Raw genomic sequence first — 144,179 nt, 5'->3', positions numbered from 1 at the left:
GTACTTGTCTGCCTTTGTGGGGTGTGATCTCTCGCTGGTCTCAGGGGTTGGCAGTCCTCCGGCCCGCTGTCGCCCTGTCTTTGACTGGGATTACCTCTCTTCGGCCCCTTGCTGGTCTTCCCGGGGGTGAGGGCTCTCTGGGCTGGCTCTTGGGGCGCAGATCTTTGTGCTGCCTGCCCCTGTGGGCCTGGTGGCCTTCTGGCGGCGGGGGCTCGGCCTGGCTATTTGGGGCGGGGCTCTCTGGGAGGTGGCAGGCGGCCCCTTTCCTTTCATGCTTTCTCAGTGACAATTAAACGCCCACACATTCTTGCACCTTTATATATATGAAGTCTTCCCCACATACAGAGATACCTGTACATATGCACACTCACAGTACATACGTACTTCCCCACATTACTCACTGAGTTAACCAGGGTGTTATTATGTTGTTGCTTTTATTACAGCGACGGTGATATCAGCAGTATGACGATAGTTTTTTTTACAATGATGTGCATTACAGTGATTATCATTCTGTTCACTATCATAGATAATCATTTCATTACTACTATTATGTGTGACTGTTTCAATGCAGTATTATCATTGTGATCACTATCATAGTTCATCATTTCATTACTACTATTATGTGTGACTGTTTCAATGCAGTATTATCATTGTGATCACTATCATAGTTCATCATTTTATGACTACTATTATGAGTGATTGTCATTGACAGCATTGTCATTGTGGTTGTTGATATTGTTTTGTCTTTTGTCCTTATGTCCTTGTTCGTCTTTATAGTTGTCACAGACATTTATTTGCTGATGTCGTTCTGTATGTTTCTGTTCTGTTCTTGTTGTCACAATTGTTGTTGTTGCTGCTGTTGTCCTTGTCTCGTGTCTCTCAGAGTAAATCTGTTGAGGACTTGACAGCATTTAGATCTACAATTCTATCTGCTTTAAAGGCTGGACAGGACAGGATTAAAAAAAAATAAAATAAAAATAATAATAATAATGTTGGTCAGTTTTCTTCTCATATTATTGACTTTATTCCCATACTAGTTTGACTTTTTCCTCCACACTAATTTTCAAAAAGTGTATCTTGTGTTTTTTCTCATAACGTTATGACTCTTGAAAAATATCGTCTTTTTTCTTGAATATTTCATCTCTATGCTAGTAAAATGACATCATGATTCCTCATCATATCTCAGCTTTATTCTTGTCAAATTACAACTTTTTCCCCTGAATATTTTTGACACTGAAACTTTTTCTGCAACCTAATTTTCCCAAAAATGACAACTTTATTTGCTGTTGTGTTTGTTTCTCATAACTTGACGCCATTTTTCTTGAATATTTCAAGTCTATGCTACTAAAATGACAATATTTTTCCTCATACTATTACGAGTTTATTCTCGTAAAATTGCGCCTTTTGTTCTTGCTGGAATACGACTTTTTGTCCTTTCATATTTTGACTTCACTCGCATGCAATTGCAGCTTTTATTCATTTCTGCTGTTGTTGTTTCTTTTAAATCACATTTTCCAACAATTTCAACTTATTTTGACTTTGCTCTCATGACATTGAAACTTTTTCCTCAACCTAATTTGCTGAAAATGGCAAATTGTTTTCCTTTGTTTCTCAAAATATTACAACTTTTTTCTTCAATATTTCAGCTTCATGCTATCACAATGACGGTATTTCTACTCATGACATTAAGACGTTATTCTGGTAAAATTAAGAATTTGTCTCATTTGAATACAACTGTTTTCTCTTCATATTTTGACTTTATTCTTGTAAAATGACTGCTGATTTTTTCACTTTTGCAGCTGTTTTTGTTGTTGTTTTTGGTATTATCCTAAACTGCTATTTTTAGAATGTGCTGTGGGCCAATAAAAAAAGCAGACGGCCCCTGGGCCGCCCTTTGGACACCACTGGAGCACATTATGTGAGACTGCAGTATGTTATCATATTCATAGAATAACGATATGATCGTATCCAAGAGGAAATGAAGGGTGGCTGCTCAGATGGGGCAGGAGGCAGCAGCCAAAGCGGGAATGGCAAATGAGTTTTTGGAGGCTTTTGGGGCTCATCATCATCTTGACTGGACTTATGGGATAGAAAGAGCCAGCGAGAGAGCCAGCACTTGAACTGCGGGCCCTGTGCCCTAATTAACGGCTGCGGCAAATGAAAAGCAGCTGGCAATAATTACATAATTAAAGTGCCTTTGGGGGGAAGAAAAGCATAATTTCTGCAGCTATCATCATAAATCTTGTGCTGTCCAAGCTCATACGTTTAACATGAACTTTTCCTGGGTAGGTTAATGCATTACTCATATAAAACACACACACACACACACACACACACACACACACACACGCACACACACAGTAGGCCTTTGTGTCCAACGCAGACCTGCTTCCTAACAAAGCCTGCACACCACGGACGGATATATATATATATATATATATTTATATATATATATATATACATATATATATACTGTATATACATATGTGTATATATATATATATATACACACACACACACATATGTATATACTGTACGTATATATACAAGAATATATCATATGTAGTAAAATAGCCAAAACGCACATGCCATTCGCCACTACAAGCAAAGATACCTTTCAGTATTCATTCAACTTAAGGGTAGAAAGTCAAAGCAAAACAGATTACAGATTTTGTATGTTATAATAATTACATCTAATTCAATATAATACGATAATAATTACATTTCTACAATTAAATTGAATTATTTTGAAGTAGCTGCTGTCTCTCATACTTCAAAAGCACTTAGGTACAGAAAGTAAAAGTAAAAAGTACAAATTTTGGTGACTTTCATATACATTGCAATTATTATAATATCATATTTTTTAATATTTTACCGAATTATAGTCATTATTTTGTCATTTTATATTGTCTTCGCTTTCTGTGTAAAGAAAAAAACCAAGAAATGTGAATAAGCAAACAGCAGTTGAAAAAAAAAGGCACTTCGTAGTTTGTGCAGTGTCGTCAAAACGTCATCCAGAATAAACAAGCGCATATACAATCAGAATGAACGGACGAAAATAATAACAACAGTTGCTACACAGACAAGAGCAGAGCAAAGACACCCAGGAGAAACATCGATACCAACATCGCCAATCGTGATGCGCTGTAGCGGGGCTCCCAGTAGTCCAGGTGATGCTCTCTCATGCTACATGCAGGAATCATGTGGAATTCTCACTAATGTGGGCAATTTTTGGATGTAAAAAACCTTTTTGCGGAATGTTTTGATGCGGGAATGTTTTCCAAAAGTCCCCCCCAAAAATGGGGGGAAATGGCATTAATGTGGGAATTTTTTGGGGCGGGAAAATGTGGAATTCCGGGAATGTCGACAATTTCTAAAATAGATTGAATGAGCGGAATGTTTTGGTGGCGGAATGCTTTGAAAGAGTTGAGAAACATGGAAGTAGGAGGAATTCTTGAAATTAAAAGGAATCTGTGCTTGGAAAATGTGGAATTTTGAGAAATGTGGACATTTTCAAACTTCCTTGGGGCCGTGAGACAGGTACCCTCCTTTTTTTAAATAGCTTGAATGAGTTGAATGTTTTGGTGCTTGAATGCTTTAATGAGTTGAGAAACATAGAAGTAGTCATAAACAGGTTTTCTTATTTTCTCTTATGATGTCTGCTATATTGGCTAATAGGAGTGTAAAGGTGACTATATTTCATGTCTAGAGGGCTCTAATCATGTTAAAAACCAAATTTAGAAGGTTGTAAACAAGTTTTTATGCCATAACTTACTAATATTGAATCCTACTTTGCAGAAATTCGCTTTTCGCGGTCGGGTCCTAAATCAGTGAATCGCAATAATCAAAGGACGACTGTACTGTAAAATTAAAATTAAATAAATAACAAAATACACACTTCAGTATATCAAAAAATGATATCAATATATTGAATAGTATCAGCTCAAGTATATTTTATTTTGAAATACAAATATTTTGAAAAGGTGTTATGTTGCCATACAAATATTTCAAATGACATTAAATATTGACGTTTTCTGATAATAGCAATGGCGTCCAGAAGTATAGCAATGAAGCATTCACGGCTGCGCAAATTTGCGGAATTTTGCTCAAATAAATACATTTTATTTCACATTTTGTCTGGGAAAATAGCCGTGTATTGTCTTGTTTCTTACTTTTAAGAGTATCGTTTGCAAGTGCGCATTTACCGTCTACGTTTGTCCTCAAGGGTATTTCCGTCGCCAGGAAGTGGTCCCCTTGCTTTTGATGTTTTGGAATTGTATTTATTCGAACAGAACACTCACATTCAACTAACCAAAAGTATACACCGTACATACAATTTGGCAACAACTTCAAGGCACAAGGTCAAACAAAGAAACACACACGAGAGGTCTTGGAATATTTTCACGTTTTCAAAGGCATTCAAGGGTGACGTTGCTTTTTCACCTTTTGTCCCTTTTTACCGCAGTTCGATCAGGATGTTTTTTGAACACTGCGAAAAGAGGCTTTACTTTTTTCCATTTGGAGCAATGAATGAAACATTTGGAGAGTCGTCATAGGTTATTTGTAACATAGAGTAGTCCGCTTGCCCCGATAGTATGTTGGCCATGGTGAGGGTGTCCTGTCGCTGGATTTTAGAGGAAAGCCGTCCTCAAAGTCCTCCCAAAATGTGTTTGTGTCATCAGGGAACTTGTGCATCGTGGGCTTTCTATGTGAACGTACTGGATAAGAAGTGTTATTCAGATGACGACGTAGGATTTGGTTTGGCATCTCTTTGTTGAGAGACGGAGAGCACTGGTCAGTCAGGAGGAGGCAGACCCCCCAAAGCCGGGTTTTGTAGGAGTTGTTTGACTGGTGTAGGAGTTGCTTTGGGTGCTTTATTCAATTCGGATGTCCTACAATGAACACTAAGAACTTTCATATGATGAGCAGGCGCCAAGGTGACCCATAAGATGAGATATTGGGCAAATAGCTTTATCCATCCAGCTTTGCCAAAAGACAGACTTTCTATTCCACAGAACTTCGCTCTATTCTTGCAGATCGTGTATTGCACGTACGTTTCCAGCGTAACACAACCTGCTTGTGAAAGGACGACAACTTTATGGGGAGTTTTTCTACATGAAGCCACATTTAAGGACACACGCTACACCTCCATTTTTTCCCAAAAAACTCCGGAGAGACAAAACCAAATACTATTTCTATCTAAGACAAAAGATTTTAAGCATTTGATTTCTAAGACAGCATTTACACACTCCAAATGGATTGCTTGTAAGCCACCTTCTTTATCTTCTCTAATCATTTCAGATTTCTTCATATCGTGAACTGGCTTTTTCCAAACGTAATTCAAGTTGAGTTGATGAATAGTTTGGATAGTTGCATCTGGTGTCGCCACAGAACAAGCTGGGTAAACGCGTCTTGCTCATGATTCCAAGTACGTTCTTCCACAGACTGTTAGATCTCTTTGGAACCATGGATTTCACATCATCAATATGAAGCGTTTCCCCGGTGCCACGGTCTTTGCCCACGTGAATTCCGAGACATTTAGCGCCACATTTAATAGGAATGTCATATGCTCGTACAAGGTTGCGATCACGTGTCCCCATCAGTTCACATTTACGACGACCGAGTGTCCGACCAGATGCTTGATCAATACATTTCAACACTTCAGGGATTTGTTGGAGGTGTTTCAGAAAAGCAGTGGTGTCACCAGCAAGCTGGCTTATTTTTAACCGCTCGTTAAAAAGATTTCATGTATGGATTTTTCTTCAGGATTGCTAACATTTCTGCTGCCATAATAACTCAGAAGGGAGCCTTGTTGAGCTCCTCGGTTTAAGTAGCACCAGTTGGCAGCGCTACCGTGCTGCTTGTACCATCATCAAATGATTCTGGAATGTTGCACACACCAATAAGAATGCAAGACTTTAAAAAGGAAGCCATGTTCAAGCTTATCAGAAGCTTTGTGAAAGTCAAGGAGGTTACTGCGTCTTATGTTGGTGTGTATTCATCTTTTCTTTACAAATCCTGACTGTGTTTCATTCATTATCCCTTTTTTAATCTGTTGCTATACATGTTAACAGTTTCCCTTGCGATTGACGGGTGCTGTGCAACGCGCCGGTTTCTCTCCTTCAGCCCGAGGAAGCGTTTGCCTGCGTGTTCTTTTGTGTTTTAGACATCACCTAAAGTCTAAAATGGCGTGTACGCCATTTTTGGACAACTTTAAAGTTGCCCTAAAAATCGCTAATGCTAATCGCTAGCACATAAAGTCTATGGGTTTTCTAACGCAAGTTAGTGTTGAGCTAGCGCATTTCTTTCAATGCATTTCAATGCGATGTCTATGCATTGCATGCATTGTCTATGACTATGCATTCTTTACTTGTGTATCTTGCTTGCTGCTGTAACAGATGAATTTCCCTGCTGTAGGATTAATAAAGTACTACTACTACTACTACTACATTTCTTTTATGTTCAGCGTCAAGATTGTATTATTTTCAGTCCTGTGTAAATCATACTTTGACTTGCTTTATTTCGGTTTAGTTTTACGCTGCTTCAGGTAGAGGCTCTAAAATGGAACTGCAAAGAAGTCTTTATTAGTACGACTACGCTTTTACCGTACTCCTTTAGCAGGGGTGTTTGTTTATTGGCCCGCGGCATATTCTTAAATATAGTCTCAGAAGAAAACTAAAAAGACAAACAAAAACACAGCAAAAATGGAAAAACTAACAGTAATTTTCCAAGAACAAAGTGAAAAGTCGTAATCTAACAAGAAAAAGTCGTAATGTTACAAGAACAACGTTTACAATTATGAGGAAAAACATTTTAGTAGCATTAAAGAAGTAAAACCACATCAGAAACAACGAAAACAACAAAAACAGCTGTAATTTCATGAGAATAAAGTCAAAAATGACATTGGGGAAAAAGTTCAAATATTATGGGAATAAAATCGAAACATTACGCAAGTAAAGTCACATTTTGGGGGGAAGAAAGGCAGAACATTACGGGAAAAAATGTTACAGATTTTATGGAAGAAAAAAGGTGAAATATTTGGAACCAAGAAAATGTACAATATTTACAATATTTTGAGAAAAATAACCCCAAGAAAATATACGAGAACGTTAAAATAGTTGGAAAGCAAAAGCTTCGTCTTGAAATGTGTACGGCTTCTTATCATATCCTAGAAAAGATCACTAGGGGGCCCTCGCCGGAGGAAAAGGTTGGGACCGCCCCCGCGCCTCAGGTAGAGTAAGTGTGCCCGTCGGCGCTCCAGACGACTCAGAATGGAGCGAAGAAAGGCTGAAAGTGAGCATTTGTTTGTTTTTCAAAGGAGCAATTAAGTAGTTAAGCTTATTTCACAAAGTATGCCATAACACCGCTAAGTGTGTCACGTTCTGACCCGGCCCGGTCATCTCCCGGATGATTAATAGTTGAATTTTTGGAAATTATTTGGACGGGCGCGTAATGACATCGAACAAGGGGGCTATTAGCACATCCCGTCACAGACGCGTTGCCGTGATGAAAGGCCGGGCTTGTTTGCCGAGCACTTACGGGGGTTACGAAAGCCACTCGCCGCCGCAGCCCCCCCTGCCCCCCCCACGTCATCAATCATGTGTCACTTAGCGCGAGCGTTACATTCTGGGACACACGCAAACATGGCCGACAGCGAGCTTTTCACGCCGCTTTCAATATCTGCTTACTGTTTTCATCATGGGGACAATTGCAAGGAGGAGATTTGTCTCATGTGAATGACGGCAGCACGGCTTTTTCAACGGCTGCAAACCATTACACACACACACACACACACACACACACACACACACACACACACACACACACCATGAAACGTGAGCATGCAACACAATACGCCTTTGATAAAACACTCATGATGTTACTGGGGAGGATTAGCATCGGAGATGGAAACCTTTTCATGCACGGGCCCAGGGGGTCCGTGGCCACACACGCAACAAGAAACGTTCGACTTTGCATTTGGCTTTATGAAAATACGCTGGGTCACATCAGTAGTATAAAGACCGGTGTGTCTTTTTAGCACAATGGATTACTTTCTCAAAGGTTTTAAATCTACAATTTCAACAATAATGTGATTGTTTTATACTCAGTAAAAGATGATTGCTACAATGCTAATAAATTATACGTACAAATTATAAGTTACAGTATATCATGGACTGTCTTTTGCCAAAATGTAGCCAGATTTGAGGTAACTACATGATTAACGACTATATTTGATAGTATATCAAATACTGCACCCTCATTTTAGGCCAATTTGAATAAATCATTGTAATATTAAGTAAATATGACGCAGAATAATTGAGTATTTTTTGAGGACAATGCATTTCTCAAGTGTTGTAATCTACAAAAAAAGAAAAAAATGTCAACAATTCCTGGCTAATGTGATGTTTTTTATAGTCAATAAAAGATGATTCTTACAATCATAGATGACGGACTATTGGGGTTTTTTGGTTGTTTAATTTGCAGTTTTACTCTTGCAGATGTCTTGAATGATATTTTAACAAAGTACATTTGATACTATGCATTAGTCTTTTTGTTCTCAATTTTGAATGAATTACCCAAATATTATAGAAATATTAACAGACCAATCCTCTTTTTTGAGATATATACTTTTGTTTCGGATTACTTTTTAATCTACAATTTAAAAAACAAACTAACAATTCTTGGCTCATGTGATTCTTTTACAGTCAAGAAAAGATCCTCACTATAATTGTAATAAATTATGAGTGCATTATTATGTTATATACTGTCTTTTGCCAAAATGTAACCATCACCAATGAGCTATATTTGATTTTATACAAAATATACTATACAGCTTCATACATTTCTCTCCTTTTTTTACATGTCAAATTTGCATGAATGCATCAAATATTATAGAAATATTATAAATAATAATAATTATTATAAAAATAATAAACATGATATAATGTTATGAATATTATATACATTTTTTAGAACAATGGATTACTTTTCAAATGTTTTCAAATCTACAATTTAAAAAATGAACTAATAATTCTATACACAATAAAAGATCTTTACTAACAGTAAGATCAATTAGGAGTACATTATTATTCGTTATATACTGTCTTTTGCCAAAATATAAAGATATTTGAAGTAAGTCCATGACCAAAAACTATGCTTTCACCTCCACTGTACAAGTTAATACATTCCTCTGTGTTTTATGTTCGAGAGGAATATGAAAGGAAGGAAGGAAGAAATATCTTCGATTTTAGGATGACTTCATAGAAGCTTTTTCATCTACAAGTTCAAAAATGAAAAAAAATGGTTCCTGGCTAGTGTGATTTTTGTATATCGGCAATAACAGATCTTTATAATAGCAGTAATATAATAGCAGGACTTTTAGGAGTAAAAACATGCAGCTTTAAGTACGTTTGATGTCTTCTGAGGCACGATGCAGTCCAGGAAGTTCTGGTTGAGCTTCCTCGGCACCGAGTGGCTCTCGCTCACCCGCAGGTTGTGTCTTAACGCAGCGGAAAGAGTGATTTCTGACAGCTTTGCTGCCTTTTCCACACTCATATGTGTTTACGTGCTGCGTCCTATTGCAATTGATTCTGGGGGGGTTACACAAACATGACACAAGCAAAGGAAAAGCACAAAAGGTGATGTTTTCTAACCTACAATTACAAAATATAACAAGCAATTCCTGGTTCATGTGATGGGTTTTCTTGTGCATTTTCCTTGGGGAAAAAAAGCTACATATATAATTGATGACATTTTGGAGTTGTTTAATTTGCAGTTTTACTATTGTAGATGTCTTTTACCAAACTATAACCAGATTTTAACTAACGATGCAACTGACTGACTATATTTTATACTATATTATCATATTCTGCACAGGCCAACACTTTTCTCTGCTATTTTTGCACATATCATATTTCAATAAATCATCCAAATATGATATAAATATTATGCAGGTGAATGCATTTTTTTACAGGAGTTTCCCTGAGAAAAGAGGAGGGTTGACGGGTGCGTCCAGGGTTTCGGCTCCATGTATCGGATGGTGGCGGTGCGCCACGGCTCAGTATAAACGCCACCACACCTTGGAAATGAGTTTTTTTACGCACGTGCTATGGCAGAGGCGCCCATTACGGCGATCGCTAAGGTAGTGTTGGTGGCGAGTCACCTACATCGTAACCCTCACTTCGTAGAGTCAGCTGACATTAAGCCCCCACCTGATTCGCTCGGCAGCTACTACACTTTATTTTGAAAAACATGCAGTGCAATCACCTGTCTGCCCCGTTGGCACCTGATAGGTAAGGAGTGCAGGAAGGCAGAGAGAAAAGCATTTCACGTTAATTCCTGCATTTGTTGTTGGAGCCTGTGAAAACGAGCCGAATGCCGACATTATTAGCGACACTACATGCAAATACACCTCGGAAACAGCGTTTATTAAATGTGCTGGAGAAATAAAGGGGATTGGACTTATTTTGTTTTATTCCTGACACAGCGGCGGCAGTCCGCCTCCCTTGCAGCCCACCACCACAGCTTCAAAAAATCCCTGATGTCCGTTGTCCGTTTAGGTATTTCAGTGTTACCAAAGGACGGAAGAGGCTTTTCAAGCTCTGGCTTCTCCTTGGGACTGTCGCAAACCAGAGGGTGGACAGTATTGGTTCAGCGAGCAGACGCCATGAACGCTATCCTGTTCAAAGGAGTCCAGTAAGGAAGTAAGGAAGTATGGCTCCACCCCAGGCCGCGTAGTGCTGTTTTTCCCATAGGGTGAAAAAGGCACGATTGGTTTTGTGTTGATGTGCCTTTTTGCGGACACATCGGCGGCAAGCTGCCACACAAACGTGTGTGATTGCTAGCATGCGCGCCTTTTAGGCCGCTTGACAGACTTGAGGGTTAAGATGTTGGGAATCAGATTGGAATTACAAGCGCTAAATGCTCCTGTCACACTCCATCAGCGCTGATGTTGGCCATGCGCCTCTCCGCCTCACACCCCACCACGCACCCACCCCGTCACTGCCTACACACACACACACACACACACAAGTACGTCTCACAAATACATTTACTACTAAGGGAACAAGTTATACAGACTTGACTCGACAGGTTCTCTATATACACTTTAGTCTGCTGTACTACATATTAAACTACTGTACTGTTTATCAACTGTATTTTTAATACTACACCATACTCCTATACCACAGATACTACTTTATACTACATTTTTAATATACTACACTATATTTTAACAGTTACATATACTGTGATGCATGTTTATATACCATACTATACTATAGATGAAAACATTTATATGCTATACTGCTATACCATAAACAAAAGTTATGTACTGTATATGTATGTTTATGTACTGCACTGTAGCTACATATACATATATATATATATATATATATGTATTTTAATCTACTATATATTAACAGTTACATACACCGTGTATGCATGTGAGACATCAAAACTACTGTATATACCACAATGCTGTACCATAAATAAATGTTGTATGTACTGTATATAGATTTACAGGTAGTATTGACTACCATATATTATGAGTTAAAAACACTGAATACAAATGTTACCAATTTTTAAAATAACAAAGATTTCTACCTCGACATTGCTCAAATGCTTCACTGGATTTCCTCAACGGGTGCTTTCCTGGGGACAGGCTCATCTCACGGCCGGCCCACTCTCCTGATCTTTCTGCCACAGACTACTTCCTGTGGGGATACCTGAAGGAGAGCGTGTACTGCAGCAACCCACAGAGCATTGAGGTCCTGAAGACCAACATCCGTCAGGAAATTCTGAGAATCCCTCTTGAGACATGTGGCAATGTCAACACAAACTTCAATGTGTGTGTTGCAGCCGGAATCCACGGAAGAGGAGCGTGGATTGAACATGTCGTCAGTTAGAGACAAAGTGGGGAACCTTTGGTGTCAAAAGCTCATTTGATGTTTCTGTTACAAGTCTGTAAATACCATTTTTCAATAATTTCTCCTTTCAAAAACTTGTGTATGATAAAAAAGTGGTAACATTTTATTGGCCCACCCTGTGCAGTATGTATGTATGTATGTTTATATGCTGCACTATAAATCAAAAGTTACATACAGGTATATACTGTATATATACACTGTATGTATATTTTGAATATACTGTACTATACAGTATATTAAAAGTTACATATTTTGTGTGTGTGTTGATATACAGTACTATACTACTAAAGCCATACACGGTACCATAAATAAACATTAGCTGTACTGTATATGTATTTTTATATCCTATACTATGAATTGAAAGTGATATATATATACACTGTGTAGGTATGTCTATATCAGGGGTGTCCAAACTTTTTCCAGCGAGGGCCACATCCTGAAAAATGAAAGGATGCAAAGGCCACTTTGATATTTAGTAAGCCAACACATAGAGATATGCTAAGAAGCTACATGTAGCTCAAGACAAACCTGCATTGCACCTTTGTACAATATCTGTAACTGAGGTGAAATGCTCCTAAAAATGACGTTTTTTTCTATAATAATAGGAGTTTATTCTTGTAAAATTGGCACGTCTGTTCTTTATTTGAATATGACTAATATTTTGACTTTATTCCCGTAAAATGACAGCTGTTTTTTCCATTTCTGCTGATTTTTTTTTTTTATTTTCCGACTGTGTCATTTCAGCTTTCCTCTTGTAAATTTTCCTCGCAATTATAACTTTTTATCTTTTTAAAAAATAACATATTTTTTCTTTATTTCAACATTGTTACTGAAATGAAATTTTTCCTCATTTTACAAGTTTATTCTCATATTTTTGCAAATTAGAAGTCCATTTTTTCCTCACAATATTTTGAATTAAAAAAATAATAATTTTCCAAATATTTCAATGTCTTTTCTCCTGATATTTTGACTTTATTCCCATGTTATAAATTTCCCCCAACCTAAGTTTCCAAAAATTGCTAGTTTATTGTTTTTGACTTACTTCAAAATATACTATATATATATATATATATATATTCATATTTCAACATCATGCTACTAAAATGACATTTTCCCTCATACTATTACTTTATTCTTGAGAAATTATGACCTTTTTTCCTTGCTAGATTACAACTCTTCTCTTCATATTTTGACTTCTGATAGATTTTTCCATTTTTGCTGCTGTTTTTTTAAAAGTTTCCTTGTTAAATTACATTTTTAGACGGCGGCGGGCCGATAAAATCACAGCCGCGGGCCGCAAATGGCCCCCAGGCCGTACTTTGGACACCACTGGTCTATATAATATACTATATATTAAAAGTTGTAAATACTGTATATACTGTAAATACAGTACTGTAATACTGTCTATGTTTATATATTGCACTATAGATAAAAGATGTATATATACACACTCTTTTTGTGTTTTTAATATTCTATACTATAGACAGAAAGTTACATATGCTGTATATGTATCTTTATGTACTACACTACTACATTATAGGTGACAAATTTTCCAGGAATTCCACATTTTCCATGGCCAAAATTCCCATGAATCAATGTCATTTCCCCACATTTCTCAACCCATTCAAAACATTTCAGCATAACAATTTTTCACGTCCACCAAATTTCCTATTTTTCCCAAATTCCACATTTTCCCAACAGAAATTTCCTTGAATCTGAAGAATTCTTCCTATTTCCACATTTGTCATTCCATTCTGACATCAAACCCCTCAGCCCATTTAGGCAGTTTTTTCCTTTTACAAATTCCTCTATATTCTGAGTTTTCCCCAAATTCTACATCGTCTGGTCCCAAAATTCCAATTGACACGAATGTAATTTTCCCACATTTCCCAACCCATGCAAAACATTCCAGCATCAAATTCCCACTTTTTGTCCTACTTCCACATTTCTCATCCCATTCCCACATCAAAATCTTTAACTTGTCCGGCTATTTTTTTTTTACACAGTCTACAAAATTCCCAGATTTCCTAGAATTCCAAATGTTTCAGCCCAGAAATTCCCATTGACACGAATGTCATTGGAAGTGTGTCATTGGAACATTCCAACATCAACACCTTCGGTCTGTTCAGACTATTTTACACATTCCTCTAAATTCGCAATTTCCCAAAAATTCCTAATTTCATGTGCCAAAAATTCCCATTGAAATCATTTCCCTAAATTTCTTGACATTTCAAAACATTCCATCATCAATTTTTTGCATTCTGCAAATTTTCACTTTTCCCAAATTCCCACATTTTCTCAACACAAACTCCCTTGAATGATAAGAATTCTCCCCACTTCCACATTTCTAATCCCATTCCCACATCAAACACTTCAGATCATTCAGGCTATTCTTTTACATGTTCCTCTAAATTCCCAGTTTCCCCAGAATTCCACATTGTCCAATCCCCAAATTCCCATTGACACGAATGTCATTTCCCCACATTTCTCAAGCCATGCAAAACATTCCAGCATCAAAACATTCAGGATGGCAACTTTCCACATTCCCAAAATTCCTACTTTTCTTCCTACTTCCACATTTCTCGTCCCATTCTCACATCAAAACTTTCAACTTGTTAGGCTATTTTTTATACAGTCTAGAAAATTCCAGGTTTCTCAGAATTTCAAACGTTTTGGCCCAGAAATTCCCATTGACATGACTGTCATTTCCCCCCCAACCCATTTCTCAACCCATGCAAAAGATTCCAACATCAAAACCTTCAGTCCATTCGGGCTGTTTTACAGCATACACTAAGTCCCCAACTAACGAACACAATTGGTTCCAGATGACCGTTCTTAAGTTGAATTGTTCTTAAGTAGGGTAAAAGGTAATATTACCAATGATATAGGTACTACATGTACGTGTATACATATACAGTATATGTGTATGTATGGAAATATGAGTTTGGATGCAGTAGTAATATTAAACCAGGATAATGAATGAAAAAAACAATAATAAAAGTGATATAATAATACGTAATGATAAATGTTATTTACCTTTGAAGAGGAGTGGTCCAGCATACGTCGTTGTGGAGGAGGAGGAGGAGATATAGAAAAAAAGTACAAATGGTGGTGGTGGTTAGACTCTTCTAAAAGAGGTAGTGTTCTGTGGGTGGTGTAGAATTAAGCAGGCCTATTAACTCTTCATAAACTTTAATCACACGCTCTCTCCAGGTTGTATCATACAACTACAATGTAGCTTTCTCTCTCCTCCCCTCCTCCTCCTCTTGTTCTACCCTGTTGGTCCCATTAGCAGTGTCACAGTGCCCTCTGCTGGTCAAGCATGTACAGCATGAATATGGACTTATAAGGCAAAACACATGAAAATATAGACTAGTTGGCTTTGTTAGTATCTCCGAAAGTTCGGACATCGGATGTTCGTTAGTAGGGGACTTAGTGTACTCTAACTTCCCAGTTTTCCAAGAATTCCATATTTTCCATGGACAAAATTCCCATTGACATGAAAGTCATTTTCCCACATTTTTCAACCCACGCAAAATAATGTTTCACATCCTCCAAATGTCCACTTTACCCAAAATCCCACATCTTCCTCCTGTCTCATCCCATTTCGACATCAAGCCCTTCACTCCATTTAGGCAATTTAAAAAAAAAAACATTCCTCTAAATTCACAGTTTTGCCTGAATTCCAAATGTTTCGACCAGGAAATTCCCATAAAAGCCAAAATTCCACATTTTCCCATCACAAATTCCCTTTAATCGAAAGAATTCTACCTATTTCCACAGTTGTCATCCCATTCCGACATCAAGCCCTTCAGTCCATTTAGGCTTTCTTTTTTACACATTCCTTTAAATTCCCAGTTTTCCCAGAATTCCAAGCATGAAACGAATGTCATTTTCACGCATGTCCCAACCCATGCAAAATATTGCAGCATCAAAACATTCAGGATGGGAATTTTCCACATCCCCAAAAATCCCACTTTTCTACAAATTCCACATTTTCCAAACGCAAATTCACTTTGATCTGCAGAATTCGGCCTACATCCACATTTCTCATCCCATTCCCACATGAAATCCTTCAGCTCATTCAGCATCTCTATTTTACATATTCTTCAGAATTCCACATATTTCAGCCCAGGAATTCCCAAATAAAACGCATGTCATTCCATTTAAATTTGCATTTATTTGATTGTCATTTATTTCCTATTTATTGATGCAACTGTGATTTTTTTAAATGAATGGTATTGATCTATGATATCGACTTTATCTATTGTTACAGGTTCTTCATTCTTTTCCCTCCCCATGAAAAAGGGTCATATCTGAAGACGGGAAGTGAGGAAACTATCAGTGATTACCCAGACATGAAACAAGTTGACTGGACCCATTCAAGATTCAAGAGTTTTATTATCATATGCACAGTAAAACAGCAGTTCTACTATGCAATGAAATTCTTATTCTGTTCATTCTCCCAAGAAAAGAAAGAAAACACAAGAAAAAGAATAAGAACATAAGAAACATAAATACCAATAAATTAAACAACAACAACAGAAGAGACATTAATACAAGTACATAATACAAATAAATAAATAAATAAATAAATAAATAAATAAAGTGCTATGAGTGTGTGCGTGTGTTGCGTGCGGCGTGTGTGAGTGCTTCGTTGAGAAGCCTGATGGCCTGTGGGTAAAAGCTGTTTGCCAGCCTTGTGGTCCTGGACTTCAAACTCCTGTAGCGTCTGCCTGACGGTAGGAGTGTGAATAATGAGTGTTGTGGATGTGTGCTGTCCTTGATGAGGTTGTGTGTTCTTCGTAGGACTCTAGTTTTATAAATGTCTTGCAGTGAGGGGAGGGCTGCCCCAACAATGTTCTGTGAGGTCTTGATCACCCGCTGGAGTGCCTTCTATCACGTGTTGTACAGTTACCGTACCAAACAGTGATGGAGGCGGTAAGGACACTTTCCATAGTGCATCTGTAGAAGCAACTCAGGATTGTGGTGGACATGCCAAATTTCCTCAGTCTTCTCAGGAAGTACAGTCTCCTTTGGGACTTCTTCAGAATTTGTTGGGTGTTGTGAGACCAGGTGAGGTCCTCGCTGATGTGTGTGCCAAGGAACTTGAAGGTTTTCACCCTCTCCACCTCAGTCTCATCAATAAACAGGGGTCTATGCGGCTCCTTTTCCCTTGTTCTTGGGTCAATGATCATCTCTTTAGTCTTATCTGTATTGAGAAGGAGATTGTTATCACGACACCAAGCTATGAGGTCCGCCACCTCTCTTCTGTATGATGTTTCAACACCATCAGTGATCAGTCCGATGACTGTAGTGTCATCCGCAAATTTAATGATGCTGGTGTTGTTCTGGGAGGCCACGCAATCGTAGGTGAAGAGCGTGTAGAGGAGCGGACTCAGCACACACCCCTGTGGGGTCCCAGTGCTCACAATTCTTGAGCTGGATGTGCCATTGTGGACTCTGACTGACTGGAGCCTGCCTGTCAGGAAGTTAAACACCCAGTTACAGAGGGAGGGTGACAGGCCAAGTGTGAGGAGCTTATTTGTGAGTTTGTGGGGGCTGACTGTATTAAAAGCAGAGCTATAGTCTATAAATAGCATTTTGACGTATGTGTCCTGGCCCTGTAGGTGAGAAAGGGCTGTGTGGATGGCAGTGTTGACTGCATCATCCGTGGACCGGTTCTGGCGATATGCAAACTGTAGAGGGTCCACAGTTGCCACCGGGATGCTCTTTTTGATGTGGGTCATGACTATTCTTTCAAAGCACTTCATAACAATAGGAGTGAGTGCTATAGGGCGATAGTCATGCGACAGGTTAAATATGTCAGCAAGCACATCAGCTAGCTCTGATGAGCAAACCCGAAGTGCACGTCCTGAGATGTTGTCTGGGCCTGCTGCTTTTCGTGGTTTTGTTTTGTTCAGAACCCTGCACACATCAGCTGATGTCACCATGAGAGGTGAGTCCTGTGTGCTCCCCAAGTCCAGCCACCCTCTCTGCTCATCAGGAGTTTGGGTGTCAAAGCGGGCATAGAACTCGTTCAGCTCATCAGGAAGTGTGGTTTGGCTGGACGTGGCTACGCTACTCCGCTGTCGATAGTCGGTGATGTGATGGAGCCCCGCCCACATGCGCCGAGGGTCTGAGGTGGAATAGTAGCCCTCCAGCTTCTGTCTGTACTGTCTTTTGGCCTCCCGTATGGACCTCCTCAGGTCATATCTGGCCTTTTTGTAGTCCTCAGCAGTGCCCATGACAAATGCAGTCGAACGAGCACGTAGCTTAGCCCTTACATCACAGTTCATCCACTGTTTTTGGTTAGGGTATTTTCTGTAATACTTGGTGATGGTAACAGTCTCTATGCATGTGCTAATGTAGCCAGTAACAGCAGAAGCATATTCATCCAAATCAACAGTACAATCTTCCCTCCCCGCTGCAGTTTTAAACACATCCCAGTTTGTGCAGCCAAAGCAGTCCTGAAGTACTTGATCAGTTTCTTCATTCCACACTTTAACTGCTGTACTTACAGGGGGAGCTTGTTTAAGAAGTTGTCTGTATGTTGGATAAAGGAATATGGAGATGTGGTCAGCCTTTCCAAAGTGGGGTCTTGGAACAGCCTTCAAAGCACCTTTCATGTTGCTGTAGACTTGGTCCAGGATGTTATTTTCCCTTGTGGGAAAGCTCACATGCTGGTAATATTTGGGGAGGACAGTCCTGAGGTTACAGTGGTTGAAATCGCCAGATATAATAAATACAGCGTCTGGGTGTTTGGTCTCGTGTTTATCAATGATGTCATGCAGGAGGCCTAGTGCGTTAGCGGTGTTAGCTCGTGGTGGGATGTAAACAGCAGTTAAATACACAGCGCTAAACTCACGAGGCAAATAAAAAGGTCTGCATTTCACCATCAGCAGCTCAATGTCCTGCGAGCAGTGCTTTTCCATCGTCTGTACGTCTGTGCACCACCGTTTGTTTACGTAAACACAGACGCCGCCACCTCTGTGTTTACCAGACGCTAAAGTCCGATCTCCCCGGTAAGCAGCAAATGTTTCCAACTGGATCGCCGAGTCCGGTATATCCTCCGTCAGCCAGGTTTCTGTGAAGGTGAGGACACAGCATTCCCTGATCTCACGTTGAGCTGTAATCCTTGCTCGTAGTTCGTCCATCTTGTTTTCAAGGGAGCGGACGTTGGCTAGCAGCAGGCTTGGTAGCGGTGGCCTAGTCGCTCTAGCTTTTAGCCTAGCATGCAGGCCGGCCCGCTTGCCTCGTTTCCGCCTCGGATGCTTTGCTCGCCGGGTATTCAGCTCACCGGGCCCGCAGGCTGCTGCGTTCTCCCGGCGCAGAAGAAAGGCAAAGTCTGAGAGGCTAAATGAAAGTTCATGGTGAACCCTGCCGATGTTCAAAAGTGTCTCTCTGTTGTAATGTACTGCGTGAGTGTGTTGAATGTCCCAAATGAACAATAAAATAGCAAAAAATAGAAAAACACGGGAGAGTGTCACAGAGACGTCTGCCATGGAGGGCGCCATCTTGCATGTGGTGTACTTGAACGGAACTCCGTCTGTCTTCTGCTTATCTGCTTATGGTGTTATCTTCCATAGCAGCTTGTGTGCGTACGATGGCGTATTAGGGCCACATGAAAAAAAAAAATCTTAGATTTCAAGAATAAAGTCGCAGATTTAGCAGGAAAAAGTCGTAGATTTGCAAGAATAATTTGGTAATATTACGTGTCGGAGGGAAAATAGAGCGTATAGGTCTTCAGGAAGGAAGGAAACTTTCCTCTTGCTTCAGGCAAGCTTATTTAAAACGTGGCAGCAAAACACAGCAGTTGAGCACAAACACATTTGTGCCTTCTCACTTCCGCCTTCCTTACCCCGCCCCCTCCACACAAGCCCCTCCTTTTCACAGCTGTCCCAGGCAATGCCTGTTACATAAATGACCAGTTTTTCTTGTAAATGTATGACTTTATTCTCATAATATTACAAGTTTTTTCTCATAAATGTGCAACTTTATTGTTGTAAATTTAGGACTTTATCCTAACATTCATAGCTGGCGTCAGGCAAAGGCAATATTCACACTTTTTTTAATATACGTATAACTTTTTGTTTCTTATAAATTTACGACTATTCTCATAGGTCCATGATTTTATTCTCGTAAATTTACGACTTTATTCTTGTGAATTCACGACTTTATTCCCATAAGTCTGTGACTTTATTCTCATCAATTTAGGCCTTTATTCTCATATAGTTATGACTTTTTTTCTCATAAATGTACAACTTCTTTTTCTCGTAAATGTACGACTGTATTCTCGTAATATTTTTTTCGTAGATTTCCAACTTTATCGTTGTAAATTTGCAACTTTGTTCTAACATTTCCCGAGACGGCTATGAAAAAGGGAGGACTTATGTGACCTTTGGCCTTGGGCAAAAAGGTAATAGTACCGCTTTTTTTCTCGTGAATTTACGACTTTATTCTGGAAATGTTTTTCTTTCAACGTGGCCCTAATACCGGGTGGCATGCACCCACCTGTCTTCCACTTCTGACATTAAATTCCACAGCAGCGTGTGTGTGACCGCACGAGTCCTGCCGCGCGGTGCGTCACGCGCACACAAGCGCCCGATTGTGTTCTCCACCAGGCCGCCGCACTTCCTTCGTGTTTGCGACGGCTCTCCTGAGCTCTGATGTCATGTGACTCTTAAAACTCAGCTCCAGCGACACCTCGTTACTCGCTAGCCCCGCTTTTGCCTTTGCCCCCACCCCCAAATCCCTCAAGGTGGCCCTGTTGTAATGTAAACAGGACCCCCTTTCTGCACAAAAGTGACCCGCGCAGCTCCCTCCCGCCCCGCTTGACACGGGTGTGCATTACATGCATCAAGTGCAAATTAGGTTACTTGGAATATCCACGGGGCCGAGGCCCGCCGGTCTCCAGCCGCTGCTCCGGGGGGATGTTTAAAGAAAACAGTTACCCCCGCCATTATTATTATCAGGGGGGAGGATTTGAGCAGGATTTGGCTGGCCGTAAATACATCACAGCTTCATTAAACACTGCAGGAAAAGCCAACGGGACATGGATTTGACAATGGGGGTGTGCTAAAAAGCCCCTCCATCTGAGAGCACTTCATTAAGTGCGCTGCAGCTCGGACCCGCATGCTCCGGGAAGGCATTAAACAGCTGAGGTCCAAAAGTCCAAAAGTGGAGTCTTGATTGAGTCCATTCCTGCCTCCTCATCAGCCGCCTCATCAGCCGCCCCGCTCTCATGTTACCTTGCTGCTGGAGTGGCTCAAATTTGCCTTTGTGTCCTTTAGGACTTTTTACACAAATCAGGGGCGTCCAAACCTTTTCCCACCCAGGCCACATACTGCGAAATATGGAAGGATGGGGTGGGGAGGAGGGGGGGGGGCATGTTTTTCATGCAATCCAATGAAGATATGCTAAAACAGGGGTGTCCAAACTTTTTCCTCGCCACATAGTGAAAAAAGAAAGGACGCAACTTTGCCACTTTGATATTTTGTAAGGATACAGGATGCTAGATGTTCGATATCAAGCTTGCTGTTCAGATCCATTTTGGCTAGGTTTTATTTGATATCTTCCAACTCTGGGCTGCTAAAATGACATTATCTTTCCCTCAGTAATATTACCATTTTATTCTCATACTGTGACTTTTTTCTTGTTAGAATAAAAAGTTCTTTGCCATCATATTTTTACTTCATTCCCGTAAAACCGCAGCTGCTTTGTCCATTTCTGCATTTTTGTTTCTTATTTAAATTTGACAAACGTATCACCTTCTTTTCATGATATCATGGCTTTATTCCCATCATATTATGACTTTTCCAAAAATGACAACTTTGTTGCTTTGTTTCTCATAATATTCTTTAACATGTCAAGTCTATGATACTAAAATGAATGAGCAATGAATTATGATCTTATTCTCTTAAAATGACCAGTTTTTCTTGTTAGATTCCAACTTTTTCTGTTAATATTTTGACTTCATTCTTGTAAAATGACTGCTGGTTTGTCCTTTTTTTAGTTTTCTTGTTAAATACATTTCTGGAACGTGCTGCGGGTCAATGAAAAGGGCCTCCCTTGAAATGTATGGAAAAGATCAGGCATCTTTGAGCAAACTTTCAACATCACATGAGTACCTCATTGACGCGTCCTGGTTATCACTGATGAAAATAGGGCGCCCTAGTCCAGGGTGTATCCAGCCTTTCCCCGAAAGTCACATGGGATAGGCTCCAGCTTCCCAGTGAGTCAGAGTCGGATAAAGGATATAGGAAATGCACGTATGTCAGGGTTCACTTCCTGTCCCTGCTACCTGTTATTCCCTGCCTTCTCCTGGACGTATTCTTTCTCGTTTCAGGAGCTCTTTCTCCGGCCGGAGGCGGGACTACTGGGCGCACCTGCCTCTGATGAGCCAGCACATCCTCTTAAGCGGATGGATTGCACCTGGGAGACGCTGGATTATTCCTAAACGGTTTGTGTTACATACGTGGACAGTGGTTTTCTGGCTCTCCGGACTTTTCACCTTCGTTACAGCCTTGGTGGACCTCCTTTCCCAATTCTGAGGTCCAGCTCACCCGGCGTCTCCCATAAGGTGTGCCCAGTGCTTCCAGCCCTCCAGGCGAGATCTCCTTCCTCACTCCTAAGTGTGTCCTTCATGGTGCCTTTTTGTTCAGCCTTCTGATTCCCTCACCATCGCCTTTTGTTGTGCTTACGCTTAATTAAAAGACTTGCTTACCTGTCCATCTGCCTCCTGCCTCTGCGTCTAGGGTCCAACGCCCGCCGAACATAACAGAATAATCCAGCCAAAGTAATGGACCCCGTGGAGACGGACACCAGCAGGCTTGCCCTCCACAATCTGGCACAGCGCGTGCACAAGCAGGAGGAACAGCTGGACGCTTTGGGCCTCGGCATAAGCGGCATGGCAGAGCGTCAGGATACAAGATTGGAGGCCCTCGAGACGCAGGTCCAGGCCGTCTGATCCGCACTACAGTTGGAACCTCCTTCCCCGGGGGCCGGCCCACAGGACCCATCAACCGCACCTGCTGCCGAGGACCTCTCTCCGGTTGCCTGACCTTTTTCCCGGCCGGAAAAGTTTTCCGGGGACTCCGGTGACGTGCGGTCCTTCCTCACTCAGTGCGAGCTGCACTTTGAGCTCCAGGCTTCGGCGTTTCGCTCCGAGCGAGCCCGAGTGGCGTTTGCCATCTCGCTTCTAACAGGGAAGGCGGGGACATGGGCGACTGCTGAATGGAACCGCCGCTCGGATCTCTGCTCATCCTACCCTGCCTTTGCCAAGGCGTTGGAGCAGATTTTCCAGCGGACTCCCCCCGGGTGAGAGGCTGCTCGCACGCTGTTAAGACTATGCCAAGGTCGGCGCAGCGTCTCGGACTACGACATCAAATTCCGCGCCCTCGCAGGGGAGACAGACTGGAGTGCCTCCGTGCAGCTGGATGTGTTTTTATGGGGCCGCATCAGGGACCATGTGATTCCACTGGCGACCCCGGAAACACTCGAGGAACTCATCGCACTCACCGTGCTCATCGAAAAGCGGCTGCGCGACCGCTAGTGGATCGCAGCCTACATCGGGGACGGGATCCCGTCAGCTACTTCCCAAGCAGCCTCGTCGATCATCTTCCTACCGGCCGCCTGCCACCACCCACGGAATCACCGGCGGCGAGGGCTGCAGACGAGCCCATGCAACTAGGAGGGAGCCGTCTCACGCCAGCCGAGAGGAGGCGGCGCACCCAACTGCACCTTTGCATATACTGCGGCCATGCGGACCACACCATCAGCCGCTGTCCCGTCCGCCCTGACAGCCACCGCTCTCCAGCTTCTCTACCCCCCTCCACAGGCGTTCCTCGGAGAGCGCGTCGCCGCCCGTGCGGGATGCGTCGGACCCAACAACCAACCGCCTGCAGCTGACAGGTACGCTCTCCTGGTCGGACAAATACATAAACATCAATGCTTTTATTGACTCGGGAGCGGACGATTGTTTTATTGATGAGACTTTAGTTAAACGTCTGGCCGTACCGGTCACTAAATTACCTACCTCCAGAACAGTTCACTCTTTGGATGGGCGCCCTCTGGCGTGCGTCACACACCAAACTCTCCCTCTCTCCCTCCGCGTGTCGGGCAATCACCACGAAATCACGAAATTCCTTGTTATTCCCTCCCGTGCCGCTCATTAATTGGGCCAAATCATCCATTATAAACTGGAGCGTGTTTTGTCACTCACACTGTCTCAGATCGGCGTGTCCTCGCTCCTCCCCCGCACTCAATAACACTCTCGAGGAAATAGATCTTTCCCTCATTCCATCAGCCTACCACGATCTACGTGAGGTGTTTAGTAAGGATAGGGCTTGCTCACTCCCGCCTCACTGCCCCTACGATTGTGGCACCGATCTCCTGCCGGGCGCAGCGCTCCCCACCACGCGCTTGTATAACGTCTCTCGACCGGAGAGAAAGGCGCTCGAGGAGTATATTTCTTCTTCACTCGCTTCAGGTCTCATCCGCCCGTCGTCCTCCCCCTTAGCAGCAGGAATTTTCTTTATTGAGAAGAAGGACCAATCACTACATCCATGCATAGATTATCGCACCCTGAATGACATCACGGTAAAAAATAAGTACCCTTTACCGTTAGACTATTAGAAAGAGACTATTAGACTCTGCCTTCAATTCACTCAATGACGCAAAAAATTTTTCTAAGATCGACCTCCGCAATGCGTACCACCTTGTCCGGATTCGGGAGGGGGACGAATGGAAGACTGCTTTTAACACCCCCCTCGGGCAATTTGAATACTTAGTTATGCCTTTCGGGCTCACTAACGCCCCCGCAGTCTTCCAGAATTTTCTAAATGACATCCTTTGTGACATGCTGGGTCATTTTTTGTTTGTATATTTGAACGATATTTTAATCTATTCCCGCACACTGGAGGAGCATGTCCAACATGTTCGGTTGGTCCTTCAACGGCTCCAGGAAAACAGGCTTTTTGTTAAAGCTGAGAAATGTGCATTTCACACCACCTCTGTCCCTTTCCTCAGATTTATAGTGGAAAAAGGGCAACTTAAAGCCGATCCCGCCAAGATCCAGGCGGTGGTCGAGTGGCCCGTTCCCACATCAAGAAAGCTCCTTCAGAGGTTCCTGCTAACTTTTACCGCCACTTTATTCGGGATTTTAGCCGAGTAGCGGAACCTCTGACCAAGCTCACATCCACCAAGGTTCCATTTACTTGGACCATGACTGCTAACTCCGCATTTTCTAAACTTAAATCATTATTCACCAGCGCACCAGTACTCATCCACCCTAACCCTTCGTCCCAATTTTTTGTCAAGGTGGACGCTTCTGACACCGGCGTGGGGGCGGTTCTTTCTCAGCGCGACACTGCGGACCAGAAGCTGCATCCCTGCACCTTCTTCTCACGCCGCCTGACTACCGCAGAACGCAATTATGACATTGGCAATAGGGAGTTATTGGCTGTGGTTCTGGCGCTGCAGGAATGGAGGCACTGGCTGGAGGGCTTGGAACTCCCCTTCGTGGTTCTCACAGACCACAAAAATCTGGCATACCTGCGCTCAGCCCGTAGGCTCAATCCAAGACAGGCACGGTGGGCACTTTTCCTTACAAGATTCAATTTCGCTTTAACGTTCCGCCCTGGATCCAAAAACGGCAAACCGGAGAGCCCTCTCCCGGTTGAACTCCCCACCGACAGAGGACACCCATCTGGAGACCATCGTTCCCCAATCCCGATTCCTGGGCGCCCTCCAGTGGAACATTGAGAAGCGGGTGATGGATGCGCTCAAGGACCACCCCCCACCAAAGGGCTGTCCGGCCGGCCGCTTATTTGTAGCCCCTGGGCTCCGCTCTGACGTCCTAAGTTGGGCACATAACTCCAAAATGGCTTGCCACCCGGGAGTTTCCCGCACAATTTTCCTCCTTACTCAGCGATTCTGGTGGCCATCGCTACAAACGGACACAAGGGAATTTGTGATGGCCTGCCCCATCTGTGCTCGAAATAAATCGTCCCACCAGGCACCCGCTGGACTCCTGCAGCCACTCCCCATTCCATCCCGCCCCTGGTCCCACATGGCAGTGGACTTTGTCACCGGACTTCCTCCTTCCAACGGCAACACAGTTATCCTTACCATGGTGGACAGGTTTTCAAAGATGGCCCATTTCATCCCCCTTCCCAAGCTGCCCATCGGTTCTCGAGATGGCAGACCTTCTCGTACGCCACGAGAAGCACGGCATTCCATTGGACATTGTCTCTGACAGGGGACCGCAGTTCACCTCCTCAGTCTGGAAGGCATTTTGTAAGGCCCTCGGAGCCTCCCCCAGCCTGTCATCTGGATATCATCCACAAACTAATGGCCAGACGGAGCGGGCCAACCAGGACCTAGAGGCCGTCATCCGCTGCGTCTGTCACCAGCAGCCCGCTTCATGGTCCACAAACCTCCCATGGATCAAGTATTCTCACAATACCCTCATCTGCTCCGTCACAGGCAGGTCCCCGTTCCATGCCGCCTACGGGTACCAACCCGCAGCCTTCCCGTCCCTGGAATCGGAGCTGGCCATGCCCTCAGTATCGGCACACCTGCGCCGGGCCCGCCTGGCTTGGCGCAACACCAGGGCTGCCCTATCGTGCACGGCCTAGTGGAACAAACAGCTGGCCAACCGCCATCACTCGGTCGCACCCAACTATGAGCCCGGACAAAGGGTATGGCTGTCATCCCGTGACCTCCCTCTCCACATCACCTCAAAGAAGCTCCAACCCCGGTTCATTGGTCCATACTCCATAGAGCGAGTCATCAATCCCTCATCTGTCCGTTTGCGGCTCCCAGACTCTCTTAAGATGCATCCCATGTTCCATGTTTCCCTCCTCAAGCCTGTCGCCTCCAGCACCCTGAACCCTCCGGAGGTGCCTCCTCCTCCTCCTAGGCTAGTCGACGGTCACCTGGCATTTACAGTCAAGGCCATTTTAGACGTGAGAAGAAGGGGTTACCAGTTCTTGGTCGACTGGGAGGGGTATGGTCCTGAAGACCGCTCCTGGGTCTCGCGCTCACTCATACTCGACCCCACTCTCCTGTCTGAATTCTATGAACGCTTCCCTGAGAAGCCAGGTAGGCCGCCACGGGGCGTCCATTAAAGGGGGCAGGGGGGGGGTACTGTCATGGTTCACTTCCTGTCCCTGCTACCTGTTATTCCCTGCCTTCTCCTGGGCGTATTCTTTCTCGTTTCAGGAGCTCTACTAGGTGCACCAGTCTCTGATGAGCCAGCACTTCCTCTTAAGCAGATGGATTGCACCTGGGAGACGCTGGATTATTCCTAAACGGTTTGTGCTATATACGCGGACAGTGGTTTTCTGGCTCTCTGGACTTTACACCTTTGTTACAGCCTTGGTGGACCTCCTTTCCCAATTCTGAGGTCCAGCTCACCCAGCGTCTCCCAGAAGGTGTGCCCAGTGCTTCCAGCCCTCCAGGAGAGATCTCCCTCCTCACTCTTAAGTGTGTCCTTCATGGTGCCCTTTTTGTTCAGCCTTCTGATTCCCGCACCATCGCCTTTTTTTTTGTGCTTACGCTTAATTAAAAGACTTGCTTACCTGTCCATCTGCCTCCTGCCTCTGGGGTCCAACGCCCGCCGAACATAACAACGTATGGATGAACAATAGCACAGGGGTTCTCAATTCTCTCAACCCGGGACCCAAATTTTCCAAATTGCAGCCAACTTTTATTTAAGTTAATTTTATTATTTATTCCACATTTATTGAATTCATATTTGTTATGCTTTTACTGAAGTCATTTTTATTTGTATTTATTTTTTATTTTTTACATTTTTATTAAAGTCATTTTCATTTATGTATTTTTTAAGTCATTTTATTATTCATTGCATTGTTTAAACTTTTAAGTCATTTTAATTTATATTTATTTTAATTATTTTTTTTGCACTGACAAACTTGTCTATAGCGGCCACTAGAGGGAGTCTGCAAAAGTGGCTGCTGTAGACAGGTGGCCTCTATAGACAGGTTGGGGTCCAGTTTGAATGTTGACCAGTAGAGGAAAAAAAAGGAAAAAAAAGGGAAGAAAAAAAAATAATGTTGACCAGTAGAGGGCACTGCGGACTGCGGATAAAAGTTGTACAGCACTACTAGGCTTGTTATTATCATGGTTCATGGTTTTAATCCTGAACATGCATCAGTCAAACAGTAGCACATCACATAGTACAATTCACAATTTTGCATGTCCAAAAAGGAGTAGGAAGAAGCAAAGCTTATTTAATCCTACCCCTCATCAGTTTCACATCAGTTGCAATACATTTATTCACCTCTTGTTCTTCCAAGTGTACTTTGTAGGTCTACATGACAATGTAGTGCAATCATAGCCAAGGTTTTTACTTACTAAAAGGAAGCTAGAGGCTTAATAATAACTGATAGAATATATCCACCACCCACAGAACAAAGCTGTGCTAGTAATGTCTTACGCTTGTTTTTAATATTTTACTTTTTATACGGCAGAGTGTCATTACAGCTTTAGTTCATCAGGAAGTGACGGGAAGTGACGGTGGGCGTCCCGAGCAGGAGAGCTAGGCTCAGTGCTAGCTGTGAGTTTGGAGAGAGTTGGGAAGTGTGTTTATGTTGGCGTGGATGTAAAGTCCTGCAGTGTTCTCCGCTGTTAATAAAGCCATTAAAGTGCATCGGCGACGTGAGTCTCTCCTTCCCCACAACAAGCGGCATTACAGTATTGACCAGTGCACACCAGGAAATAAACGGTGTCATTTCTTACAGGCATTGCCTGGACAGCTATGTAGTGGGGCTTGTTTAACCTTTGCCTTGTGGGCAAGCAGGAAGGAGAGACGATGCTGAGAGATGTGTGTGTGTTCTGAGCTGCTGTCTGGTGGCCGCAGGGCATCACTGCGGTACCTGGACGCATGGAGGAGATTCCAGGAGACAAGTTACTCCAGGAGAGCTGGACAGGGCCGTAGAAGGTCCTTCAACCCTCAGCAGGATCGGTATCTGCTCTTTTGTGCAAGGAGGAACAGGATGAGCACTGCCAGAGCCCTACAAAATGACCTCCAGCAGGCCACTGGTGTGAATGTTTCTGACCAAACAATCAGAAACAGGCTCCATGAGGGTGGCCTGAGGGCCCGACGTCCTGTAGTGGGCCCTGTGCTCACTGCCCAGCACCGTAGAGCTCCATTGGCATTTGCCATAGACCACCAGAATTGGCAACTACACCACTGGTGCCCTGTGCTCTTCACTGATGAGAGCAAGTTCAACCTGAGCACATGCGACAGACGTGAAAGGGTCTGGAGATGCCGTGGAGAACGTTATGCTGCCTGCAACATCATTCAGCATGAACGGTTTGGTGGTGGGTCAGTGATGGTCTGGGGAGGCATATCCCTGGAAGGACGCACAGACCTCTACAGGTTAGATAACGGCACCCTGACTGCTATTAGGTATCGGGATGAAATCCTTGGACCCATTGTCAGAACCTACGCTGGTGCAGCGGGACTTGGGTTCCTCCTGGTCCACGACAATACCCGACCTCATGTGGCTAGTGTATGCAGGTAGTTCCTGGAGGATGAAGGAATTGATACCATTGACTGGCCCCCACGTTCAACTGACCTAAACCCAATAGAACACCTCTGGGACATTATGTTTAGGTCCATCTGGCGCCGCCAGGTTGCTCCTCAGACTGTCCAGGAGCTCACTGATGCCCTGGTCCAGATCTGGGAGGAGATCCCCCAGGACACCATCCGTAGTCTCATTAGGAGCATGCCCCCACGTTGTCAGGCATGCGTACAAGCACGTGGGGGCCACACAAACTACTGAGAATCATTTTGAGTTGCTACAATGACATTTTAGCAAAATGGACCAGTGTGCTGCATCATTTTTTCACTTTCATTTTTGGGGTGTCTTTGATTTCCCCCCTCTATAGGGTGATCATTTTCATTTCTATCAAATGATGTGGCATCATTTTGTTACTAATACATCACCCACTTATTATCAGGAAATATATTCAACATCATTTTTCCCCCCAGTTTAGATCTGATGTGTTTTCCAAGTGTTCCTTTCATTTTTTTGAGCAGTGTATATATATATATATATATATATATATATATATATATATATATATATATATATATATATATATATATATATTTTTTTTTTTTACAGTTTTAGTGAAGTCCTTTTTTTACATATTTAAGTAATTTTTATTTTTTATTATAATTTTTATTTGTATTTTTTTACATGTGTTCATTTAAGTCATTTTTCTTTTTTACACTTTGTCATTTTTATAATTTTTTACACTTTTTAAGTCACTTGTATTTAAAGCATTTTTATTTGTATTGATTTTTTTGTTGATCTTTGTTTACATTTGTGAGTATTTTTGTTATTTATGTTTATTGTTTTTTTAAACTTAAATAAGTTTTATTTATAGTTTTTAAAAATCAAGTCATTAAAATTTTTATTTATTTTTAGTATTTTTGGTGCTTTTGTCATTTTCGTTTTTATTATTTTTTATGTTTTTATTTAAGTCTTTCATGTATTCATTTATTTATTTTACACTTAAGTCATATATATTTGTATTCATTCTAATTATTTTCTATACTTTTTTCCATTTTTCTTTTTTTTAAATAATTTTTTTCACTTTTATGTAGGTCATTTAATTTGTATTTTTTCCCCAAATGTAGGTATTTTTTTCTTATTATTTTTCATTTCTAGACATGATTACATGTCCAAGGTGCAATTTAGAGGAATTTATGAAAGCATTTCATCAAGAAATGAGGAAGAAGATCACGGCATGCGTACAAATAATATAACAAAGTCAAATGGAATACCAAAGACCACAAAATGGGATATCTCACTCCGAACTGTGCAATGTACGTATGCCAAGGAGGAAGATGACTAAAATATTGCACAATTTGACTTCAAAGTACCTATTTTTATGTCATTTTTAACAAGCTGTCTGCGACCCACCCAGGATGGATCCTCCACCCACTTTTGGCTCCCGAACCACCAGTTGAGAACCACTGCAATAGCACGTTATCGCCGTAATTACGCGACCTCCGGTGTGCCAAACGCCTGACGCAAATCAGCAGCCGAGCTTCTAAGAAGCCTGAAAGGTGATATCCCCTCTTCTTGCTTTGCCTTCAAGAAAGCGCATGTGTCATCCTAGCCTCCATCCCAAAAAGTGGAATTGAGCACTGCACCGCAACATTTTTTGTCTGGCCCGTGAACGGATCAAGTCCAAATGGAGTCCAGGTCTCATCTGCGCCCAAAACGTCTCGCTTCTTCTGAGGGAAAATGCCAGAGACGAGAGACACGGCTATCAGATGATCATCAAGTAGCAGCAGATCCGCTGCTATTTTGTCAAAGATTTTGGTATTAAGGCTCTGCTTCAAAGTGGCTAATTAAGCTAAGTCCTGATTTCATGGTCACAGCTGGCTTTTATTAGCCATCCCGACCGGTGCTGGCCCGCTGCGAGACCTAGCTTTGCTGCTAGCAACACACAAGTACCATTACTAGAAATGTCTTTGCTAGCAACACACAAATATCCTAACCATAAATGCGTCTGCTAGCAACACACAAGTACCAGCAAAGCAATCCCTCATCACGTTGCATTTATTTGGTTTACAAAGCCAAGCAGGATTGAATACTATGGAATATTTTCCCAGTTATGGCATAGAAAACCTGTTTACGGTCTTCTTAATACGTTTTTTACCATAATTAGAGCCCTCCAGACATTAAATACCACCCCTATAGTCACATTTACACTCCTATTACCCAATATAGTAGACTTAATCAGAGAAAATAAGACATATAAGACAGTTTACAAGACAGAAGTGACGTCAAGGGTTCAGAGTTGAGTTTTAGCTTGTTGTGGGCTGTGGCCGCAGCAGTACCTTGTGTTATTATTATTACTATTATTATTATTACTGTGCCTGTTGTGAGATGAGCTAAACCTGCAATAAAAGCCGGCTGTTCAAGTGTGGTGCTGTGGTGGTGGTCTCACACAACAATCATCCTAGTGACAGCTGTGGAATACTGCGTTCACAACTTTTGGTCTTTATGGTTTATACTGTATTAGTATTTGTGCATTTAGCCAATTTTATGCTTGAAAATGCTTAATTTGGGCAAAAGATATGTACAATGCGCTGAAATATGCATATATTTGGACTAATAACAAGTCATTGTTAGCCACGAAACTGCATAAATGATCAAATCATGTTTGAAAAACCACAATAGAGTGAGGGAGCATGTTGAAATCGTGATGTAGCCAGAGACAATGTTCCCGCTAATTTCTCAAGTGTCCGAGCATCCAAACAAACGACTGAGAGCAGCCCTCATTTGAAAAAGAAAATATCTCATCCCTTTTCAACTCTTGTTCTTTTGTTCCCACACACTCCGACAGCCAGTACACTTTAGAGGACTTCTTTTTTTTTACTTCAGCATGGTGCGTTGCTGTGGCACTGCCCGTTTGTTTGGCTATTATACGGGGTTAGCAAGCAGCATTTAGCTCCCCTGCTCCAGTAGCTATACGCTAACCTGCAAAACAGCGGCACGTACAAAGTAACGGGCTGTTAATGAACTGATTGGCCAAATAAGTAAATACGTGCCAACAGGCTCTCATCATTGGCTGGACAGTGTTTGTCTTTGTGTTGTTACCGCTTGTTGTTGCCTGTCACTCACGGAGTGGCATTGCAAAATGGGACAGAATAAATTATATATTTATTTTATTTACATCGGTTGGATTTTATTTTGCTGTGCAGCAAAGATTCCGCAGCTTATATAGAGGGAACTTTGGCCAGGGACATCGCATTGCGCTCAGTTTTGCAAAAGTATATTATAAATCATGCTGGTTCGTGGTTGACTATGGCCTATTAGTCCAAAAATATGTATATTTAAGCAAATTGTAACTAATACAGTATCAACCATTAAGTCAATGTAGTATTGTGTATTGGTCACTAGGTGTCAGTTATTTTTGGGTGAGACCACCACCGAAGCACCAGACTTGAACAACAGTGAAGCATTTTCAGCTAAATGAACTAAAACACAAGCAAGAAGACGATTCAAAGTGTGACTGTAGTATAACGAACTGCTGGCATTACGGTATTGATGCTCTCGGTTCTGGTGTTCGTGAACGCACCCTGCTGTTGACGTTATTGGTGGATAAAGAGGAAGTGTGTCGTGGCAGAGCCACTGAACTCTACACTACTGCTGACCGCATGAAGCCATTGGTCGGCCATCTTGCTTCACCCAAAAAGCACACACGCATACACGTACATGTATCTTCATTCACTACATTTATTATGGTTCGGTATAAAAATGAACACGAATTAACAAAAATTCCATTGAAACAGAGGAAATTTACTAGACCCAAATCTCAAAATTTCCCTCCAGTTGAAGTTTTTTCCTACCTCTATGGTGTGAAATTACAATGCATAACAAGTCAATTTCAGTGTTCACAAGGTATTTGTTACGATAAGGATCTACGTAGTATCAAAGTTAAATGCTAGCATACCTTTAGAAGATGATCAGGAAAGTCAAATGTTGGAACTGCATTTTGTCCTAATCTAACAGTCTGGCCGGTCCTGTCCAAGTTCTCCTCGGTGAAATGACTTGAACAGAGTTGCGATCTGGCTGCAGGAATCCACCTGTCTCTCCGCATATTTACTACCCATTGCTTTAGAAGTTGAACATTGCAGTGTGGAAATCTAAAGGAGAATAAGGGCTCATTTACAACTACTTAGATGAAAAGATGCTTGCAGATTTAAAGTATCTATTTTTATCATTTATAAGCATTTACCTACCTGTGAAATGTAAGTCCCTTGTCGCCATTTTCACGAGTATCACGATTTGTGCAATTAATAGCAGCACAAGACGGCATCTCCAACTCCTCTTAGTTCTGAGGCTTTCTTGTTTTGGGTGAAACAACATGGCGACTTCTATACTTCCGGTGGCTTCAAGCCTCCAATGCGCAGCAAGCGATCGGGGCCATTCAGTTATAGAGTTCAGTGGGCAGAGCGCGAGAGCGAGAAGGAGACAAGTGTGCGAGCTAAACTGTGTTCCGGGTTGGAATTGCGCACCCCCGTTGGCGTTAAAGTTATAAAACTTTCAAATAGTGTGTGGCTCTATAAGAACGCTACAATAGTAGCCTACATTGGTCAGTAGGTGTCAATTGCAAGACAACAGGTAGGTTTAACTGATATCACACAGGCACAATAAAAACATAATACATCCACTTTCAATGTCTCTTGTCCTTAGTAGGGTCGCGGGTAATCAGATAATCATGACAATAAATTAATATGATAATAATATGATGGGCTGCTGTTCCGGCCATAACCCACGACAAGCTAAAACTCGTGAAAACTTGTGAAATTGAACCTCCGACGGCACTTCCGGGCACCGGAACACATTTACTGCGGCACAACACGCGCGTGTGATTAGCTGTATGTCTACTGTATTTGGTGATGAGAGTGTAAAGGTGACGATCGAGGGCTCTAATAATGTTGAAAAAAACGCACATGGAAGATGGTAAACAGGTTTTGTATGGCACAAGTACAAAAATATTCCCTGCCAGCAACGTATCAATATCATGACTAAAAATGCCTCTTTCTCAAATCACACTTCAAAATCGATCATATATATATGTTGATATTTTCCAGCAGGACACTTCTCCATATGTTGAAATACATAAACACTACTTACCATAGACAGATAGGCGCCGCATCGGGCGCTGAGCCGTATGTCAGCGTCGCCGCCATATTGGATGTGTCAGAGCTGCGCTGTGAATGAATACAAGTAAATGTACTAACCGGTACTTTCATAAAGTGCCATGTCATTCACTTAAATTCCTTTGAAGAAAGCGCTTTAAGTAAGTTTATTGACTTGTTTTCATTTACAGCGCAGCCCCACCCATCCAATTTGGCGGCGACGTTGACGTATCGCAGCAGTCGACAAACCCACCCGATGTGGCGTCTATCTTATGTCTCTGCCACTTACGACAGTGCAGCGGCAGTGTGCTTTTATTCTTGTCATTTCCTTTCCATTTAGTTTCCTCCATGGGTGTCGCTTCCGGTGGCGGACAGCGCAAGGAGGCACGGCTGCTCCGCATCCGGACTGAAACATCGATACTGCCGATACCAGCCCTTCATGCTCTGAAATGGATTCTCAAATCAAAATATGGATACTTTGGTTACTTCAGCCGTTTGAGGTCATGTTTGTCTGTTGAAATGTTGACCGATTATGAAAATGGGGCCGGTGTGTGAATCGTGAATTGAGTTTTCATTCATAAAGCAGTTCTTAATAATGAATCTTTCATTTTAATGCTTTATTGTTTGACTTTTCTTTTTTAAATTGTGTAAATGACCATTTTCACATATTTTGTATGATTTTGTCCGCTTGTAAGACTACAATATAGTCACCCCCACCTCACTATTTAAAAAAAAATACATTACTTACTTGACATGATGAAAATGAAGAAATAAATGAATGAAATATATTGTATTCTTCATGCTGTAATATGAAACACATTACTTAAAAAAAAATGACCGGAGACATTTGTTGAATTTGCAATGTATCGGATCGGTATTGCCAACAAAAGCATAAAATTTACTCCGTATCGGCTCGGAAACGAAATCAGTGGTATCGCGCGCAACCAACTGACGAATGTTCATTGTGTGTTTGCCGAAATGAAGCTTTTTCGAGCATAAACATGTCTAGTTCATTCAGAAGATGCAGTCAAAGACGTGATGATATGTATTTTGTTGTTGAGATGTCCTCAACAAAACACAACTGAGACAACATGAAAGACAAAATACAGCGAAAATATGGCACAGCCTCAACCCGAGCTTCAAGTCCCCAGATGACAGCTCCCCCTCGTCTCAATTTGCTTCAATCAAAGAGGCACGGCGTCACACCTAACCGTCTCTTATTATCCTCGTTGCAGGAATGCGAGCAGCAATCTAGCGGCACGGCGGAAGGGAAATAGCCAAAGCGATTGCTTTATTAATTATGTCGCACCTCTTCTCATCATTCCCACGCCTCCAACGTCCAAAGCACAGTCCCATATTTGTCTTTCATCAGGCAAAGGCCAATGGAAGACGTCCATTTGGAGAGCGAGACAAACTTGCCTCTGGTGACCGTTTCATGACCAAAAACCAGGAGGACACAAGGCAAGGCAATTAAACACTCCAAAAATACTCAAAAGTTTACTCAAAGATGTCTTCAAGCGGGGGTGTCCTAACTTCTTCCCTCCAGCGAGGGCCACATATAGAAGAAGGCGGTAAACAGTTTTTTATGTCTTATTTTGTCTTATGTCTTGTCTAAAGGTCTCTAAAGATGTTAAAGTGTATTTAGGAGGCGGTACACAGGTTTCATATGTCTTATTTTCTCTTATTATGTCTACTATATTGGGTAATAGGAGTGTAAAGGTGACTATAGGGGTGTTATTTCATGTCTAGAGGGCTCTAATCATGTTAAAAAGTGTATTTAGAAGGTAGTAAACAGGTTTCTTATTTTCTCTTATTGTGCGACTCTATTAGGTAATAGGAGTGTAAAGGTGACTATAGGGGTGTTATTCCATTCTAGAGGGCTCTAATAATTTTAAAAAGTGTATTTAGAAAGGGATAAAGTCTAGAGGGCTCTAATCATGTTAAAAAGTGTATTTAGAAGGTGATAAACAGGTTTTATATGTCTTATTTTCTCTTATTATGTCTACTATATTGGGTAATAGGAGTGTAAAGGTGACTATAGGGGTGTTATTTCACGTCTAGAGGGCTCTAATCATGTTAAAAAGTGTATTTAGAAGGTGATAAACAGGTTTTATATGTCTTATTTTCTCTTATGTCTACTATATTGGGTAATAGGAGTGTAAAGGTGACTATAGGGGTGTTATTTCATGTCTAGAGGGCTCTAAAAACACTGAAAGCATATCGAAAAAAAACAACAGAAAGGAAAAAATGCTGGAGCCTATCCCAGCAGACTTTGGGTTAGAGGCGGGGTACACCCTGGACTGGTGTCCAGCCAATGGCAGGGCACATATAGACAAACACTCACATTCATACCTATGGACCATTTAGAGTCTCCAATGAAGCTAACATGCATGTTTTTGGAATGTGGGAGGAAACCGGAGTGCCTGGACAAAACCCACACACACACACAACGGGGAGAAAACTCCACATGTCCAAACGGAGATAGGAACCCAGATCTTCCAGATCTCCTGACGGCGTGGCCAACATGCTAACAACTAGACCACTGTGTGACAGTTCACATTTTACAAGAATAAACGTATCAATATTGTGAGGAAAAATAACAGAATTTTAGTAGCATAAAGTTGAAATATTAAAGAAAAATAGTTTCAAAGTTGGAATGTGAGAAACAATGAAAACAAAGTACATCTCTAATTGCTGGAAGTTTGGTTGGGGAAGAATTTTTATTATAGAAACAAGGTCAAAATGTTATGGCAGTAAAGTAGTAATTACGAGAGGAAAACAGTGGAAAGAGCTGGAAAAAACTGATGACATTTAATGAGACTCAAGTTAAAATATTTGGAAATAAAACCTTGTATTCTAAAAAGAAACAATGTCCACATTTTCTGAGAAGAGACTTGTAACATTATGAGGAAAAATAATGTCAGCAGCAGAGTTGAAATATTCAACTTTGGAAAAATTGGGTTGGGGATACAGTTCTGATATTATAGGAATAAGGTCAGAATATGACAGGAATATTTAGGACAGTCACAACATGAACATTTACAAGAACAAAGCTGAATTAGTTTGAACATAAAAAAAGAAAAAACAAGACTAGAAATTGAGAAAATTAGTCCCAAGAATAAACTCAGAGTCTGACAGTAGCACAGCAGAAGACAAAAGGGCCGAAATGATCAGTTTATTTCCTAAAATAGTATTTTTGTTGAAACAGTGTTGGTATATACAATATTTGTAGATTGATGCAATATTTGTAGTCTTTCTAGCAACATCCTCATAGGAGCAATGATGCCCATCTTCCCCATCTCGCATGTACGCCATGTAGTGTTTCACTTCACTGCCATTCTGGCATTCCAACACGTGTGCTGCCTGCCCTCTAGTGGCCGGACATTGCTGTTACACATCCAACATCGGTCATCACATCAGGAACACAGCACAAGTACAGTAGATGTGCTCACAACTTCTACGTATTTCAAGAAAAAACTGCATCTCAGCTTCGTCATGTAGGTGAAAAAAAATTGTATTATTATTAATATCGAATTCACTCTTTGCCCCCCCAACATTTTTCTCTTGATATTTGGACTTAATTCTGGCAACATTTCTGTAGATTTTTACATTTTTGCTTTTTTTTTTTTTTTTTCTTTTCACTTTCTTCTTGTAAATTTTATTTTGGTAATTTGATGACTTTAATTCCCAGAATATTTTGATTTTAATTCTTGTAACATGATAACTCTTTCTGCAACCAAATTTTCAAAAAATAACAGCTTTATTTGTTGTTTCTCATAATATTACAACTTTTTAAAATGCTTTCATATTTAATAACTTTATGCTACTAAAATAATGGTATTTTATTTTCTAATGTTAAAAATGTGTATTTAGAAGGCGGTACAACAGGTTTTAAATGTCTTACAACTTTTTAAAATGCCTTTTTTCTTTCATATTTAATAACTATGCTACGAAAATAATGGTATTTTATTTTCTATTGTTTAAAGAAGTGTATTTAGAAGGTGGTATACAGGTTTTCTATGTCTAAAATATTGGGTAATAGGAGTGTAAAGGTGACTATAGGGGTGTTATTTCATGTCTAGAGGGCTCTAATCATGTTAAAAAGTGTATTTACAAGGTGGTAAACAGGTTTTCTATGTCTTATGTGTTGTATTTTGTCTTATGTCCACTATATTGGGTAATAGGAGTGTAAAGGTGACTATAGGGGTGTTATTTCATGTCTAGAGGGCTCTAATCATGTTAAAAAGTGTATTTACAAGTTGGTAAACAGGTTTTCTATGTCTTATTTTCTCTTATTATGTCTGCTATATTGGGTAATAGGAGTGTAAAGGTGACTATAGGGGTGTTATTTCATGTCTACAGGGCTCTAATCATGTTAAAGTGTATTTAGAAGGCGGTACAACAGGTTTTAAATGTCTTACAACTTTTTAAAATGTCTTTTTTCTTTTATATTTAATAACTTTATGCTACTAAAATGATCATATGTTATTCTCGCAAAAGTACAACTTTTTCTCATTGGATTACAAATTTTTTGTCTTAATATTTGGACTTTATTCTGGTAAAATTCCTGCTGATTTTTACATTTTTCTGTTGTGTGCTTTTCTACTTTTTTTCTTGTAATATTATGGATAAAATTGTACGTTTCAAGTGTGTCGCGGGCCTCGCCTTTACCTGCACACGTGAGCGTGCAATCGCCGCGGTAAGCTAACCATGGGTGCATCAAAAAAGAAGCCATCGTTCATCAACACCAGTCACAAACGAGAGCCTACGGTCCAGTTTCCAATGCGTCCAAGCGCTACGATTAGGGGCAGCTGTTTAATAGCGTCCTGGTGTCAATCTAGCATCATTCGCACAGCTCTCCGCTAAAAATAATATCTTCCAGAAAGAAGAAAAGACCCGCCAAGAAACGTTTCTAAATTTATGTTTACTGTTTCGTAAAATGCCAAGCTGCAACTCTGTGTCTTTTTTATTACAGTATATTAAAGTGGGCTACGTTACACCAGTGAATACGGGAAGGACTCAAACCGCACTTCTGCTTGTCGTGTTGTGTTGTATAAATCAAAGGGAACTCAAATTGGCTCCCTTTGTGGCTCCCGGCTATTTTTCTTGAGCGCTAAAGGGGCCAGAAAGGCTCTTTTGGTAGTGAAGGTTACCGACCCCTGGTCTCGCTGAATGGTATATATTGAACAGTGCAGGGGTTGCCAACCCGTCGATCGCGACCTACTAGTCCATCTTTGGGTCTTTGCCGGTTGATCGCGAGAATATTCCCAAAAAAAAAAAACCATGTTTTAACAATCAGCGCCCTGTAGCAGGACTAGCTCGGCATGCTAGCGTCAATACACAATTTTCCCCTTTCAGGAGGCCATCTGGCTTCAGCCAGCGTGGAAACAGGAAGAGGAGAAAGAGGAAGGCGAGAAGGAGTGGCGTCTCCAGGCTTAGGTACCCCTAATCGAGGGGTCGGCAACCCGCGGCTCCAGAGTCGCATGCGTCTCTTCAGCCTCCTTGATGCGGCTCCCTTCACAGTGATTTTTTTCAACACCCAAGTAAGGGAAATGTCCATTTTCGAAAAAAATGTGAAATATTAAATAAACCCCAAGTCCGTGAACACATCTAGACTGCATTCTGACTGCTGGTTGGATGAGCAAGAGAGGGGGACCGATAGGCTCGTGTATGCCGTGAGTTTTGCTGCGCGGCAGAGAAAAAAGGTGAGGGAGTTTTGAGTTGAGTCTGAAGCAAGTTACGGTGCAGTAAAATAAATCAATTTAACAAGAGCATAGAAATACACTGCTCAAAAAAATGTGAGGAACACTTGGAAAACACATCAGATCTAAACTGGGGGAAAAATGATGTTGAATATGTTTCCTGATAATAAGTGGGTGATGTATTAGTAACAAAATGATGCCACATCATTTGATAGAAATGAAAATGATCACCCTATAGAGGGGGGAAATCAAAGACACCCCAAAAATGAAAGTGAAAAAATGATGCAGCACACTGGTCCATTTTGCTAAAATGTCATTGTAGCAACTCAAAATGATTCTCAGTAGTTTGTGTGGCCCCCACGTGCTTGTACGCATGCCTGACAACGTGGGGGCATGCTCCTAATGACACTACGGATGGTGTCCTGGGGGATCTCCTCCCAGATCTGGACCAGGGCATCCATGAGCTCCTGGACAGTCTGAGGAGCAACCTGGAGGTGCCGGATGGACCTAAACATAATGTCCCAGAGGTGTTCTATTGGGTTTAGGTCAGGTGAACGTGGGGGCCAGTCAATGGTATCAATTCCTTCATCCTCCAGGAACTACCTGCATACACTAGCCACATGAGGTCGGGCATTGTCGTGGACCAGGAGGAACCCAGGTCCCACTGCACCAGCGTAGGTTCTGACAATGGGTCCAAGGATTTTATGCTGAATGATGTTCAGGCAGCATAACGTTCTCCACGGCATCTCCAGACCCTTTCACGTCTGTCGCATGTGCTCAGGTTGAACTTGCTCTCATCAGGGAAGAGCACAGGGCACCAGTGGTGTAGTTGCCAATTCTGGTGGTCTATGGCAAATGCCAATCCAGCTCTACGGTGCTGGGCAGTGAGCACAGGGCCCACTACAGGACGTCGGGCCCTCAGGCCACCCTCATGGAGCCTGTTTCTGATTGTTTGGTCAGAAACATTCACACCAGTGGCCTGCTGAAGGTCATTTTGTAGGGCTCTGGCAGTGCTCATCCAGGACTTTTTCGTCGGGCACGGTACAGGGTTTTTACCTGTACCCAAGTTTCTACGTTAATAAACTTTGGTGACTTGCTCTTCCCATCTCCTGTGTCCTTAAAGATGTTGGCCAGAGGGCCGTGTAGCTTTGGATTTTGTTTCTCCTTTAATTAGAAAAAGTTTCATGGAAAAAGTGCATCAAGTGTTGAGTTGTGTTGTCATTGACTAATATTTACATTTGTTGGATGATCTGAAACATTGAAGTGTCACAAACACGCAAATCTATAAGAAGTCAGCACTTTTTCTATATTTTGACTTTATTCTTGTAAAATTACAGAGCTGTTTTTTCCCCCACTTCTGCTGTTTTCTCTTTTTTAAAATTTCCAACTGTATCACCTTCTTGTCAATTTTCTTTTCATATTTTATTCCCATAAGATTTGGACTATTCCCATAATGACTTTTTTCCCCAACCAAATGTTCCAAAAACGACAACTTTATTTTGTTTCGCCTATAAAAAAAAAATCTTATTTCAACTCTATGCTACTAAAAATACCTTATTTTTTCTCATATTACGAGTTCATTCTCGTAAAATTGGGGCTGTTTTTTTTCCCATTTCAGCTGTTTTTTTAAATTTAACTTTAATTTAACGTAACTTCAATTTAAATTTCATACAATGACTTTATTCCCATAATCACTTTCTCCCCCAACCTAATTTCCCAATATGACCATTTTATTTTGTTTTCTTTGTCATAGTATTACAAGGGCTGTCTTTGACTAAAGATTTTCATTGTCAAACCTGATTGGTGAGATTTTGTCCATAGCAGAATAGAGTTCTGTCTGTCATTCGGAGTTTCTCGGAATTGAATTCCACTTCCTGTAAAGCTGTGAAGTGGAGCCCATGCCAAATATGGAACGTGAGGAGGAGTTGATTTTAAAAAGAGCTCCTAAAATACGCCACTAAAGTCCACCTGAAAATAACTATTTCATCCCCTGAGAAAGACATGAACAGTCCATCTTTTTCATGGAAGATTTATTGGGACAGAAAACGACAGAATGTGGAACAAAAATAACATTCAACATTAAATAAAGGTTATAAATTCATTTGTATTTGATTTTGTGAAATAGGTATTTGATCCCCTACCAACCAGCAAGCATTGCGACCTCCTGCCCCCACCCAAAAGACCGGTCCACGGTGTCCAATGTGTCATGTCCCTTTAAGAAAGTACAGCAGATCACCACTTTTCTGACGGGTTAAGTTCCGGGACCACCAGCAAATTGACACGCCCATCGCTCCTCCCCCCTGCAAACCTCCAAAACGTGAGTGTTCATTGGCCACACCATCCAGGCTGAATCGCTAAATATGCCTCACACGCTTATTCAACGTATAGCTACTCACCATCATCAATCATCATGGAAGATGAGCCATCAAGACATGGAATGGGAGGCACAACTATGGTACGTTCAAGGACCGCCCAGCAAAGTGGGAAATCTCAGTGCTTGAGGGGGAAAAACATGGATCAGTGAAGCATAACGACATAGACATGTCAACATTGTACGCTTTCTAATCGGGAGGTCCCCAGCCACATTTTTTGGCTTCCCATCTGATTGGATTTTGGATAAAAACTTATTTCTATCTGCAATTAAATGGAATTAATTATGAGTTAACTATGGACAAAACGCGATTAATCACGATTCAGTATTTTCCTCGATTGCTTACTTTCTTCTTGTAAATTTTCTTCCCCTGATTAATACTTATCAGTCCCATGATGTTTTGGCTTCTCGTAACCTAATTTTCCAAAAATTACGACTTTGTTCAGTGTTTTGTTTGTTGCTCAAAATATTACAACTTTTAAAAACAACCTTTATGGATCAACGTTATGCTACTGAAATGACGTTATTATTCCTCATAACGTCACAACGTTGGTAAAATTACAACTTTTTTCTCTTAAAATTTTGACTTTATTCTCATAAGCTTCTAACTTTCACCAACCTCATTTTCCAAATGGCTTTATTTGTTGTTTTCTTTCTCATAATATTACGGCTTACAACCTTTGTGCTCCTAAAATGACATCTTTCCCTCATCATATTCTCGTAAAATGACAACTTTTTCCTGTTAAATTTCAACGTTTTCATCTAAATATTTAGAGAATATTTTTACAATGTGCTGTAGCGCCAAAGGCTGTGACTCCGATTCCACGTGTTGATGGCTCATCTTCCACGATGTTTCATTCACCATACATTTTATATTTGCATTATCTTGACAGCACTCACCTTTATTGCAAATGTTGATCCAAAATCGGAGCAGTCGAGCTAGCAGGAGGCTTTTAGAGGGGGAGGCACGAGGCGTGTGTGAAGAATCGATATTTTGATGGTTTGGGAATGTGATCTACTGTATTTCCAGGCTGTCCCTTGGAGTCACATTCCCAACCATGAGTGTCATCCCATTACTTCCACACGGACGTAAAGCCCTCAAATGCTCTTCTATTATTGTTTTTACCCGCTCAGCTTCCTAGCTTCAGCTCAAGTGTGGAATGGAAGACGAGAACAACGCAGCTGTCCTCCACAATGGCGGCTGACATACTGGAAAGGGCGTCCGCATTGAAACGCATAAACTCCGTGAAACATAACCAAAAACAACAAGAAGGAAAAGAGGAGGTATTACCGTTACAGTGCAAAAAAAGATCAAGCGTACAAAACAAATAGCACCAAACCAAAAAAAAAAAAAAAAAAAGCTGATAAACGCATGCAATGAACTGAGGTAATGAGGTGAAATGACAACATGAGAAAGACGCATCATCTCCTTTCCGTGCACGCAGCAGCCATGTTGCAACACTCCGCTGTCCATCTTCATCACCTCCCAGCAAAACTAATGCTTCTTACTCGCTTGCCTTTTGTCTTCCATGTTGTCGTCGTCACAAAACCCTCTTTCTACGTGGACGCACAACAACTCTACCAACCTCTTCCACTTCTACACATGCTGCTATTCACCCACGTACTCCATCACAATACTCAAGGATGTCTGTCATGACTCCATCACAATACTCAAGGATGTCTGTCATGACTCAGAATATTCAAGGATGTCTGTAATGACTCATAATATTCAAAGATGTCTGTCATGATTCCATCAGAATATTCAAGAATATCTGTCATTAATCCATCAGTATATTCAAGGATATCTGTCATTAATCCATCAGAGTATTCAATGATGTCTGTCAAGACTCCATCAGAATATTCAAGGATGTCTGTCATGACTCCATCAATATTCAAGGATATGTCATTACCCTGTCAGACTATTCAAGGATGTCATGACTCCATCCATCAGAATATTCAAGAATGTCTGTCAAGACTCAGAATAATCAAAGATGTCTGTCATTAATCCATCAGAATATTCAAGGATATCTGTCATTAATCCATCAAAATATTCAATGATGTCTGTCATGACTCATGAGAATATTCAAGGATGTCTGTCATTAATCCATCAGAATATTCAAGGATATCTGTCATTAATCCATTAAAATATTCAATGATGTCTGTCATGACTCATGAGAATATTCAAGGATGTCTGTCATTAATCCATCAGAATATTCAAGGATATCTGTCAATAATCCATCAAAATATTCAATGATGTCTGCAATGACTCAGACTATTCAAGGATATCTGTCATGACTCCATCAGTATATTCAAGGATATCTGTCATGAATCCATCAGAATATTCAAGGATGTCTGTCATGACTTCATCAGGACATTCAAGGATATCTATCATGAGATTATATTTTTAGAATGTGCCGTGGGCCGCACTTTGGACACCTCGGCATGAAAAAGAGGCGACAGAAGAAAGTTCATTTGTAGTTCAAAATGTACAGTCACGGAAAAGAGAATGAGAGCAGCCTTGTTTCTTCAGTTGATTGGTCCATTTGAACGCCTGATGCAACCAAAGCTACATTTGTTTGGACAAACATCACGACAACAAATGCAGCTCATAATAAGAGCTGAGATCGAGCAACTTCCATGCTTTTCATGATAATAACCAACATCACTTATGTTCTCACATGAATAGCAATATCATGAATAGCTATAGCATTGCATTGCCAAAAAAATGGAACTCTTGTGAGCTACTTTTGTTGTCCTAACAAAGGTACTTTTAGTTGCATCAGGCATTCAAATGAACACGAACTGAAGAAACAAGGGTGCTCTAATCATTTTTTCCATGACTATTTGGGTTGTTTTTACATTTTTTTCAAACTGATACCGATTGTGGCCACCTGGTGGTAAGAAGGAAAAAATGAGGATTTGACCAAGTGTACCTGTTGAAATATCATGACATCACTACTATCAGGAGAAGCAGAGTATAGAAGGGGAGGAGCCACCTGGCGTGGCTCAGCAGGGTGCACCGTATTTGGGCACACGCTACGAGGTATGACATCATAATTTCCATCACTATTTTTAATGTTTGCACCCCCCACCACAAATAGATGGCAGTCCTGCGGGAAACACCTCAGTGGTCCCAGCTGCCTTTTTAATAACCGCAAACCCCCGCATGATTTCGGATAGTGCATGTGTGAGGGTGAGACTATTGCGTGCATGGAAAGGTGCTGATTGAGTGACAGGCTAGAATGTTTGCATCACAAAAAGTCTCAGTGACGCCACGTCCACACCAATACGGATATGTGAAAAAGGCATACTCTTCGACACGTCTTGGCCTTAGTTTTTGTCCTTAAAAAAGGCAGCTTTTGGAAACCTGTGGCCAAAGACTTCAGTGTTTGTGTTGCGGACGAGTAAAACTATTCATTATTTGAAGGAGAATGCACACCAGGGGTGACGGAACGCCTGTTTTCCCAGGACATATCCTGTTTGGGTTTTGTTTTGTTAGTATTTGTAGAGAGTGGGACAGGCTGCCATGTGGGCCGCTGCTGGGGATGTCACGCACAACGGCCGTCCAAACTCCCCAAGTTCTTGCAACTTTCCAGGACACATTTCCCCCAAAAATATTTATTGGTTACATTCCAAAACTCGACAACCATGTGACATGAGGTTCCTGTGTCCTTCTGGTCTTGGAATCATTTTCCTGCCGCTTTTTGATCGTTCTTCCTTCGGAATCCTTTGGAATTTGTGTCTCTGGTGATAACAGGGGTGTCCAAAGTGTGGCCCCTGGCGGCTTTTCTTATTGGCCCGTGGCACAATCTAAAAAACATCATTTACCAATAAAACTAACAAAAAACAGCAAAAATGGAAAAGTCAGCAGTAATTTGACAAGAATAAATTTAAAATATTACAAGAAAAACGTTGGAATCTATCTAACGAGAATAAGGTCGAAATATTACGAGCAAAAATAATCTCATTTCAGTAGCATAAAGTTCAAATATATATATAACAAAATAAATTTGTAATTTTTGGAAAATTAGGTTGCGGAAAAATGTATAATATTATGAGAATAAAGCCAAAATATTATGGCAATAAAGTCATAACTATGTATGGACAAAACAGCTGTAACTTCATGAGAATAAAGTCATAGTTGTATTCCAACAAGAAAAAAAGTTGCAATATTACCAGAATAAACTTGTAATATTATAAGGAAAAACAATATTTTAGTAGCATAGAGTGGAAATAGTGTTAAAAAAGTATTTTTTTTTTTAAGTTATAATATGAGAAACAAAACAATTATCATTTTTGGAAAATTAGGTTGCTGAAAAAGTTACAATATTATGGGAGCCGTCATTTTACTACAATCAAGTCAAAGTATAAAGAGAAAAACATAGGATTCTAACTGGAAAAAAGTTTTTTTTGCATTTTTAAAAATATATATTATGAATATTTTGAGAACCAAACAAACCAAAAAATAAAATAGCAATTTTTGGGGGAAAAAGGTTGGCGAAAAAGTTCTAATATTACAAGAATAAAGTCATAATTAGGAAAAGAAATTTGGCAAGAAAAAAGTTGAAATAGTTGGAAAAAAACAGCTGTAATCTTACGAGAATAAAGTCAAACTATGAAAAGAAAAAAGCCATACTGTGATGAGTAGAAAAAGTCACAATTTTAAAGAGAATAAACTCTCAATATTATGAGGAAAATTAATGTCATTTTAGCAGCACAGTGTGGAAATAGCCAAGAAAACAGACGGGTTTTTAAAAGTCATCATATGAGAACCAAACCAAAACTAAAGTTGTTAGTTAGCGGAAAAAGAATAAAGTCAAAATGGTATGGGAATAAAGTTGGAATTATGAAGAGAAAATTGGGAAAAAAGCTAAAATTTTACCAGAACAAAGTGAGAATAATGAATGTAATTTTAGTAGCATCAAGTTGAAATATGAAAAATGAATATATAAGAAACAAATCGTAATATATTGAGAACCAAACAGAACTAAAAATTAATAATTTTTGGAAAATTAGTTTGCGGAAAAAGTTTTAATATTACAAGAATGAAGTCAGAATATTATGGGAATAACGTCATAATAGCTGGGAAAAAAACAGTTGTAATTTTACAAGAATAAAGAGGAAAAAAGTTGCATTTTTACCAGAATAAACTCAGAATATTGCGAGAAAAAATAATGTCATTTTAGTGGCGTGGAAGAGTGGAAATAGTAACGAAAAAATAAATGTTTTAATGTAATAATGATAAGTTTTTGGAAAATTAGGTTGGGGGGAAAGTTTGGGAAATAGTTTGGGAATAAAGTCATCATACTACATTTATGACGATTATTTAAGTATTTGTTAAAAAAAAAAAAACAACAACAAAAAACTGCATAAATGGGTAAAAAAAAAAAAAAAAAAAAAGGAGCAAAGAGTGAAGTTGATGTTGAGAATATTTTTTGTCACCTACCGTATACGACAAAGCTGGGATGCACTTTTTACTTGAAATATACAGAAGTTGTGTTGAAAACATCAAGGTGTTAAAGTCGCATCCTTTCATGTTCCACTTTGTGTCCCTCGCTGGTGGCCAAAAAGTGAGGACACCCCTGGTGTGTATCATTAGTGGAAATAATGGCGTGGAAATTTGGAAGGGTCCTGCCTGCCTGGGGTGGGCGTGGGGGGGCTTCCTAATGAAGCGGCCTCTTTTCAACTGTTCGTCCATTTCATCGTCGCATGGGAATAAGACGTAAGGCCCGTAAGAGGAAGTGTCTGTGCATCCTCAGGAGCACGTGCACTTGGAAATGGATTAAAATGCTCAGACGTCTGTGAGTTAACTTGCAGTATGACACGTCATTGTATGCCTAATGCACGGGCAAACTGGTCAACAGTCAAGCTGCGGTTGCTTTTCGGATGCAGCAGAAAAGAATTTCTCAAAATATCCGTGCTGGAGTGGACTTTGGCCTCAGTGGAAAGACATTTAGAAAGGGATCCGATCTCAGTACTGAAAGCTAATCACCACGGCGACGCAACGACATCTACACCTCACTTTGACATACGTCTACAGGAGAATAAGAGAGCAATCCAGTTGACAAGGTTTACACACGCACACGCACACGCACACGCACACACACACACACACGCGGGAACATGCAGCCTCAGGTGCTTGCTTCAAATCCCATCCGTTTTGCAGGACGTGAGGGTGAGCCCTGGCGTTTGAGGCCAACCATATCAAGTGATATTTTCATATATAATGTAATATATATTTAGATTTAGATTCTTACAGACTTTGCAGTCTGTAGGATTTTGGTTGTCAACCCGACCACACAACTCATAACGACAGACCGTGATAGTCTACAAGTGCAAGAATGATTAGAAACACATTTCCAACAGCAACACAGTAGTGTGTGTGTGTGTGTGTGTGTGTGTGTGTGTGTTGGTGCTCAGGGTGAGGAGTTGAGCCTGAAACCTTCCTGTGTACTTTTACTCAATGATGTACACCGGGGGTGTCCTAACTTTGTCCCTCATGAAAGGACGCAACTTTAACACTTTCAGATTTCCTACATATGCTCGGGAGTACTGTGTATACTTCAAGATAAAAGTGCATGTCAGCTTAATTCATGATTGATTTATTAATGATTCATTAATATCAGCTTTGCTCTTTTTCCCCATTTTTGCTGGTGGTTTTTTTCAGCTTTCTTCTCAAATCTTTGTACATTTTCTTCTGGCCATATTATTGCCATAAGACTCAAACTCATTGCATTTGTCTCTTTGTTGAATATTTCATTTAGATGCTACTAAAATGACATGATTTTGCCTCCTAACATTCCACATGTCGTATATTCACAACTTTATTTTTTGTTCAGCTCTCTCAATATTAATATTAATAATAATAATATATGTACACACACACACAAACACACATAATATTAGGAGTTTATTCTTGTAAACTTGCAACTTTTTTCTAGTTAGAAAATGACTTTTTTCTCTTCATATTTTGACTTCATTGTAGTAAAATGACGGCTTTCTAACATGCAGCTATTTTCTCTTCATACTTTGACTTGATTCTTGTAAAATGACAGCTGGTTTTTGTATATTTGCTGCTGTTTTTTTTAAATTTTCCAACTATTTCAACTTTGTTCTTTGTAATGATGACTTTATTCCCATAATATTTTGGACTTTATTCTCATAAAATGACAGCTGTTATTTTTCCTTGTAATTTTTCTTCTCATAATATGACTTTCCTCCCAACCTGATATTAAAAAAACTGAAAGTGTTTTGTTTTTCTCATGACTTTAAAAAACAACATGTTTCTTTAATATTTCAACCATATGCTATTAAAAGGTCATTACTTTTCCTCGTATTATGAGTTTATTCTTTTTTTAACTTTCTAGTTAGAAAAAAGTTTTTTCCTGTAAAAATTACAGCTGTTTTTTTTCATCCCCCCCCCCCAACTATTTCAGCTTTCTTCATGTCATTATGACTTCATTCCCATATTTGGACGTTATTCTTGTGATATGACTTTTTCTGCAACCTAATTTTCCAAAAATGCCCACTTTGTTTGTTTTTTTTCTCATAATATTGTGTCTTGAAAAAAATTGAATATTTTAATATTGAAAAAAAAACAAAACCTTGAACATTTCAACTTTACACTACTAAAAGGGACATTATTTTTATTATTCTCGTAAAACGAGGACTTTTTCTCATTAGATTACAAATTTTTCCTCTCAATATTTTGAATTTATTCTTGTGAGATTACAGCTTTTTTTCCCCATTTCTGCTGTTTTTTTCCCCAACTATTCCAGCTTTGTTCTTGTAATTAGGACTTGATTCCCATATTTGGACTTTATTTTGTAATATTGAACTTTTTCAAATTTTCCAAAATGCCCACTTTATTTGTTGTTTTGTTTCTCATAATATGACTTGAAAAAAATAAAATAAAAACTTCAACTTTATTACTTTTGCTGACAATATGAGGACGTGCTCGTAAAATGAGGAATTTTTCTTGTTAGATTACAAATTTTTCCTCTCTTAATATTTTGAATTTATTCTTGTAAAATTACCGCTGATTTTTCCATTTTTACCATAGTTTTCCTGTTAAATGATCGTTGAAAGAATGTGGCGCGGGCCAGTAAAACACCAAAACAAAACACGTGGGACACCCCTGATGTACACGGTGCTACGGCGCCTTGTGCCGAGTCTCTGGCCTATGGGAGATGTTAAGAAATGAAACGCTTTTGCTCGGCATTAAACACGCCGGTGACGACACCAAGCAAAAATGGAGCTAGAGATTGTGTTTGTGCAAAAACAAAGAAAAAGATGAAACGTGAAATGTGTTGTTTGTGGTGCTGCATCACCACACACACACACACACACACACACACACACACACGCACACACACACAGCGGTCCCTCGTCCGCCTCTGACGGCCGAGCATTGCGGCGTGTTGGGACGTAAATACTGTGTCAATGGTGCAGGTGCTTGACGCTGAGAGGAGCTCAGTTGTTTTGGACCTGAGGTTGATTGGCTTTGAGGCTGCGCAGAGCTCGTCGGGCCGCGGCGGACTTGGCGATCCGGTAGCTGCGGCCGACTCCTTTGAACTTGCCCTTCCCGACAACCTCTACCGTCACCCGGACTTTCCCGTCGTATGTTCTCTCGGCGGGGCTGCACGCAAGGACACCACACATGAGACACATTTCACTACTAGGCACTTACACTCACATGCTATGCTATGCTAGGCTATGGTGCACTGACTCTACAAGGGCTGCCTAGCTGGCTTTTCACTTTTCATACAATAAAAATGCAAAACACACACACAAACACACACACACACACACACACACACACAGTATATGCAAACACTTTTCAATGAAATATGAACAAATGCAAATGGCTGGCTGGGAATTCCAAAATAAATACAATTTATTAGACGATTCTCAATAAAAAGTCTAGTGTAGAAAATAAGAGCCAAAGTGGGAAACCTTTGCTATCAAATGTTCATTTGATGTTTCTGTTACAACTCTGTAAACACCGTTTTTGAATAAGTTCTCAATTCAAAAATGTATGATTGAAAAGTAGTAACATTTTATTGGCCCACCCTCAGCATACATACAAAAAAGAAAGGAAGGGGGAAACTTTGATACATTTTGTACATTAAAGATGCTAAAAGCAATCCAATGTAGGTCAATACAGTAAAACCTCCTTGGTTGTTAACAGAAAAAATATAAAATAAAGTCGTAATATTATGAGGAAAAATGTCATTTTAGTCGCATTAAGTTGAAATATGAACTCATTCGCCACCAAAGATGTATCTCTAAGGTTTTTTCAACCCCATCACCCGATCCCCCAGACATATTTATACGTCTTTGACGTTTTTTTGGCAAAAAGCGGTGACGAGGCGAGCGCATAGTGGAAGACATCATGTTTGGTGTGGTTTGAAGCCGTAAAAATGCTCACAAGGTGGCAGAAGTGCGTTTCATAAGAGCTCGGCATGCATCTTTCTCCCTGTAAAAGAGCGCTTCACGGCAAGCAGAAAGTGGAAGAGCATGGAGGAGTGTAGCATGGAGGAGGTTACGCTTTGAACACGTGCACACACACTTCAGTTCCAAATGTGAACATTGTAAATAGTTGATGGGGTAAATAAATGGTTATTATTATGTAAAACAACAATTATTTGTGTTGTTTATGTTGTGGCGTAGTTGTTTAGATATTTTGGCTAAATATGTATGGCTAAATTTGGGCCAAAGTCAAAGTTATACTTGAAATGTATCTTTTTTTTAAGTTAGGAACTGATATTTTCCTGGGCCGCACGGTGGCCTAGTGGTTAGCACGTTGGCCACACAGTCAGGAGATCGGGAAGATCTGGTTCGAATCTGCATTGGGCATTTCTGTGTGGAGTTTGCATGTTCTCCCCGTGTGTGTGGGGGGGGGGTTTCTGGGTACTCCGGTTTCCTCCCACATTCCAAAAACATGCATGTTAGCTTCATTGGTGACTCTAAATAGTCCATAGGTATGAATGTGAGTGTTTGTCTATATGTGCCCTGCCATTGGCTGGCCACCAGCCCAAAGTCAGTTGGTGGGTAAGCGGCATAGAAAATGGATGGATGGATGATATTTTCCTGAAATGTACCTATGTTCTACTGCTGATTACTAAAGAATGGAAAAAGGTACAAACTAACTTTTTTCCTGATTTTTTCCCAAATATTTGGGAAAAAACAGCAAAAATGGGGGTGGGGGGAGCTTTAAAGTTGATAGCAATAAGAATATTTTTCACGCATTTCACAAAGCATGTTTGGACTAAATGGTTATTTTAAAATGAGCCACGACACGAATGACATGTAGGGATGGAAATCGCTTTGTGATGGACCATTCCATTCGAATCTAGACACACAGGATACGATACGACTCAAAACCGATTGATACGATTCCCTTACCTGAATTTGGCGGTTTCTGGTTCCATTTCCAGCAGCTCCCTCACAGGAGAACGAGGCACGTTTGCAGAGAATTTCTCTGCGGAAATGCGGAGTCGGAGAAATGCGGTCTATCAGTGACTGGCTCCACAACGATGAATGACATTTGCTCACCTATGAGCGGCCTCATCATGGGATAATACACTTGCCACACCATCTCCAACGACATCCTGCTGTCCATGTAAATAGCTCCAGCTAGCGACTCAAAGATATCTCCCATCGCCTTTGGGACTTCGATGTCCTCCTCCTTCTCCTCGTCTTCCTCCGAGCGTCGCAGCTGAGAGCAAAAACGAACACAACCAAAAACAAATACACATGAACCAAAACACGCCACTACAATTCACACGCTTGTTCATCGTTTGGATGGTCCTGGCATTTCGTCAGGTACGACGTGTACATCCAATATATGTATATATACTTGATGTATATACTGTACCTGTATATGTATATTATTCATACTGACTGACATGAACATTACCGTCGACGGCCACAAGAGGGCGCTCTACGCAAGGTTTCAGTGATGTATCATGAGATCGGGAGCTTGGTGAACTTGCTTAGCGGTAACTCACTTGTTGGACTCTCCAGCTTATGTTCATAGAGCCCATTCAGCCTCCCAGGTATGTCCATGTTGCTATTGTGTAGCTCAGGGGCCACAAAGTGAACATCTCAGCCTACGACTTTATTCCCATAATATTCTAACTTTATTTGCATAAAATTATATATTTTTCCCCAACTTAATTTTCCAAAAATTCAAACTTTATTTTGTGTTTTGTTTGTCAGAATATTACGTGTAAAAAAAGTAATAGTAATAATGATAATCCTCATAACACGACAACTTTATTCTCATTAGATTAGTTTTTTTACAACGTTACTCTCGTAAAATTACCACTTTTTTCTCTTAATAATGTGACTTTATTCTTGTAAAATTATGGCTGTTTTTTTTTTTTTTTTACATTTTCCAGGTAGTTCAATTTTCATCTTGTAAATGCTGTTCTTCTGACACATTTTTTGTAACATTAGAACGTTTTCCCCCCCAACCAAATTTTCCAAAAATCAGAGCTTTAAAAAAAAAATATATATATATATATTTTAATATCAGAGCTTAATGCAAATAAAATTATATTATTTCTCCTCATAACACAACTTTATTCCCTAACTTTATTCAACAGACTTCACAAAATTCTGCTCATAATATTTTGACATTTTCCAATAATATAACATTTTCCACAACCTAATGTTAAAAAAAATGTCTTGTTTGTCATATTACAACTTAAAAAAAACAAAAAACCTTTAAGATTTCAAGTTCATGCTATTAAAATGACAATATTTTTCCTCATAATATTACAAGTGTATTCTGATAAAACGGCAACTTTTTTGGCAAATCTTCTTCTAGTAATTATGACTTGTATTCCCATATGTTGACTTTATTCTCGTAACATTACTTTTTCCCAATTTTCCAAAAATTACAAGTTTATTAATTGTTTTGTTTGACATAATATTAACAACTTTCAAAGAAAAAGGCTTTTTTTTCTTTAATATAGCAACTTTCCTAATAAAATGTTATTTTACCTCATGTTACCTTTGTAAAATTATGACTTTTCTTGTTCGAATGCAAATTTTTTTCTCTTAATAATTTGACTTTATTTTTCCAAATATTTCAACTGTCTTCCTGTAAATTTTTTCTTGTAATTATGACTTTGTGAAAAAATCACAGCTTTCAATATTACAATATTTAAACTTTTTGTCATTATATTACAACATTTTTCTCTTAATATTTCCATTTTATTCTTGCAAATTACTGCTGTTTTTTTTCCTTGTTAAATGATGTTTTTAGAATGTGCCACGTGGCAATAAGAATGGTCCCCGGGCCGCACACCCGTGGATTAGGCGATGACGTTATGATGAAATGAATAAGGGTGAAACAAAGTTATGTAGAATGAAACGTGAGCTACTTCTCCACTGATACGCTTCATGCAATTACTCATACTCCATGTGGTGAGCATCAAGGTGTACTCTCAGAAAGTCCACTTACCTCAGAGTCCATGCCTTGCATCTCATTCTTTTCAAGTTGAAATTGCACAAAGTCGTCAATGACGTGGAAAAGTTCAGGCGAGATGGCTTTGAAGTACTTGTGGTAGTCGTACTTGACAGCCAGGGAGGCAAAGATGGTGTTGTTGACGAGTGCCGACCGCAGATCAGTCAGTACGCCGGGGGAGTGCTGCCGTGGGTCTTCATAAAGGTGCTTTGTAATGAGGTAGTCAAGAATTGCATCTCCAAGGAACTCCAACCGTTGGTAACAATCTAAAGGAGCCATACACACAGATGCATAATCATATACTGTATACTAAACATACATGCATGTTTCATGTCTAGAGGGTTCTAATCATGTTAAAAAGTGTATTTTAAAGGTGGTAAACAGGCTTTCTGTGTTTTATTTTCTCTTATTATGTCTAATATATTGGGTAATAGGAGTGTTAAGGGGACTATAGGGGTGTTACTTCATGTGTAGAGGGCTCTAATCAAGTTAAAAAGCATATTTAGAAGGTGGTAAACAGGCTTTCTATGTCTTATTTTCTCTTATGTTTACTATATTGGGTAATAGGAGTGTTAAGGGGACTATAGGGGTGTTACTTCATGTGTAGAGGGCTCTAATCAAGTTAAAAAGCATATTTAGAAGGTGGTAAACAGGCTTTCTGTGTCTTATTTTCTCTTATGTCTACTATATTGGGTAATAGGAGTGTAAAGGGGACTATATGGGTGCTATTTCATGTCTAGTAGGGCTCTAATCAAGTTAAAAAGCATATTTAGAAGGTGGTAAACAGGCTTTCTATGTCTTATTTTCTCTTATGTTTACTATATTGGGAAATAGGAGTGTTAAGGGGACTATAGGGGTGTTACTTCATGTGTAGAGGGCTCTAATCAAGTTAAAAAGCATATTTAGAAGGTGGTAAACAGGCTTTCTGTGTCTTATTTTCTCTTATGTCTACTATATTGGGTAATAGGAGTGTAAAGGGGACTATATGGGTGCTATTTCATATCTAGAAGGCTCAAATACTTGTAAATTATATTTGCAGGATGTGCCGCGGTCCAATACGAAAATAACAGCGGGTCGCACTTCGGACTCCCTTGCAATAAACCGTTAAGGTTCCGAAAAGAATAAGACACTCATGCCCATGATGATTGTGTCTCTCTTTCTTTTTTTCAAGGCTAATGCAGCAGTCTCACCTGTGACGGTGTTGTAATGGTAGGAAGCATGGGTGAAGGCTTGGAGGAGGTAAGCCTTGTTCTGAAAAGTGTAGTTGATCTTCCTTTCAAAGTTCTCGAAGCCGGAGATCAGGTGGTTGAGTGTTCTCTCTGCGTCTGGATGTTCCAGCATGCAGCGCGGTGGGATTTTCAACCAGCCGTAGCACAGGTCACCCACTGTGCATGCTGGGCTGAGCTGGCTCTCTGCCGTTGAGGTCCCTCTCTCCAGCGGTAACACCTGCGCACACCATATAAAACATTCAATATAGACACCCTTCAAGGACCGCCAAGTCACAAGTGAATTTTCCGTGAAGTAGGTTGGATTCCTTATTAATAAATTGAGTACTTTATTAGTTTGAGCATAGAAAACCTCTTTACCACCTTCTTAATACACTCCTTAGTATTAGTAAAGCCCTCTAGACATGAAATAACACCCCTATAGTCACCTTTACACTCCTATTACCCAATATAGTAGACATAATAAGAGAAAATAAGACTTAAAAGACATAAACAAGACATTGTTTTTTTCTGGACAGCATACTTCCTGTGGTGGCTATGGTCACAACGTTACTGATGCCTGTAACAATGTCACTTTAGTAGCATAGAGTTGAGATGTTGAAGAAATGAGGTCAGTTTTTCTCAAGTTGTTACATTATGAGAAACAAACACAAAGTAAAGTTGTCATTTTTTGAATATTAGGGGGAAAATGTATAATATTCTCAGAATAAAGGCGTAATTCTGGGAAGAAAACTTGCAAAAAAGTTGAGATATTTGGAAAAAACAGCAGCTGCAGAAATGACAAGAATAAAGTCAAAATATCAAGAAGTCCACGTTTTAGGAGAATACATTTGTGATACGAGGAAAAAACAACGCCATTTTAGTTGCATCAAGTTGAAGCATTGAAAGAGACTATTGTTATGAGATTATGAGAAACAAACAAAACGAAATCAATTTATTATTTTGGGAAAAAGTTGTAATATCATGGGAATAAGGTGAAAATATGGCAACAAAGTCATAAATCTGAAAAGAACATTTCCAAGAAAAAAAGTTGAAATAGTTGGAAAAGGAAAGGCTGAAATGTTATGAGAACAAAATCAAAATATTAAGAAATCAAAAGACATATTCTCAAAAAAAAAAATTGTCCAAAGTTTAGGTTATTTTCCTGAAGGCGTTATGAGGGGAAAAAAACACAAAGACATCATTTCAAGAACATTTAAAGAAAAAGGTTGAAATAGTTGGAGAAATACATTTTTAAAAAGCAGCAGCGGAAATGTGAAAAAAGAGAATGGAAAGGCTGAGGCTTCTTACAGGTTAAATGTGGCACACGTGACATGACGACAGTACGGGGAAGCAGGAGATGCTCACCTTGAGGCCCAGTGAGCAGAGAAACATCTGGGCAGCTCTCTCCCCACAGCTGGTCAGATAGCAGCCCAGCAGAGCCTCCACGCAGTCAGCGATGCTCTTGTCTGCGATGCACTGCTCTGTGTGAAGGTCGTAGGAAATGGACTGCTTTCCCAGCTCCGTGCCGCAGTTCTCCTCTGACGGATTCCAAAAGCCCACCACAAAGTCATCCTCTTCGCCCGCCTTGCTGGGGTCCAAGTAGCACATGGCGTCCCATGAGCTGTAGTCAAAGTCCTCCGCTGCTGATACGGCGGGGAGCGGCTCCGGGTGCTGCTGGGCTGCCTGATACGGGTTCTTCTTGGGGGCCTTCCAGTCGTATGCCGCCCCCGCGGAGGGCGACGGGCCCGAGGCAGCGGTGAGCGGCGAAGGGAAGGCGGTCAGTGAGATCTTCTTCCCGAACGCGCCAGATCCCAGCAGCATGTTGTCAATGAATTTGATGTGCTCCTTGTAATACTCCAGGTCATCCTCCATGTTGACCTCATCCTTTGGCTCTTCCTTCAACATCAGCTCTCCTTCGTCATCCGCCTCCTCGCTCTCCTCGTCGTAGTCGTCAGCAGAACGCCCGTTGGACAGAAGCTCCTCCTTGGCCTGCGTGAAAGAAACATACAGCAAAGGGTATAAACACAGAGGTGTCCAAAGTGTGGACCCGGGGCCATTTTCGGTCCCCGGTTAGTTAGACAGTTAGTCCCAATTTTACAAGAATAAACTATTTATCTTTGATTTCTTCTTCATTGATTTATTTACTGATTGTTTCCTATCATTTGTCATCCCTGTCAGGGATTTTCACAGTGAATCATTTTTCTGCCGGATCCTCGCACAGAAAACGTGACAAAAAAATTTAAATAAATCAAGGTCATCTAAACATTTGCAGTGAAAAAAGCGATTTGCTCTGGTAAAGAATATTTTGAAAGAACATTTGGATGACTGATAGTCTTTCAAGCAACACCCACCGCGATAGTAATTTACTGACCAGCGGTTAGAGCGGTGGCGGAGTGTGGCCAAGGTGAGACCAGTACTCTCATATACCTGAAATGTCTAGATGGCCGGAGGTGGGGGCGGGGCTGTTGGGGGTGTGGGGCACAGCGAGGGGGAACTACCGCCGTAGCCACGGAGCCCAATATCCCACGTGAAACTAACGTCTGCATGGCGGTGTTGCCTTTTCTTCTTGTTGCGGGTGGCGGGAGTCGAGTGGCAACCAGCCTTGAGGCGCCTACTCCGTCGGAGAGTGGCCCACAGTGATGAAGGTGATACGGCCACCGGATCTCGTGGCGGAAGCCGACACTGTCCGATCTTCAAAATACAGCGGATTTGTTTTTACTTTTCTTGTTAAATAATACTTTTAGAATGTGCCACGGGCCAATAAAAAAAAAAAAAAAAAGCTGCACTTTCGGACACCCCTGCAATACATACAGTATACTTTGTTGAGAATAAAGTACATGCTGAGCACCGCCTGCTTCCAATGAATGTGTTCTCTGTCTAAGAGCGGACTGCTCCACAAAGATGAATGGTAAAAATTGTGAGACTCAAATATTAATATAAAAATATTAACATACTACAACCATTAAATGTAAGTATATTTTTTATTTCAATTAAATGTTGGTATTTTTATAGAATAAATATTGTTTTCCATGACGGTTGACATTTTTCTCCATTTTATGTTAGTTTTTTTGTCCCTCCCCAATTGATCTGATAAAGCGGCACCCGATCCACTCACCTCGTCTGACTCCGGTTTGTCAGTACTGCACTTGTCCTGGTTGACGGCGTAGCCAGGAGGTAGCCAGTTGACAGGGGGGTCAAAGATGGACACCACCATCCTGCTGGGGAGTCCTTTCTTCTTGCCCAGGCGATACAGGTTGCAGTTGCTCACCTAAATGAGGACAAGTCAGCGTGCTTTATCAGACCGCCGCGTTTATGCTGCCACTGCACACCTGCCAGCCTTCAGGATGTTTTCCAGGTACTTACTTTCCCCACATTTAAAAAAATCTTTTCTTTCATTTTAGTCCCACGCAAGCCAAAAAGAAAAACAGTTGCGAGCTGCAAACGGCAAAATGTAAAAAAGAAATAAAGTATAATATGAAATCATAACCCTTTTTCTATGCTGCTTTCTATGCTGACTCACTAGGGTTGCGGATATGCTGGAGCCTATCCCAGCTGACTTTGGGTTAGAGGCGGGGTACACCCTGGACTGGTGTCCAGCCAATGGCAGGGCACATATAGACAAACACTCACATTCATACCTATGGACCATTTAGAGTCTCCAATGAAGCTAACATGCATGTTTTTGGAATGTGGGAGGAAACCGGAGTACCCGGAGAAAACCCACACACGCACGCACGGGGAGAACATGCAAACTCCACACAGAAATGCCCAACGCAGATACCAACCCAGACTTTCCATACCACTCAGCCACCGTGCAGCCCATAGAGTTATTTATGAGTTAGGAATGTCAGATGTTAGAGATAGTCAAAATATGAGATAAAAAGTCACAATTATGAGACAGAAACAGCGCAATGCCGAGTGCCACGTGATGAAGGGGGCACACGTGCAGACTTTGTCATATTTTCAACTCTTTATCTCGTAATCATGACTTTTTGCCTCATAATTATGACTTACAGCTCATGTTGACTTTTTATCTCGTTTTAACTTTTTCCTCATAATTTGACTTTATCTCAAAATTATGACTTTTTTTATGTCATAATTTTGACTGATTATCTCATAATTATGACTTTCATCTCACAATTTGTACTTTTTATCTCTTAATTTTTCACTTTTTAATTTCAACTTTTTATCTCATAATTTTGACTTTTTATTGCAATTATGACTCTCATAATTTTGAATATCTCAATTATGACTTTCATCTCTTAATTTAGACATTTTATCTCTTAATTTTGACTTCTCATAATTTCAACTTTCTCATAATGTTGACTTTCTCATAATTATGACTTTATGTTGTAATTTTGACTGATTACCTCATAATTTTGACTCTCAATCTCATGATTATGACATCTCATAATTTTGACTCTCATACTAAAAAAAATGAGGAGAAAAAAAAGAGCAAAAGTGTGAAGTTGACATTAATAATAGCTGTTTTTCACCTACTGTATATGACAAAGCTGAGATGCACTTTTTTCTTGGAATACATATGCAGCTCAAAAAAATCAAGGGAACACTCAGTTGACACTCAAAAATGCTGCGTCATTATTCAAAGTGTCCACTTAGGAAGCAACACAGACTGACAATCACTTTCACATGCTGTGGAGCCAACGTGAGTGGGACTCCACATCCAGACCTGCATGGGTTCATACATTTGATTTCCATTGATCATTTTTGTGTGAATTTGATGTCAGCACAATGAACTATGAAAAGACCAAAGTATTTAATAAGAATATTTCATTCATCCATTTTAGTGTTCCCTTTATTATATGCAACGCGTTAATGGTGCCGACTTATTTAATGAATTGCGTTACATTTTTTGGCGTAATTCATGTATGCGCATCATGGTTAGCCACGCCTCTCCGTTATGACATCAGACGGACGGCACAGTGTAGCTCCCTCTGAGTCACACGAGGTTTGTCGCTTTTTTTTTTTTTTACTTTATTCCTACCTGGACACATCAACAGCAGTGCAATTCCAACACCATCTGCGTATCTCCAACTCACAGACACGTCTCTAGTCGGCTCAGCCTCTGAACCACATTTCCTCATTGTCACTAGATGACCGCGAGGTGCATTCACGGACACTCTGAACGTCACATTTATTATGCGTGGGTTGAAATAAACAGGAATACACAGAAAAACAACAAGTGGATATTCTTTTCACTCACTTAACGGAACTAGCCGCTTCCTGAGCCGTTTGGTCGGCAATGGAAATATAAACACAACAGTGCAAAATGGTGTGCGCTCACAGTCCGTGTCGCCCATTCAATACGGTTACATGGCATACATTTTAAACACCATATGTACAGTACATATGTGTCAAAGTTACACTATACTTGTGTACCATCTAGTGGGTCAAAATGTGAATTACACCTCTCATGACAATGAAAAAATGGCCTAAAAAAATGTTGCAGATAATATCGATTATGGATGATAACGTGTCGCAGAATTATCCACCAGCAATATTTGTTAAATATATCTCATCCCGTCCTGTATTTGATCTTTCTTTTCATCAAATACAGTAACAATGGGCATCGTTCACACGCAAGTTGCAAATGGGGATTAATCGTGGTTCATTCATTTGAAAACGGTGATTAAACTGAAAGGGTGGAAATGCAACAAAATGCGTGGCCGAGAGCAGCGCAGCGTGCTGAAGGTTTGGCAGGCGCGCTGATGCGTGCTACGTCAATGAGGACTTGGTTAGAGAAAGACATGAAACCTTCGGTCTCACCTTCTTGCTGCGCATGTAGCTGAGCCTGCCTTCATGGGCATCAGGGTAGGTGCAAAACAGATACGTGGTGATGGCGTGCTTGAGGAAGGAGTCGCCAAGCATTTCCAGTCGCTCGAGGTTGAAACCATCACTGGCATTGGAAAGGGTCAAGGCCTGCAGGATGAGGCCTGGGTTTGGTCCCAGGCTTTTTGGGGAGTCTCGGGCCACGTGACTGGGATGCGGCGCAGCAGCAACATTGCGTGTAGGTGCTTTGTGAGCGTCGGGACACTTTTCTGCCCGACTGGGGGCTGAGGTAGCATTGCGTGTGTGGTCCGGGTTCCTCGCTTGTGTACCTTCGTGGCCATGCCACGGGGGACACGTGTTGGGATTCTTCGAGCTGAGAGAAGACTGCGCAGGAACTGAGGTAGAGGGTCGTATAGTTTCAGGGCTCTGCAGTCCACAAGAGCTGCACTGGGAGTATTGGCAATCGTAATGGCGGTGAAGGTGCTCGCCTTCGCCGCTGTCAAGGGCTGGAGTCGTGCCATTCACAAAGTCCTCGTTGCAACACATGACTCTGGCCTCGTTACCCTCACCGGCGGCATTGGCAGAGGATATGAATATTCTGCAGTCTATGGATTTCTTCCATCCAAAATCCAAGTTTGGATACCTGCCACACACAAACACCACATTAAACTTGAATACACTGGGGCTGGCAGTGTCGTAGCTGGACACAGATCTCCAACGACAGTCAAAATTGGTAGAGGTTGGGGGGGGGGGGGGGGGGGGGGGGGGGGGGGGGGGTGTTGGTTACGCAAGGTTACGCATTGAAGGGAAATTTTACTGCATGCACACACAGTTCAGTTCCAAATGTGAAAACTAACTATTTGATGGTGTTGTATTTGTAAATAAATTATTTTCATTTCAAACAACCATTTTTTGTGTGATGTTGTGGCGTAGTTTAGGTATTTTGGGTAAGCATATATGGCTAAATTTGTGTCAAAGTGAATGCTTGAGTTATGCTTGAAATTTAAAGTTGTCCTCCCCGTTTTAGTCGGGAACTGATATTTTCCTGAAACTTACCTATGTTCTACTGCTGATTACTAAAGAATGGAAAAAGGTTTTTCCTGATGTTCGATGAGAGTCTAATCTTTCTTTTGGTAGGCACCATGTTTATATAGACATACAACACAATATTCTGTGTGCCTTGAAAGATCAGTCAAAACCCGGTACTGAGAGGGATGACTTGAAAAATGGCTGGGATTAAATGAGTTAATGAAGACGTTGCTCTGTTTTGCCCATTTTTGCTGTTTTTTAAAATGTTTCTTTTCCATTTTTCAAATATTTATACTTTTTTCATGAGTAATTTTGGTTAAAAAAAAAAATCTCATAATATTATGGCTTTATTCCCATAAAATAACTTTTTCCCCAACCCAATTTTCCAAAAATGACTAAATGCTGTTATTTTTCCTCATAATATTATGAGTTCACTGTCGTAAATTTGATATGGTGAAAAATCCAACTAGCATCAACTTTACTGTTTGTGCTTTTTTGTTTTCAAGTTTTGTTTTCCCATAATATTGTGACTTTCAATTTTGTCTTTTTTCTTTAATATTTCAACTCGATGCTACTAAAAAACTCCTCATATTACCTGTGTATTCTTGTAAAATTGCAACTTTTTCTGTAATATCTTGTCAATTTTCTTCTCATAATTATGACTTTATTCCTGTAACCTTTTAAATGTATTCCCCTAATAGTATCTATACCTTATTCGCTGTTGTGTTTGTTTCTCATAATAAGAGACATGTTTTTTCTTTAATAGCTCACTTGCAGACTGCAGACTTTTTCTGGTTGGATTGCAACTTTTTTTCCTGGAGAAAAAGTTCTAATACTATAAAAATAAAGTTCAATCAAATACTTCGGGAGTTACTGCTGTCCTGCTGAGGCGGAGCGCCCTGCGCACACCTGCAGCCAATCACCTCACCTGGTATACTTAAGCGTGGTGGCAGGACTCACTTGTTGCCTGTTTGTCCCTCAGACTTCTCATGCTCCACTCGGCTTCGTGTTACCTCGTCCTACTTTCTGGCTTTTATCAGCAGTTGTAAGCACGTGTTCCCGCTTGGTTCCTCCAGCGGCGCTTTGGGTTTTTCCCCTCAGATAAACTGCATCCTGCTTGGCTTTTCCAGCAGCGTCTTTAGTTCTGTTTTTGTCTTTTTCTAGTAGTGGTTTTGTGTTTTACATTTGTGTGTGGCTCGGCCCCGGTTTTTGTTCGGACTTTTTGCATGTTAATATTGTTGTGTTGCCTTTTTGCAATAAACCTTTTTTTAACCAACTTGTGCGTTCTCTGTGTTGGGATCCAAACCCGGCTCACGCCGTTCTTGACAATACTATTATGACAAGAAAATGTACAAAGATTATTGAAGAAGAAAGTTGAAGTATTTAGAAAATGACCAAATAAAAAGGGTGAGGAGCTCAGAGTAGAGCCGCTAATCCTTCACATGGAGAGGAGTTAAGGTGGCTCGGGCATCTAGCCCGGATGCCTCCCGGACGCCTCCCTGGGGAGGTGTTCCGGGCATGCCCAGCCGGGAGAAGGCCCCGTGGCAGACCTAGGACACACTGGAGGGGTTATTTCTCACAGCTGGCCTGGGAATGCCTTGTGTGTCCTCCCAGTGGAGCTGCGACGAACGGGAAGTCTGGGCTTCCCTACTGAGACTGCTGCCCCCGCCACCTGGACCCGGATAAGCGGAGGAAGATGGATGAATGGACAAAATAAAAGACTGAAGTTGATAAGAATAATATGGTTTTCCAGCTACATGACAAAGCTGAGATGCACTTCTTAGCATATGCAGAAAATACAGTATGAAAGTGGCAAAGTTGCTTCCTTTCATTTTTCATTCTGTGGCCCTCCCTCCAGGAAAAAGTTTGGACAGCCCTGCTGTCGACCTTCCCAAATTGAGGCTGGCCCGACTTTGAGCTCAGCTACTGCAGACATCTTTGGCAAGATGCGCTTTCGAATCAAACCCAGGTTTTTTTTTTTTTTTTTTTTTTTTTACAAATAAATGAACTCTTTGAGTAGCAGCTAAAATGACGGCAGACCTGAAAGTTGAGAAAAGAGGACATGGAAAAGAACTGTGAGCAAAGAACTATGGGTAACAAGCGTGGCGGAAGCTCCTTGGGAATTGAGGTACCTGAAGTCCGGAGGAAGGCTTCGCGATCCAACTCCTGCTTCGCTGGCCGTCTGAGATCGGAGTTCCTCCGCTGTCAAGAGGCTGTGGAGGCGGTAGAGGATGCTGGGCAAACACACCGCCTTCCGCCAGAGGGATGCGGGGATGGGATGGATGGCACAAAGCTCTGGAACCAGGATCTGCCAAACAAGACTCTTTTTATAAGGGCTTAGCTTGCAGCTAGAAAACAATTAGCGTCTAACAACTACGTGTGCGCCTGTCATTTATAAGAGAAAAATTGAAATAGTTGGAAAATGTAAAAAAAAAATAATAAAAAAAAAACATCTGTAGTTGAATGAGAATAAAGTCGTATTACAACGAGAAAAAAAAGCCACAATTTGACGGAAATAAACTAGTAGCATTGAGTTGAAATATTCAAGAAAAAAGATGTTTTTAAAAGTCATAATATGAGAAAAAAAGTTAAGTTACATTTCTTGGAAAATTTGGTTGGGAGAAAGTTATAATATCATAGGAATAAAGTCATAATATTACAAGAAAATATAGAAGAAAAAAGTTGAAATAGAGGGAAAATTAAAAAAAAAGACTTTTTTTTTCAAGTCGTAATATTATGAGAAACAAACTACGACTAATGTTGTCATTAGAGCAAGGATTGCAGCTACGGGAGATCGGAGAGTGCTGTGTGTTCGCGGAGGATTTACTGGACTCGGCGGTCCGGTTGGGGACATTTGCCGCTTGCCAGGGAGATCGGACTTCGGCGTCTTGTGGACACAGAGCCTCGGGACTGTTCTCCCCGAATGTTACCAGCATGTAGGCTTTCCCACGAGGGCAAATAGCATCCTGTACCAAGTCTACAGCAACATGAAAGGTGCTTTGAAGGCTCTTCCAAGTCCCCATTTTGAAAAAGCTAATGTCTCTTCTGTTGTTGTTGCTTAATTTATTGTTATTAATGTTTCTTCTGTTCTTATTCATTTTCTTGTGTTTTTCTTTCTTTCTTTCTGCTGGGAGAATGAACAGAACAAGAATTTCATTGCACATCAGAACTACCTGTTCTACTGTGCATATGACAATAAAACTCTTGAATCTTGAATTTGACAAAATAAGTTGTAATGTTACAAGAACAAAGGCAAAATATTACGGAATAAAGTCAGAATTACAAGAAACAAATTTACAGTGCTCATTTTCTTCAACAAAGCATTATTGAAGATGCTGGTTGCTTTTTATTGGCCGGAAGCACATTAAAAAAAAAAATTAATTTGACAAGAAACTGTCAAAAAAACAAAAACAACCAGCAACAACAAAAATGGAAAAATCTGCTGTAATTTTACAAAAAATAAAGTTGACCTATTGGAGGAAAAAGTTGCCATTTTACAAGAACCACATTTCAATATTATAAGGAAAAATAACACCACTTTAGCAGCATAAAGCTGCAATATTCAAGAAAAAATAAAGATGTGTTTTGTTTTTTTTTACTTATTTTTTGTGAGTCATATCAGGAACAAAAACACCAAAATAAAGCTCTCACTTGTGGGGAAGAGTTTTAATATTATGGGAACAAAGTCATAATTATGAGAAGTAAATGTACAAGAAGAAAGCTGAAATCATTGAAAAATTAAAAAAAAAAAAAAGAATTTACAAGAATAATGTAATATGGGGGAAAATAATAGCGTAAAGTTAAAGTGCGAAAGAAAAATGATTATTTCTACTTTTTTTTTAAGTCATAATATCAGAAACAATCTAAAGCTGTGATTTTTGGGAAAAGGTTCTAATATTATGGGAATCAAGTCATAATACTATGAGAAGAAAATGTAGAAAGATGATTTAAGAAGAAATATTTGGAAAATAGCTACAAAAGTGTGAAGCTTATAGTGCTAATGTGTTTTTTCAGCTTCGGGGCATGACAAAGCTTACCTGTTTGTTCTGCAGACTTTCCCACTTTGCCTTCCTCTTCTCCGCACTGCTGAGCGGCAGTGCTTTACCCTTTTGGTTCAGGTGACGAGGGGTCAGCAGATTCAGTCTGGGAGCACGAGACCACTTTGTGTCAGTGAACACCGCAGATCCCTGCTTTTTCGCAGGGGTTACGTCCCGGAAACACCGGAAAGTAAGCCAGCAATTGAGACGCACGTAAAAATGTCTTCTTTTTTTCCCACTGTGTGATGTGGAATACGCTATGGCTGACTTCACGACTTCATGCAGCATTCAGGTAATCCGTGTAAGAGCTTGTTTTGTGTCATTACTGCCACCTAGTGACCGTATTTCACCATGTCTTGGCTGATGAGGCTACCAACAGCCATCATTCATTTGTTTTCCGTGGAAAAAAACAGCCTACTTCAATGGGGGGGAAAAAGAGGAAAAAAAGAAACATTTTTTGGACCAAAATGCGTGAGGAAAGACCATCGGATGGAAGTGAGAACTCGGACAACAGTTTGGGTTGTATGATCACTGCAGACAACACTGACCTGGATGAGGTATGGTCTACATCCAGGAGGGGCTGGTTGAGGTTGGACAAGTCCAAGTTGTACTTGGTTTTGTAGTACTCGGCGAAGGTCTCATATTCTGGCGAAGGGAACTTGCTGAGAGGCGTGAGGTCCGTGTACACGTCGGCTACGTAGAAGCGATGGGGCTGGTCGAAGTTACGGTACCTGGGAGAGAATGGGCAAAAGATATCTGGTGGTTGAACAGCTACTAACCCTTATGCCCTCGGCGGGACGCACGATTCAGCACAGCCAGGACTTCAACGTGTTCCAAATGGGCATACACCAAATCTTCACGGTTGCCACGCAACGTCCCATCACACAGACATACCTCGGAATGATGACAGCATCCTGGTAGTCCTCCAGCCTGAAGGTAAAGGGGTTCTGTATGGTGTACTGAGTGGTAGGAATGCCGGTTCGGGCCTCAGACCTTTCAATTTCCTCCATGAACCTGAAGTCCATATCGAGCGTGTTGGAATCTCCAACTAAAGAAATCATTGGACAAGAATGGCAAACACTCCCATGTTACAGACATCTGTTATTTCAGCCAAACGCTCTCAATCTGGGACACTCATTAGCCAGTGGTCATTAAGGCGCAACACACTGTTATTCAACTCTTTCTTTTTTTCTTTAAATGATTATTTTTCACACTTTCATTTAAGACATTTTTAAGTTTATTATCATTATTATTTTCCATTTGTCTTTTCTTTTACACTTGTCATTTTTATTTGTATTCATTTCTATTATTTTTCACACTTATTTAAGCCGTTATTCATGATTACTTATTTCGATTATCTTTATGCTTTCATTTAAGTCTTTTTTTTTTTTTTACATTTTTATTTACTTCTACTATTTTTTCCACTTTTAAGTCGTTTTACATTTTTATTTCTATTATATTTATACTTTTAAGTCGTGATTTATTTGCATTAATGTAACATTTTTATTCGTCTTTTTTCTTTGTACACTTTTAAAGCATTTTTATTTGTGGTCAGTTTTAATTACTTCTGTATAGGGATGTCCGATACTGGCTTTTTTGCAGATAAGCGGCATTGTCCAACTCTCCGTTTCTGATACGAATACGTGTAACATGGCATATCTTCCTGTGGTGCAATGAACACATACAGTACTGTAAGTGTTGTGAAGCTAATGGATAGCAATTAGCTTGTCAACAACATGGAGCCTATACAGTAAATGGGTGCAGGTGCGCTCCGCACGCTCGCTCTGACTCCGTTTGTGGCAGACGTGGTTCCATCTCAGCATGCTCCAGGGCCACTCAGCTGCTTCACGTTTGCTGCTGGCTTTAATGCTGCGCAGCAGGCTGCTTTTTGTGCTTTTCTATGACTTTTTTTTCCTTTGTTCTCGTTTGTCCTGGTGTGACCGGCTGTCCTGTTTTCGGTTTTGTTTAGGGATTTAGTTGTGTCTTTTTTCTTGTTTAGGGGTAGCGATATCACAATTTTATTCGACGTCAGTGGAACTGACCGTCATTACCTGACGCGTTGGCATCGTTTCACACCAGAATACAACATTGGAACAACATTTAGAGGTCAGAAAAGAGGAAAAGCATAAGAGGTCCCCTTTAATTCATTTTTATTCAAATTTATTGATCTGCACTTTTAAGTCTTTTTTATTTGTATGATTTTTTTTACACTTTTAGGTATATCAGTTTTGGGTTGTTTTTTTTTGTCTTTGTTTTTTTTTTACACTTTAGTTTTTATTTATTTCTATTATTGTTTTACTTTCTTTATTATCTATTTTTTCCCCATTCCACTCCATTTTCCTCCGCTTATCCGGGTCCGGGTCGCAGGGGCAGCAGTCTTAGTAGGGAAGCCCAGACTTCCCTGTCCCCAACTACCTCCTCCAGCTCCACCGGGAGGACACCAAGGCGTTCCCAAGCCAGCTGTGACACATAATCCCTCCAGCGTGTCCTAAGTGTTCCCCGGGGCCTTCTCCCGGTTGGGCATCCCCAAAACACCTCACCAGGGAGGCGTCCACGAGGCATCCGGACTAGATGCCCGAGCCACCTCAGCTGGCTCCTCTCGATGTGAAGGAGCAGCGGCTCTACTCTGAGCTCCTCCCGGATGACCGAGCTCCTCACCCTATCCCTTAGGCTGAGCCCCGCCACCCTACGGAGGAAAATCATTTCAGCCGCTTGTATGCGCGATCTCGTTCTTTCGGTCACAACCCAAAGCTCATAACCATAGGTGAGGGTGGGAACATAGATCGAACGGTAAATTGAGAGCTGTGCCTTGCGGCTCAACTCTCTCTTCACCACGACGGTCCGGTACAGCGACCGCATTACTGCAGACGCTGCACCGATCCACCTATCGACCTCACGCTCCAACCTTCCCTCACTTGTGAACAACACCCCGAGATACTTAAACTCCTCCACCTGGGGCAGGACCTCATTCCCAACCCGGAGGGAGCAATCCACCCTTTTCCGACTGAGAACTATGGCCTCAGATTTGGAGGTGCTGAGTCTCATCCCAGAAGCTTCACACTCAGATGTAAACCGTCCCAGTAATCGCTGCAGTTCACAGCCCGATCAGGCCATTTGGACCACATCGTCTGCAAATAGCAGAGATGAGATCCTAAGGCCCCCGAACTGGACTCCCTCGACACCTTGGCTGCGCCTAGAAATTCTGTCCATGAAAATTAGGAACAGAATTGGTGACAAAGGGCAGCCTTGGAGGAGGCCAACATTCACCGGAAACAGGCTTGACTTACTGCTAGCAATGCAAACCAGGATCCTGCTCCGGTTGTACAAGGACTGAATGGCACGTAGTAGTGCGCCAACAATCCCATACTCCCAGAGCACCCCCCACAGGACCCCGCGAGGGACACGGTCGAATACCTTTTCCAGGTCCACAAAGCACATGTAGACCGGTTGGGCAAGCTCCCAAGTACCCTCCAGTACCCTTGCAAGGGTGTAGAGCTGGTCCAGTGTTCCACAACCGGGACGAAAACCACATTGCACCTCCTGTAGCCGAGGTTCAACTAACGGTCGTACCCTTCTTTCCAGCACCCTGGAATAGACTTTCCCAGGGAGGCTGAGGAGTGTGATCCCCCTGTAGTTGGAACACACCCTCCGGTCACCCTTCTTGAAAAGGGGGACCACCACCCCAGTCTGACAATCCAGAGGTACTGTTCCCGATTTCCACGCAATGTTGAAGAGACGTGTCAGCCAAGACAGTCCCTCAACATCCAGAGCCTTGAGGAATTCAGGGCGAAACTCGTCCACCCCCGGAGCTTTGCCACTGGGGAGCGTTTTGACTAACCCAGATACCTCAGCCACGGTGATGGAACTGTCCGCGTTCGTGTCCTCAGCCTCTGCTTCCTCTATGGAAGGTATGTCAGTGGGCTTGATTTATTATCTACATTATTTATTCCTGTTACTTTTTGATGTTTTATTGGACATTTTTGTATATTTGATTACACTTAAGGCATTTTTATGTCTTTTTCATTACTTTTCTACACCTTTAAGGCATTTTCATGTCTATGTATTTATTTTCTTGGGTAGTTATTTTTAATTACTGCTATTTGTTGCGTTTTTATTTACGTCATTACCCCGGCCAAGTGCAGTGTGGACATGTTTTGGCTGGCGTTTATCGGTTTGTTTGTGTTCAAAATAACTTGAAAAGTTCTGAATGGATTTGGATGAAGGTTTCAGGAGTTGTGGGTAATGGGATGTGGGAGAACTGGTTACATTTTGGGGGTGATCCGTATTGCCGTCTGGATCCAGGACATTTTTTTCAAGGATCTTTAACATTGCGAGATAGCACCGCTTTTTGCCATTTGTGCATACAACTTCACAAAAAATGGAGGACTTGGCAAAGAAATACAAGACAAGTTTCCAACAGGTTCCACAGAATATCAAAGACTATCAAAGATTATTTTGGTGTGGATCACAAGAGTGGGGAGGGGAAGTCTGCGCTCCCTCAGTGCTTTTCTAGTTATTTTGGTTTCATTTGTCTTCCTTTTGTTTTACTTTTTAGGCTTTTACTGAAGCCACTTTTCTTTATTAGGTTTTCCCCAAAAGACAAGAGAGCTCCACTCACCAACATTGAGAGGTAGAATGCAGTAAGCAGAATCAGCACACGTGGGCTTGAACTCCAGTGCGGGTTTCTCCAAGCGCAGGATGTGGGAGAAGATGTACTGGTGCAGGCGTGTGATCAGGTCAAGCTGGGCGCTGGCCAGGGTGAAGCCGGACTTCTGAAGCTCGATGGAGATGGTCACCTCACCGGAGCGTGTGTACACCGGGAAATGGGGGATCTATGGCGGAGACAGCACATAGCCAATTAAACACTGCCTCGGGGAAAGCAAGTGCGTGGGGAATCGGTCAAGAAATGCGTAAAAAACTGACGCAAGTTGCACTGGACTTGAGTGCAAGAGCAAGAACAAGCATTTCATCTGGAGAGCCAAATTATACAACGACACGACATCTTCTTTTGTCCTTCTTCCCCACTGGGCTTGAAACACTTTAAGTTTAGAATAAGCTAATTGGAGAGGTTTACTTGTCAGCGCCGTAGCTTGTCTGTCTGTCCTTCCAGTGATCCGCAGCCTGAGCAGTGTGATGTCAACAAAAAATAATAGGAGCGTAAAGGTGACTATAGGGTTGTTATCTCATGTCGAGAAGAATGTGTGGGCGTTTAATTGTCACTGAGAATGCATGAAAGGAAAGGGGCCACCCTCCACCTCCCAGAGAGCCCCGCCCCAAATAGCCAGGCCGAGCCCCCGCCGTCAAAAGGCCACCAGGCCCACAGGGGCAGGCAGCAGAAAGATCAGTGCCCCAAGAGCCAGCCCAGAGAGCCCTCCCCCCCGGGAAGACCAGCAAGGGGCCGAAGAGAGGTAATCCCAGCCAAGGACAGGGCGCCGGCGGGCCGAAGGACTGCCAACCCCTGAGACCAGCGAGAGATCACACCCCACAAAGGCAGACGAGTACCGGGGACCACAAACCGGCAGGCCCACAGACGCCCCCACAACCGGAAAGAAGCCCGCCCGCGCCGGAAGCGCCAATCCCCGCACCCCGCCACCCCCACCCCCAGGGAGCGGAGCCCGGCCCGCCCCGGGCCAACCCCCGCCCGACCCCCGACACAGGGCCGCCCCGCCCAGGGATGCCGGAGGCACACCCTCCACCCACCCGGCGGAGGCACGGGCGGCAGAGATGTATGCCCCCCCCCAAAAAATAAATAACTAAAATAAATAAATAAAAGTACACGCACGCAGGCACATACACACTCCTACGCACCCACATGCACGCACATACACACCCCTACGCCCCCACTCGCACGCACATACACACTCCAACGCACTCAAGCGCGCACACCCACGCACGCACGCACACACACAGTGGTCGACTGCCCGACACCCGGAAGCCTCGCCCTATCCCCCGTTGGTAACCTAAGGAGCAGCGGAGCCGGGGACCCCGGGGTCCCAGACATACAATCCAGAACCCAGGCGCGGAGAGCGCGGACCGCCGGGGGACAGGAAGACACCAGGCCACACCCCCCCAACGGTAGGACGCCGCCAGCAAGGCAGACAGGGGAGCCAGCAAGGAGGAAAGCGGGAAACTGAGCAGGCGGGCGGGAAAACGGGCGAGCAGCCAGGCGAATCACCACACAGCGCCAACCGACACCCGCGGGCCAGCAAACCCCGAAGAGGGAGCGGGAGCACCACACCCCAAACCGCAGGGGGCCAAGCACCAGAGCCGACAAGGCGAGACCAGCAGCAGACCAGCCGACGGACCCCACAAACCACCAGAAGCCAGAGCAGCCACATGCCACCAGAGCCGACAGCGCACCACCCGCGCACCGGAGCCCCACCCCCGACAAGCCCACAGACAGACCGGGGGAGGCGAGGACACAGACAGCGGCTCAGCAGAGCACAAAGCGCAACGGCGACAAACGCCCAAGCGCCCGGCAGAGCACAACCCCCCCCAGCGGGCCCGGCCCCAGGGCACCCGCCCCCGCCACCCAGGCCCACAGTACCCGCAAGCATGACCAAGCCCCAACCCACCAGCCGAGCCGGCGCCCCAGCAGCCGCCACAGCGCAGCAACCACCAGCCCCCGCGGTGGCACACGGGCCACCCGCAGCACCGGCACCGCCCCCCAGAGACCGCCGAACCCGCCCCAAGAGCGCAGAGGCACCCGCAGCACGTGTCAGTCCAGGGGAAGCATCGCAAGCCGCCCCCCCCCCGGCGCAAGCCCAGGCATCAACAGGCCCCAGAGGGCCACCCCAGGGAAGGGCAGGCGAACCAGACATAGGCATCCCACAGGCCAGGCCACCCCGGGCCAGCCACCGCGACGGCCAGGCCCCGCGGTGCACGAGGGGTGTATCTGTGTGCATGTATATGATAGGGGTGTATGTGGATGATAGCTAATGATGCAATTAAAATCGGGGGACAGCTGCCGCTCGGAGGATCCCTCCCTCAAGTGTCTACTCTGCGATTAAAATTGGGGGGCAACAGGTCAGTGGCACGGCAGGAGCAAAGGAGCCCCGCAAGGCAGCTCCCCTCCCCAACCACGCCCGACCGTAGGCCACCCCCCAAAGTCCTATATATATGTGAGGTGGTGCAGTGGCACAGGAAGGACGGCGGCCCCACACCCCAACGCCGCCCAAACCGAGCAGGGGGGGGACCAAGGACACATGACCGACCAGACAGAAAAGACACCACAGGCCCTACCCGGCCCGCCAGGATGCCAAGTCCGGCCCACCCAACCCCCCAGAGGCGATACCCCCAGCGCCCCCCAACACCGGAGCCCCACCGGAGATAGCGTCCACAGCGCCACCCCCAAACCGCCGAACACCACGGACCAGCCACACGCCCCAAGGCAGATCCGACCGCCACCAGGACAGCGGGAACCGCGCCTCCTGCATACCACCACGGCCGGCAAGGGAGCAACACCACGACGACCACAAGAACACTGGACCCCACATAGAGCGGAGCACGGCCACACCCACGAAGCACGCAAGCCAGAGGTGCCAGGGAGGGACAGAGAAGCAAGCACCCCACGACAAGGCCCACAAAAGGAGCGGCCCCCCGCCCGGCACCCAAGCAGATGCCCCCGCCCGCTCCGCCAACCGCCACGCCGCAGACTGGCCACCACTCCACCCCCCGCCCATCCACCAACACGCCAAGGGAGAAACCCTGGAGGGAGAGAGACAACCGCCGGCCAGGAAGCAGAGACCAGCAGGTAGCAGGGACCGCCCACCAGGGCCACCCAGCGACCAGGACCACACCCCATGCCAGATGAACGAGACCCCCAGGGGCAGAGACAGACGCCCTCACCCCCCTGAGAGTCAGGTCAGAGAATTAATTATTGGTGCCCATATAGACTGAAATTCAGACATTTCAGACAGAGGGCCACTTTTTAATCATTCTATTTTAGAATTTCATTAAAAATTAACTATTATATAATAATAATTATATAATAATTAACTATTAAATAATGATAAAGTTTAAAAAAAAGAAAAGACAAAATAACAAAATTACCATATACAGTGGCTTGAAAAAGTATTCATATCTCTTGAACTTTCCCACATTTTGTCACGTTCCGACCACAAACAAATATATTTTATTGGCATTTTAGATGAAAGATCAACACAAAGCGACACACAATTCTGAAGTAGAAGGAAAATTGTACATGACTTTCAAATTTTTTTTTTAAATAAAAAACTGAAAAATGTCGCGTGCAAAAGTATTCAGCCCCCTTTTCTCTGAGTGTAACCAGTTGCCTTCAGAGGTTGCCTGATGATTGCTTAATGATCAGCTGTTGACCTAATGATCAAATGGAGTCCACCTGTGTGTAATCTAACCTTAGTATAAATACAGGTGTTCTGTGTCGGCCTCAGAGGTTTGCTAAGAGGACACTGGTCAGTGAACAGCATCAGGAAGTCCAAGGAACACACTAAACAGGTGAGGGATAAAGTTGTGGAGAAATTTAAAGCAGGGTTAGGTTATAAAAAGATTTCCCAAGCTTTGAACATCTCACGGAGCACTGTTCAATCCATCATCAAGAAATGGAAAGGGTATGGCACAACTGCAAACCTACCAAGACATGGCCGTCCACCGAAACTTACGTGCCCAAGAAGGAGAGCATTGATCAGAGATGCAGCCAAGACGCCCACGGTAACTCTGGAGGAGCTGCAGAGATCCACAGCTCAGGTGGGGAAGTCTGTCCATAGGACAACTATTAGTTGTGCTCTGCACAAATCTGGCCTTTATGGAAGAGTGGCAAGAAGAAAGCCATTGTTGAAAGAAAGCCAAAAGAAGTCTCGTTTGCAGTTTGTCAGAAGCCATGTGGGGGACACAGCAAACGTGTGGAAGAAGGTGCTGTGGTCAGATGAGACCAAAGTGGAACTTTTTGGCCTAACTGCAGAACGTTATGTGTGGCGGAAACCTAACACTGCACATCACTCTCAACACACCATCCCCACTGTCAAACATGGTGGTGGCAGCATGATGTTGTGGGGCTGCTTTTCTTCAGCAGGGACAGGGAAGCTGGTCAGAGTTGATGGGAAGATGGATGGAGCCAAATACAGGACAATCTTGGAAGAAAACCTGCTGGAATCTACAAAAAACTTGAGAATGGGGCGGAGGTTCACCTTCCAGCAGGACAACGACCCTAAACATAAAGCCAGAGCTACAATGGAATGGTTTCAAACAAAACATATTCCTGTGTTAGAATGGCCCAGTCAAAGTCCAGACCTAAATCCAATCGAGAATCTGTGGCAAGATCTGAAAACTGCTGTTCACAAACGCTCTCCATCTAATCTTGCTGAGCTTGAGCTGTTCTGCAAAGAAGAATGGGCAAAAATTCCAGTCTCGAGATGTGCAAAGCTGGTAGAGACATACCCCAAAAGACTTGCAGCTGTAATTTCAGCAAGAGGTGGTTCCACCAAGTATTGACACTGGGGGGCTGAATACTTTTGCACGCCACATTTTTCAGTTTTTTATTTTTAAAACAATTTGAAAGTCATGGACAATTTTCCTTCTACTTCACAATTGTGTGTCGCTTTGTGTTGATCTTTCATCTAAAATGCCAATAAAATATATTTATGTTTGTGGTCGGAACGTGACAAAATGTGGGAAAGTTCAAGAGGTATGAATACTTTTTCAAGCCACTGTATATACAAATATTTTTGCAATAATATTAAAATAAGTGTCCTTTTGATATTCATTATTTCAAGGTTTTTGCAGGCCACATAAAATAAAATGGCAGGCCAAATCCGGCCCCTGAGTTTGACAGCGGTGCTTTATTACCGTATATTAACTCATTCAATACCAGCCAGTAGCAGCCATTTTAGAGGATTTTGCCTGCTCTTTCAAGGCACATCGAATATGATGTGCTATCGCTATATAAACATGAAAAGAACGATTAGACTCTTATCTTTCGTCAGGGGAAAAAAAAGTTTTTATACCTTTTTCTGTGCTTTAGTAATCAGCAGTGGAACATAGGTAAGCAAAATACATTCAAACTTGTCTATAGCGGCCACTAGAGGGAGTCTGCAAAAGTGGCCGCTATAGACAGGTTAGCGTCCAGTTTGAATGTTGACCAGTAGAGGGAAAAAAAAAAGAAAAAAATAAAATAATAATAATGTTGACCAGTAGAGGGCACTGCGGACTGCGGATAAAAGTTGTACAGCACCACTAGCCTTGTTATTATGATGGTTCATGGTTTTAATTAATCCTGAACATGCATATGAGTCAAACAGTAGCACATCACATAGTACAATTCACAATTTTGCATGTCCAAAAAGGAGTAGGAAGAAGCAAAGCTTATTTAATCATACCCCTCATCAGTTTCACATCAGTTGCAATACATTTATTCACCTCTTGTTCTTCCAAGTGTACTTTGTAGGTCTACATGACAATGTAGTGCAATCATAGCCAAGGTTTTTACTTACTAAAAGGAAGCTAGAGGCTTAATAATAACTGATAGAATATATCCACGACCCACAGAACAAAGCTGTGCTAGTAATGTCTTACGCTTATTTTTAATATTTTATTTTTTATACGGCAGAGTGTCATTACAGCTTTAGTTCATCAGGAAGTGACGGGAAGTGACGGTGGGCGTCCCGAGCAGGAGAGCTAGGCTCAGTGCTAGCTGTGAGTTTGGAGAGAGTTGGGAAGTGTGTTTATGTTGGCGTGGATGTAAAGTCCTGCAGTGTTCTCCGCTGTTAATAAAGCCATTAAAGTGCATCGGTGACGTGAGTCTCTCCTTCCCCACAACAAGCGGCATTACAGTATTGACCAGTGCACACCAGGAAATAAACGGCGTCACTTGTTACAGGCATTGCCTGGACAGCTATGTAGTGGGGCTTGTTTAACCTTTGCCTTGTGGGCAAGCAGGAAGGAGAGACGATGCTGAGAGATGTGTGTGTGTTCTGAGCTGCTGTCTGGTGGCCGCGTTCAATAAATAAAGTTGGCAGAAGCAACAGGAGAAGTTTCCTTCTTTGCTTCGGAGCTGAATAACACTGACAAGTTAACAGACTAGTAGCGAACGGAAAAGAAGACGTTTGTTTGTGTCGAATACAGAAGATGAGGACTTTGATGGATTTGTGGATGAGGATTGATGAAAAATAACGTGAGTACATTCTAAAATACTTCAATTAAGTACAACCGAACTCAGTTTTGCTCCCGCTGCCGCATGCATGCTAGCGTATGTTTTTTTTTTTTATTGTAGCGTCGCTGGGAGCACGTCCTGTTCCCAGCCTACTTTGCGGTAATGTTTTGGTGCAAATGCTCTTAAAGTTACATGTTTGACCAGGAAATAGCAAGCTCAAAAGAAGATGGCTTTTTTATGTGCAACAACTGACAGTTTGTGTGGATCTTGTGAATGATTGTGACTGAGCTAGGACTCAGTAATTAAAGTCTATACACGACGGCTTCATTGATTGAAAAAACAAACTTTTTTGTGCATGAAGCATCTACTTGAGTTGGTAATTTGGCCGCTATATGCGGTCAGATATTGACCAAGGGAGACAAAATGGGTGGCCGCTGGCCGCGTTGGACAGGTGACTGCTATACACAGGGTCTACAACATGTACATTTGCTGCGGGGGATTTTTCAGTGGCTGCTATAGGCAGGTGGCCGTTCTATATAGGTGGCCGCTAAGACAGGTTTGACTGTATCAAAAAGGAAGAAAACTAGCTTCTTGTGAAAAGATACATTTCAAGCACAACTTTCATTACTTTGACACAGCTAAAATATCTAAACATCATTTTACATCAAAATAACTATTTATTTACAAATGGAACACCACCAACTACTTTATATTATATATATTTTCCAGGGCCGCATGGTGGTCTAGTGGCTAGCATGTTGGCCCACACAGGAACAGCCTGGAGATGGGAAGACATGGGTTGGATTCTCCCTTGGGCATTTCCGTGTGGAGTTTGCATGTTCTCCCCGTGTGTGTGTGGGTTTTCTGGGTACTCCAGTTTCCTCCCACATTCCCAAAAACATGCATGTTAGCTTCATTGGAGACTCTAAATAGTCCATAGTTTTTTGTTTTTTCGTCCCTCTCTTATCCCCGCACACCCCCCTCTGTTTTCTTTTCTCTTCTTCTCTGTCCCCTCCTGCTCTGGTCCGGCCGCTCCAAATTTGCATAATAACAAGCATCCGAGTAAAATAAATTCTGTATAACAGGGCAAGTGTATGTCACACTTCTCCCTGGCAGAGTAAATCTGTTGAGCACTTGAGGGCTTTTAGATCTACAATTCTATCTGCCTTAAAGGCTGGACAGGACAGATGGAAAAAAACAACCCATTCTAAATACTTTGGGATCAGGCGTTTGGGTTGGAAAAAAACGTATAAACACGACTTTGGTAGCGACCGAGTTAACATTGAGGCCTACATTGGGGAAATTATGTATTTACTGTGGTAGGGTCTGGAACCAATTACCACGATAAACGCCCACATATTTAGCAAAAAGGCTGTCGTAACACGTGGGAGAATGTAAAGCTGCAGACAAACTAAAACACAGATTCCAACATACTCGCGGTATGGGCTTGGCTGTCAGGATACCGAAGCATCTGGTGGTGTCCTCTGGCGGGTAAAGCTTCCTTCGGCGGAAGTTGAGCTCATCGGGGAGAGGGGTGGTGAGGACCATCCCAATCACGTACAGGTAGTAGGTATGCTCGGGTACGGCATAACTGTCCCGCAGGCACTCTGGGATCTGCAGATGGTCAAGAAGGGAGATGTTCATTCCGGTGTACGTTTGCCATTCTCTGGGACGGATTTTCTTTCCCCGTGCTTGTTTTTATGTCGACTCACAGCTTTAGGATAACACTGCCGCCTCTTTGTGGAGCCGGGCCGGCCAGGCACGCTGGTCTCCTCCTCGTCATGAAGGTCGAGCTCTTCCTCGTACTTGACGGTCTCCTTCCCCACCGGCATCAAATGATCGTCTAGCTCGCCTGGGGGGTGGGGGTTGGGGGGTGGGGGGATGAAAGCGCTGCGTGAAAGCAGTCACCGGTGCTGAAAGGAAGCAGAACGAGGCTCGGCATACCTATTCTGTGGAGTTTCTCACAGCATAGTAGTGCTACGGCTTTCTCCGCCAACCTGCCACAATTCATTTTTGGACCCTGTGAGGAGATGAATACTATTATTGTTACACTTTTAGATGCAGTCTATTAGCTCAGTGCATCATCTGTCTAGTTCAGGGGTGTCCAAACCCCTGCGAGGGCCACATACTGAAAAATGAAAGGATGCAAGGGCCACTCTGATATTTTGGAAACAAACACCCAGAGGTATGCTAAGAAGCTACATGTAGCTCAAGCAAAAGCGCATTTACCTTTGGAACATAGGTGAAATGCGACTAAAAATGACGTTTTTTTTCATAATAATACAAATTTATTCTTGTAAAATATTCTTCATTCAATTATGCCTTTTTTCTTAATATTTTTACTTTAATCCCGTAAAATGTTTTTTCCATTTCTGCTGTTTTTTTTTTTTTCCAACCATTTAATTTCGGCTTTCCTCTTGCAAACTTTCTTTATAAATTCTAACTTACAATATTTTTTTTATCTTTAAAAAAAACGTTTTTTTAATTTAAACATTGTTACTAAAATGATATTTTTCCTCATATTGCAAGTTTATTTTCGTAAAATTGCAACTTTTTTCTCGTGAGAAAACTATTTTTTCTCTTCATGTTTTGACTTTTCATGAAATGTTTTCCATTGTAACCTGCATGCATGTTCAAATAAAATTAAACCAAACCAAACCAAAACTTCACTCTGGTAAAATTTCTGCCATTTTCCATTTTTGCTTTTGATTTTTTTGTATAATTTTCCAAATATTTCAACTTTCTTCTTGTATATTTTCTTCTCCTCATATTTTCACTTTATTCATATGTTATACATTCTCCCCCAACCTAAGTTTTCAAAAATGACACTCTCTCTACAGTTCTGATCTAAAATGACCCCCGCAGCCCACAGTGCGTTGCGCCATGACGTGCATGCGTCACGAGACTTCCGGTGTTAACAAACCGCACTGTATTTTAGACCCTAAACAAGCAGGCCAAGGCAAAATTTCAACAAGTATTTTGGTTGTTAACCAAAACACCTGCTAACCGGGGCGGTGGAACTTTCATTTTTGTTTGTTATGATTTCCCATGTTCAACCCCTCACTGCGCGCCAAACGCATGTTGCCGCATCCACAACATGTACTTTGACCGAACACCCACAATACATGCACGTGTTGTAAACGCAAAGATGTCATCTTATGACGACCCAGGCAGCCGTGACACATTTGCAAAAATTAGGGATGCTCCGATCGGGGTTTTATGCTGCCAATTCCGATACCCATCACATGGATTAATGATACAGTACATCTTTCAGTGTATTTATCGTGAGTGCTGGGGTGTCGGATAGAAGGAAAAAAGTCAGGACAATTCCAAGGTCCCTTGATTGCCAGGGGGCACAAAAAAATAGGTAAATGGGGAGACGATGCTGCCAAACATGTGACACACCACACTGCTGGATTGCTGCGGTCTGCAAAAGTGATAGATGCAGGTGATCGCCATTGAAAGCCAAGTATCGGCGCATGCCGATCTCGTCCTTTTTCACGGAAATCAGGTGGCTGCTCCATCGGAGCACGCCTAGCATTTGCAGTTCCACTTCGTGCTCAATGATGATAGAAAGTGATTCGTGCCTGCTTAGCAGAGTCTGCATACGTCTACTTTAGCCAAGAGCTGTTCATTGTTGCATTGTTGAGAAAGCGTATCGATGGTTCTCCAATTACTGCATCATTCTTTGTGTTTTTAAGCAAAAAGTGTGACATCATTGAATCAAATGGGCAGTTAGGGGGTTTAAATAATAAACTTACCGACATGTTTGAAATTTGATTGAGAGGTCTGACCAAAAAAAAACCCCAAAAAAAAGTAGAAAAAAATATGAATCTTATGTTTCTATAGCAGATTTTGGGAGCGGACTTTTTTTTTTTGCCCTTTCGACTCCTCCCAACCCCCGTGGACGCACGGCGCCTGTTCACATAGCACATCCGACATTAATGCACCTTGCCCGGCCACGGCGGGGCGGCTCTTCCCGCTGTATACTCTGGTTCTCCCGGTCACGATAGCCGCAGGAAGCCAGTGAGCGGGCTTCACGAGCCTCGTACGATGCCCACACACGTACGTCCCGTCCCCTCTGTGAGTGAAACGTACGACAGCCTTACATGAACCTAGCACGCACGAGTCGCACGCCGCACTCACGATCTAAAAGCTACCGACGAAAGGCGGGCGGCAAGCACGTGGATGTCACGACACACTTGCAACACCCTCTGCTTCCCTACTTCCTCTTCGTGCTGGCCACGACCAACAAATGAATAGTAGTAGTACTTGGAATAGTTTACCTTGACAGGAACTCTTAGTGGGGAGTTGATTGGTAAATAAAGCGTGGACTGGAATCGTCCGTTTTGCGTCTCTGTCGTCTTACACTTGGGTGCCAAGTGTGTAAAGGGGTCACTGGGCAGCCGAGCGCAATACCTGAGCACAAGAGGTCAGACGTTTCCGTACAGTGTGTCACTTGGCAAAGGCGGAAACAACGTGGATACCTGTTAATGTGCCCGATGGCCGTGTTGATGGTGACCCGGGGACCTCCGTCCTCCGACCGAAGCACGTACGGAGGGAGGATGTTGTCGTCGTCAAACACGTGCTCTCCCTCAAACTCGCCAACCTCCACAGACTTGGAGCACTTGTTCCTCAAGATCTGCTCAGAAGGAGGGGGACACCCACAGCTCAGCCTCATTCTTGACTTCAAACGGCACGTCCAAACCTTTTCCTCCAGCGAGAACCACACAGTAAAGAATGGCTTATTTTGTAAAGCAACACACATTGATATGCTAACAAGTTATACTGTATATACTTAGAAAATCTCAGCTTTGTCATATAGGTCAAAAAATACATTAGAGCTGCTTTTTCCATTTTTACTGGGGGGTTTTTCTCCAACTAGTTCAACTTTATTCTTGTAAATTTTCTTCTCATAACTATGACTTTATTTCCACAATATTTTGGCTTTAGTCTCCTTAAGTAACTTCTTCCACAACCTAATTTTTTGGGGGGAAATTACCAAAAAAAACACTTTATTCACTGTTGTTTCTCATAATATTACAACTTTAAAAAAAAGTAGTGGCTTTTTTCTTCAAAACATTAATATTTAAAATGCTAAAATGATGTTATTTTCCCCCTTATAATACGTCATTCTTGTAAAATTATGACTTTTTCTCATTATACCACAGCTTTTCCCTCTGAACATTTTGACTTTATTCTTGTAAAATCACTATAAATTGTTAGAATTGAAATAGACTGGAAAAAAGTGACAATATTAAGGGAATCAAGTCATAATATTACAAGGAGAAAATGTATGAACATTACTTAAGAAAGTTGAAATATTTGGGGGGGAAAAACTGCAAAAATGGGAAAAAACAGCTGGAAAAAAATGTGAAAATTTTGTGAGAATAACACTAATGAGAAAAAATAATTTGTACAATAAAATGTCAATATTTAAGAAAAAATTTTATAATTTTTTTTTACATTTTATAATTATGAGAAACAAAAAGATAATAAAGTAAAAAATTTTGGAAAATTATGTTGGGGAAACATAAGTCATAATATTTTCATAAGAATATTTATGAAGAATATTTAAGAAGAAAGTTGAAATATTTGTAAAAAAAACAACAAAAAAAACAGCATGAATGGGGGGGCGGGGGGGAGCAAAGACTGAAGTTGCTAAGGTTTGAACACCCCTGTGCTCATATACATTCCTGATCAAAATCTTAAGACCTGTTAACCCTAACCCAAATTTGGATCTTAATGAGGTTTTAAGTAGAGCTACAATATGCAACACAAGAAGGGGGGGTGAGACAACAAGCATTTTGAAAAAGTTATTTATTGAAAACAACAATTCAACTGAAATAGTTTATCAGCTGATCAAAAGTTTAAGACCACAGGCTATAAAAGCCCAAATGTGCTCCAAATGTTGATGTAGTGTCATCATTCCCCCTGTCATGCCCTCCTGATGGTGAAGCTAAGAAGCTTTCTCTTTTCCAACGTGGTGGGATTGTGGAGCTGCATAAGCAAGGCCTCTCGCAGCGTGCCATGGCTGCTGAGGTTGGGAGCAGGAAATCAGTCATTCTACATTTTTGGAAAGATCCTGAGCATTATGGAACAAAAAAGTCAAGTGGTCGACCCAAAAACATCACACCTGCGCTGAGCCGGAGGATCCCATTGGCTGTCATCAAGACACAGGGCGGTCTTCCACCCACATGAAGGTCCTTACTGGTGCCGACTGCAGCGCAATAACCATCAGACGCCATTTGCAGGAAAAGGATTTGGACTTTGCCAGGGAGCATCAAACATGGGACATTGAAAGGTGGAACAAAGTTTTATTCTCTGATGAGAAAAAATGTAACCTTGACGGTCCAGATGGCTTCCAACGTTACTGGCATGACAAGTAGATCCCACCTGAGATGTTTTCTACCCGGCACAGTGGAGGGGGGTCCATCATGGTCCGGGGTGCTTTTTCATTCAGTGGAACGCCGGAGCTTTATGTGGTGCGGGGTCGTCAAACGGATGCAGATGTTGGGGCGGGCATCCCTCATGACTGAGGGCCCTCGTGTGTGTGGTACCAGCTGGGTTCTTCAACAGGACAACGCTGCAGTTCACAATGCTGGCTTGACCAAGGACTTCTTCAGGGAGAATAACATCACTCTTTTGGACCATCCTGATTTCAATCCCATAGAGAACATTTGGGATGGATGGCAAGGGAAGTTTCTAAAAATGGCCATCAGTTCCAGACAGTTGATGGCCTTGGTGAAGCCATCTTCACCACTTGGAGCAATGTTCCCACTAGCCTCCTGGAAACACTGGCATCATGCATGCCCAAAGCCATTTTGGAAGTGATGAACAAGAACGGTGGAGCTCCTCATTACTGAGTCCTACTGACAACATTTTTGGTTCTGCTTTGGAGAGTTTTTTGTTATTTTTTGAGCGATGGTCCTAAACTTTTGATCGGGTGATTATTTTTTTTTGTTTAAATTACAAGCTCCAAGTGCTTTTGGTCTCACTCCCCCTTCTTGTTTTGCATATTGTACCTCTACTTAAAACCTCATTAAGACGCAAAATGCAAATTCTAGCCATTTTTCAACTGGTCTTAAGATTTTGATCAGGAGTATACATAGCCAAGGATGTTCATGTGATAGACAGGCGATGCTGGGCGCTGGCTCATGTGGCAAAGGCTGCTCAGGAGAACGTGATGCGGTCGAAAAGCAAGCTCTCTGGCATCAACTTCCCTCGCCGTGTTTGGCAGCAGAGAAACACAGAGCACACAATGTGACCCCAAGAACGCCATCCCTACTGTCAGACTGACCTTCTCTATGGCCTTGTAGGTGGTGAGATCTTCTTCAAAGCTTCTGGTCTTGTCGCTGTCGGCCAACATGATGTAGTTGGAAACGGGAGCCCGAGCTCTGCCTTTGGACTGGACGTAGGACCTGTACTCAGTAGGCAAGTCAAAGCGTACCACCAAGTTACACTTTGGAATGTCCACACCTTCCTCCACAACGCTGGTGGCAATCAGCAGGTTCGTTTCATGAGCCCGGAATTTGCGAAGAACCTGCAAGACAAACACAGAAGTCGGGAACAGCACGTGATTAAGAAATACAGACGAATGTCGGGAACACAAGACACTATTTTTAAAGCCAGAAAGCAGAAACGTAAGGAATGAAACCATTTAAAGTGGATCCCCGCATCACCGACCAAAAAATAAGCCATTATTCATTCACTCCTCAGTCACACACTGGTGGTGGTAATCTACATGTGTATCCACAGCTGCATTCACATTCATATGCAAGGTGGGCCAAAGCCCAGGGACACTGGGCGGAGAAATGCCAGAGTTTGAAGTGAAGTGAAACACTACATGGCGTACATGCGAGATGGGTAAGATGGGCATCATTGCTCCTATGAGGATGTTGCTAGAAAGACTATTGCATCAATCTACAAATACTCTTTCAAAATAAATATCAAATGAAAAAAGCCTTGCTGATGATAAGTGTTGTGCAGTACTCGCTGTCTTTTTCACTGCAAATGTTTGGATGACCTTCATTGTTTCTCCTTCATGTTTTTCGTGCATCAGGACGCAGTTGCTGCCGACCAGATAACCACTGCGCAGGTGCTAACTAAATTTCCACCCAACTCAGAAAAGTGCTTTTATTGCGAAGGATTTGGAGCCATAGTCGGTTGTTGAGAAGCAGGGCTTTCGCGCTTTGTTGCTCGCTTCGGAACCCGGATACAACGTCCCATCGCAACGTTATTTCACTGACACTGCAACTGTGAATAAGGGCAGCCTGTTTTTTTTTGCTTATTCATAATATACTGACGTCTGCGAGCATTATTCTTGTTTAAAAGATATGAAAGATTCCTGTATGAAAGCAGTTTTTGACTTTGCTATACAGCAAAAAAAAATATATATTTTGTGAGAGATTCTATGCTCAGGATTTTAGTTTGAATTCAGAAGTCTACTATTTGTGAATAACGGCAGATATTTTTATGTTGGTTACTCAGAATATGCTGAAGTTTGCTCATTTTATACATGCTGCTACTGGTGCACTTTACTTTTCCTGCTAGTTCTGTGAAATGGGAAATATGATGGCGGATGTAACCTTCCTGTTATCAAAATGGAAGCCATTTCATCCGTTTCATGTTCAACTGTGGATCATTACAAGTATGCTTTGTTTTAGTAGCACACAGTGAGTAAAAAGAAATTGTATATAGAAAAAATTAAGCATGAAAAAATTGACAAAAAAGGTGCATCGATAATCATTTTATCATGGCATCACAGGCCTCTGAATCGTAATCGCATCGAATCGTGAGGTGGCCAGAGATTCCCACTCCTAGTGGCCACCCATGACAGGGAGGAAAATAAGAGGAAACAGTAAATGAATCAATAAATAAGATATCAAAGATAAAAAAACAATACTGTTTCAACAACAACAACAACAAAATACTATTTTTGTGGCGGCGGGGCTACTAGTGCGTGGACACAATGAGCCTTGGGAGAAAACATGCTAAAATGAACGAATGCGCAGAAGCGATAGTTTCTAATGCGAAGGCAACAGCCCCTGTGTGGGGATATTTCGGGTTTAAACAATGCACAAGGTGAGCACATGAACACCAACGAACTGATGTGTCGCATTTGTTTGCAAGTAGTGACGAGGACGCAGAGGAACACGACCAACTTGTATTATTATGCCATATAAATCATGAAAAAAATGGTCTCAAAAAATGTCAATAACATTGATTATCGACAATAATTTGCAGGACAATTATCTACCAGCAAAACTTGGTATCATGATGGGCCTAGTGTATAATAAATGTTTCTGCAGCATACTGACAAAAACTTGTAGGCGCCGTGACGATCGGCAGGGCTTGTGCACCAAGCAGAGCCATCACGTTCACATTCACGTTCAAGTCATGCCATCGGGCTGAGAGGACGGATACATGCCAGTGGGTACACCAACGTTACGTGGGGACATTCCCTGCATATGCCCTCCACTGGAATTTTATGCCATATCATTCATGAAAAAATGCTTGTATGATACAGGTAACTTCTGTGTCAAGCTAATCCATGTGCCTAGGGCTCACAAAAGGTACACTATACTTGAGCACCACCGAGTGGTTGAAATGTGAATTACACCTATAATGACACAAAAAATTGAAAAATTGAAAAAAAAAAAAATTGTGGCCAATATTATCATTATCAACGATAATTTGTAGCACAATTATCGACCAGCAAAATTTGTTATCGTGACAGGCCTAAGTGTGTGTTGTGCTGGAAAGCATTGTCCACATACCTCCTCTTGCTTCCTGAATTCCACTTCCATCTGCTTGTTCCGCGGCTGGCTCTTGCCAATGCTGTGGCCAGTGATGAAGTTGTTGCTGATGTAAGCCAGTTCTGGATCCTGCTTCCCCGCCTCTTTGATCAGACTGACAACCAAACAGAGAATGCCACGGAAAACATCCATTTCACTTAATCTTACAACTCATCTTTTGGTTATTCACCCTCATCGGAAACGCTGACGCTATCAAAGACAAGACCAACAGTGCTCACACAATGATGTCATCAGAAATGACGTGTCGGGATTGTTGTGACTGTGACGTACACACTAAACTACAGGCATTCTTGGATTCAAGCCGTTCCATGCTCACATCCGCGCTCCCACGAATGAATGAATTCAAAACTTTATTTCGGTCCGTAAACACGACTTGCCGGAGAATCAGTAAGGGTGGAGGAATACGCTGCTCTCAGCACTGGACTGTTGTGACCATCGGTAACAAAAGGGACGCTCCGTGCGGCCGCAAACCCTGCATGTGCGCTGTGTCACGTAGGCTCGCAAACACCCGTACGGAGCCGTTGAGGGACGCAGCTTGTCACATATTGCCGTGAGGATCAAAACTAGTCTGTAAAACCTCAACGGCTTCAGTTTGACTGCTTGACACAGGCGACACCAATCCATGCCGGAGTGTTCGATCGCTCCCTTATCAAACCTATTGCCCCTTTGACTTTTCTTGTATCTTTGCTTACACGCTTTGCCTAGTCACTGGCGGCAGCTAGCTAGCTCAGGCCAAGTTTGACTTTTTACCACAGTGACATTTTGTTTTTAAAACAAGCAATGCAGTTAGTTGGGAGCTCCTTTTGTCCCACGGGGAAGTGAATATCATATTTATGGGGTACGTACTAACTTTTTCAAGTGTCAAATGAACAATTTTGCTCTCTTGTTGTCATGATACTAATGACGTCTTGTCCTCCAAACTTTATTTGTGTGTGGTTGTTGAATGAACATAAATCCTTATGTTGGTGATACGATCACAGGGGTCAAAGAATATTTGCTTCAACTCTTAGTGGGCTTTTTAAAATTCTAACTGTTGAATTCAGAATCAGAATTCGCACTGACTGACACGAGACAAGCAAGGAGCGTACACTGCCATCAGAGGGCGCTCTCGGCTTGGTTCAGAGAAGTGGAATGAGATTGGGAGCTTGGTAAACTTGCTTAGCTGTAACTTGCTTGTTGGACTCTCTGGCTTATGCTAGGTTAAGTTCATGTAGCCTATTCAGCCTCCCAGATGTGTTCTTGATACTATAGTGTTGCTGAATAAGTGTTCATAGCGGACGCTGATTAACTTATAGTTAGTGTAACTTGTGTTTTTTTCCCCCCTGACTTTAAATATGATTTTTTTAAAGTCCTAATATTATGAGAATCAAACAAAAAAAAGTTGGAAAATTAGGCGGCAAAAAAGTCATATGTAACGTCAATAGTGGTGTAACAATTCATTCGCTGCATCAATGTATATTTCTGTGATTCAACTACATCGATCTGTGTTCAGCAAGCTTCCATTCCTGACGCCATATATACATCTAACATCGTTTGAAATGTAATCAGTTGATTGAATCGACACTAGGAAATAAAGCACCGCAGGCTTTATGTGGATGTGTGTGTGTTTTTTTTCATACTTTTAATGATAAAGACGTTAACTTTTACTCCAAAGTCTGCCTGCCTGTGACATCATGGGGACGATGTGCAAAGTATGGACATTTTGTACGCCTCTAGACGATAGTTTACAGTCCGGTAGCAGCGACGCTTAGTGATGTCATCTTCCAGCGCGGCATGTCCAGGTGAAAACGTGTGTGCCCTGTGAAACTTGTCATTTGTGTATTCTTGCTTGTAGGAGACAGGTTGTAAGTTTGGTGGAGAGCACTGTATTTAGTCTGCATGGGTGTAGAGGGGCGCTTACGTACGCGGAGGCAATAAATGGTGCGTACTTGCGGAATAAGGAGAGAGGAAAAGCCGGGAAACCGTAATTTTTGTTGACCGTTTATTCTTTTTGTCACACTCGCCTTTCTTATGTACTCTTCTTTTGCATTACCACATTTCCTTACACCACTGCACGCCGTCTGCCGTCACTTCACAAGATTATCATAAACCCACCAAACCACGCTATCCTGTTCAGTGTCTCTGTTAAGACGGAGGACCCATCCCGACCCTCTCAGCGGCAAAAGGTACAAGGAGGCCGCATTACTTGCAAGTTGCTGCACCGTTCTTTCAAATGGCTGCTCCGATCAGGTGAGAACGTTTCAACACCTAATTGAAGATACCATACCACATTCATTTGCTGGGGATTTTGAATAACGTCCCTCATCTTTGGGTGCAAAGTGCTGGTTGGAATGCAGTATTTAAAGTCAATAATCATGGCAAGCTATACCACCCTCTCTTCATCCTGCTTTTTTGTACTCACTGCTAATTTAGTCTTAAGTATGTCAGCATTTTAATCATCCATACCTGATTCTCTTATGGAAAACAAGGGGAATCTAGGAAACTTCACCCGCACTGTCCAGTATCCAGGTACAGTAGACGCCCCTACAACGTAAATAATCCTTTCCGAGAACCTTTATGTTATAGGGTTTTTATGTTATACGAAGCGTAAAATACATGTAAATAGCCTAATCCATTCCAAGATTTTCCCAAACTCACCCCTTGGCCTTTCAAAATATTCAAAGTCCACCAAATATGGTGGGAAAATATAAGAAAACGTTAGCATAAACATAGTAGAGTAACATTCCAATATAAAATAAGGTAATAAATAAGATTACTGTAAATGAATAAAACTGAAAAACAAAAACAATCCTACCGTTCACAAGATGTCTTGATCAGGAGCGCAAGTGGAGGCAGGAAGGAGGACGACGACTAGCCTTAAAGAGTCTAAGAGTCAGCTGGTCTCACAGACAAACGCACACGCACTACACGATAATGCTGTGTGCAAAATTTTAACTTGTAACTTAACTTGTTTAAGTTAGTTTCAGGGGGACTACCAAGAGGAAGGAGTTTGAAGGGAGAAGCCTGTCTCACACAAACTCACGTACGTGCTGTATAACTCAGCCAATGAGATGAGAGCATAGGCGGTGCCTCGATAATCAGCCAATGAGATGAGAGAGGAGGCGGTGCCCCGAAAATCAGCCAATGGGAGCGTGATGCGTCAGAAGGCGTCACCAAGTGTTAGTCTGAACTTGGACCGACTTGAGGCATTAATAAAGTTGATTGGGGAAAAAAAAGTCTTTACGCTTTTTGTTATATGGAATTTCTTCTGTAATACGATCCAAAAACTTTACATAAATTCTTTATGTTCAGTGGAATTTATGTAAAAGGAGGTTAATGTTATGCGAGGTACTACTGTATTTAGTTCACAGTCGCACTGCTTGAATTTTTTGCCAAAAAGTTATTGAATCCATTTAAAGCTCCTGAATCATTTCTAAATGAACTAAATATCGTCCTTAAATCATATCGTCAATCATGAATTGTGATACGAATCGAATCTTTATTAAAACAAATTGTTACACCCCTAGATTGAGAATAAAGTCGTAACATTATGGGAATAAAGCCATCATTATAGAAAAAACAGCTGTCATTTTACAAGAATAAAGTCCAAATAAAAAGTCGTATTCTAACAAGACAAAGTTTTACGAGAATAAACCTGTAACATTATGAGTAAAAATCATGTCATTTTAGTAGCATAGAGTTGAAATAAACAAACAAAAAAGTCGTAACATTATGAGAAAAGCAAAACAAAGTAAAGTTGTAATTTATGAGGAACCAAAAAGAGGGTAAACATCACCCCAATTCTAGCCTCCCTGCACTGGTTGCCTTTGCGTTTTAGAATTGATTTTAAGATTTTCTCGGACTTCATCCAAAGTTACACTCCAGCAGCGTGCACGTTGAGGTCTGAAGGCCAGCTCCAACTGGTGGTGGCCAAGACCAGACTTAAGACCAAGGGAGACCGGGCCTTTTCTGTAGTTGGCCCCAAGGAGTCGAACACTCCCCGCCCTCACGTTAAAACGGTCCCCACAACTGAACGCTTGAAACCTCGTCTTAAAACCTTTTCTGGATTTTAACTCAGCGTGAGTTGTGTGGTCCTCAGTGTCTTTTATTCTTTGCTTTTAGTTTTAATTGGTTTTATTTATTGGTTTTTATTGTATGTTATTTTATTCTTATTCTAATTACTTATTATATTATATTATTATGATTACTTTTTTTATTATTCTATTATTTTTATATTTATTTATTTTTCCGTCATGATATGACGGAAGATTATTTTAAGAAAAAGTTGAACTATTTGGAAAAATAAAAATGGGGCAAAAAAGGGCAAAGAGTGAGGTTGATATTAATAATAGGCTGCTTCGCCTACATGACAAAGCTGACTACTATTTTTTCTTGGTATATATAGAAGTTCTTTACAAAACATCCGAGTGGCAAAGTTTCATTTTTCACTACGTGGCCCTCGATGGAGGAAAATCCGACTTACAGCAAAGCTCGACCTCCATCACAGTCTGGCAACAGAACCCGAGGACCACCTGTGTGAGGTTTCGGTTTGTTTTGAGCTTACCGATTAAGGACGACTGCTGTGTACCGCCTCTCCACAAAGATAATTCCACACAGGATGTTGGTGAACGGCGACGGGAAGTTGGCCTCCGGCCTCTCTTTGGTCTCCACCTCTTCATCCTCGTCGTCATCCTCAGAGTCACTCCAAGACACGTAGTTGTCCTGGTTGCGGTTGTTGTACCACTCCACGCTCTCAAACTGTTGCCGTTCAAAGGGCTTATATTCATGCAGGATCTCCAGCAGACGGAGGACCTTTGGCGTGACAAACTTGAGGTCCAGGGAGGAAGGGGAGAAGTGCTCCTCACACAGAGCGTGCACTTTTCGAAGAATTGTGTCAGTGAAGAGCAGAAACTTGCGATTCAGCTCTCCCATTTCGTGCTTGATGTACTTCTGGAGCTCGCGCACCATGATCCCTGCTGCTTTATCCGCACACCAGGGCCCCAGCACCTGCAGCACAGCCCTGCAGTCGCTTAACACCTGCACAAGACACACATGATGTGATTTTATTGAAATGCATTTAGCGCCGCCTCCTCACCCTGGTTCATAAACACGTCTGTGAACGTAGCTTGTCCTTGCAACTCCGTAGAGTAGATGGCATCATAAAGCTCACACGTTCCCGGGCCTCGCTTATAAAACTGTGCGTGGAAATCTGACTAAAAGTCTGCGTACACCAGAAACCCAGAATGTGCAAGAATATGCAAGAAAATGTGGAGACGTCTTTAATTGACAACCTGATGTTTATCATCATTAATAGTAACGGAACTCATGATATTATCACGACTATAAAATCAAATGATGAAGTATTCAAGTTGTGTTTTTCATGTATCTTTTAGTGGGGATACTATACGCTGGTGTGTAATGGTGTTTATGATAAATGATTTAGTTTTAAGCCAATAACGGCGTGATGTTTTCATGCAAAGATGGGTCAATCTTTCCTGGCTTCTGTTGCATGTTTACTTCTAACAAATGAGTTCACTTCACATGTAGTAACAGGTACATTCATGATAACATGAAATACTTACACTATTTTGCTCATTTGAAGCACTAGCGGAACTTCCTTCCTGGGTTTGATATCACACAGCAACATACAGCGCATCCAGGAAGTATTCACAGCGCTTCAGAACAAGTCAGTGAATGTCCTTGAGTGGCCCAGCCAGAGCCCAGACCCGATCTCTGGAGATATCTGAAATTGGCTGTGCCAAGCGTATGGTAACATATTCAAAGCGACTTGAGGCTGTAATTGCTGCATCATCAAAGTATTGAGCAAAGGCTGTGAATACTTATGTACGTGTGATTTTTCAGCTTTTTTAAAATAAATTTGCAAGAAATTTCAAGACTTTTTCCACATTGTCGTTATGGGATGTTGTGTGTAGAATATTTGAGGAAAAACATGAATTTGATCCATTTTGGAATAAGGCTTTGACATAAAAAAAAAAAATATGGAAAAAGTGAAGCGCTGTGAATACTTTTCGGAGGCACTGTATAACAGGTCACTGCTCGCAACAAACAACATGGACATGCAAAAACTATGGGATTTGTGCTATTGTTTTCCCCATATTTCCAAAATTGATAAAGTTCGATGTAGTTATTTACAAATGTATTTTTTTCCAAGTGTTTCTTTTTGCGCCTGAAAGCTTCCCAGCTCTGTGGTTGTGGACACTTGCATTTTAACACATCTGCCAAATGCCATGTTGTCATGTAAATCCCAACTCGCTGGCCGTGAAACAAAAGAGCCTCCAGTTCAAATGACATTTCAACAATCCAGTTCAGCTTGGATCATTTTTATATAGGGGTCACAAACGTTTTTCCTTGTGAGAGCTACTTTTGTATTGTATTGTACTTTATTAATCCATTAATCCATTCCATTCAAGCAAGCAAGATACGCAAGTAAAGAATACATAGTGACTACAACATGGTTCAGGTGGTGCAGGTGTTGTAGAGCCTTACAGCGGTCGGTATGAAGGACCTGCGGAACCTCTCCTTCTTACATCGTGGGTGTAACAGTCTGCTGCTGAAGGAGCTGCTAAGGGAACCCACAGTGTCATGTAGCGGGTGAGAGGTGTTGTCCATGATGGATGTCAGCTTAGCCAACATCCTTCTCTCCCCCACTTCCTCCACGGAGTCCAGAGGACCGTCCAGGACAGAGCTCGCTCTCCTGATCAGCCTATTGATCCTACGCCTGTCCCTGTCCGTGCTGCCCCCTCTCCAGCAGCCCACAGCATAGAAGATGGCTGAGGCCACCACAGAGTCATAGAAGGTCCGTAAAAGAGTCCTGCACACACCAAAGGACCTCAGTCTCCTCAGCAGGTGGAGGCGACTCTGGCCCTTCTTGTAGAGGGCGTGGGTGTTGACGGACCAGTCCAGTTTGTTGTTAAGGTGAACACCCAGGAATTTGTAGCTGTCTACCAACTCTATGTCCGCTCCCTGGATGTTCACCGGTGTGAAGTGAGATGTTTTCCTCTGGAAGTTAATGATCATCTCCTTTGTCTTGCTGGTGTTGAGTTGCAGCTGGTTAAGCTCACTCCAGCTGACAAAGTCCCTGATGACCGTCCTGTATTCCAGATCATTCCCCTCTGAAACACAACCAATGATGGCTGTGTCGTCGGAGAACTTTTACAAAATGAAAATGGCCAAGAGCTACTCATTTTTGTAACATTTATTTTCAGTGCTTATTTTAAACCCAAACAAAGCGAATATGCTTGTTTTACCAGAACATGAACAAAATGCGGGTATCCACAACTCACATTTTATATTTCAGAATGCATTTCTTTCTACTGTTCTTTCATTATTACTGTAAATCACCGTGTATATACCGCACCCCCATTTTCAGGCTCACGGCGGGGAAAAAAAAAAAGTTTAGTTTATAAATGCTTGCCAACTCTTTCATCTCAAATCAACATGCGTAAAGGTACTAAGCAATTTCAAAAAGAAGAAGTGTGAATTTGAATAAACTCCAACATTGTATTGTATTTTACATCATCTGCAATGTTTTAATGGAAGCTTAGGTTAGCTTCAGTGTATACAGAGATCGTTTCACTGTGTGAAAATAAAGTCAGCAGCCGTCAGATAAGTTACAAAGAAGTTGCATACACAAGCATTTTCAGCAACTGTACAGCAGAGGGCGCTGAAGTCAAAGCAACTGTCTGACCCACAGACGGCTATTCCCAAAAGGGCTCCTGGTCCATTTCTCTCCGTATTTATAGCCAAACTCTGGCCTAGCGGACCCAAGCGTCCACGATCTTGCGTCTAGCGGCGCCAAACTTTGACTGGCCGTTGTTGGAGCAGTGATGAACTTTGCCGTGGCGGAAAATTGGCCACTCCTCACCGCTCGCAATGTTTTGTGCAGCTCAAAACTTTCGGAGCGGTAGGAGTGACCATCAGCGGTGGCCGAGCGGATACGGCGTTGCCTTAACGGGGGCCAACTTCTGTTAAACGGTGGTGAACGGTTACGAGCGGTGATGAATTTTTTTCACCGCTCCAGGAACGCTACAGCAAAGTTCAGGCGGTGTGACCGTTTTTGGTTGGTTGATTTAATTTATTTCGAACACGCATATGTCCGAAAAGGAGTAGGAAGAAGCAGAGCTTATTTATCCTACCCCCTCTTTGTAGCACATCAATTGCTAATACATGTGTGTACATACATATATATACACACACCTACATCTGCACCTACACAAGTACGCACATATTTACATATACAGTATACAGGTACACAAATGCTAAAAAAAAAAAAAAGTTTGGTTTTTTTTTCCATTTTTTCCTCCTCCTCCTTTCCTTTTCCCTTTCTATTTATCCTGTCCTTCCTCTCCTGTTGATATCCACATCGTCTTTAGTGTTGCACTGCTAGTGACGCTGGGTTTGTATACAAGAATTCCTTTTATTAACTACATCAAGGTTATTGCTATGGAATGTAGTCCTTCTCGTTGTATTGGTCTGTCTTGTAGGGTGTTTCCTCCATTATGCTTATTGTCATAGTAATATAATGTTTAATATGCATCCAGATCACTGATATCTTGGACAACAAGCACACTTGCGACTCCTGGAGCTCCTTTTAGTTTGATGTAGATTTTCCCGTTAGTGCTCCAAGTGCTTTGAATCTTTCCTTGCTTCCTCAGGTCTCGTGCTTTCTTGGCGATGTCGGAATTGCGTTTTGTGAGATGCTCATTCATGTAGATGTTGGTGCCTCTTAGCTTCTTTCCCTGTTTCAGCAGTGCAGCTTTGAATTCCCTGTTGGTGAACTTAATGATGACAGGTGTGGTGTTGTCCCTGCCATGGAGTGGGACGTGTAGGAAGTTAGCAATCTGGTGCTTTATTGAAGGAACATCTCTTGACTTGGATGTGATTTGGAGCCCTGTGAGGACCACATCATTAATTCGTGCAATCTGATCTACCTCGTCAATGAAGTTTTTAATTTGCTCCTTGATATTCTCCTTTGCTTCTTTCTCTTCCTCAAGGGTGGTGCGAAAGTCAGCATTATCCTTCAATCGTGCCTTGATGTCATCCTGTAGAATGTTGATATCATTGCATAATGCTCTATTTTCTTCCCTGGGGTCTTTAGCGTCCTTAATATCAGTACATGAGGCGGCTTCCATATGGTTTAAAGCCTCCTTGAGAGCAGTGCGCAAGGCAGCGTTATCTTCCAATAAAGCCCTGATATCATCCTGCAGAACCCTAACATCCTTGCAAAATGCTGTATTTTCTTTACGGTTTATCGCTTCCTGAAGAGCAGAGCGCAAGGCAGCATTGTCATTCAGCAGTACCTTAATGTCGTCCTGCAGAGCCTTGATATCTTCCATAGGGTATTTAACCTCCTTAAGAGCAGCACCCAGGTCTGCATTTTCATCTTGCAACTTCTTGACTTCGTTTCTTAGTTTTTTGATATACTTGTTCTGTGCTCTATTTTCTTCCATAATGTTTGTGATTGACTTACTCTGTACTCTATTTTCTGCCATAATGTTTGTGATACCATTCCTGACTTCCCTTGTGACATCAAGGAGGTTTTTGTAATTACTCTGAGCATCTCTTTCCAGAGACGTTATAGCCCTCCTTATAACTGCATTTGAAGCTGAATGTTTCTCTGCCATTGAATGCAGTTTCTCAATTACTTGCATTATTTGCGGTAGAGTGATCTCTCTACCCTTGAGGAACTCCTTGGTAGCCTTCATAAACTCTACAGTAGGTAACCTGGAAAATGGTATGCTGTTTTTATGTCCACGTCCACTGCGAATTCAGAACCTGAATCATTTTCCTCTTCGAGTTCAGAGCCAGTATCATTTTCCTTTGTGTTTGACATTGTTGCTAAGCAACCTCTTTGAACTTCAGCAGTTCGCTAACTAGCTAGACTTGCTAGCAGGTATCGATACTTTGTATCTGTACCTCTCGACTATCCAAGTTAAAGGAATTCAGATGGGGGATTCAGCCATCAGCACTGATCCTGTGCTCATGAAGTGTAGTCAGGAAAGCACCAAAATAGTTAAAATTTCCAGTATCATCAACAGAGCTCCTGCCATACACGTCCTTCCCCGTCAAGGAAAAAAAAAAAAAAAAAAAAAAAAGTAGTACAAGTGATCTTCCGCTGAAGTGTTGTAGAAGCGTTGTCTGATATTATTTTTCAGTCCGAGTCTGGTCACAGATCTGTCATCGTGTATAAACCGCACCGCGATTTTTTGCTTCTTACCGGTGGAAAAAAGGTGCAGTTTATACACCGTGATTTACGGTAACTAAAACCTGAATGAAAAGCAGGCTTGCGAGCACCTCGTGGTCGTGGGGGGCTACCTGGTGCCGCGGGCACTACGTATACCCTGATATACAGTGTTCCCTCGCTACATCGCGGTTCCCCTTTCGTGCATTTTTTTTTTTAAAGTGCAATTTTCCATTGTTTCTTTTTTTTAAACAGCGTGTGAACGCACACCGTGTTCTGCATCCTTGTGGTGTATTAGCGCAATATATGGGTGCTGTGTTCTACGTGTGTTATTGTAGTAACTATTACGAGGGTGTTGTACACTCACGTTGAAGACGTGTGCGGCTCCACTTGTCTCAGTATGTGTTTACGTGCCTGTACCAGCATATTAGGAACCCACAGTAGACAATAGCCTGCTAAATATCGGGTCAAAACGGTTCTTATTGGCTAAGGGAGAACCCGCCCATTGTGTGTTCTCCATCCTTATTGATAGACAATGATGTACAGCCAATCTCCTGACATAATGTGAATGAAATGCTGTCATCTTGAGGAGACAGAACGTTCTTGTGGGGAAGCATTTACTCAGCAGCTAACACTAAACCGCCTCCTCCCAAACTAAGAAGGTTGAAATGGCGATAAATACCAACGAAAGTTGGCGGAACCTCTTACAGAGTGTGAATGCTAGTGTGGTTGCGTGTGAGCGACTCGGGCTGGATGAGTGTATTTTCACCACGTTGTGTTTTACCGCTCTAATGCAAGGAGCGTTTTACAAGGCCCGATGACGACGTGCAGGTTCTGAGTGAAGAAAGACAAAAAGCACATTTATTCTCGCACCCAGCTCGTCTTACATTCTAACACACACACGAGACACACTTCCGGCCTTCAAAATAAGAGCGCCGTTTGCCCCATGTTGTCTAAGTGTGTAAACAAAATAAGAGCGCCATAAAAAATATCATACATATGTAGGTGGAAATGCATGGCTGACACGAGCACCGGTATTACATGGGGTGCAACAATGCACAAAATTCACGGTTTGGTTTGGTTCAATACGTTTGTGTTACAGTTCGATCCTTTTTCGACACAAAAAATAAATTACCTTGCCTTTTTTAATTAGAATTTTATTGAAATTGCCAACAATTTCAGCATGGTATGAATATGGGAGGCGGAGCTCAGTGGCTCAGACACACGTATTGTTACACTCCTAGTATTACAGTTTGTTGAAGATTTTGTGTCAACGTGTGCAGAGGCTGCCATTCCATTAGAAAGGTTAGCCAGGCTACATCCATTTTTAGCCAATTGCTTGGCTAAATTGACCATTGATGTATTGCATCAATAAATACAAGGATTTTTGCATTAACAGGCATATTTATTCACTAACCCATAAAGCACACACGCTGGTAAAGTAAGTGTAAAAAGAGCAGATGTGCAGCCAGAGACCATAATATGCAAAGTTTGCAAAGCAACGGCAAAAGGTGGGAGCACAACAAATTTGTTCTACCATCTCCAGCGTAGGAAGTGTGTCATGAAGCGTGAGACAGAGTTACACTTACCCAGTCCAAAATACAAAATGCTTAGTTTGGTGGACACTAAGTGCCCTTGCTGTATTGCAGTTTGTTACCAATAAATCAGTTGTGCTTTACAATTTGAGACAAGTGTATTTAATTATATGGGTTAAGAGTTGTATCTTTTTCTACATGACTCCGCTCAATTTAATGACATCGTCATAACGTGATATGTCACAAAATTCCTTGAAACATGCTGAGGTCCATATCGACCATCGCTATTGGAGATTATGTGATTTTTTTTTTCCTGACCTGTCGAGAGATGGCCGTAGGATCCCTGTCTTCTCTTCCAACAGATATGTTGCAGTCATTCAAGAAGAGGAGCGCTTCGTCCAACTCCGCTTCTAGACGAGAAGAGAGCCCGGTCTTGTCCGCATAGGGGCCACAGTCAAGAACAACTTCTCTTGGCTGAGAGGCATATCTGGAAGGGACAAAAAAAAAAAAAAAAAAAAAACAGCCTTGATGCATTGATATTCCAATCCCTAACTCCATTGTATCACCCAGATCCACAAACATTGAAGTGGAGATGGACTCGTATGCTCAGACCTGTCAAGAACTACAAGATCTGTGGCAGTTTCAGCGTTGCTCTTCAGGACTTGCTCCAAATTCTGGATTTTCTGCTCAAGATCTGATGGGTCACACTTCCCGTTCAGAATGGCGGCCGTGAGACCAAGAATGCGAGGATTGCACAAGCTGCCGTCAAAAAGCTGCCCAAAGCGAAATGAGAGCGAGGTCATTAACAAGTCAAATTGACAAGATTCCGATCATTTTGTCACCAGCCAACAGCGAAAGGAAACATTAAGTGAATACGTTCACTTGGCCGTGTCATGATGACACTTTCTTTTTCTTTTTCTTTTTTTTTTTTTAAATTGTGCTACAAATTGTCGTCGATAACCCATATGATCAACAGGATTTTTTAAGACCATTCTTTCATTATTGCCATGAGGTCAATCACGTTGGAACCACTAGATGGTACTCGAGTAGACTGTTGAGTGTTTTTTTGATGTCCTTCAACACGTCTTCTTTCACTCAGTAATACAGTTTAGGAATTGCCGTTTGTGACATGCACGTTCTTCCAGGCAATCCGTACTGTCCGTCAAACATTTCTAACATTTTCCGAAATGTTGGCTTTTCAACCATATTGAATGGTTGCATTTCTTTTGCAATATAGCGACACCGTCTGTGAGCGTGCACCATTTCGTTCATACACTGCTCAAAAAAATGAAAGGAACACTTGGAAAACACATCAGATCTAAACTGGGGGGAAAATGATGTTGAATATGTTTCCTGATAATAAGTGGGTGATGTATTAGTAACAAAATGATGCCACATCATTTGATAGAAATGAAAATGATCACCCTATAGAGGGGGGAAATCAAAGACACCCCAAAAATGAAAGTGAAAAAATGATGCAGCACACTGGTCCATTTTGCTAAAATGTCATTGTAGCAACTCAAAATGATTCTCAGTAGTTTGTGTGGCCCCCACGTGCTTGTACGCATGCCTGACAACGTGGGGGCATGCTCCTAATGAGACTACGGATGGTGTCCTGGGGGATCTCCTCCCAGATCTGGACCAGGGCATCCATGAGCTCCTGGATAGTCTGAGGAGCAACCTGGCAGCGCCGGATGGACCGAAACATAATGTCCCAGAGGTGTTCTATTGGGTTTAGATCAGGTGAACGTGGGGGCCAGTCAATGGTATCAATTCCTTCATCCTCCAGGAACTACCTGCATACACGAGCCACATGAGGTCTGGCATTGTCGTGGACCAGGAGGAACCCAGGTCCCACTGCACCAGCGTAGGTTCTGACAATGGGTCCAAAGATTTCATCCCGATACCTAATAGCAGTCAGGGTGCCGTTATCTAACCTGTAGAGGTCTGTGCGTCCTTCCAGGGATATGCCTCCCCAGACCATCACTGACCCACCACCAAACCCGTCATGCTGAATGATGTTGCAGGCAGCATAACGTTCTCCACGGCATCTCCAGACCCTTTCACGTCTGTCATATGTGCTCAGGTTAAACTTGCTCTCATCAGGGAAGAGCACAGGGCACCAGTGGTGTAGTTGCCAATTCTGGTGGTCTATGGCAAATGCCAATCGAGCTCTACGGTGCTGGGCAGGGAGCACAGGGCCCACTACAGGACGCCGGGCCCTCAGGCCACCCTCATAGAGCCTGTTTCTGATTGTTTGGTCAGAAACATTCACACCAGTGGCCTGCTGGAGGTCATTTTGTAGGGCTCTGGCAGTGCTCATCCTGTTCCTCCTTGCACAAAAAAGCAGATATCAATCCTGCTGAGGGTTGAAGGACCTTCTATGGCCCTGTCCAGCTCTCCTGGAGTAACTACCTGTCTCCTGGAATCTCCTCCATGCGTCCAGGTACCGCAGTGATGCCCTGGTCCAGATCTGGGAGGAGATCCCCCAGGACACCATCCGTAGTCTCATTAGGAGCATGCCCCACGTTGTCAGGCATGCGTACAAGCACGTGGGGGCCACACAAACTACTGTGGGAAACCTCTTCAGCCACCGCTCCCCATTCAACCAAGGCTCCATTGTTTACACCCGGGATCAGATGTTAGCCCTGTGCCACACACCCCCTCTCTGCGCGGAGAGGCCGGAGATCCCCAAGGAGCAGCGGAGGAGCAGAAGAGGATGCAGGTCGGGAGTGAAGTACAAGAAGCGGAAAAGACGGTACAAGCCATGCCTACCGTCTGTCATCATGGGGAACGCAAGATCTCTCCCCAACAAGATGGAAGAGTTAACGGCGCTGACCCGACTGCAGAGGGAGTACCGGGAATACAGCCTCATGTGCTTCACGGAGACGTGGCTGAGTGAACTTTCTCCGGATTCACACGTCACAATGGACGGATTCCAGCTGGTACGAGCGGACAGGAATGCAACGGAGAGCGGTAAGAAGGGAGGGGGAATCGCTGTGTTTGTGAATGACAGATGGTGCCACCCGGGACACATCTGTGTGAAGGAGCAACTGTGCACCAGAGACGTGGAACTGTTAGTGGTTAGCATGCGGCCATACTACCTTCCGAGGGAGTTTTCACATGTTATTGCTATGACTGTGTACATCTCCCCCTCAGCGGTCGCTGCTGCAGCTATAGAGCAGATCCACACCATCGTCTCTCAACTTCAGAACCAGCACCCCCAATCCCTCCTCCTCATCTCCGGTGACTTCAATCATGCTTCCCTGTCCTCTGCTCTTCCCACCTTCACCCAGTATGTCAGATGCCACACTAGAGACAATAAAACTTTGGACCTCCTGTATGCAAACATCAAGGATGTTACACCTCATTCCCCCTCCCCCCGCTAGGTCGTTCTGATCACAACCTCGTCCATCTCGTCACAGACTACACTCCAGTAGTGAATAGACAACCCCCTGTGAAGAGGCCTGTGAAGCAGTGGTCTGAGGAGAGCAGTGCTAGGCTCAGAGACTGCTTCCAGACAACAGACTGGGAAGCGCTCTGTAGTCCTCATGGCAGTGACATTGACAGCATGACGCACTGCATCACAGACTATATCAACTTCTGTGTGGAGAACACTGTGCCCTCCAAGTTGGTGCAGTGTTTTCCCAACAACAAACCCTGGGTGACCTCTGAGATTAAGGCCCTGCTGAACAAGAAGAAGAGGGTCTTCAACTCGGGGGACAAGGAGGAGCTGTGCAGAGTCCAGAGGGAACTCCGGCACAAGATCAGGATGGGGAAGGACTGCTACAGGAGGAAACTGGAGAAGCGGCTGGAGGAGAATAATGCCAGGGAAGTCTGGAGAGGCCTGCAGACCATCACAGGCCATGGTAAAGGAGTGGGGAGAGACCAAGCCAGTGGGGACAAGATCTGGGCAGATGAACTCAATGTGTTTTTCAACAGATTTGAGTCTGCCCTCCCTCCCTCCCCTACCAACTTACCACTCTTCACCCCCACATCCCCATCCCAGCCATCCTCTACTCCCCTCTCCATAACTGATGATCAGGTGAGTCAGCTGAGGAAGACCAAGGCAAGGAAGGCCCAGGGACCAAACGGCATCAGCCCTAGAATCCTCAAGGACTGTGCTGACCAGCTCTGTGGAGTTCTCAGGCACTTGTTCAACCTCAGCCTGAGCCTGGAGAAAGTCCCGGCCCTTACCTGATGAAGACCATGGAGAGGATTATCCTGCAGCACCTGCAACCCCTGGTGGGCACTCAGCTGGACCCCTTGCAGTTTGCTTACTGGCCTCGGATCGGAGTGGACGACGCAGTGATCTACCTGCTGCACAGATCACTGCTACATCTGGAGGACAGCGGGAGCGCTGTGAGGGTCATGTTTTTTTTACTTCTCCAGTGCCTTTAACACCATCCAGCCGTCACTACTCAGAGTGAAGATGGAGAGTGTGGGAGTAGACCAACACCTGACTGCATGGGTTATAGACTACCTCACCAACAGACCACAGTATGTGAGGCTCCGTCACTGTGTGTCTGACATGGTACTCTGCAGCACAGGTGCCTCTCAGGGTACGGTGCTCTCCCCTTTCCTCTTCACCCTCTACACCTCGGACTTCACACACAACTCCACACAGTGTCACATCCAGAAGTTCTCCGACGACACAGCCATCGTTGGTTGTGTTTCAGAGGGGAATGATCTGGAATACAGGACGGTCATCAGGGACTTTGTCAGCTGGAGTGAGCTTAACCAGCTGCAACTCAACACCAGCAAGACAAAGGAGATGATCATTAACTTCCAGAGGAAAACATCTCACTTCACACCGGTGAACATCCAGGGAGCGGACATAGAGTTGGTAGACAGCTACAAATTCCTGGGTGTTCACCTTACCAACAAACTGGACTGGTCCGTCAACACCCACACCCTCTACAAGAAGGGCCAGAGTCGCCTCCACCTGCTGAGGAGACTGAGGTCCTTTGGTGTGTGCAGGACTCTTTTACGGACCTTTTATGACTCTGTGGTGGCCTCAGCCATCTTCTATGCTGTGGGCTGCTGGAGAGGGGGCAGCACGGACAGGGACAGGAGCAGGATAAATAGGCTGATCAGGAGAGCGAGCTCTGTCCTGGACGGTCCTCTGGACTCCGTGGAGGAAGTGGGGGAGAGAAGGATGTTGGCTAAGCTGACATCCATCATGGACAACACCTCTCATCAGCAGCAGACTGTTACACCCACGGTGTAAGAAGGAGAGGTTCCGCAGGTCCGATCGCTGTCAGGCTCTACAACACCTGCACCACCTGAACCATGTTGTAGTCACTATGCATTCTTTACACTGTTCTCTTTACTTGCGTATCTTGCTTGCTTGCTGCTGTAACAAGTAAATTTCCTCGCTGTGGGATAAATAAAGTACATACAAAGAGAATAATTTTGATTTGCTACAATGACATTTTAGCAAAATGGACCAGTGTGCTGCATCATTTTTTCACTTTCATTTTTGGGGTGTCTTTGATTTCCCCCCTCTATAGGGTGATCATTTTCATTTCTATCAAATTATGTGGCATCATTTTGTTACTAATACATCACCCACTTATTATCAGGAAAGATATTCAACATCATTTTTCCCCCAGTTTAGATCTGATGTGTTCCTTTAATTTCTTTGAGCAGTGTATTTACATTGCCGACCAAACGCCTCAGTAAGCGCTGGCTGTGGGGAAGAAGGCTGTGCTGCACCTCCAGCGGTACTTTTTTTTTTTCCCCCAGTTGGGACAACTGGAAAGGATGGTTGTGTTTCAGGTGTACACACAAGTTGGTCGTGTTCCCCTTCTTCCTCGTCACTAATGTTATGACTTTTCCCCAACCTCATTTTCCAAAAATGACAACTTTATTTTGTTTTTCTCATAACAGGACTTTTAAAGAACATATTTTTCCTTCATATTTCAACTCGATGCTACTAAAATAACATTATTTTGCTTCATAATAGTACGAGTTTATTCTTGTAAAATTGCTACTTTTTTCCCCTCAGACTCTTTTCTCTTCATATTTTGACTTTATTCTCATAAAACTACAGCAGTTTTTCATTTCTGCAGTTGCTTTTTAAAAATGATTTTGCCCCCCCCCAAACTATTTCAACTTTCTTCTTGTAAATTTCCTTCTCGTAACATTATGAGCTTATTCCCATCATATTTTGACTTTCTTCTCATAACTGTCACTTTTTCCCCAAACAAATTTTCCAAAATTGACAACTTTATTCGCCGTTTTGTTTTTCATATTACAACTTTAAATACATCTCTTTAATATTTTAACTTTATGCAACTAAAATGAAATTATTTTCCTCATATGACGACATTACTCGTCAATGTACCACTTTTTCTCGTTACAGTTAAAAAAAAATTATCTTTTCCATTTTTGCAGTTGCCTTTTTTTTAATTTTCCAGGTATTTCAACTTTCTTTTAAATTTCATTCATGTAACATTGTGACTTTATTACCATATTATGTCTTTATTCCCATAATATTATGACTTTATTCCAATAATATTTTGACTTTATTCGCATAATATAACTTTTTCCCTAACCTAATTTTTCAAACGGGGCAACTTTATTTTGTTTTCCTCATAATAGGACTTAAAAAAAAACTTTTTTTAAATTCAATATTTCAACTAGATGCAAGTAAAATGACATTTTCCCTCAGATTACAAGTTTATTCTTGTAAAATTGATACTTTTCCCTCATTAAAATGACTTTTTTTTCTTCATATTTTGACTTTAATCTCATAAAATGACAGTTGTTTTTTCATTTCTGTAGTTTTTAATTGTCCAACTATTTCATTATTATTCTCTTAAATATTCTGACTTAATTCCCATAATATTTTGACTTCACTCTGAAAACATTGTAACTTTTTCCGCAAACAAATTTTCCAAAAACGAAATCTATTTGTTGTTTTGTTTATTTTTCATATTACAACTTTAAATAAGTCTTTAATATTTTAACTTATGCAACTTAAATGTTAATTTTCAATAATATATGATTTTTAAAAAAAGAATATTACATTATTCTTGTAAATGTATGACCTTTTCGGGTTAGATTACAACTTCTTTCTCTTCATATTTGGACTTCATTCTTCAAGCCAAACAGCACAGGCCCGCACTTCGAACGCCCCTGAGTTCAACTTTGCCAAATTCCTATCATTAGCTGGCGAAAAACATACCTAGTGCATGTGTTACGTCGGTGTGCTCAAAGCGGGAAGAGGCAGGATTTAATGCAGCGTAGGCAGCTGGGGGAACCCGCTGCATACGGTCGCACATGTGCATAGTCTTCACTATTCCCGCATTTTAGCACCTAACCTGAACTGGATTTGAACGACACAAAGCAACTAAGCATCAAAGGGCAGGAATTAAAGACACTTACCTTCATGATCTCAGAGTAGGGGTGATCGGTGATGGCAAGATGGCAATCATCAAAAACCACCAGGTTGATTTTTGACAAGGGCAGTATTTGTCGCCTCAGCACGTGCAAGAATATATGGCAAGTCATAACCAGCACCTGTCAGATCATGTCGACATATCGGGTCGGTTATTGTCACAATCACACCTTTGTTTAGTTCACTCAGAGAGACAAAATGCTTCAAGGCAGGGGTCGGCAACCTTTATTGGCAAAAGAACCATTTAGCATCCTCTTCCCGTCAAGAAAAATAGTCTGGAGCCGCAGAACATTACACATCTTATGAACTTTGAGAAGTTGGAATGCCTGCCCAAACCGATTAAAACAGTTACAAGGTGACTGTGACATGCGTCGCTCCAAGTCCCAAAAGGGTCCACACACGTAAAGCCCTTGAACAGCCCTAGGGGGGGCTGTCCTGCCTCATGCAACACACCACTGCTCACCCCGCCCACCTACAGTATGCTGTGGGTGGTAAAGCAGTTCCATGTGATGCACAGTGAGAAATGATTCTTTAATATTTCAACTCCATGCTCCTAAAATTACATTTTTCCTCATAATATGACCAGTTTATCTTGTAAAATTGCAGCTTTTCCCCCCTCATTATAACACAACTTTTCTCTCTCAATATTTTACCTTTATTCTCCTAAAATTACAGCTGCTACCCCCCCACCCCCATTTCTCCTGTTTTTTTTTCATTTTCCAACTATTTCAACTTCTTGTAAATTTTCTTAAATGTCATAAAATGACTTCATTCCCATAATAGACTGCTCAAAAAAATAAAGGGAACACTCAATTCACAGTCAAAACTGCTGCGCTGTTATTCAAACTGTCCACTTTGGAAGCAACACAGTTTGACAATCAATTTCACATGCCGTTGAGCAAATGGAATACGTAGACAACAGGTGGTGTCTTTTTCCACTTTAATTTTGAGTGTGACTCCAAATCCACAGCTGTGTGGGTTAATAAATTTCATTTGAGTTGATAATTTTTGTGTGAATTTGTTGTCAGCACAATAAACTATGTAAAGACCAAAATATTTAATCAGATAATTTCATTAATTTTGTGATATTTTAGTGTTCCCTTTATTTTTTGAGCAGTATATTTTGGCTTTATTCTCCTAACATTACAAAAATTACAACTTTAAAACTTGTTTTCGTTTGTTTTTCATTCCGCTTCTCCGAGGCGGGGTCACAGGGGCAGAAGCCCAGACTTCCCTCTCCCCGGCAGATCCCACGACGTCCCCAGGCCAGTTGAGAGACAGTCTCTCCAACGCATCCTGGGTCTTCCCTGAGGTGTCCTACCGGTCAGACGTGCCCCGAACACCTCCCCAGGGAGGCGTCTAGGAGCACACCTCATCTGGCTCCTCTCAATGCGGAGGAGCAGCGCTTCTACTCCGAGCCTCTCCCGGATGACTGTGCTTCTCACCTTATCTCTCAGGGACTTTTACGCTGCTAAAATGATTTTATTTTTTTTCTCATAATATTATGTTATTCTCATAAAACCACATCTTTTTTCTCTTCCTGTTTTGACTTTATTCTCATAAAATTACAGTTTTCCCCATTCCTGCTGCTGCTTAAATTTTCCAACTTTCTTCTTGTAATATTAAGACTTTAATCCCATAATACTTTAACTTTATTCTTGTAACAATGTAACTTTTTCCCGCAACATAAATTTTCTTTCTTCCCAGTTTTGTTTGTCACAATATTGCCACTTTGAACTAGGCCTGTCACCATAACTGATTAATCACATGATAAATAAAAATGAGATAAGTGGCCAGTGTAGCCAATTTGTTTTCATTCATTGAGCCCCCTACTTAAAAAGGCGTAAATAGTGATGTCACACGCCAGTTCGCCACAATCAAGAAAAAAGTTAAATCAAGATTATTGTTGATGAGAAGCTCAATATTTATGTGAGTGTGTTTGCATCAGGGAGCGCAGGAGGTCTCAAGCCGAATAAATGTGGCCATTCAATGAGGTTATTGGTTAGCTGCGTCTTATTTGCACCCTTGGTAGGCAAAGAGAGGTTTGTTCATTTTATCAGTGGTGGGTTATTTTTGAATTGTATTGTATTGAAGGGGCTACTGAGGTGTGTGAGTTTTAATAAATGTTATGTTTTGCTATTATGTTTTAGTTTCACGCTACTCATGAAAAAATACAAATTGTACCGGTCGAACTCAACGCTGTGATCATTCACAGCGAGGGCTGCTACAAATCAACTGGATCATTTTGGCAGCCTCGATCAATTGACGTGTGCATGCGTCTTCCTTTTAATCCTCTCACTCTGCATCTGTCTCAGCACCTGGGAACGTTCGTTCTACAGCGGAATGAACATACTGAGTGAGCCCTCCCGTCAGTCATTCAGTCGCTTTGGGGGTGGAGTCAGGGCTGCCAGCGAGTGACAATGCCCACCTGACAAAAGGACTTCTTCCAGAGGAATAAACTCACTCTGCAAGTGAGCAAACGCAAATATGATTTAAGGCACAAAAGCGATGGTTCCTAAGGTGAATGCTACAGCCCCAGTGCAAAAATATTTTGATTTTAAACAGAATGAACAAAGGTGAGCCCATGTGGCGTTTGTTGGAAAGTAGTGGCAACGAAGAAAAAGTCTACAGTCTGCAGTCTACGCTTACTGCGTTTGGTCGGCAAAGCAAATATAAACAAATCAGAGCAAAAAGGTGCACGCTCACAGACAGTGTCGTTTACTACACGTTAGGCCTTCCTGTTAAGGAAGCATTATTCCTTATGTTGTAATGTTCATTATCTATTCGAGAGTCATTTCCTTTACAGAGACTTGATACGCCATTTTATTTATTGTTTTTATTGTTGGGTGTGCTTTTTATTGGAGTGCTTTTTTTCTAGACAGGGTCTATTTTTTATTGTTTTTGGTTATGATATGCAGTCCAATTTATTTTCATAGTTTTTTTTTGTTTGTTTTTTTAAGTATTATGTTTATTTTATTTAAAAGCTCATGAATGAAAAAAATGATCTCAAAATGTTGACGATAACATCATTTATCAGCAATAATTTGGAGGGCAATTATCGCCCAGCAAAATGTGTTATCGCGACAGGCCTCGTCTCAACTTTATGCAACTAAAATGACGTTATTTTTTTTCCGTCATAATACTACAGCCGTTTATTTCCATTTCTGCTGTGTTTTCTTTCCTTCTTGTAATATTATAACTTTATTCCCATATTACGAAATTTCCCGTCAACCTAATTTTCCAAAAATACCAACTTTATTTTGTTTTTCCTCATATTTCTGTATTTAATATTTCAACTAGATGCGACTAAAATGACCTTCCTTATAATATTATGAGTTTATCTTGTAAAATTATGACTTTTTCCTCATCAGAACTTTTTCCTCATTAGATTACATGACAACTGGGGAGTGGCGAGAGACACCATCCCTAGTGGGGTTTTTTTTGATCGTCAAAGTGCACACCCGCACACACACCTGGTTGTTGCTGATCTCTTCATTCCACTGTTGGTACGACCATGCTGAGGTCTCTTCTAAATCTGTATACTCTCCCACCTGGAGGTCAGAGTGTGTCCGGACAGCAGCCGCTTGCTGAACAACACACAAGGCTGCACAAAAAGAATGACAGAATAAATGTACAGTGTCCTGGGGTTCCTTGAAAGGAGGTCACAAACAAAATGCATTATTATTATTATTATTATTATTAAACGCAAGTACAAAGATACCTGTGTACAATATCACTGACAAGGTCCCAGCCCGTGTTGAGCTCATGATCTTTAACATAAAAACACATCATACAAGGCACTATGGTTTTTAGACACAAATGAAGGCCATTACATTGCTGGATTTTCCCCAACTATAAGTAACTAAGGGTGTCACCAGATCTCACGAGATTAAAACCTGACAAGATTTCTTGTAAAAAATAAATAAATAAATAAATAAAAATAAAAGATTAATTACATGATAACTGGATCATTTTGCCGGCCTCAGTATATAGTCGTTTCTCGTTTATAATGGTTAATTTGTTCCGGACCCGACCGCGATAAGTGAATTCACGAGGTTTCAATATTAATAAATGGAATATTTTCGTAGTTAAAGCATAGAAAACCTGTTCTGGTCTTCTAAATACAGTTTCTAACATTATTAGAGCCCTGCAGACATAATATACCACCACTATAGTCATTAAGAGAAAATAAGCCATCTTAGACAAAAATGTATTGTCTCATCAATGCAACGTCACTGACACCTGGGGGGGGCCTAGAATACTTCTCTACTGCTGCACTTTTTTGGGAATTTTGCCCATCATCCACAGTCCTTATGTTATGTGAACACACGTCTTTCTCTTTTCTGTGCTTTCTAAAAATGTAAAAACAGATAAAACAAGGCAGCCAATTAATCGACGTAATGGGACACACCTATTCCGCCTATTCACTCTTTAAATGCCAAAGTTGCAAAATTGCGACAAGCAACATTGGGGTTACGTTGTGTTACGGTGACGTAGTGGGCATCTAGTCAGCCTGTTGTGTAGTTGAATAACCTTGCCTTTCCGTGTTAAATGTTTGTTCGTGCACTTGAATTTACTGAAATACAGTAAATCTGACAAAAATGCTGCCAACCTTGAAGAAATGTCATGAGTTCGAAGTAATAATCAATTCCAAGATGCGACATTACTGATTATTAATCGATTCATAAATATCAATCGATGCTGAATGGAAAAAAGTGTCGCCCGGACAGTTTATGGTGGTGCCCCTAAGTGTAAGACGATACCAGAATGGCTGAACGTAAACTCCGATCCGCCCCCGCTGGATTTAAAGCGAGCATCTGGAAGCTTTTACGTAGTTGAACGCAAAAATGAGCCGGACAAAATGCAAGCTTTGTCATACAAGCTTCAAATATTTTGGGAACATGACAAATATGAAAAACCGCATAGCACGTTTCCACCCCGACCAGGAGGAAAAACACCCAGCTGAAGTTGCTGCCGGCCAGAGAACCACTGAGCAGGTGATAACTAATTTTCCACCCAACTCAGAAAAGACACTTTTAATGCGAAGAATTTGCGTCCGTATTCGGTTGTTGAGAAACATGCTGAAGTTTGCTCATTTTATACATGCTGCTACTGGTGCACTCTTCCTGCTGGTTCTGTGCAATGGGAAATATGATGGTAGATCTAACCTTCCAGTTATTAAAAGATAATGGAAGTCAATTCACCTGTTTCATGTTTAACTGTGGATCATTACAAATACGCTTTGTTTTAGTAGCACACAGTGAGTAAAAAGAAATTGTATATAGAAGATGAATGGAGTTGCATCGATAATGGTTTTATCATGGCATCGCAGGCCTCTGAATCGTAATCGCATCGAATTGTGATATGGTCAGAGACTCCCTCCCCTAGTACACATGAAGGCAACATGAGAACAATTTGGGTTTTGCAAGTACCTGAGTTGACAAGAAATACAGTTCTTTTCGCATTTCCTTGGTATTGTCCACGGATTTGGTGGGAGAGCTCCTTTGTTAGAAGAACTGCAATGAAAGTCTTCCCTGAGCCGGTGTTCAAGCAGACGATAGTATTGTGCTCAAGAGCTGCTTCCAGAAGTTCTACCTGCATAGGAAAGTTCGGCATAGTAATTAGCTGTCACAAAAAAATGTCTAATAATACAAACTCATGAACAGGGGGTCTTCCGATCAGATGTCAATATCAAATATTGGTCGTAGGCCTGTCACAATAATCAATAAATTGATTAATCGAACGATTTAAACAAAACAAAACAAACAAACAACAGGTTGATAATTATGACGCCCTCGATAAACTGACAAGTGCATGCATGCGTGTGTTTCATCTACTCGTCTCTGTGCGGCACAGGCTGGATGACAAGAGGGTTCACGCTGCATCTGTCTGTGCGCATCGGTTTTATGGTTAACGGCTCTTTGTGGAGGAGGGGCTACTAGTGAGTGGATACAGAGGGTTAGCAGTTAGCCTCGTGAGACAGCATACATGCAAATGAATGAAGGCACACAAGTGATGCTTTCTGAGGCGAATGCCACAGCCCACAGCCCTAGTGTGGGAATATTTCAGTTTTATACAGAACAAGGTGAGTGCACGATCACCAACGACAGTTTTCGCAACTGGGGGAAAAAAAAAAAAAATACAGATGGAGGTGCCTCGGGCAGCGGAGCCTTCGTTCCGACAGTCAACGCTTATCGGGGTGTTCAATCGGCAAATATGAACAAAAAATGGTGTAGGCTCACAGACAGCGTCGCCTGCTGCACTGCAAAAGAAATGCAACTATTCAATACGGTTCTATGGCATAACTTTTAAACAACATACAGTACATCAAGGCAACCTCTGCGTCAGGCTAATGTGGCTCACACAGGTGCACTATACTTGAGCACCATCTAGTGGTTCAAATGCGAATTACACCTCTCATGACAATTTAAAAAACGGTCTTAACAAAATGTTGATAGTGTTGATTATTGACGATAATTTGTGGCACAATTATTGACCTGCAAAATTTGTTGTTATGACAGGCGTAATCAGTCCGATACCAGCAAAAAAAAAAAAAGAGGAGGATCGGATTATATCAACCTGCATCTAAAATGTCTGCTATGAAGAGTCCAACACAAGCGGACTCCAGACTCTGCTCCAGCACGTCTTATCAGCAGCAGCCAGTAAGGATGCTCCGATCGATCGGCCACCGATCAGCACTGGCCCATTTCCGCAAAACACACGTAGTCGGTGTATGCTGATAAATGCCGTACGGAGCCGATCACAAAACAAACCCAACATGTGTGCCGTGTCACGATGGGTTGCCAACACCCGTATTGAGCCGAGAAGGGGCGCAGTTTGTCCCGTGTTGCCGCGAGAATCAAAACTATTGTGTGAAAGCTCTTTCAACCCTGCATTGAGCACTCAGTACATGATGCCCATTGTGGATAAAACCACACACCACATGCAAGTGCTTGCCTGATATTTTCTAGGCGTATAGATGTCATCATGGATCGCCTCCTGTTGCCATGGAAGTCCAAAAAAAGGCCCCATGGGAGACGTGGCCGGGGTGACAAGCTGCAGGCCTGCCATGCTTGAAAGAGGTGGCGATGAGTGGGCAGAGCTCCTCCCGTCGTCCACTTTAGTTCCCTTCAAACCATCGTCTCTTTCACCAGTTCCCTGTGAAGGGGATGAGGACACAGCGTGACTTCACACAAGAGCTATGAAGTGGAAGAAGCCAGCAGATAACACCGTAGCATCCACCAATCATGACTGACCAGCAAAAACCCTTCCAAAATGTACTTACAAGTAGTAATTGTGTGGCTGTGGAAAAACTTCATGATGAAATCAGTGAATGAATGCCTCAGGCTTCCCTGCAAAAGAACAAGCCTAAGGAACAAAAATCCTGTTTAGAACAGGCTCTCTGCAGCTTTCTGATCTTATTCATTTTCTTCTGTTTTTCTTTCTTTCTTTCTTTTTTGGGAGAATGAACAGAACAAGAATTTCATTGCATAGCAGAACCACCAGTTTTACTGTGCATATGACAATTAAACTCTTGAATCTTGAATCTTTCAACAAGTCAAATGGAAGACTCTTTTTAAAGACCATAAAGAATATAATTTAGGCAAGCTATACGTCGGAATGAAAAAGTCACGCTTTCAGAACCGATACAATAGCCTGCCATAGCATCCTAACTAGGGATATCCAATAATATTAGCCCACCAATAATATCGGTCCGATATTGTATAAAAATGTGATTTTGGGTGTGTATCAGATTTTTTCCCGATAATGAAAAGCGATATTTTTTTAAATGCTGTATAGATGGACATTTTAATGTTCACATGGCCAGGATGACACCACAGTTTGTTCACATACGGTTAGCCTCTGGGACGCTAGCTCTTAGCCATTCAGTGAAGCACAAATTTGAAGGTCTTGACATTCTTGCCAGCTTGTGCATCTTGCTCGGTAGTGAATTCATGTTTCCCGTGATAATAGAAGGCACCAAAGGCTTGAATTTCCACTTCCTCGCAAGGCCGCTTGACTTTCATCTTAGCCCCGGCGTGGCCGCCTCGATATCAATGGGTAGACAAGGAATCAATGCGTCAGTGTCAGTAATGTAACATTACTGACACCTGAAGGGTGACCACTGTAGAATACTAATATCATTACAATATGTCTTTGAATGCATCTTCCGAATGCTTTATATTTGTATTTTACTTCTTTTAGCCATGTTTATGTTTGAAAATGTGTCATTTAGGCCAGGAATACATCAAATTTGCCAAAATATGCATATTTTTTTTTATTAAGAGGTCGTTTCGTTAGAAGCTCATTAGGTAAACTGTTCACATGACATACGCATCTGCATTTCCATTAGGCTAAGCGATATAGTTCAGAGACATTTTATGAGATTTTAAGAGCATTTTAGACATTTTAAGGCCTAAATTGAAACTAATGCATTTTAGACTTTTTAAGACACCGTGGAGGTCTGGTGGTTAGCATGTTGGCGACACAGTCTGCAGATGGGGAAGACCTGGGTTGGATTCTCCCTTGGGCATTTCTGTGTGGAGTTTGCATGTTCTCCCCGTGTGTGTGGGTTTTCTGGGTACTCGGTATTCCTCCCACATTCCAAAAACATGCATGTTAGCTTCATTGGAGACTCTAAATTGTCCATAGGTATGAATGTGATTGTGAGTGGTTGTTTGTCTATATGTGCCCTGCCATTGGCTGGCCACCAGTCCAGGGTGTACCCCGCCTCTAACCCAAGGAAGGAAGGAAGGAAGGAAGGACGGATGGACGGATGGATGACCACGTTGATGCCCTGCACATTTTGGCCAATCGTGGTCGTTTTTGCCAGTGGAATTTGTCTGACCAATCAAATGAGTCCCTGCATGGCCCAGCCATGTCCTCCATTCCTTGTTGCCGTTGACAGAGATGCGGACGTGCGGTGATAATATTGCATACTATCATTTACCAACAAAAAAAATAACCGCTACAGATCGCTCTCACCTTTTTCCCCCGTGTTCCCAACCAAAGCAACCAAAGCAGGGATAAACTACGTGCAACTAGGCCTGTCACGATAATGGATACATCGATTTATCAAACATATTAATAAAAGAGGCGGGTAATTATGAGGCCTGGATAAGCGGACATTTACGTGCATGCGCGTCTGCTCCATGTGTTAGTCTCTCTGTGGTACACAGGCTGGATGACAGGAGGGTTCACTCTGCATGTGTCTGTATGCATTGGCTCCATGTGAAGTGAACACAGAAGAGAGCAAGCATCTTCTCAGCTATGAAGCCTCTCTGTCCCAGTTGCGGAGGCGGGGGCAAGTTAGCAGTTAGCAAGCAGACGCGATTATGAAAGAAAGCACAAAAATAATCGTTTCTAATTGCATTGCATTTTCACTCACTTTCTTGGCTGTTTTGATCCACCTATTACGTTGCTGTGTGTAGTTCTTTTGACACCTTGAGTAAGATTGGTTTTTGACTTCGTGAGTGTTCTAGTAGGCGATTTCCATGCCTCAGGTACACGATGCCACCTAGTGGCACAAATGTGACATGACACAATGATCATTGACTAATAATGAACCAAATGATATGGTTTAAAAAAAAAACGTCAAAATTATCGATTATCGTCGATAAATTTTAGGACAATTATCGCCCAGCAAAATTTGTTATCGTGACATGCCTACGCGCAACGTTTTGGAACATAAAGGAGAGCTTTAAAGCGTACAACATGGAACTTGTGGGTGGCAGAGCAGACAGCGGCCAATCAGGGAGCCTTTGGTGGCGTTGGTTTTGCCAAGTTTGCACACTTTTGTGTGAAAAGGTCACCTGCGTCAAAATCTATTGTGTAGCGCATGTAGACGCAGTGACTGTGGACATGGCAAATGGAAGGACGCTAAACCTAGAGGAGACAAATGGCAAGTGGTCTAATGTGAAAAGGACGCAAGATCTTACCTCTCCACATCTTCAAAAGGCTTTTTGAAGACGGTGTGCAGCTCTGCAAAAGCAAAATCAGGCTACTAAATTAGGAGTGCAAAGTTTGAAAGGAAGCACTTTGGACATACTCTTAAAAAAAAAACAAACAATACCACTCAAACGTATTCATCAATACTGTTAATAACACGCATCGTAAAGCTAGATCATCATATGTCACTGATTTTGTTGTCGTCCTGCATTTTAGGAAGAATGTTACATGTCTGGTCCAGGGTTGCCCATAGGTTTTCCAATGATGGCCACATAGCGAAAAATGAAAGCATGCAAGTCCCACTGACATAAGACGTTATATACAGCAATCCCTCGTTTATCACAATTAATCGCTTCCACACCTGGCCCCAATAAGTACATTTCCACCGAGTAGGATTCAATATTAATAAATATGTCACCATAATCAATAAATCCATTAACCGCACGATAAATAAAAACAAACTTGATCATTTTGCCAGCCGCAATAAATGGACATATGCATGCACGTTGATTGAGGTGAGCGAGGCGCAAGCGAGCGCTCACACAGAGTACTTTCAGGGGGTCTTCTGTGAAGAGACTTTAGTGGGTTGTTAGCGAGCCGTGTTGAGTCTGACTTGTGTGTTCAGCGAAGGTAGTGCTCTTTTAAAGCAGCTGTATCACCATGCTAAACTCATTACCTGGTTGGGACCGGGTGGGGTCCAGGCTTTCATCTTAAAATCGACTATGAAAGTGCCAGTTTCACTGTGTCAACATTTTGAGAACCTACGAGGCTCCGAGGGGACAAGGAGAAAAAAATTGAAAGGAAAAAATTGAAAAAAAAAAAAAAAGACAATGACCTGATGATGATACCTGTCTAAAAGCGAGATAGATTTCCAGGCGAGGTAATACACTAGACATGCTCACCTCTTGAGGCGAGCAAAATTGTACTAATAAGGCCAATGTTAGCGGATGTAGACGTCACAGGAGTCTCAGCCCATTAGTCTTCTTACATTACAATATTTGCTGGAGAAACAAATACTCTGAGGCATCAACCAACTGCAATAAAACTCTTGTTTTATGATAAGGAAAAAAATTGTACAAGAAACATTGAAAAAGGCCGCCACAAAACACGTCACACACAAAACACTGCCATCTAGTGGTCACAGCGACATACGGCATTATTTCATGAAAACTTAAACAACACAACAGAGAGTTGTTGCTCCAATGTACACTAGGTCCCCAACTTACGAACACCCGACTAGCGAACACTCGCAGATACGAACACTAGCCGACTGGTCTATATTTTATTTTATTTTGCCTTGTAGTCGCTCAATCAGTATTTATATACTGTTATAGCTGTAACAAGTGAATTTCCCTGCTGTGGGATTAATAAAGTACAATACAATACAATATACTGCTACTGTACATGCTTGACCAGTAGAGGGCACTGTGACAGTGCTAATGGGACCAACAGAGGAAGAGTTAGACGCTGGGGAGATACAGTGTAAAGCTAAATGGAAAGCTAAATTGTACAACCAGGACAGAGCGTGTGATTAAAGTTTATGAAGAGTTAATAGGCCTGCTTAATTCTACACCACCCACAGAACACTACCTCTTTTAGAAGAGTCTAACGGCGACGACCATTTGTCCTTTTTTTCCAATATCTCCTCCTCCTCCACAACGACGTATGCTCGACCACTCCTCTTCAAAGGTAAATAACATTTATCATTACGTATTATTATATCACTTTTATTATTGTTTTTTTCATTAATTATCCTGGTTTAATATTACTACTGCATCCAAACTCATATTTACATACATACACATATACTGTATATGTATACACGTACATGTAGTACCTATATCATTGGTAATACTACCTTTTCCCCTACTTAAGAACAATTCCACTTAAGAACGGTCGTCTGGAACCAATTGTGTTCGTAAGTTGGGGACCTAGTGTATTTATTTTGAAATGGATAAGTGTTAATATGTCAAAGTTAAACAGAGGAAACAGTGTGGAATACTTTCTTGGTGACTGCTGTGTAGAAAACGCTATCTGATGTCAATATCACCCCGTTTGCGCATCGCCATTTTGTGACATGAAAAAACAAAATGGTGGAACTTGTATTTCGGCTGCCGTCTAACACCGCACTGTGCACCAAACGCATTTTGCTGCATCCACCATACATACATTGACCAAACTCCCACAAATCCTCATGAAACGTAAACAGAGTTTAAAAAGCTCTTGACGTCCCAAATGTTAAATACTCCGAAGAAATTAAACTTTATTGCTTTTGACACGATGTAGTGGCATTATGAGGCCATATGTGATCATTACATTCATGGAAAAATTGTCTCAAAATAATGTTGACAATAATATCATTTATCGGCAATAATTGGTAGGACAATTATCGCCCAGCAAAATCTGTTATCGTGACAGGCCTACGCACAGGTGTTGAAACAAAATATAATATATCAACTTTTTGCCATTACAATGACATTATTTTTCCTCCTAAAGTTTTTGTCATTCATTTTTTCACGTAATATTTTGGCTTGATTCTTGTCACGAGCGCAGATTTTTCAATTTTCCCTGGGTTTTTTTTTTTGGTTTTTTTAAGTTTTCTTGTTAAATGATATTGAACACCTTGTTCACACTGTCATAACGATGACGCTCATGATGAAGCTGTTAAAGTCAACAGGAAGAGAAATCATGTAATACAGACCGCGCTGACAGTAAACAACAACGCAAGTAATATAAACATGTTCGACGTGTTTAGGAAACGGATTGATTCACATTGGTAATATGAGAAGTTATAATAGCTCTTCTGGCTGGTCACGCTAACGCCGTTTGCACGCTCGACGATGTTGCAAAAACGTGATGATATTTGATTAAACGACACACTGACTGCACAGGCGGCAGCAAACGTGCCGCGCTAGCATTTGCTAGCAGAAAAAAAAACACCTGAAGAAACCTCAATATCTAAATAAAAATAAAACGAAGAGTTTCTCAAGAATTCACAAAAATGAATGAAAACGTACAAGAGTGCAAGGCATTTTGCACACTGACACAGCCACCATGCACAATCACCGTATCGGCTAGCTAGCAGCCACAGCTAGCTAGCTAGCTAGTCTCTGTGGCTCGCAACTCTTGCTAAGTGATTTAAATATGACCAATCAAAGTCAAGTCTCATCTGGTCTTACCTATTTAGTTGATCGACGATATTTAATTTCGAGTGCTTATCTCTCATTCACTGTGATTACCCACTTTGTGTGGCTTCTATCCCACGGTGTTAGGACTTCCTCGGACTTGGGCCTTAGATACTGTCACGACAGGAGCCATACCGGAAACACCATCTGTTCCGCACATGCGCGGTTCTACGTCACTTCCGTCGCGTGTACATTTTTACAGCAGTTCTGCGACGTCACGTGCCGTGATATTTATTTTTTAATTTTTTAATTTATGAACTTGAATGGTCAGTAACCGTACTTCATATATGTTATATGTTCCTTTACACTCCTATTACCTAATAGAGTAGACATAATAAGAGAAAATAAGACATAGAAAACCTGTTTATCACCTTCTAAATACGCTTTCGTAAAACCCTCCAGAACGAGGGCCCTCTAGAAATGAAATAACACACCTATAGTCACCTTTACACTCCTATTACCCAATATATCATATAAGACATAGAAACCCTGTTGACTACATTCTACCTTTTAACATGATTAGAGCCCTCTAGACATGAAATAACACCCCTATAGTCACCTTTGCACTCCTATTACCTAATATAGTAGACATAATAAGAGAAAATAAGACATAGAAAACCTGTTTACCACCTTCTAAATACACTTTTTAACATGATTAGAGCCCTCTAGACATGAAATACCACCTCGATAGTCACCTTTATACCCCTAATACTCAATATAGTAGACATAATAAGAGAAGATAAGACATAGAAAAACAATTTATGACAATTTAAATATGCTCTTTAACATGATTAGAGCCCTCTAGACATGAAATAACACCCCTATAGTCACCTTTACACTCCTATTACCCAATACAGTAGACAATAGCAGAGTATACTATACTATGTATAGTAGGCTGAGGCCTGATGTCTTAAATTAATTACAGTTGACACTTTTGAAGTAAAGCTGAATGTGACTGGTTTGTTACCGTCTTTTTTTTTTTTACCCTAATGATCTTATAGATGTGCAGTGTCAAATGATGTGACTCCCTTGGCCATTCACAGCACTGCACACATGTCAAGGTCACACACACCAACCTTTTACGCCTCATCTTTACGAGTACGTTGTATAGGTTGATGTCTCTATGGAGCAGATGGATGATAATCACTTGTTTTCTGTGCCGCTTTTGTGATATCGAAATAAAAGGAAGGCTTCACACGTCACAGAGATGACATGACAACAAAGCCAAAAAGCCTTTGCTGACCTTAGTGCCTAGCTAACTGTGAAATAAGGTAAGCAGTGACACAACATGCTAGTCAACTTCAAACTTTATTGATTCCAGAGGACATTTGTAGAATGATCAAAGGAAAACATACACTAGCAACGCAGACATTTGTCAAACAATGCAAACATTTAAAATTGACTGTTTGCAACTCTCAAGATTAATAACCAAGTAGAAGAACATCAAATAGCAGTTTCAGAAACTTTAAAAAAAGTATACATATGTCACAATTGGTATAGAAATTGTCATGCTAACATTAACAGCTAAACCTAACCAAACATACGTGTCACGTGGCTTACATGCTCAACGCAGGAAGCAGGCAAGATGTAATGCACATACACACAAGAAAACCCACCTAGACATTATACCTCCTCATGCTAGCATCCATCCCATACCGATACTGCCCTAGTAGTACATTTACAGTATATTCCTATGATCCAGCTACATCGATCTGTGTTCAGCAAGTTGCCATTCCAGGTGACATATATCAATCTAACAGGACAGGGACAGGAGCAGGATAAATAGACTGATCAGGAGAGCGAGCTCTGTCCTGGACGGTCCTCTGGACTCCGTGGAGGAAGTGGGGGAGAGAAGGATGTTGGCTAAGCTGACATCCATCATGGACAACACCTCTCACCCGCTACATGACACTGTGGGTTCCCTTAGCAGCTCCTTCAGCAGCAGACTGTTACACCCACGGTGTAAGAAGGAGAGGTTCCGCAGGTTCTTTATACCGACCGCTATCAGGCTCTACAACACCTGAACCATTTTGTATTCACTATGTCACTATGCATTGCATGCATTGTCTATGACTATGCATTCGTTACTTGTGTATCTTGCTTGCTGCTGTAACAGATGAATTTCCCTGCTGTGGGATTAATAAAGTACTACTACTACTACTACTAACATCGTTTAAAAAGGTAATCAATCGATTGCATGGATACTAGGAAATAAAGCAGAAAGACGTTAAACGTCGCTCGTGTGAGTGAGTTGATTCGGGCGCAAGGATGACGGCATGTAAAGGCCACCGTTGTGTACAATTCCCGTATTTTAGCAATGCAAGAATCTGACACTGAGCGTGCGCGTCCCTGTAGACGTCCTTAAAATTTATTTTTTTTTTATATCGGAGTGTATTTTGGAGGATAATATTGTTTTATTAACTTGTTAGTTGAATGGGTAAATAATTATTACAAGAAGATTTTAGATTTAGATTTTTTAACTGTTTGCATTGATGTTTATTTGTTATGTTCGGCGGGCGTTGGACCCCAGACGCAGAGGCAGGAGGCAGATGGACAGGTAAGCAAGTCTTTTAATTAAGCGTAAGCACAACAAAAGGCGATGGTGCGGGAATCACAAGGCTGAACAAAAAGGCACCATGAAGGACACACTTAGGAGTGAGGAAGGAGAGCTCGCCTGGAGGGCTGGAAGCACTGGGCACACCTTTTGGGAGACGCTGGGTGAACTGCACCTCAGAATTGGGAAAGGAGGTCGACCAAAGCTGTAATGAAGGTGTCAGGTCCAGAGAGCCAGAAAATCGCTGTCCGTGTATGTAGCACAAAGTGCAGTGCTGGCTCATCAGAGACAGGTGCGCCCAGTAGTCCCGCCTCCAGCCGGAGAAAGAGCTCCTGAAACGGGAAAGAATACGCCCAAGAGAAGGCAGGGAATAACAGGTAGCAGGGAAAGGAAGTGAACCCTGACATTTATTGATTGAATTATTGTTGAATACAGTGTAGATGTAACTGTTTAATCAATTAATCTTATAACTGAGTGAGTGATGACAAGTTTATAGAAATAATACTTTATTAAATAACTAGCTGTGTAGATGAACAACTGTGCAGGTGTGTATTTGTATTGTATTTGTATTTGTACTTTATTTATCCCACAGCGGGGAAATTTACTTGTTACAGCAGCAAGCAAGATACGCAAGTAAAGAATACATAGTGACTACAACATGGTTCAGGTGGTGCAGGTGTTGTAGAGCCTGACAGAGGTCGGTATGAAGGACCTGCGGAACCTCTCCTTCTTACACCGTGGGTGTAACAGTCTGCTGCTGAAGGAGCTGCTAAGGGAACCCACAGTGTCATGTAGCGGGTGAGAGGTGTTGTCCATGATGGATGTCAGCTTAGCCAACATCCTTCTCTCCCCCACTTCCTCCACGGAGTCCAGAGGACCGTCCAGGACAGAGCTCGCTCTCCTGATCAGATTATTGATGCTGCTCCTGTCCCTGTCCGTGCTGCCCCCTCTCCAGCAGCCCACAGCATAGAAGATGGCTGAGGCCACCACAGAGTCATAGAAGGTCCGTAAAAGAGTCCTGCACACACCAAAGGACCTCAGTCTCCTCAGCAGGTGGAGGCGACTCTGGCCCTTCTTGTAGAGGGCGTGGGTGTTGACGGACCAGTCCAGTTTGTTGTTAAGGTGAACACCCAGGAATTTGTAGCTGTCTACCAACTCTATGTCCGCTCCCTGGATGTTCACCGGTGTGAAGTGAGAAGTTTTCCTCTGGAAGTTAATGATCATCTCCTTTGTCTTGCTGGTGTTGAGCTGCAGCTGGTTAAGCTCACTCCAGCTGACAAAGTCCCTGATGACCGTCCTGTATTCCAGATCATTCCCCTCTGAAACACAACCAACGATGGCTGTGTCATCGGAGAACTTCTGGATGTGACACTGTGTGGAGTTATGTGTGAAGTACGAGGTGTGGAGGGTGAAGAGGAAAGGGGAGAGCACCGTACCCTGAGGGGCACCTGTGCTGCAGAGTACCATGTCAGATACCCAGTGACGGAGCCTCACATACTGTGGTCTGTTGGTGAGGTAGTCTATAACCCATGCAGTCAGGTGTTGGTCTACTCCCACACTCTCCATCTTCACTCTGAGTAGTGACGGCTGGATGGTGTTAAAGGCACTGGAGAAGTCAAAAAACATGACCCTCACAGTGCTCCCGCTGTCCTCCAGGTGTAGCAGTGATCTGTGCAGCAGGTAGATCACTGCGTCGTCCACTCCGATTCGAGGCCGGTAAGCAAACTGCAGGGGGTCCAGCTGAGTGCCCACCAGGGGTCACAGGTGCTGCAGGATAATCCTCTCCATGGTCTTCATCAGGTGAGAGGTCAAGGCAACAGGCCTGAAGTGGTTAGGCTCCTTGGGACGCGGTGTCTTTGGGATCGGGACCACACAGGAGGTCTTCCACAGGGCCGGGACTTTCTCCAGGCTCAGGCTGAGGTTGAACAAGTGCCTGAGAACTCCACAGAGCTGGTCCGCACAGTCCTTGAGGATTCTGGGGCTGATGCCGTCCGGTCCCGGGGCCTTCCTTGCCTTGGTCTTCCTCAGCTGACTCACCTGATCATCAGTTATGGAGAGGGGAGTAGAGGATGGCTGGGATGGGGATGTGGGGGTGAAGAGTCGTGAGTTGGTAGGGGAGGGAGGGGGGGCAGACTCAAATCTGTTGAAAAACAGATTGAGTTTATCTGCCCAGATCTTGTCCCCACTGGCTTGGTCTCTTCCCACTCCTTTACCATGGCCTGTGATGGTCTGCAGGCCTCTCCAGACTTCCCTATCATTATTCTCCTCCAGCCGCTTCTCCAGTTTCCTCCTGTAGCAGTCCTTCCCCTTCCTTATCTTCCCTCTGGACTCTGCACAGCTCCTCCTTGTCCCCCGAGTTGAAGACCCTCTTTTTCTTGTTCAGCAGGGCCTTAAATCTCAGAGGTCACCAAGGGTTTGTTGTTGGGAAAACACCGCACCAACTTGGAGGGCACAGTGTTCTCCACACAGAAGTTGATATAGTCTGTGATGCAGTGCGTCATGCTGTCAACGTCACTGCCATGGGGACTACAGAGCGCTTCCCAGTCTGTTGTCTGGAAGCAGTCTCTGAGCCTAGCACTGCTCTCCTCAGACCACTGCTTCACAGGCCTCTTCACAGGGGGTTGTCTATTCACTACTGGAGTGTAGTCTGTGACGAGATGGACGAGGTTGTGATCAGAATGACCCAGCGGGGGGAGGGGGGATGAGGTGTATGCATCCTTGATGTTTGCATACAGGAGGTCCAAAGTTTTATTGTCTCTAGTGTGGCATTTGACATACTGGGTGAAGGTGGGAAGAGCAGAGGACAGGGAAGCATGATTGAAGTCACCGGAGATGAGGAGGAGGGATTGGGGGTGCTGGTTCTGAAGTTGAGAGACGATGGTGTGGATCTGCTCTATAGCTGCAGCAGCGACCGCTGAGGGGGGGATGTACACAGTCATAGCAATAACATGTGAAAACTCCCTCGGAAGGTAGTACGGCCGCATGCTAACCGCTAACAGTTCCACGTCTCTGGTGCACAGTTGCTCCTTCACACAGATGTGTCCCGGGTGGCACCATCTGTCATTCACAAACACAGCGATTCCCCCTCCCTTCTTCTTACCGCTCTCCGTTGCATTCCTGTCCACTCGTACCAGCTGGAATCCGTCCATTGTGACGTGTGAATCCGTGTGTCAAAGGTTAACTTGTAATAATAGCAAGAGCTCACACATAGTGAAGGCCAGCCGGGACCAGCAGCCAGATAGGGAAGCACAAACAACTTGAGCCTTGAGATGGCTGGGGAAAAACATGTGCTGATATGTGCAGGAAAAGTGTTCTCGGGTCAGCGAAGGAGACGGCTATCACCTGCTGTTGTCACACAAGCTTCGTCAAAGAATCCAGGAGAAAGATATGTTTGGAGAGACTGGCGCCAATGGTCTGAGCAAAACAATTCTAAAACGGCAGAGGGGACCATCGAGCGGGACCTGTCTCTCTTCCTTCGGAGTGGAGATGGAAGGCATCCACGGGAAGAGAAGAGAATCAGTCCGGAGCGCCAGATCTGCCAATTTTACTGTCTGACTTATTTTTCAATACATTTTGTAAATCTAATCTAGTGTGTGAGTCTTCTTTCCTTCTCATAACTGGAGATGAACAAACACGTAAGGGGGAGGTGACATTGGCTTCATTCATTTTCTGAAGTGGTCCTTTGACCTTTAGTAGGTTGTGGAGAATTTAATCTCCAACAATTTTCATTCCTATCCATGTTTGTCAGGTAGATTACGTCTTCCTCTTCAATTTTGTATCAAAATGTGTCGAGTGTTGGACCACATTCGTTAAGTCCAACTTTAAGCTCTTCAAACTCAGGACAAGAGAAAAGTAATAGTAGGATATAAATTCACTTTAATATCCGTCTGCAGATGAAATTTCATTCAAATCTGATGGTGCGAAATATGTTCATTTTGGCCCGGAATGATTGTGTACGCACAATTTGTAGTGTGGCGTGGAAACCAATACAGTGTGCTGCTGCATTCAGAGTACGAGGCCTACGTGAAAATTATGACACTTGATTTCCTTGGACTTTGTGATGATCAATGTGATGATCAATGTGAATGGCTACTCTGGTGACTTTTAAAACAAATTTCACAGCCTAAGTAAGTATATATTTTGTAGTAGGGTTGTACTTGCCAAGGTCCGTGGGTCCATCACAGCTTTTGTCTTGACTCAATGTTCAAGCAATGGGAACCAAAGGCGCTATTTCCCGCTATGAAATTGATTCTAACTTCTTTAATACTTGGGGTGGAGAAGTGAATGAGGTACCAAATTAAAGTCATCTGATCAGATAGAATTGATTGAATTCAACCTGTTCATTCATTCATTGTAAATTCAAGCTGAAGTGTTGCTTGCACTTGATTCAAATAAAATGTGAATGCATTTGCCATTCATTGTTGTTGACTTGTTTGTTTCTATTCATAATTCATTTATACCTGACTCCCTTACAAAAAACCAGGGGAATCTAGGAAACCCCACCTGCACTGTCCAGTATCCAGGCATTTATTTCTCAGTCCCACCGCTTGAATTTTTGGCTAAGAAGTTACTGAATCCATTTAAAGTTACTGCATTGTTTCGTGAATCGTATCGGCAACCATGAATCGTGATCCAAATCAAATTGTTACTGAAACAAATCGTTACACCCCTGCCTGGTATGACTGATAATATCATGGATGGGTGCGCCCACGTCTACCCTACATGGGAGTAATGAGGAAGCCGCTGAAAACGCAATGTCCAGACAGTTTAGTCGTCTCTAAGTTATGGCCATCGTAAGGCGTGACAAACACGGTTTCTCCCTTCTCCAGTTCTATGATCCTGCTGCTGGTGGCACTGTGGTGATTGTGATAGGTGTAGTCTACCACCCCCAGGATCCACTTGCTATCCTCATTCTCCTTCTTCCGATCCATGCCGAGATCAATGTTCCCATCTTTCTTGTGGTAGGTCAGGGTGAAGAAGTAGAGGCCCTTGCAGGGGGCTGTGAAGACACCTGCACGGGAGAAATCACACCTTTGTTAGTGGCCCCCCCATCCCCAGTTTTGCTGACTCAGTAGGTGGCATCCTACCTGTGGTGCTGTTATAGGTGTCGCCCACGTTGGCGTACACAGCGCCAAAGACCACCTTGTCACCCCTCTTGATGTCGCCCTGTGATGCTGAGAAGCCCACCTTACGTTTGTCTGCAGGATGACACATCAGGTGTCAGGTCATAGGTCAACTCCACTCCTATGATGACCTTTGCTCTTTCCCACTTACCTGCCACCTCATACAGCCGCTCCACACGTTCTTTCAGCTCCTGTAGGAGTACATGTTGTGGGTAATACTGTAGTATTTCCTGTCTATGTATTGAAATAAAGTATCCATGCATATTTACACCTTATATTTTGCTTCTGTGGTGTCCTTGTCCAGCTTGTCCAGTATGCGTGCTTCCAGTGCCTGCAGGAGTACGTGTTGTGGGTAATGCTGTCGTGCAGTACCAGAGCCGTACTCACTCGGGTCATTCTGTCTCTTTCCGCTGATTACATCACTGCTACTACACTACACTAAATATTTACTTTGTCATGTTTCTACTTTATAGAGTTGATGTACGTGACAGATATGAGACATATAATAAATATGCATAAAAACCTATTTTGCACTAAAAGAGCGTCATTGTTTGTATTCTGGTTTAAATATCCATTTTCTATACCACTCGTTCTCATTAGGGTGACTGCTAAGGTGGAGCCTCCTCTCAATGCTTGATGCAGCTGCTCGTGTACTTCCTGTCTGTGTGTGCAAATAAAGTATCCATGTGCGTTTTTACCTTAAGTTTTACTTCGTCGATGTCCCGCTCCAGCTTGCTCAGCTTTTCCAGCATGACTGCTTCCTGAGCCTGTATGCGCGCTTCCAGAACCTGCAATGTTGTGGGTAATACTGCAGTACTTCCTGTCTGTGTATGCACATTAAGTATGCAGGTGTGTTTTACCTTCAGTTTTGCTTCTGAAGTGTCCAGCTTGTGCAGCATGTGTGCGTCCGGATCCTGTAGGAGTACATGTAGAGGGTAATAGTACAGTACTTCCTGTCCGTGTATGCAAATGAGGTTTACAGTGTCTGTGTCTGGCTGATCCGCAGGTGTCTGTAGGAGTACATGTAGTGGGTAATACTGCAGTATTTCCTGTCAATGTATGCCAGGGGTGGGCAAACTGCGGCCTGTGGGCCACATCATAAACCTTTAAGATTGAAATTGCAGCTGGCAACATGCAGCTTGGACAAAAAATCAGTCCAAAGACAACACACGACGCACAAAGTACAAATACTCACCTACACTCAATACCACTGACAAAAAGACACCCATATATTTCTGCCGCAAGGCATGCTGGGTAGCTTGTGGTACTCTTTCTCCCAACATTTTGCCGTGTTAGTCACATTTTTGCTAGATTGCGAAACATGTTGAGGAGGTTGTCAGAGAAGTAAACAAGGAGGAGTTAACATACTCTTGTTATGCAATGCTGGACTACCCAGCATGCATTGCGGGCGTTGGGAAACAACAGTTTTAAGTTACATGTTATGTTTAGGGCTTAGTTGTTGTTTATCACCCACGTAGTAGCAGTAGTTGGTTTATGTGACGCGTTAACGTGCTGTGGTCGTGCTGTGTCTTTGTTTTGTTGCGCCGTGAGCAAGCATGTCGATGACCACCTACATATAGACGGCTCCTCCGCCAAATTTGTTAACCCAATGTGGCCCGCAAGTCAAAAAGTCCCCCCTGACGTATGCAAATAAAGTATGCAGTTGTGTTGATGTTTACTTCTGCACTGTCCGGCTTGTTCACATGTTCTGGCAGATTCTGCAGGCCGTTAGCTCGTGCCGGTACCATGGTGATGAAGATGAGTCCAAGGATCAAGGTGGAGAGGATGGTGTCTGCCGGTAGGAGAAACGCCTTTTGAGGCTTCTTGCGCGGTATGTCTGCTTTCTGCTGCATGTTGCAAGTTCTCCTGATTCGAAGCCTGCGGGAGCTTGACAAAGTGGTAGAAGACGCTTGATCACCTCAACTCCAGCCGTGTTCTTGTAGATTTATTGACAGAAGCTTGTCACTTTAACTTGTTCAACATTCCTAATTTTGAGTTCAAACTGATCCAATACATAAGAAGTCCAGTGTTGTACATTTACAATTTAAATCTTTACTTTTTAAACATTTCAAAATAGTAAAAAGGAACACGAATTATGTAATAACCTCCAGCAAAACATCAAGCTTAACAATAAATAATCGGAAATCACATCAAAACTGCAGCTCAGACTATTACTGTACTTTCTGACATCATGAAGCAGTACACACATGCACACACACACACACACACGTCTAAATGACACAGCATACAGTAGCCCAAAACACCTCACCAGGGAGGCGTCCACGAGGCATCCGGACTAGATGCCCGAGCCACCTCAGCTGGCTCCTCTCGATGTGAAGGAGCAGCGGCTCTACTCTGAGCTCCTCCCAGATGACCGAGCTCCTCACCCTATCTCTTAGGGTGAGTCCCGCTACCCTACGAAGAAAACTCATTTCAGCCGCTTGTATCCACGATCTCGTTCTTTCGGTCATGACCCAAAGCTCATGACCATAGGTGAGGGTGGGAACATAGATCGAACGGTAAATTGAGAGCTTTGCCTTGGCGAAGGCCAACGTTCACCGGAAACAGGCTTGACTTACTGCTAGCAATGCAAACCAGGATCCTGCTCCGGTTGTACAAGGACCGAATGGCACGTAGTAGCGCGCCAACAATACCATACTCCCGGAGCACCCCCCACAGGACACCGTGAGGGACACGGTCGAATGCCTTTTCCAGGTCCACAAAGCACATGTAGACCGGTTGGGCAAACTCCCAAGTACCCTCCAGTACCCTTGCAAGGGTGTAGAGCTGGTCCAGTGTTCCGCGACCAGGACGAAAACCACATTGCACCTCCTGTAGCCGAGGTTCGACTAACGGTCGTACCCTTCTCTCCAGCACCCTGGAATAGACTTTCCCAGGGAGGCTGAGGAGTGTGATCCCCCTGTAGTTGGAACACACCCTCCGGTCACCCTTTTTGAAAAGGGGGACCACCACCCCAGTCTGCCAATCCAGAGGTAATTTTCCCGACTTCCACGCAATGTTGAAGAGACGTGTCAGCGAAGACAGTCCCTCAACATCCAGGGCCTTGAGGAATTCAGGGCGAAACTCGTCCACCCCCGGAGCTTTGCCACTGGGGAGCGTTTTGACTACCCCGGATACCTCAGCCACAGTGATGAACTGTCCGCGTTCGTGTCCTCAGCCTCTGCTTCCTCTATGGAAGGTATGTCAGTGGGATTGAGAAGGGCCTCAAAGTATTCCCTCCACCACCCAACTATATCCTCAGTCGAGGTCAGCAGGCCCCCGTCCCCAATGTAAACCGTGTGGACTGGGCACTGCTTCCCCTTTCTGAGGCGCCGGACGGTTTGCCAGAACCTCTTCGAGGCCGACCGAAAGTCGTGTTCCATAACCTCACCGAAGTTTTTGCCTCGACCACCGCCGAAGCCGCGTGCCGCGTGCCGCGTGCCGCTTGGCTTGCCGGTACCTATCAGCTGCTTCAGGAGTCCCACAAGCCATCCATGCTCAATAGGACTCATTCTTCAGCTTGACGGCAGCCCCGACCTCTGGTGTCCACCATCAGGTTCGGGGCTTACCGCCACGACAGGCACCAACCACCTTGTGGCCACACCTCCGATCGGCTGCCTCAGCAATGGAGGCACGGAATAGAGCCCATTCGGACTCAATATCCTCGTCCTCCCCCGGGATGCAGGCGAAGCTCTGCCGGAGGTGAGAGCTGAAGACTCGACAAACAGCAGACTCTGCCAAACGTTCCCAGCACACCCTCACTACACGTTTGGGTCTCCCGGGTCTGTCCGGCATCCTCCCCCGCCATCTAATCCAAGTCATCACCAGGTGGTGATCAGTTGACAGCTCAGCCCCTCTCTTTACCCGCATGTCCAGAACATGCGGACGCAGGTCTGATGATACGATAACAAAGGCGATCATAGACCTGCGGCCTAGGGTGTCCTGGTGCCATGTGCACTTATGGACATCCTTATGTTCGAACATGGTGTTTGTGATGGACAAACTGTGGTTCGCACAGAAGTCCAACAACAACACACCGCACGGGTTCAGATCGGAGAGGTCGTCCCTCCCAATCACGCCCCTCCAGGTCACACTGTCATTGCCAACATGGGCGTTGAAGTCTCCCAGCAACACGACGGAGTCACCAGTTGGGGTGCTCTCCAGCCCCCCTCTGATGGACTCCAAGAAGGCTGGGTACCCTGAACTGCCGTTCAGCACGTACGCACAAACGACAGTCAGGACCCTTTCTCCAACCCGAAGGCAGCAACTCCAGAGTAGAACAAGGTCCAGCCCCTCTCGAGGAGTTTGGATCCAGAACCCAAACTGTGGGTCGAGGTGAGTCCGACTATATCTAGTCGGAATGTCTCCACCTCTCTCACAAGTTCGGGCTCCTTCCCCGCCAGAGAAGTGACATTCCATGTCCCAAGAACCAGATTTGGCCGTCGAAGACCAGGTCGCCTAGGCGCCCGCCCTCGACCGCCACCCAAAGCGCAATGCACCGGACCCTTATGCTTGCCCCTGCAGGTGGTGGGTCTACGGGGGGGAGATCCCGTGTGGCTTGTTCGGGCTGAGCCCGGCCGGGCAGGTGAGAGCCCGACCCCCAGGCGCAGGCCCCGGTATCCTACGTCCGGGCAAGGTGCAGTCTCTCCTCATGTGTTTCTTCATAAAGGTCTTCTGAATTACTCTTGGTCTGGCCCGTCACCCAGGACCTGTTTGCCTTGGGAGACCCTACCAGGGGCATATAGCCCCAGACAACATAGTTCCTAGGATCACTCGGGCACACAAACCCCTCCACCACGGTAAGGTGGTGATTCACGGAAGGGCCCTTTTTGAAATAGACAAATTACCTTTTGTCTATTTTATTGTCGAAGCTTCGACAATCGCTGAAGACATGGCAGTGTGTCCAAAAGTGCGGTCTGTCCAAAAGTGCAAGGTGCAACGATACAAGCAAGCCGAAACAATCAGTGTGTGAGGGTAATTGAGTGAGAATTGCCTTTTTTTTCTTCTCTGTGGGAGTAGACACTCAGGAGGTGCCAGCCGCAAGTTAGCGTGGTGTGATGGGAAAATTAATAGTTTACAGGTATAACTTAGGTAACACATTATCTTATGAAGTGAACTACTTTTAAGAGCCTTTTGTAGAGCTTCAATTCTTGAATTTTTTTTTTTGTCCTGTCCAGCCATTAGGGCAGATATTGATCTAAATGTCCTTACGTGATTTGCTCTGCCAGGGAAATATGTGACATACAGTACTTGTTGGAGATGAAATCCTTCACAACCTACTAAATGTAAAAGGACCACTTTGGAAAATTCATTAAGCCAATTTCACCTCCCCCTTACGTGTTCGTTAATCTCCAGTTATGAGAAGGAAAGATCACTCACATTGGTTCCCTGATCCTCCGGATGTATGAGAGAGTGTCCCAATCGATAGTCCCATCTGCCGTTTTATATTTGTTTTGCTCAGACCATTGGCGCCAGTCTCTCCAACGTTAACTTTCTCACGGATTCCTTGACAAAGTGGAGTGACGCCAACCGGTGATAGTGCCTACTACATTCTGGACCACATCTGGCTGCTGACCCTGATGGTGCAAGCTGTTGTATACTATTTGTGAGCACCACGCGACTGTATTTCTGTTTAACCTTTGACACACTTAAACAGATGTTCATCTACTTAGCTAATTACTTAATAAAGCATTATTTCTATAAACTACTTGTAATCATTCACTAAGTTATTAGATTAATTGATTCAACAGTTAAATCTATACTGTACTTATTTTAAGGCACTCAACTATAATTCAATCAATAGACATCAATGCAAACAGTTATTCTAAAATCTACTTGTAATAATTATTTACCCACTCGGTAAATTAATTTTTGCCTACATGCTCTTCCGCTGGTATACAGAATTTATTTGACCTAATTTGATGTTTTGTTGTAATGCAAATTTGGAGCGGCTGGATGGGAGTAGGAGGGGATAGAGAAGAAAAGAAAAGAAAGCAGAGGGGGTACTGCGGGGTGTTGTGAACTTTTTGACTGTTGTGAAAGGACCAGGTCCTGGGCATGACCTTAAAAGGCATCCGGCAATGAGGTCACGCAAGTGACTGGAGGAGAGTGACACTACCTCTTAATTGTCGCACGTGTCCAGGTACATTCTGACCCGGAATGTTGGCACCTGTCTAGGGTCCCAGCCAGGGGTGACTGGCGACGATAGGAATGAAAAGGTAACCATTCGCTATCATATACAACATGTATACCTGTTGATTATGACGCCATAACATACCATTGTCTTTAATGAAAATAAAAAAGACACATATGGCCATTATGGGCAGACATAGGAGGGTTACATGACATAAAGGAGGAACTGTATAGTACGATTGTGCTTATGGCTATGCAATTGGGTATAATAACGGTCAACCTCGCCTTGTTAAACGAGGTTATGTTTATACTGACATGTACATATATGTATAAGCGATGGTTATTGAAAGATGGCTATGCTCATTGGAGGGAAACATTTACTTCTTTTATCTGTTATGCTTGCTCAAAGTGAAGTCATGAGAAACCACATTTATGAACACATAAGTTAGATGAACCTTCACCTAGTTTTAGTTTGATGCATTGTTAGGGACTTGCACATACACATACACATACACATACACATACACATACACATACACATACACATACACATACACATACACATACACAAGTTATTTTGAGGAAGCGCTGCTTGCTGTGGGAAGCAGCGACGCATGCATTTCACATTTGTGCATGCATATGTTTGATATCACTGCTGAGTGGGAAAGCGACCTTTTTCCACGATCTTTTGTGTTCCAGGAAGAGCTGAAACACATTAATGTTCTGAGAAAGTTGGTGCTGTGACACCACGGTTCCAGGAAATGCTGGACCAAGTTGTTGTGAGAAAGTTGGTGCTATGACGCCAAAGGGTGGAAAGGTATAAAAACCGCACCCAAGAAAGCAATGCGTCTGTGTAGGCTCTCAGTCGTACAGGAGTTGTCCATCGAGGGAAAGGCTTCTTGAGACGTTATCTGTACTTCTGTGAAGAAGGTGTCGGATGTTTCGCTCCTCATCCGAAGAGCTTCGTCAGCGAACTAATAAGTGCTGGTAGCCTAGGCCTTAAATACAGTAAGAGTGGGCGGAATTGGTGTGCCAACACCCTCCTTCTATTGGTTCCTTACACTAAGACTGGGCGGAGTAGTGGTCTAATCCTCTCCTTCCATTAGAACCTCCGATAAAAGGGAAGTGTCGCTCACCACCAGGAGCAACACCACCAGGAGCCCGGCCCACCCTCGGCCACTAAATGCCTGACCCCCAACACAGGACTGCCCCGCCCAGGGACAAAGGCGGTATCGCCTCCCCCCATCCCAACCCCCCTCACCTGACGTAGGCCCGGGTGGCAGGGATGGAACACCCAGCACCTTCCCCCATGGAGGAAACCCCCGAATATCACTATTTCAAAAACAATTTTAATGATTAAAAAAACAGGATAATCAATAAAATAAATAGATAAAAATAAATAAATGAAAGCACACACACACACACAAACCGTGGTCGTCCACCCAACACCGGAGCAGGGGACCCGAGGCGCAGTGGAGTATGGGACCCTGGGGTCCCAGGCCCACAACCCAGATCCCAAGCCGCGGGAGCAAGAAAACCCCAGCCTTCCCCCCATTCCACGGGCAGGATGATACCAGCAGACAAACAAAGGAGCAAGAAAGGAGGAAAGCCAGCAAATGAGCAAGCAGTCGGGAAAATGGGCGAGCAGCAAGGCAATCCACCACACCGCTCTAGCCGACACCCACGGGGCAGCAAATCCTCGGAGAAAGAGTGCTGTGCCCCCAAGCCGCGGGGAGGACATCTGCAAACTGCTGCCATGCACACTGTGCACGCTGTATGTTTCTGTATGTTGTCAGACCTATTTTGAAACAGAAATAACTCCCTGTCTTTATTTCAGGCTTTCTCTTTTCTTAAGAAATAACTTTAGTGTCAGAAGTGGGACTCCTTGGCTGACTGGAGCTTGGCCTATGGCGGACAGCGACTGATCTGACCATCCATCCATCCATCTTCTATGCCGCTTATCCTCACTAGGGTCGTGGGTATGCTGCAGCCTAACCCCAGCTGACTTCGGGCGAGAGGCAGGGCACACCCTGGACTGGTCTAATTCAAATCATAACATCTTTCATACGCACATTTGGTCACGTGTCACTACAGGGCTGACTGGCTGGGAAAAAGGCTGGCATAAGTTTCCAGCGCTGATTACGCAATACCGTGTAGTGGCATATACACTCCTGATAAAAATCTTAAGACCAGTTGAAAAATGGCTAGAATGATCATTTTGCACATTTGGATCTTAATGAGGTTTTAAGTAGAGCTACAATATGCAAAACAAGAAGGGGCGGTGAGACAACAAGCATTTTGAAAAAGTCATTGACTGAAAACAACAATTCAACTGAAAGCTGATCAAAAGTTTAAGACCACAGGCTATAAAAGCCCAAATGTGCTCCAAATGTTGATGTAGTGTCATCATTCCCACTGTCATGCCCTCCTGATGGTGAAGCTAAGAAGCTTTCTCTTTTCCAACGTGGTGGGATTGTGGAGCTGCATAAGCAAGGCCTCTCGCAGCGTGCCATGGCTGCTGAGGTTGGGAGCAGGAAATCAGTCATTCTACATTTTTGGAAAGATCCTGAGCATTATGGAACAAAAAAGTCAAGTGGTCGACCCAAAAACGTCACACCTGCGCTGAGCCGGAAGAAGGGTTTAAAAAACAAATTCAAAGACCTCATCAAACATGGGACATTGAAAGGTGGAACAAAGTTTTATTCTCTGATGAGAAAAAATGTAACCTTGACGGTCCAGATGGCTTCCAACGTTACTGGCATGACAAGGAGATCCCACCTGAGATGTTTTCTACCCGGCACAGTGGAGGGGGGTCCATCATGGTCTGGGGTGCTTTTTCATTCAGTGGAACACCGGAGCTTCAGGTGGTGCGGGGTCGTCAAACGGATGCAGATGTTGGGGCGGGCATCCCTCATGACTGAGGGCCCTCGTGTGTGTGGTACCAGCTGGGTTCTTCAACAGGACAACACTGCAGTTCACAATGCTGGCTTGACCAAGGACTTCTTCAGGGAGAATAACATCACTCTTTTGGACCATCCTGCATGTTCCCCTCGTTTAAATCCCATAGAGCAGTGATCCGCAGTCCCCCGCGGTACAGAGCTGCGGGCCATTTGGTACCGGGCCGCAGAAAAAGATAAAATAATTTCCGTTATTTTTTACGTTTTATTTTGAAAAGTGGCCGGATTCTCTGTTACATCCGTGTCACTTGACGCATGTCCATTGTCCACTGCACATTTGTCTCAAGTTAATTCATGCTAGCACACTGCCTTTTACCACACACGTCAAACAGCCATGTAATCATCTCTCTGGAAACACTTGGCTGGAACTTAAACTGGTGGATGGTGGGTCGGCATTCATTGTGTGCTTTTAATTTGATGTTGTTCATGTCTTAGTTTTACACAATACATCATAAATAAGATAAATTACATCACTATAATGTACGAAACCCATATTGCGTATTGTAGCTCTACTTAAAACCTCATTAAGATCCAAATGTGCAAAATGCAAATTCTAGGCATTTTTCAACTGGTCTTAAGATTTTGATCAGGAGTGTATTAGCAGGTAGAAGCTGAGGTTAATGCGCCGGGTTCCATCGATGGGCTGAAGCTGAAATGAGTTTTCAGAGTTTAGTTGTACTCGTAGGCTCGTAGGCAATAGCTGACATTCCATTTCAGGGTTGAGTACCGCTAGGAAGCAGGTAGAAGCTGAAATTAATGTCAGCAAAAATGTATTTACTGAGTGGGTAAATTATTATTATGAGTAGATTTTCTTAGAAGAACTTTTTGTCCTACTTGTAAGATTAATTTGGTCTTATTTCAAGATCAGCGAGTTTCAGGATAAAGCTTATTCCTTTTGCACGAACATATAATTTCATTTTCACTTATTTGTATACTATTTGACTTTTATTGGTTGTATGAAGTAGTTTGTTCTAAACATAAGTATTTCCAGCTTAAAGTTCTTGCTTTTTTTCGATATAGAAATCTTAATTTAGGAATCTTAATTTACCAAGTTAAATGTACTTGCAGCATGGACAGATAATTTCATGAGGTTTAAGTAGGTTTTTTCTCCAAAAATGTAGTCTTTTTATCATATATAGGACCAGCCCTTTTCGCAGTGTATTCATGTTTCTTATTGTTTCAAGATCCGTGCTGACTGTCCTCCACTTGCTCTTGGTAGACCTCCCAGCCTCATTCCTGCTACAGAAGGTATGCTCCAACTGGTTACACTATTAGTGTTTTGGTATAGTACAATTCATAATGTGACCACCTTAGCGAGTTGTTCAGGGCAATATGACTCCACTTCTGTGACCCAGGACGGGTCAAAGTGGACATGTGGTGGGAGGAACAGGCGACACCCACATTTACTGGCCAAATGGACTGGCACGTATTCACTTGTGCATCGGAGTGAACCTTCCTATGTTTTTCCCCAGGGAGGCGCAGCCCTGCAGGTGGCTAAAATGGGACCTGGGATTTCGGGCCTTTCCAGGGAGAGGAGGAGTCTTCCTCGGCTGAGCTACAGTCGCAGGGTCTGCATCGACGCAATGGGGTTGTCTCGGGGCGTGCCAGGCGAGCGTAAAGCTTGTTGTCAGGTGGAGACGGGTTTTGGATTGTTTTGTTATGGTGGATCACTGTCAATAATGTAGATTGCAAATAGTTCACTTCCTCAAGGAGTCAATCATTTATCATTTTAGATGTTTCTCAGTTTCAGATATTCAACAAAATTGTTAGTGTAGTATAGATCAGGTAGTGCTTAATATTGTAGCTACCGTCATTTACATTACATCACACTCAGTTACCCATATTAAAGGTTGCAGTTAGACACAGCCTTAGGAGTACCAGTAAACAATACTTAAATAGTGCAGCAAAATGTGATTAGCATCAGGCATAGTTTTAGCTATGGGAGGGGACCAGTCGAGCTGAAAAGATGCTAGCGCAGGGGCTGTATTGGAGGAAGGAGCCAGTTCCAGTGCATCCAGGTGATTGGGCGACCATCTACTCCTTGCATGTGACATGCCAGGTTACCAACTGTGCCAAGTCACCAGTTCATCTCCAAGGGAAAAGCCCCTCATCTCCGCCCCTCATCAAAAAACGAGTCCATCCAGATGACATTGTGCTGCTCAAAGAAAGGGACTGAAGATGGCCAACACCGCTCTTACAGAGGCACAACAATCCTCTGGGTGGTGATAATTGACACACATCCTTCCCCCATCCACAAATCCACATTGGACAAACCAAACACTCAAGACAAAACTCTCAAGAATCATAAACCAGGCCAGTAAAATCACTCAAACACCTCAGACTCCCCTCTGTGAATTGTATAGGCGATCAGTGCTGAGAAAAGCCACTCTCATCACCGAGGATGCCACACACTCCCTGCACCACTCCTTCACTCTGCTGCCGTCAGGCAGACGATACAGAACCCCACTGGCCCGCAAAAACACCTCCAAGAAATCCTTCATTCCAGTTGCAGTAACTATCTTAAACAGCCCCCGGTAGCACTGTTGTTCTTGTATTGTAGGATGTTTTCTTGTGTGTTTTATATTGTACTTCATTGTGAGTGAATTGTTATAAGCCGTGTTGGAAGACAAATTCTATTCTTTTCTATTCTATTCACTTCGGAGGACAATAATATCTGTGTTTTAAGATGTCTCTTTGTATCTTTGTGTGGCCTAATATGTGGGCCACAAAGGGGGAGCTGTAGGCAAAAATTAATTTACTGATTTACTATTACACCCACCCATTTACTAATCTATTACAAGTAGATTTTAGAATAACTGTTTGCACTGATGTCTATTTATTGAATTATTGTTGAGTGTCTTAAAATAAGTACAGTATAGGTATAACTGTTGAATCAATTAATCTAATAACTGAGTGAGTGATTCCAAGTAGTTTGTGGAAATGATGCTTTATTAAACTGTCAGCTGAAAAGATACAGAGTATACAATTAGCCGAAGGCCAGCCGGGACCAGCAGCCAGATAATGGCAGCGAATGTTGCCAAAACAACTAAGTGTAATAATAACCTGCTGGCGTCACACAAGCTTCATCAAGGAATCCCAAAGAAAGTTATCTTTGGAGAGACGACTGGCACCAATGGTCTGAGCAAAACAATCATAAGAAGGCGGGCGAGAGTTCGGGACCCTCTCGCATTTCTCTGGCGTGGAGGACCAGGGAATCAGTGGACGAGACATATTAACATATTCTGTCAGATTAATACAATTCTTAGACTTAATTTGGTGTGTGAGTCTTCTTTCCTTCTCATAACTGGAGATTAACAAACACATAAGTGGGGGCTGAAATTGGCTCAATTCATTTTCTAAAATGGTCCTTTGACATTTAGGAGGTTGTGGAGAATTTCATCTCCAACAATTACCGTACTAAGATGTCATCATCTTAACTGAAGTTTGTTCTACAGGACACGTCCTGTAGATTGAACTTTGCTTGATGTCATCCAGCTTTACAGGTTAATGTTTGCAGATGTGTAGCTAGATAACCATCATTTGACTTGACAGGGAACTGCAAATTCTTTTGAAAGTTGACGCATGGGGAAACACATGTGCCAAGAGGAGGGAGGCCATAAATGTAATTTCTTGAGTCATCGTTGTACAAATGTACATAAAAAGGGAATTAGAATTAAAGTGAAAAGGATACGTGAACACAGCTTTACTAACACTGGGAGGCAGCGCCGTGCGAGTTTCACCACTATTTGTGGATGGATGTAAACACGGCGTTTAAAGTCAAGTTGCGAGCGGCGTGGGAGCGATGGATGACAGCTAGCAAACACAGCTTCACAAATGGATTGTGGATGCTTGAGCAAACGTGTCTGATGCACTGTTGTTCGAGCTTTCACAAAAGCCAGCATCATTTCTGAGGCGCCGCACGGCAACGAGACTGACTGACAATGACGAGAGGGAACCTGGCGTGTTTGATGGAGAACTTGCCCCGCTGTTCATTTGGGATATAGAAGATGAGGACTTTGATGGATTTGTGGATGAGGATTGATCAAAAATAACATGAGTATGTTTTTAAATACTTGAATAAAGTACAACCCAACTCTTAACTTAAAAATTTAAAAACATACAATAGCATGCATGCTAGCATAGTGTAGCGTCGCTGGGAGCACTTCCTGTTCCCCGGCGTGCTTTGTGGTAGTGTTTTGGTGCAAATGCTCTTAAAGTTACATGTTCGAGCTACATAGTTGTTAGTTATTGTTCTGCATAAATAGCGGTAGTGTCTTGTCTGTTTGTGCATTGCTGTGTGACGTTTTTAGTTGTGCACCATGACTGAGACTGTTGTGTTGAGTGATGACCTTCCTGATTTCAAGTGGGTTTGATAAACTGAATGAGAGTTCTGATCTTAATTTATCTAAAGAAATAAAACACTGTCACTTCCTCACTGACTTCTGAGCAACATGGTATGTTTTAGCGTGCATACCTGCGCCCAATAATACGGTGCGCCTTGTGTATGTGTTAAATACAGATATAGTACCTGTAACTGAGACTGCGCCCAATAATACGGTGCGCTTTATGGTCGTGAAAATACGGTACTTAAACTCCTCCACCTGGGGCAGGATCTCATCCCCAACCAGGAGATGGCACTCCACCCTTTTCCGAGAGAGAACAATGGACTCAGACTTGGAGGTGCTGATTCTCATCCCGGCCGCTAATCAATCCAGTGAGAGTTGAAGGTCACGGCTCGATGAAGCCAGCAGCCACATCATCTGCAAAAAGCAGAGAGCCAATCCTGCAGCCACCAAACCGGAACCCCTCAACGCCCTGGCTGCACCTAGAAATTCTGTCCATAGTAATGAGGAGAATTGGTGACAAAGGGCAACCCTGGCAGATTCCAACCTCACTAGAAATGAATCTGACTTATTGCTAGCGATGTCAACCAAACTCTGACACTGGTCACACAGGGAATGAACCGCCCGAATTAGGTGGTGCGGTACCCCATATTCCCAGAGTATCGTCACAGAATTCCTGGAGGAACATGGTGAAGTGCCTTCTCCAAGTCCACAGAACACATGTAGACTGGTTGGGCAAACGCCCATGCACCCTCAAGGATCCTGCTGAGTGTAGAGCTGGTCCACAGTTCCACGACCAGGACCAAAACCACACTTCACCTCCTGAATGCGAGATTCAACTGTTGTGGATCCTCCTCTCCAGAACCCCTGAATAGACCTTCCCAGGGAGGCTGAGTAGTGTGATCCCACCATAGTTGCAAAACATCCTCTGGTCTGCAGACTGATGATTTTTCCATTTTTGCTGGGTTTTTTTTTTAGGTTTTCATGTTAAATGATATTTTTACAACGTGCCGCTGGCAGAAAAAAGGATTTGCGGGCCGCAAATTTGGACACCTCTGGTTTCGTGTAAATTCCTCACCTCTCACTACACAATTCTTTGCCATTCAACTCGTACACAGCGTCATCCGCATCCCGGTGGTCATCAAACTCCTGAAAAAGAAAAAAAAAACATTTGAGGCGAGGAGGGATGCTAAAATCCTCAGACGGGCACACAGTCGAGTCACACTGACCACGAAGCCAAATCCGTTCTTCAAGTTGATTTCACGGATCCGTCCAAAGCCCTTGAAAAACTTCTCCACGTCTCTTTCTCTGGCGTGGGGGCTCAGGCGGCCGATGAAGACCCGACTGCCACTCATTGTCTGTTCGGACAAGCACGCACACACACACAAAACCACCAGTGAGCTACAATGAAAAACCTGCCAGCAAACAAGAGTTAAATAGTCACTAGACTAAGTTAATGGACAACTGGAAAAGGTACATCCGTTTCAAGCGGCAGTATTGTTTTACCAAGTGTATTTGAGCACTTTTCTATTTAACTGTTGCAGACGCAAAACTCGCCCCCTGTTTAAGAAGAGGCGTGACGCGACGTTGTGTTCACTATTCTTTCAAAGCACTTCATAACAATAGGAGTGAGTGCTATAGTCATTCAAGCAGGTCACGTTGCTCTTCTTGGGTACGGGCACTATGGTGGTGGACTTAAAGCAGGTCGGTACAGATGCTTGTGCAAGCGACAGGTTAAATATGTCAGCAAGCACATCAGCTAGCTCTGATGAGCAAACCCGGAGTGCACCCTAACCCTAACCCTCAGATGTTGTCTGGGCCTGCTGCTTTCCGTGGGTTTGTTTTGTTCAGAACCCTGCGCACATCAGCTGATGTCACCATGAGAGGTGGACAATGAAAGTTGGGCAGCAGTCGGTGCATTGGGTCTTTAGACAGGGAGGTCGCCAGAAAGCGGGCGACTAGATGAGCTGGACTGTCAGGAGATGCCCTCAACTTCCACCACAAATGAGTGTAGCACGTGCTTCCTGTGTGTGTGAGCTAACAGTGAAGCTAATAGTGTTCTTTGGTTGTTGTTTCAATGGTTGTCGTTGCAGGTGCGGCCGTGGGACGGGTCACTGCTCCATGCAGGGGCTTGCAGTGAGCGGCACGCTCAGCAACTCTGACAGCTGTATGAGTGGTCACTTGCACCTGGAAGGGCCCCAACCACCACCACTGATGTCGCCAGTTCTTTCTGCGTGTGTTTTTTACCAGCATGTAGTCACCATGCTGGATGTTATGCAGAGGATGGGATGCTTCTCGAGGAAGAGCAGCAATCACATGCCCCCTGTTGTTGGAACAGGATGAGCAGCTTGTGACGACCTGGATTGTGTTGAGCACAAAACAGGCAATTTTTGCAAAAGAACTACTTGTGCAGGCTCATTTGAGTATATTATTTTCGATTCCGCAGGTCCTTCATACCGACCGCTATCAGGCTCTACAACACCTGAACCATTTTGTATTCACTATGTCTATGCATTGCATGCATTGTCTATGACTATGCATTCTTTACTTGTGTACATACTTGTGTGTCTTGCTTGCTGCTGTAACAGATGAATTTCCCTGCTGTGGGATTAATAAAGTACTACTACTACTAA

The 144,179-nt window shown here is 42.8% G+C and overlaps 2 protein-coding genes across 12 annotated transcripts; both read right to left on the bottom strand.

The window, feature by feature from the left end:
* Positions 1–42,343: 42,343 nt before the first annotated feature.
* Positions 42,344–120,603, bottom strand: dicer1 (dicer 1, ribonuclease type III). Of its 11 annotated transcripts, XM_054795596.1 has the most exons (31): positions 120,432–120,598; positions 117,243–117,285; positions 114,590–114,672; positions 114,262–114,462; positions 112,737–112,899; positions 111,026–111,074; positions 110,778–110,908; positions 107,292–107,426; positions 100,512–100,672; positions 100,218–100,386; positions 92,728–93,200; positions 88,146–88,278; positions 85,667–85,909; positions 82,854–83,008; positions 82,653–82,785; positions 80,311–80,386; positions 80,079–80,218; positions 79,801–79,980; positions 71,860–72,073; positions 68,136–68,289; positions 67,790–67,972; positions 67,242–67,347; positions 65,337–65,512; positions 62,173–62,818; positions 59,501–59,653; positions 57,751–58,374; positions 56,368–56,623; positions 55,175–55,443; positions 53,257–53,419; positions 53,107–53,182; positions 42,344–51,337 (listed from the first exon to the last, which is right to left on the bottom strand). In XM_054795596.1, the coding sequence occupies exons 5-31, from the start codon at positions 112,767–112,769 to the stop codon at positions 51,172–51,174; spliced, it is 5,397 nt and encodes a 1,798-aa protein (XP_054651571.1). In that variant the 5' UTR covers positions 112,770–112,899; positions 114,262–114,462; positions 114,590–114,672; positions 117,243–117,285; positions 120,432–120,598; the 3' UTR covers positions 42,344–51,171. The 11 variants fall into 11 exon arrangements, with proteins under 11 accessions (XP_054651571.1, XP_054651564.1, XP_054651562.1 ...); XM_054795589.1 differs by lacking the exon at positions 111,026–111,074 and having other exon boundaries at positions 120,496–120,603; XM_054795587.1 differs by lacking the exon at positions 111,026–111,074.
* A 6,286-nt stretch (positions 120,604–126,889) lies between these two features.
* On the bottom strand, positions 126,890–142,956 carry LOC129192083 (uncharacterized). The gene is made up of 9 exons (XM_054795603.1): positions 142,776–142,956; positions 142,625–142,695; positions 129,794–130,001; positions 128,975–129,028; positions 128,813–128,902; positions 128,386–128,445; positions 128,266–128,305; positions 128,079–128,189; positions 126,890–128,002 (listed from the first exon to the last, which is right to left on the bottom strand). The coding sequence occupies exons 1-9, from the start codon at positions 142,899–142,901 to the stop codon at positions 127,710–127,712; spliced, it is 1,053 nt and encodes a 350-aa protein (XP_054651578.1). The 5' UTR covers positions 142,902–142,956; the 3' UTR covers positions 126,890–127,709.
* Between the last annotated feature and the right edge of the window lie 1,223 nt (positions 142,957–144,179).

Source organism: Dunckerocampus dactyliophorus, chromosome 13, assembly GCF_027744805.1.
Source record: "Dunckerocampus dactyliophorus isolate RoL2022-P2 chromosome 13, RoL_Ddac_1.1, whole genome shotgun sequence".
In the NCBI taxonomy this organism is placed as follows: domain Eukaryota; kingdom Metazoa; phylum Chordata; class Actinopteri; order Syngnathiformes; family Syngnathidae; genus Dunckerocampus; species Dunckerocampus dactyliophorus.
This window is presented reverse-complemented; position numbering and strand designations above follow the sequence as displayed.

Coding starts and splice junctions, on each gene's coding strand:
- dicer1 (XM_054795589.1), bottom strand. CDS start 114,375: ATGGCAGGCCTGCAGCTTGTCACCCCGGCCACGTCTCCCATGGGGCCT. Junction 79,981..80,078: donor GGCAGTGTTATCCTAAAGCT/GTGAGTCGACAT, acceptor GACCATCTGCAG/ATCCCAGAGTGCCTGCGGGA. Junction 65,513..67,241: donor AAAGTCTGCAGAACAAACAG/GTAAGCTTTGTC, acceptor CTTGTTTGGCAG/ATCCTGGTTCCAGAGCTTTG.
- LOC129192083 (XM_054795603.1), bottom strand. CDS start 142,901: ATGAGTGGCAGTCGGGTCTTCATCGGCCGCCTGAGCCCCCACGCCAGA. Junction 128,306..128,385: donor CCACAGAAGCAAAATATAAG/GTGTAAATATGC, acceptor GTACTCCTACAG/GAGCTGAAAGAACGTGTGGA. Junction 128,003..128,078: donor CACCTATAACAGCACCACAG/GTAGGATGCCAC, acceptor TCTCCCGTGCAG/GTGTCTTCACAGCCCCCTGC.